Source organism: Pinus tabuliformis, chromosome 6 (assembly GCF_031772625.1).
Source record: "Pinus tabuliformis cultivar Carrire ecotype Pingquan chromosome 6, CPIR1, whole genome shotgun sequence".
In the NCBI taxonomy this organism is placed as follows: Eukaryota; Viridiplantae; Streptophyta; class Pinopsida; order Pinales; family Pinaceae; genus Pinus; species Pinus tabuliformis.
Genome location: NC_142292.1, coordinates 1,324,601,501 through 1,324,720,848, shown reverse-complemented (window position 1 = coordinate 1,324,720,848; position 119,348 = coordinate 1,324,601,501). Strand labels below are relative to the sequence as shown.

At 37.1% G+C, this 119,348-nt stretch overlaps 1 pseudogene; it reads right to left on the bottom strand.

The window, feature by feature from the left end:
* Positions 1 to 2,377: 2,377 nt before the first annotated feature.
* Positions 2,378 to 116,570, bottom strand: LOC149263488 (uncharacterized; annotated as a pseudogene).
* Between the last annotated feature and the right edge of the window lie 2,778 nt (positions 116,571 to 119,348).

Genomic DNA, 119,348 nt, shown 5'->3' with positions numbered 1-119,348 from the left:
AAAAGGAATCAAGGAAATGCAAAAAGCAAGCGAGCAAAATTGTATTTGGGTTTTCGAAAAGCACCTAGACTTGAGTAACATTCATGAACCTTAGCAATAGAGTTCCTTGTTTTTGTCCCCTATACCTACTTCTGGTATATCCCTCCTTTACCAACATCTATCTTAGCCTACCCATCTCAGTAACACACAAAAAATAGCTACAGGGGGAGGACTGTCAAGAACTAACATGTCCGATAACGTGTACTACATGTGGAGGAGTAGTAGGGCTATCATGAGTAACATGTCCCATGTTGTGAAGTAACATATTCCATCAATGGAATCTAGCATCATGCTAAAAGCCTTTGGATATAAATAAGTTGTCACAACATACAAAAGCTTTGGATACAAATAAGTTGTCACAACAAACAACATTCCTGGACTTTTCATAAATATAACTTATCACAATATTTCACATTGGGATGAGTGAAGCCTATAATGAGAGGTCAATTTCCTTCTAGGTGTAAACTTCGTTAAAATTTGGACGAATAAAAATTGTCATTATAAAACTTTTGCTAAATGGTTATAATGCCAAAAAAAATGGTTAATGACTCAATTAATTGCGTGTCAATGATCTATCGATCCCTATAGTCCTACTAAAGGAAGGGACTAATAAGTGATATAATTCCAAGTAAGGTAATCATGTTTACATAAGCTTTGGGCTAATATTTGACACATATGATATGGAAACACTAGCCACACTTATCAATCAGTGCACTTGTTTGAGCTTATTAGTATGGTGAATACTAGTAATCTTCATCTACATGGGTTTAGTTCTAGTACAGTAACTATGACAAGATGCTTAGTATTAATACAATGATTAACATTATCGAACTCATATGTATAAGTGAAACAGTACTACAAGCCTGACTTAGCTTGTTTCCATTAGATTGATTTCCATAGTAACTCAACTTCTTAAGCATACTATGATTACTATACTAGCTTGATCTGATGCTAATTCATTATTGGTTCCATGTTATCTATGGAGTTATAAGAGTGTAACTATTAATAATAATTACATAACCATTCTACTTAGTAAGCTACTAGCTCTCATCAATACCACATGTTCCATCATTGCAATACTATACCTATGCTTATGAATCACTATTTCTATTAGCTCATAGTAAGAGTGTAGTTATGGATAATACATGATAGCTAAACTAGTATTATGTCCATTACTCTTAACAACTGTAATCACTAGTCTATAAGAAGATATAAATGGGTGTACTATTATGATTGAACGCAATGGTTTCAATAGGCTACAACATCAAGTTGTTTACTGGGTACAAGTAAGGCTTGAACTATCAACTTTGGTTAAACGAACACTTATATGTTATTATTATTGGTCCAATCAACAGAGTAAGTAGTTATACTGATACAACGAGATAAGATGTGATTTAGTACCATTATATAAGGAGCTTAGTATTTTTTATAATGATAAGATGTTATGTGTTTTTATATACATTAGAACTTAAAATAAAGTTACTATAGTTATTGGAATTGAATGAAACTATCACTATAAGCTAAGTTGAACTAGTACAGTGGAATACAATAATCTATGAATAGAAGAAAGCTTATAAATATTTACATGTTGGGCAATATTAAGCATAGTTCTAATGAAGGAACATGAGTTGGGACCATTGTACTCATAAGTATTGTATAAGGATAACACATCGTATCCACCAACTTTGTACATAACATGTTATTGAGACTAGAGCTTGTACCTATTCATAACATATCAATGTTTCCACCAAAAGGTGATGATGGAGCTTCAGGAGAGTTTCCAAGATGAAATGGATAGGATAGAGGTGGTTGAACTTTCACATCAACTATCCCAAAATCAATTGAACATCTTAAAATCAAAGGAATTAGACAGGTATTGAGGCGTTTGTCCATGATAGTCATCTAAACAACATCCAAAAGAAGAGTTAACTAAAATATGAATTGTACCGATTTCTTAAACAAGAAAAAAATTAGCTATTTTATCATTATTGTTGAGTTGGAAGAATATGAAATATTAAAAAAAATAACTTTCTTGGGAATAAGCATTAGATCACTAAATATTTGATTTATTTGAAGTATTAAATTTTGCGTCCCCAAAAGTTATAGGAACACATTTACAAGTCAGTTGATATAGTAACAAAGGGCAAGAGTAAGCGAGAATTACCCATACAGGAAGAAGAATAAATTGTTGCAAATGTAAAGGTCATATAGTTTTATAACAACACCATAGATATATATGAAATAGAACTCGCTAGAATTCATCACTCTCCAACAAAATATGACATAATATATCACATATTAAGCCTCAGATAGAGATTTTGCTTTTGTTTTTTCAGTATCAGTTACAGAGATGAACAACACAGACTAGAGCTTCAGAACAAACCTTCAATTGTTCCTTCACTTGTTGGGGATGGTATCCTAGGCTGGATATTTTCCAATTGGTAATAGGATATTTGGCATAGCCCTCATTGTTTGGAGAATCCCTATTATCAAGAGTAGACACAAGACAAGATTTATAATGGTGATCATCTTGAAAATGTTGATCGATTGCATAACATAACTCCAGGGCTAGCAAGGTATTGAGAGCTCATGCATTTCTTCATAATTGAAACTGAATTCTAGATCTAGATACCCATTCAACTCATCTAAGTCCATGCTTATAAGCTTCCTAACTCAGGGAGTATTAGAAGTATGTCTCAAAGTTGAATAAGGAGAATCAACTTTGGCCTCTTGGGTTGTTGAGTCAAAATTTGTCTTAGAGGTCTAGAACTGAAACAATTATAATTGCAAGAAAATTCTTGTGATAGAGATTGATCTCTTTTCCTTTCCCAAGCCTTCTCATGCCAATGCTCTATAATAGAACTATATAGGCTTCTTATGCTTCTACTTTTTGTATATTAACCGAAATCTCTGCAATGATCTGCATCTCTATAAACTATGTCGATTGGCTTGTTGACAGTCTTACTTAAACCATAGAGTGGAGAATTCTTGTTGTACCATGAGATAGTAGATGCCAAAATCCCTCATTAGATGAGTCTTTCTTTTTCCTTCACCTTATGAGACTATCACACAATATTGCAGTCCACTCTTCTCAATCCCTGAATCCTAGATGCAAAAATTCAACTCTCTATACACCGGAAAATCTTTACTTTTGTAGTAATATAAATTATCTCATTCATGCCTGTTAAATTTTCATGATTTGATATGGTCATTTTAAAGGGCCCAGTTTAAAGGATTTGTGAGTTAGTCCTTTTATGATCGACTACTTATCCAAATCATTAGATGTTTTGGTGAGAAGAATCTACTCTTCCAAGTTGTGTTATTGTTTCTATGTGTAGTTCATCCAAATGATGCCAACTAGACAACCTCTCAAGTCTCAACTCATAGATTGATATAAGGGAAGTATGTTTAGTATATTCCCACTTTAATATCACTTCCATCATCCTCCCTCTATTTCAATTGTTTTAAAAAATAGTAGGCTCACTTCTTTTGAGGCATTTCTATGGTATATCATTGACACTCCCTCCTCCGTTTCAGTGTTTTAAAGAGATATGGGTGTTATCGGGAAAAGTGTCTATTTAGAACGACTCTATCCCACTAAGATGTGACAGCTACCTTAGAAACAAACAGAGAAAACTACTTTTGTATCCTTCTTTATGAACTATAAACAAAGAGGAATAGGATGAACCAACCTGTGTCTTGCGCTAGTCCTTTGATCCAATCTCTCTCCTCTTTGACAGCTTCCAGCTACCTGCTCCCTCACTTGCCCAACTTCACCAAGTACCTGTAAGATCACAAAAGAAGGAAACTATACAAAGACATGGGTTTATGCTCATAAATAACTTAGGATCAGATTTAAGTTAACCATACAAATGTAACAAGCATCAATGAAACACAAGCATGGAGAAGAAACTCAAATAGTTTTATTGATATACAAGAAGATCCAGGAGGAGTTACAACCGATGATTCCTGACCCAGCATCAACCTCCCAGCAAAGAAGTCCCTTCTTCACCCCCAACAAAGCATAGATCACTCAATTCTCTGATATGTATCTCAAAACCAACAACAATTCCTTACAATGTGAAAAATTCCAGCCTCTGGATCTCTGGGATGAGGGATCCATATATAGATATATGCAAGGAGGATGAGTCAGCTCATGAATTGATTAGTGGCTTCTCTCTGTCAATTCTTGCTTCCACTTGGAGACTGAAAGCCTCTTACTCATCCTTGGTCGAATTCAGTGAGGCAAGTGTCATTGGAGAAGATTTTGGAAGCTTCCATTGTCTCTCCACCTTGCGGAATGACACCGCCATTTGTCATTTCCCACTCAACGCACGCTGGTAGTGCATTTAGGTGCGTTGCAACACACCTAGCTAGTGGACTTAGGTGCTATGCAACACACTTGGCTAGTGGAGTAGCTGAAATGATCCTGATTTGACTTATTCTGAGCAGTTTCTGGTGGAGAACTTCTGGGAGAAGCTGTAATTTGTTGACCTTGTTCCTTTAGGGGTTGGAACAACACTTTTAGGGACTTAGGAGCCCTTGGTTTATGGAAATTTCATGCCTAGAGCTGTAAGGCACAAAAATGTCTATAACAGTTGCCCCCTAAAGTATGAGGCCGTTTATCGGGTGAAATGCTTTATTAGGAGGATCCGAAGTTCTTTCAATGCTGGGAGGAGACCTGTAATAAGATACAATACAATACATTATCTTCATATTGTTTTCATGATCTAGCTGAGGCGGGAATTCCCATGCTCAGCTTTATAAATTCATTTTCATGTACATAGGACAGACAATCGTCTGATGGTAGACTGATGATTTTGATAGAGCCATCATCCTTTTGGTAGGATGATTATCTGTGCTGCAATGCTGTACATTTCAATGTCTTTATTTTCCTGAATATATATCGCAGCCCGGATGGATGAAACTAGATCCGGGGTCTTCAATCTCGTCCAATCTTCACTCGAAGTACAAGTCGATCCATGTGAGAAATGTTTTGAAGTCGAACATCGAAAGACATCGCTTGATTACCAGTCAATGATGTAAACTGTTAACAAGCACGAGAGGAATCACCGATAATGATAATGACCCTCAAGGTACTGCAGTACAATTCACGTGGTGTGAATAAAGGACTTGGCATCGAACACCACACAAAATCTTTCGGTCGAAGGTCATTGATGTAAACCTATCGCCGGAAGTGAGAAACTTGCCATTGAGGCATGCAAGCTTCAAAGTACTGAATGGGGTGTTCCTAGATCAACTTCTTGGATAATGAGCCGATGTTGACAAGAAGTTATCCATCATAGGATGGCCTTAATGAATCCCACATCAATGACACGGAACGGAGCAAATGATTTTGATGGAGGTGAAAACGATCTGATGATATATGGTTCAGGGTGGCGGTCATGAAAGAATGGAGTATAATGTATGGTAGTGGGCGGGACACAGATGGCCTTTCTGGATGACTTCTCTTGAACATGTCGGCGACACTTATGTGATGGATTGGTAGCATTAACCCCAAATGTGGATGGTATGGCGAGACCATGGCGATGTGACCGGTGAATGAAACAACCCAACCCGACTCGGGCACGGAGCGGAAGTGTCATGTTCAAGAGCGACTTGCTACCAATAAAGATTCTTTGAGTTTTCTTCCCAATTTTTCCCCAGTCATTGCTGACCAGTACTTCTTTATTTTTGTCAAGCTTGAGGAGGATAACATATGCTTGTTCTATAATTTGCCCTTCGGGCAAACCCATCGCTATGTTTTAACGAGCCTAGCGATAGTGAAACTCGTTCTCGTCTAAAGACAAGTTTGTCGCTATTAATCTTTTTAACGAGTCTAATGACAAAGATAACTCGGTCCTTTTCATTTTTAGAGAGTCTGAAAAGGTACGTAAAGGTAACTCCAAAATTCCTTTTTCGTCATCTAATCCCTTAAGTCCAAAAAAGTATAAAACAATACAGAAGGGATGAATTTTCGATAGCTTTAACGAGCCGAACAAAACAAGCGCTCGATCTTTTTGTGCAATAATCCCTCAGGTCAAAAAAGATTAAAATCTAGAGGAGGGATAGCACTTCCCGTCGCTTTAACGAGCTGGAAGGCCAGAACTCAGCAATATTTTCATATTTTACGAGTCAGAAAAGAGCTTAAAGAAGACTCGTCTTTTGAGGAAGGAGTGATAAAATGGGTGGCAGCTGATTCCAGGTAAGGTTTGGAATTTTCCAATCACGGCAGTGTCACAAGGATGGCTAGTGAAATCACTCTTCGCAGCTGTTCCTCAAAATGGGTAAACAATCAAATGGAGGTGAATGATCGGCCAATGGAAAAGTGGAGGTGACGGTGCAAACACGACCAACGATTTAATGGCTGAAATGTTACATTCATGGTGGTCATTTACCAGGGGTTAGTTCATTTTTTAATGAGCTTAAACGCGGGTGGAAACATTTGCTCGGTGCGGGTTTATTTTTTAACAAGCTTGAACCTTGCGGTAACACTGCTTGATTAATCCAGTGATATGATAAGAATGTCTCATATAAAAATGGCAAGCTTTCGAGTGTTGCCTCACATCCTTTCTTTATGCAAGTTAGGAAACGACTAATCCAAAAAACAGATAAATAATCACTCTTTGCTTGCACTCCAAAAGGTTTGCATGCCCCCAGGTATAAAACAGAGTTTCAAGGTTACCTCTACTTCTTTCCATCAAAACATTTGTTTTACCGAGAGAGGCCTACCTCTTACAGGTTACCCAAAGATTGTTCTATTTACGGCGTAAACAAAACACTTCTTCGGCGATGTTGTTCGAAATAAACAAAGGCGAGTGACGATGCCCGCCAACTCACATAACTTTGACAAGAGAATCTTATTCTATAATAACCCCTCTTCCAATCACGGACGGGGTACAGACTAGTCATATTCTCCCGCGGAAACCTACCCTATACCCAAAGTTTTCCTGCCGAAGCAGACTAGGACGCATGCCCCCTGGGTTTCAGTCATATCCCTCCGAATTACTCGCGCTCATCGGGAGGACGGACTGGAGATCGAGACATTTCTTGCGTGAAAAGACCATTTAGGGACGGTATATGACTATTTACTATGCGTGATCCGGGAAATGAAAGTTGGTCCACGAGCTTGACCATTCTTCCTTCGTGCGGAAAACACATTACTCTAAAGAGTGAGGAGACAATCACTCCCATGCAATAAATATAGTCTCGTCCAAGGAGTAGGTTATAATCCAAGGGTCCTTGAACTACCATTACGTTCATGCGAACTGTCTTCCTTCTCAATGTTATGGGCACATCGGGAAGGATCCCTAAAGGTCGACTGGTTCCTTTATCAAAGCCTGTCAGATTTCTCATCTCAGGTAAAAGTGATGGCGAACCAAGCGCTTTCCAAGCAGTCAAGGAAAGGATACTCACAGAAGCCCCCTCATCTATGATGGTACCAGCCATAACCATTCTATATATTTTAATGATAATTCGGAATGGTATGCTTGCTGGTAAACGGGGTCTGCCTAGTTGATTCCAGTCAAAGGAGACAACTAGGTTGCTTGGAGGTGGGACCAAATAGATGGCTGGGTACGGCTCTGACGAACTTCCTTCTTGCGGTAAAGGAATGGGTAAATTGCCCCCATGTTCGTCGGAGTCTGTGTTTATGAAGAGAATTTGGACGGTGTCATCCTTGTTTTCTTCAGTGATTGTATCATCTGAAGATAAAACCTCTGAAGGCAAGACCGGGTCAACTGCGGCCTCGAACTTTTGACTTTCGTCTGGTATGGATTCATTTGGTTTATCTTCAATGATAAGTGCTTCAGCCGACCACTTGAGTGGGCCAGCTGGATTCTCAGCTAGTGACGGACTCGGCAAGAGTTTTTTATATCCAGGAGGAAGTCGTAACGGTGAAACCGGACGATCATCGAAAACTCTTTTAGCTTCATCTAAAAAGGGACAACGGTGGATGGCATGATTGCCTTCACACAGTTTACAGGGAAATCTAGCTTTCCCTTTTTGTCCTGGGGCTTCACTTTCACTAGTTGACGGTGTGCTTTCAACATGATCATCAGAGGTTGACGACACCGGATTGTGCAAACGAGGAGACCAGTCCCTTAGTATCCGAGGGATGTAAGGACAATCTCTGTGAAGGTGGTCTCCTTTGCAAATGACACATGGCGATTTAGGCCTGGTCGGTGCAGTGTGTGGATTTTCGTTAGACGACACTCGTTTTCCCACATTCGCCTTTGGTTCCTTCTTCTTCTTCTCTTTCTTCTTCTTTTCCTTCTTCTCCTTAGGAACTTGGCTTTTATTTTTACCAGTTCCATCAAGCGAAGAGGAAGGAGGAGAGAAAGAATTAGAGGAAGTAGAAGGCTGGTGGGCAACTCTGGACTCGTCTAATTGCTGATTCGATTGTTCAGGAATAGTGGTGTTCTGAACGACAGAGGTTGAGAAGAGCCATACAGGCAAACCATTTGTCAGTCTTGGAAGCGACAATGTGGCCATATGGGGCGCCCCAACATCTCCCCAAGAGGAGAAGGGACTAGGATTTCCACCAAGGGGAATTTCTTGGTTGGTAGGCTCCATTTTCTCAACCTAAGATCAACGTAGGAAAGGGGTATGAATATTCCGTTTAAAATAAATTTTAACACGCTTTGACACAACTTTTTTTTTCAGTTTTTAAGAGTCGAGAAAAAACAAAAGATGACTCTAGTCTCCTTCGATTTTTAATGAGCCTGAAGTGACAAGTGCTCAGATGGACCTTTTCCGTTAAAGAGTCTGAAAAGGAACGAAAGGGATTGCTCTGGAGGTCTAGGTAGAGGGAGTACCAAACCAATCGCAAAACTGCAGAATACTTTTTACGGTACGGCAGTCAATCTTCCCGAATGCTTTGTTAGGTGCATTGCGATCAGTAGGGCGGCCGACACGGCTTCCTATGGATAAAAGATTTAAGCCTATAGGGGTCTCCCAATATATACTCGACGGTATGTAGGAGCACAAGTCTGTACTGGCACTTATCGTCTCAAAGTGGAGGAATCACCCAACCATCAATGAGGACAACAGTTACCAGGCTTTACGACGCCAGAATATGTCTCTAGCCTAGACCTCTAAATGTTGTGCGTTAAGTTCCAAAGCGTTGTTAAGTTCATTGAATTTATTTTAAGTTGATCTTTCTTATGAAGTTTTCCTTTTGGGATCACCACGAGATGTAGATGTAATTCCTAAAATGCAATCTAAAGATGATAAAAAAACTTTTATCTCTTTTCAGCAATGAAAATCCTAGCTACTAGGGGAAAAGAAAGACACAATCTTTTTGCAAAGAGCAAAGAGCACACTGTAAATGCACTTTCCTAAATCAAGCCAAACATACTGTCAATATGCAAATGCACATGCATGTGTTTTGTTTTTTGATTTCTTAATATTGATGCCTAAAAAGAAAGTTGATGTACAAATCTGAATTTGCTTTTAAGTGACAAACACAAACAAGCTTCTTTTCGAAATCAAAAGGTAGAGATGATTACGACACTTTATGATTTTGAAATAAATACTCGTTTCGATACTAGAAAGTCACAAATTCAAACCAAAGGCAAAAGTAAAAGCATAATCGACTATCAATAGCAAATAAACTTTCTCCTATGATCGAAATCGACAGTAGCGACAGATCTAAATCAAAGGACGACAGTATGACTATTCTACTTTTGCAATGGAAAACTGTAGATGACTCAACAAACACATAAAAACATCTACAATTCTTTTGTACAACTGAGGTGGAATATCAGAAAGGAAAAGGGGTTTGAAACAGTCAAACATTGATCACAGGCTGCAAAAATCAGAGATAAAACTGGAAAAATGAAGCAAAGAACCTCAGCTGCACAGGGCTAGGCTGATCAGCACACCTGTTACACAGAGAAACTGCATTGCAGTGTAGGTAGCCCTCTCGGGAAGTGCATTGAAATGCAGAAGCTCTTCACAGTGCCTGCGCTGGGGCAGAAACGAGACTTCTATCCGGGTTCTGGGTCACGGTTTGCAGTTTAATCTATGGTTTTTGGCCGAGTAAAAGAAATCAGTAATGCACAATCAAAGATAGATCTAAAAGGGGGTATAAGAGCTATCACAAGGACAATCAGTTAGTTTATGAATCAGCTGTTCAAATCATAAACAAATCCAGTGAATGGATTGAAGCAGCAGATGCCTACTTTGCATTTGTTAATGGCAAATGCAGTTCGATTGCTACTTCTAAGTTTATGAAACAAACAACAAGAGAAACACAAACAAACTAACTAGACATGATCCCCAGCGGAGTCGCCATTTTGTTATCGGGAAAAGTGTCTATTTAGAACGACTCTATCCCACTAAGATGTGACAGCTACCTTAGAAACAAACAGAGAAAACTACTTTTGTATCCTTCTTTATGAACTATAAACAAAGAGGAATAGGATGAACCAACCTGTGTCTTGCGCTAGTCCTTTGATCCAATCTCTCTCCTCTTTGACAGCTTCCAACTACCTGCTCCCTCACTTGCCCAGCTTCACCAAGTACCTGTAAGATCACAGAAGAAGGAAACTATACAAAGACATGGGTTTATGCTCATAAATAACTTAGGATCAGATTTAAGTTAACCATACAAATGTAACAAGCATCAATGAAACACAAGCATGGAGAAGAAACTCAAATAGTTTTATTGATATACAAGAAGATCCAGGAGGAGTTACAACCGATGATTCCTGACCCAGCATCAACCTCCCAGCAAAGAAGTCCCTTCTTCACCCCCAACAAAGCATAGATCACTCAATTCTCTGATATGTATCTCAAAACCAACAGCAATTCCTTACAATGTGCAAAATTCCAGCCTCTGGATCTCTGGGATGAGGGATCCATATATAGATGTATGCAAGGAGGATGAGTCAGCTCATGAATTGATTAGTGGCTTCTCTCTGTCAGTTCTTGCTTCCACTTGGAGACTGAAAGCCTCTTACTCATCCTTGGTCGAATTCAGTGAGGCAAGTGTCATTGGAGAAGATTCTGGAAGCTTCCATTGTCTCTCCACCTCGCGGAATGACATTGCCATTTGTCATTTCCCTCTCAACGCACCCTGGTAGTGCATTTAGGTGCGTTGCAACGCACCTAGCTAGTGGACTTAGGTGCTATGCAACGCACTTGGCTAGTGGAGCAGCTGAAATGATCCTGATTTGACTTATTCTGAGCAGTTTCTAGTGGAGAACTTCTGGGAGAAGATGTAATTTGTTGACATTGTTCCTTTAGGGGTTGGAATAACACTTTTAGGGACTTAGGAGCCCTTGGTTTATGGACATTTCATGCTTAGAGTTGTAAGGCACAAAAATGTCTATAACAATGGGCCCACTCATTTTGATGCATTGTTCTAGTTTGCCGATGAAGGAAGGCTTTTAAAACATAGAGAACATATAATAACAACCATGGTTACCTGAGCATAGAGATGAAACCAAGAGTGTGTACAAGTCACTAGAAGTAGTTATCGACATGCATGGTGAACATCAAATTGAAGAAAGGCTCCCGGGGAAATTCATATTGTCATATACTCATGTAATCCAAGATTACTAATAAGATTGGAGCATATTTTCTGATTTCGTAACAGAGTTCATTGATGGAGAAAATTTGTGTGTTGCCCCAATGCAGCCATATTTATTATGTATAGTGCCAATACTAGATTATTTGTCTTTAACAATCTCATTTTACGAAAAATGGTATGTTCTATGCTTTAGAAAAATTTTACTTCAATTTCCTTATTAGCCCATTATCAATATTCAGAATAGTAATCACATCAACATGATAGGAAAATGCAGATACAACATAAACATAAATAATAAAAGACAAGCCAAGACAAGAGGACACAAGATGTGGCACCGGCCAGGTAAAAACCCCAATGTGGGGAAACCCTTGATCAAATCTTCTTTTAGTCTTTGATAGTTCAGTAGAGAGAGATAGTACAATTTACAAATCCAATAATTTACAATGGTAGCAAAAGAGCCCTAACCAGAAAAGTCAACGTTGGACAACAAGGCATATTTGACCCTCAGCAAATCAGTCAACTTCTGTCAACTTTGGACTACAAATAAAAAGATAAAACAACCCTCAAAACAATCAAATTCAGCCCAATCAAAGTCTGGTCAAACAACCCACCTACCCTTATCCCTAGCTGCAGTGAACATTGGTCAACAATCAACATTTAGCCTCGATCTTTGTGCCCATAAACGGAACCTGCCTAAATAGAGATAGGGCTCACAAAAACATAGTCAAAGGAGGTCAACCCATGCTGGTCAATTCTTGGTCAAACTACCCAGAAATTGGGTCTCCTAAAATTTCTCTCTCCAACAATTTCAACCTCCTAAAATTTCGCTCTCCTAAAATTTTGGCATCCTGAAATTTTGGACGCCTGAAATTTCACTCTCCTGAAATTTCAGACATGTGGAGAGAGAGAGGCCCAGAAATCCATACCTAATCAATGAGGAGAGAGAGAGAAGTGTGAAGATTAGTGTGTCCAAATGAGGCTAAGTCACCTTCTATATATATGCAATGTTGAGGACAAATATATGTGACTGTTGGGCTTCTGAGCCTACATAAGTTTGTTGGCACACCTTGACAATTTGACCATAATCAAAATAAATTCATAACTTCATTTGTACATGTCAGAATCAAAGGATATTTAGATAATACCTACACCTCACAGAGAGAGGAATCCAAGAAAAATATCAGCTATCATAAATAATATTACCCATGTGGAGTTTGTCCCTAGTCGTTAATTTTAACAGTCCCTCTCAACCAGCGAGAACTCCATCTGCTAATATGTACTATCTCTGTCATCAATGCACTACTCTGCTATGCTCCGCCATGCTAAACTATGAAGAAGAGGAAGTTCTTGAGAATGTATCATACCATTCTCTACTTACCCGTAGTTAGTCCCAATCAAAGGAAAGTGTGTCATACCACTCTTACTGACCCAAAGTCAATTCCAATCAAAAGAAAGTGTCTCATACCACTCTTACTGACCCAAAGTCAATTCCAATTGATCCCAGATCAATATTGGTCATCCTATCATAGGGAGTACGATAGTACACGATGTGTCCATCAATAGTACTATGGTCTGTATCCTCATTTCCCTACTCATTGGTCAGATGAGAGGTACTTCCCATGAGTCCCTAACTACATGGGTAGGATTTCTCAATAGGAGAAGGATGAACCACTCATCCTGCCTACATGTCACCAAGGGGTATCATAGGGGAAAGCTAAAAGACTCACCCTGTACACAGCAAAACACTAGGGGAAGTCTGGACCACTCACCCTATGGTTGCTCATCGCTCCAAGAAGAACCCCAAGCCCCCCGAAGCTCCCAGAGCTCAATGTCCATCTCATAGAGGACCCTCATAAGAGGGTCTATCCACAAATCCAAGTAAAGGCCAAGAACTTGACCCTCCCTAGGGGATTTGTCATAATATTTTCAACCTATTCATCAACCCCAATGTGATGGAGCCTTATTTATCCTTGTCGTACCATATCCCAGATAAAGTGGTACCTTATATCTAATTCTTGGAGTGATCATGAAACTTGAGATTCTATGATAATCAGATCCCACTCTGGTTGTCGTAGAGGATCGTGGTGGTATCCAACACATGTCCAAAAATTTCATTGAAGAGCTTCCTCAACCAGACAACTTCACAGGAAGCCATACTAGCAGTTATGTATTCGGCCTCGACGATTCTCAAGGAAACATATTTCAGCTTCTTACTCATTCAAGATATCGAAGCAGAACCGAAACAAAAACAACATCCATAAGTTCTCTTGTAATCCACCACACTGTTAGCCCAATCAACATCATAATAACCATGTGGCTTCACATCTCTAGAAATGTATCTCAGTCCATGAGTGATTGTGCCCCAAAGATATCTCAAAAGATTCTTGGCACCAATATAATGTATATGATGAGGCTAAACCATATATTTCCTCAATGTGTTAAGTGCAAAACATATTTTCGGATGGGATTTCACCAAGATAAAAAATTCTCCTATGAGTTGACGATACTCAGAAGCATTTCACAATTTAGGTCCAACAACACTACCACATAACTTCTTAAAGTTAAGTTCCATTGGAGTAGTCACAGGCTTGCAGTCTACCATCCCAAATTTTTCCTATATCTTCACAATATATTTTCCCTAAGAGAGGAAACATTCACTTGTATTTTGCCAGACCTTCAACCCTAAGAAATAATGCATTGGTCCTAGGACCTTCATCTCAAATTCAGAATCCAACTCCCTCTTACATTTGTGAAGGACAGGGTCTGCATTTCCATCAGCTCCATGCTTGATTTTGTAGAGTCACTTAGAGGTGAGAACCGATTTGTCCTAGGGTCTAGGGACCACAACCCAAACATCATTCTTCATAATTCGCTCATATTATTCATTCATATAATCCTTTCATACTTGATGCTTCACAGTTTCTTCAAATGATCAGGGCTCATTTTGAATGATAGTTCTCATGGCGGCCAGATATCCTTGATACCTATTCCGCTTCTTACTCTCACAAAAAGTTCCCCTTGGTGTAATGTGTCTCTCAGAATCTTCGAGCGTCTCCCTAAGCCATGAGGGTATCCTTTTGGAGGAGGAGGGCTCATGAGGAGGAGGATCAATAGGATCCATAGGTTCATCAACATCAGGCATCGTTTCGTCTTCTTTTGCAACCTGATTTCTGGTGTCAGCTTCTTTTTACTTCCTTAGGATAGGAAGGTTGTTGATCTACCCGAGGGCCATATCTTCATCGAAGGTGACATCATGACTTTTCTCAACTTCCTTTTAACCAGCCACATAAATTATATATCCCTTACAATTTTCACTATAACCCACAAAGATTCCTTTCTTCCCAGATGCACCCAATTTTCTTCTTTTCTCATTCGGCATATGAAAATATACAAGACTTCCAAATATTCTAAAATTGGAGACATCGGGTTTCTTACGAGTGAACATTTCTTCGGGAGTCCTGGAGTCTAATTCTTGATGAGGGCATCAGTTTTTAACATACACGACGGTATTTGCAGCTTCAACCCATAGGAACTTTGGAAGGCCTTGATCATGAAGCATGGCATGAACTGCTTCTACAATAGAGTGAATCTTCCTTTCAGCCACACCATTTTTCTCTGGAGTGTATGAAATTGTAGTCTCCCTCTTAATGCTAGCTTCTCCGCAATAATCTTAGAATTCATTGGATTCGTACTTGGTCCAATTATCAGTCCGCAATATCTTGATTTTATTCTCAGATTGGTTTTCGATCAAAGCTTTGAAGTGTCAGAACTAGGTGAACACTTCATCCTTCTTCTTCAAGAAGTAGATGTAGGTCTTATGATAATAATCATCCGTAAAGGTGAGATAATATAAGTATGCTCGCAAATAGTTTACGAGCATCATACTAGATATGTCAGAGTGGATCAATTGCAATATATCTATGGTATTGCTATTACTTGAGGGGAATGGTCCCCTTGAAAGTTTTCCTTTTGCACGTCCTGGACATACACCTTCATGCTCTACTTTGAACTCGGGCATACCTGTCACCATCTATGTCATATTCGGTAGTGCCTTATAATGAAGATGGGCAAACCTCGGTGTCACAGTTCATATTGTAGAGATGTGTCGCAAGACATGGCTCCCAATGGAATTCCTCCAACATGATATAAAGTTTCAACCCTAAACCCAAGAGTAAAATCATATTTATAATTTATTTTCCAAACATGTACCTTTCCATTGATGAATGCCACCTTGAATCCTTTGTCCTCCATGGCTGAAATGGGCACCAGGTTCTTCTTAATATTAGGTACATATAGTACTTCTTGCAAAGGAATAGTGTTACCTTGATTCAATTGAAGGGTAACATTCCCTACTCCCTTAACAGGATAGGTGGCATCATCTCCAAGGATGATATCCAAGTTTGTATCCTTTTCTATCATATTAGAGAGGGCTTCCTTGTATCCAATGAAGTGCCTTGAGGCACCACTATCAATTAACCAATTTCCCAAAGTCTCTAGAGGAGAGGCAGTGGAGAGGGTCGATATAGGATAGTACTATTTTTGCCTATTGTTAACAACATTTGATTCTTCATGCATGGAGTTCCTTGATTTCTTGGATGGTTCAAGACCATTTCCTTGATGTCCCACATTCCTTTTTCCTTTTTCATTGGAACTGCAATTCCTTCGATCATTGTCGTTGAAGTTACCCCTGGAATTATTGTGATCATCATCATGTGATGTGTCCCTTCTATTTGGACACTCCATTGCATAGTTGCATAACTTATTGCAAACAAAGTACCCACCCTTTGTTCCTCCCTTAGATCCAGGATTTACATGGAAATGACCTTTAGACCCTGCATTATATCTTCTTTTGGCATGATGGAGAATGCAGTGGGGCTGCTTCTATTAGAAGGCATTTCTTTCTCTGCCATTCTTGTTTCTTCTTGAATGCATCTCGACATCAATTCTTCAAACCATGGAATTCAATCATTGTTGAGTATGGTGGTTCTAAATACAGTCCACTCAGCTGCGAGTCCTCCAAGGGTGGTGAGAATAAGTTCCCTATCAGGAATGACTTGTCGAATTGAGAGTAGATCATTCTCGATCTCAGTAATCCTCAAGAAATAGGATTGAATATCCTTGTCCTTTCCCTTCTTAATATCCTTCAACTTATTCTTGAGAAATAGACTTTGACCAGCAAAACTAACCTTGAACATGTCGACCAACCTGTCGTAGATCTCCTTGGAGGTCTTCAATTCGGAGATGTAGGCCACCAGATGCTTGTCAATGGAATCCCTAATAATATTCTTTGCTTTGAACTTAGCCCTATTGTACTTGGTCTTTGCAGTAGCCAATGCATTTGAAGGAGGTTCACATATTTTACCCTGCACATAGTCCATCACTTCTTTTTCTTCCAAGGTCAAATCAAGGGACATCTTCCATCCATGATAGTCAGATTTACCATGGATCTTCTCTTCAGCCAGGAATTAGGATGAGGCACCCATTGAACCTTTTTTTCCTTGTCCAACTATCTTTGGTGATTTCTCTTTCACTCTTGCTTGGGCTTTGTCTTCACCTCAGCGCTGATATAATGTTAATTTTAGGCGACAATGGTATGTTCTATGCTTTAGAGAAATTTTACTTCAATTTCTTTATTAGCCCAGTATCAATATTCAAATTGGCAAACACATCAACATCATAGTAAAATGTAGATAGAACATAACCATAATCAGTAGAAGACACGCCAAGAGGAGAGGACACAATATGTGGAACCAGCCAAGGGAAAACCCCAATGTGGAGAAACCCTCGATAAAATCTTCTTTTAGTCTTCAATAGTTTAGCAAAGAGAGATAGTACAATTTAAAAATATGATAATTTATAACAGCAGCAAAATATCCCTAACCAGAAAAGTCAACGCTGGTCAACAGGGAAGATTTATAGCAAATCGGTCAACTTCAGTGAACTTCAGCCTCCAAACAACAAGACAAAATAGCCTTCAAAATAGTCAAATTCAACCAAGTCAAAGTCTGGCTAAAGAACCCACTTGCAGTCAGCCCTAGCTGCAGTCAACGCTTGTCAATAGTCAACATTTATCCTCCATATTTGTGCCCATAAATGCAGCCTGCCCAAATAGAGATAGCCATCACAAAAATGCAGTCAAAGGAGGTCAATGCATGTTGGTCAACACTTGGTCAAACTATCTTGAAATCCAGTCTCCTGAAATTTTGGCTTCTTGATGATTCACTCTCTTCAAATTTTAGCCTCCTCAAATTTCGCTCTCCTAAAATTTTGGCCTCCTGAAATTTTGGCCTATAGAAATTTCGCTCTCCTAAAATTTTAGACATGTTGAGAGAGAGAGGCCTAGAAATCTATACCCAATCAATGATGAGAGAGAGAGAGAGAGAATTTTGAAGATGAGTGTTTCCAAATGAAGGAAGAGACGTGATTGTTAGGCTTTTGAGCTTACATAAGTTTTTTGGCCGACCTTGACAATTTGACCATAATGAAAATAAATTCATAACTTCATTTGTACATGTCAAAATTGGATGATCTTTAGATCAATCTTACACCTCTCAGAGAGAGGAATCCAAGAAAAATATCAGCCATCATAAATAATATGACCCATGTGGGGTTTGACCCTAGTTGACAATTTTAACGCTTTGGTTGTTGAGTCAGAAGTTGTCTTAGATGTATGGAAATCACTGAAACAATTATAATTGCAAGAAAATTCTTCTGATATAGATTTCCATCTTTTCCTTTCCCAAGCCTTCTCATGCCAATATTCTATACTAGAACTATATAGGCTTCTTATGCCTCTACTTTTCTTAGATTGACTAAAATCTCTGCAATGATTTGCATCTCTATAAACTATGTTGATTGGCTTGTTGAGAGTCTTACTTAAACCATAGAGTGGAGAATTCTTGTTGTAGCATGAGATAATAGATGCCAAAATCCCTCATTAGACGAGTCTTTCTTTTTCCTTCAACTTATGAGACTACCTTATAATATTGCAGTCCACTCATCTCAATCCCTGAATTCTAGATGCAAAAGTTCAGCTCTTTATACAACGCAAAATCTTTAGTTTTATAGTAATATAAATTATCTCAAAGATATATATATATATATATATATATATATATATATATATATAGTCACCAATCTTCTATAACTTGGAGTACAAGGCCTCAAAATCTCAAACCCCACTCACTCCATTCATCCATCATTAATTTACCTTTTGAATAAAAAATTGATAAACACATTTGTTGAGAATGATCTATGATTTCTTTCATCCTGGAGCAACCATAGAATATTATAATTGGATGAATTGAAATATGCAATAAAATGTTCTCTATCCCATTCATGCTTGGTAAATTTTCATGATTTGATATGGCCATTTTAAAGGGCCTAGATTAAAGGATTTATGAGTTAGGCCTTTTATGATAGACTACTTATCCAAATCATTACATGTTTTGGTGAGAAGAATCTACTCTTCCAAATTGTGTTACTATTTATGTATGCATTTCATCCAAATGATGCCAACTAGACAACCTCTCAAGTCTAAACTCAAAGATTGATATAAGGGAAGTATATTTAGTAGATTCCCACTTTAATATCACTGCCATTATCCTCCCTCTATTTCAATTGTTTTTAAAAATAACAAGCTCATTTCTTTTGAAACATTTCTATGGTATATCATTGACACTCCCTCCTTCATTTTAGTGTTTTCAAGAGCTAGGGGCCCACTCATTTTGATGCATTGTTCCGGTCTACCAATGAAGAAATGCTTTCAAAACATAGAGAACATAGAACTACAACGATGGTTACCTGAGCATAGAGATTAATAACTAAGAGTGTGTACAAGTCACAAGGAGGAGATGTCGACATGCATTGCAAATATCCGATTGAAGAAAGGCTCCCATGGAAATTCATACTGTTATATACTCGTGTAATTCCAATCTTACTAATAAGATTGGAGCATATTGTCTGATTTCCTAAGACATTTCATTAATGGAGAAAACGTGTGTGATGCCCCAATGCAGCCATATTTCTTATGTAAAGTTCCAATACTAGATTATTGGTCTTTAATAATCTCATTTGTACAACAAATGTAAACCAGGACTTAAAATCATTATCACCCTTTGTCTTGTTTACTAAATCTCCTTGACCAATGAATGGTTTGGCCAGAGATAGTACTTTAAGTAGTTTTCATAGAGCAGATGAAATCTAGGACTTAATCTCATTATCAAGCTCTATCTCATTTAGTAAATCCACATGTGTGTGGAGAAGAGAACATGAGGTCGAGACTACTATTTTGCCTACAATGAAAACAGATGGAATTCTTATATTAATTAGGAAAGCATATGTAATTTATGTCCAAGAGCACCCTAGAAAGGTAAAATAGTGTACATAGTGCACACATACCTCTACCCACAATCTCTTCAAGATCATTTAAAATTATAAGAAATTTTTCCAAATCGTTAGCCTAAATGTTTCTCCCATCAATTACACCAACAAAAAGGTATTTTTCCTCTAGAAATCCAAAAGTTCTAAAAACTTTGAGTGCTCTAGTTCCATGTACTAGATCCAACCCAATAGAAGACACAACCTTCAACCAAATGATGGTCCTCGGTAAATGGTATATCTTAAAAGGTTTCTTGTAGAGAAATTTTACTAAGGATCCATAGGAAAATTATTGAGGAGCTCATAGATAGATGAAGGAGTTGTTTATACTTTGATGATGTAGCACAAGGAAATAATTTTATATGTGCATGTGAAATTATTTATATTTTTTATCTTCATATTGTGAAGTTTAGGGCTGGCTTAGGATGTGCAACACAAAATTTTGTTGAGATAATGATGCTAAAGTTGTCCATGAGTTTAGATGCAGAAAAGAGGATCTCTCTTCTTCAAGTCTCTAGTGACTCAAAGTTAGTGATCAAGTAGCTAATTACAAAATATCAAATGGACAATTTTCTTCTCTAGCCAATATCAGAGGAAATTAATTTTCTAAAATCTTGTTTTACATATTTATCTTGCCAACATGTTTACAAATAAATAAATAATATAGCCAATGAGTTGTCTAAAGAAGGAATGCAATTGGCAATAGAGAAATGGATGTTGATGGAAGTGTTGAATGGCCTCTTCTAGGAATCAAAACACACTTCTTTCTTATAACATATGAATGAATATCTTAGTTAGAAGTAAGTTATAGATGCTGTTTTTTTTGGGATGTTGACTTAATTTTTCTATGTTTAATTCAAATCTTGTATACTTTTTTTGAACTTTAAGGTGAAATGTAGAGGACGTAGATGGAGGATTATAGGGTGAGGCAAAAAAAATTGGGCTTTTATAGTAGATTTAAATTTTTTGAGAACTCTTCTTTTTAAGACATACTAAAGAACTTTAGGAAGGATTATCTTGTTTTATCTAAGACAAAAAAGACCAATGTTCTTCTATATCTTGTAAAATTCTTACCAAAAATGTTGTAATACCATCTACAGAAAGTAATCCCTTTCTTATGTTATGGAATTACAACTTTTTTCATGAAAAAATAAAATAAAGAGATAGAAATAAGGAAAACCATTTATGGTTGAATTCTTTTCTGAGAACCATTTTGCAGTCCTTGCTAAAGTTTATGCTTCTCACTTAGATGTAGTTTAGAAAATATTTCACTTAAAAATGAGAGACTTCTTATCTCTTTATAACATTAACGAGTAAAAAGTACAAGTAAAAGCTATACAAAATAAAAAATGCAATTAAAGCTACACCAAGATCTTACATGTTTTTTAAAATGCTTCAATTCTAATAATATAAACCTATTTTTTATTGATCTATATTTTTCTACATCGAAAGTCAATTTATAACATTAGACAAACTTTTCACTACCTAACTAGCTGTATCATTCATTTTTTGAAGTTAATTTACTATAGTTTTTGGTGGACTATTTTTGCAAGCAAGCAAAGATAACATGAGGAGTAGAATGTATGGACCTACCTAAAGGACGAAAAAATTCCAAATCAATAAATCCAACTTGAAACTCACCTCGCCCTCATCAAAAAAATCTAACTCCAAAAGTGATGATCGAAACAACATCATTTGCCATATTATTTTGTCTCTTCCACATAACATAATAAACTAATGGTAAGAAGAAGAAATCCAAACCCTAAAGATTGCCTGTTATGAAAAAAATCAGATTCTAACTCACTATTGGAATAAACAAAGACTTAGAAAAATTTTATGGTTCTTAATACTAACCAAAAAATGATTTCAGATTTATATATATTAATGACAACCTATAGGGTTTCTGTTTTATGAAAAAGCGAACATGAAAAAATGTATACCTACAAAGAATATTACACATGTGTTCCAGCCTGATTCCATTTGAAGAATGAGGGTGATACCTAAGGATAATACACCAAAACCAATACATAAATGTTTCTACTCAATATACTCTACTTGCTTCCCACCGCCAAAAAAACCTATTATTTCAAAAAGGACTGAAAAGGGTTTCTCTCAAAATAGCCCCTAATACTCATTGTCCCCATCTAGGGCTGAAAAGGCCAATTTTTTTTTTCTTAAACACCTTCCGAACAACAAGTTATACATATCGGTGCTTGCCAAATTCCAAAACCAAACCTAAGATAATTCTCCTCCTATTTTCATATTTCATCTGGTATATGAATATTATGATATTGGATAGTCATCATGAGTATTCAAAAAAACAACTTGAAACTTGATTTATTCATACCTACGCTGGAGAGAAGAATAGGGGAATCTAGCAGGGTAGTAGGGCTAAGACTAGGGGAGGTGGTCAAATAAGAAGTCCCGAGCCCACCAAGAAAAGAAAAAAAAAAGAAAGCACTTAAAAAGGGTCGCATCCAATCTGGGTACATTGAATCCCCCTCGCGCAACCAATCTCTCCAAAAAAATTACACCACCGGTCTTGGATGCAATTTATGGACTTGATATTCGAATTTCTTCCAACTACATGCAAACTTCGTATGCAAATGTCCTAGACCAAAAGATTTGCTAATATTAATGTTTTTGAAACCTATAATGTGAATTTACACTCCTTTGCAAATGCAACATGATATAATGTTTCTTAGAAAATAAGATATGATATAGAACATAGTTTTTATGTGCCCCTCAAATTGGTTCCTATAGTTATGTCATTAAAGAGTAACACCTATAGATAGGCATCAAAGATGGGAAATCCAATACTTCATCGTGATTGTGTATTTGGAATGATTTCCTTTTATCTCTCCTTTGTTTTTCATTTGAATTTTTATCCAAGAATTTTTTGAGATTTGAGTCTCACTATAGACAATCAGAATACATTTTAATGGATGCAAAGAAAGTGAACAAAAAGGACAAATTTTCAATCTATGTGAAACAAAATTAGTAAAACAGAGCTAGCCTTGGACTCAAATATAAAAAGACAATTATACATGAATATGGTATGAGGACAATAATTCAATCCATATACAAATACAGCTGGGACTTATAAGTGAAATAAAGATAGATAAAACCAACCTCAAAGTCTGTTCTTTTCTTCTAGATTCAAGTGATATATGTATCATCATTAACTTCTAACTTAATTTCTTCTCTGGGTGCCAATTTTGTGGCCTACAAGAAGAGATGATGGAAGGTAAACATACCTCATACAAATCTTGTTGAGGAAAAATTAGATCAAAATTAGATCAAAATTGTATGGTAGTGAATGGAGATAAGATCAATTTTTATGGCATAAATGACAAGTACAATACTGCCCACACAAAAATATGAATTTTTTTATTTAGGATCACCTTTCCTTCAAGAGGATCTCTGCAATTATAATTTAACCTGTAGTTATGGCCTATGTTCACATATTGATTGTCTCTACCTATCTTTTTGAAGTAGTAGATAAATCTGTTTTTCACTACTATATTTCTTATCTCATCTAAATATTGTGTGGATTTTGTGGATGCTGAAATTTCCCACTTTTTTTTTCAACAACATTGGTAAGATCAGAACCATTATAGATGTCATTTGTGGATTTGTTAGCTTTAGTGCATATCTCCTTCATCTTGATATTGTGGCAATGTCACTTGTACACCGGAATTAGATTCAATTTTCTTTGGAATTAGGTTTTCGTTAAATTTAAGTGTATTGAGAACAATACGTCTATCATATCCAAACACATCATTCCAATTTTCATATTGTTATAGGTGTAGAATTGATTGACTTGAGAGGGATGGCATATTATTGCTACTGAAGACAGGTCATTGAAGTCAGGGGGCTATTTTTCCTATTATTTCACCTAAAGCATATATGAAATATGAGCAAGATATCCTGATATTGAATGCTGTGAGTTATCAAAAACAATTTTAAACATAGTTTGTTCATACCTAAATTGAAGAGAAGAACAGGGGAATCTAGCATGGTAGTACGACTAAGACTAAGGGGATGGTCAAATAATAAAATCTCACCCCACCAAGCGAACAAACGAAAGGAAAGAACTTAAGTAGGGCTGCTTTCAATTTGGGTGCATTGAATACCCCTCGCGTAGTCAATATCTCTACAAAACGGCCACAACAAGTCCTCAGAGGTGATTTATGGACTTTCCCAAACTGCTCATCAGCACCGATTCGGTCGAAAAACCCTGTGAAATACTAAAAGGATAATTCTTTTTATCGCTCTTGCTACGATTGTTGCTACCATTAAAGCCCACCAATGATAAGGGCTTCAATTTTTTCTCTTGGGCTTATGGGATTTCAGTCTGTGGACCTACGAGAAGTTAAGAGAAAAATTGGGAATCGAAACCCTTCGCCATTATTGACGAAATAAATGTTGTTGGGAAAGTTAAGGGGCCCAATATAGACAACCCCGCTTTTTTTCTTCATCTCCGCCATAGATTTTGTAGGAGTTTTGAGGATGGGTTTGTTCCCCACCATAAATTTTTCAGGAGGTTCGAGAAACCCAGTCTTGTTATTTTCTTTGTTTGTCATCATATATTTCACATGAATTTTTCATACCAGTCATCATTTCGAGAACTAGAACCTGGAAATAGAGTCCCCTAAAAATCATAAAAATATTTAATCCATTCATGGTTGTATATACAATGTGTATCCATCCAACCCATGCTCCCAGCGTGTGTGAATAAAGTCAAGAAATTGCTAGAGGACTAACTAGATAGGGGAAGGAAATTGAAGGGGACATTATTTTAGAGTTTTCTCTCTTAAAAAAGGGAAAGTGCTAAAACCTCAAATCAATTGATTACTATCAAGTTGTCTTGAAAATTCACTTGAAGGAGCCTGCAAGAAACCCCAAAAAATGTCAATCCAGTTTCATTACTTCAAACAAAATTAAATGAATACCATCAAAAGGGTTATGAATTTACCCTATTGTTTACAGTGTGAAATGATGCAAAGAAAATCATATTACTGTGGAAAAATGAAGCGCGAACAGACACCATAAGAATATTGAAAATCTTTTCCTAACCCTCACACCTGAAGTTGTCCTCTCTCCAAAGACAACAATCATATTGAAAAATAACGAACATAAGGGTAGCATGGTCAAATATTTATTTCATCTTAAATTAAATGTGTTACATTGTCGAATATTCAATCAACAAGAATAGTATGGTTAACCTTTCATATGCTAAGTGTTGTAATATTTCTAGCTAAAATATGGAAAGTTAAATAGTTGCAAATCCCTATTTAAAGGAAAAAGAAAATGTTTTATAACTATCTAAGTTATCTCGTAGTTAATTATGCAATTGAATTTTAATTGATAAAATTAAAGAAAAAAAATATAATTTGTTTGAAACATTACAATTTATATCTTAAAATTCTTTATGAATCTCCTTATATCATTATAAACATTCAAACCATATTTACACATTGAGATGTTTTCCTTTAGAAGGCATAGAGTTTGGGATTAAGTGGTTAGCAAAAGGGAAAGCTAAGGATATCAAAAGAAACCAAGCAAGTTAAGGACATCCAAAGATACCAAGTAGACATCATATAAATTGGAATACCTATCCTCATCCTTTAGATTCACAACATCTTGAATTTTCAAGTTTAGGCAAGGAGTTTGGGGTTAAGTGGTTAGAAAAAGGTAAATATAAAGATATCAAAAGAAACGAGGCAAGTTGAGGACATCCAAAGATACCAAGTAGACATCATAGAAACTGGAACACCTATCCTCATCCTTTACATTCACAACATCTTGAATTTTCAAGTTAAGTAAAGTTTCCTTAAACCCTAGATTCAAATCCTAATGGTCCCTATTTTTGAAAGTACAGAAAAAATAAAGTCCCCTAATTACAAGTCGCCGTGATAACCCATATTTTATCCAAGATGCATCGAATTAGCTTTGAAAGTTATATTAGTGTATGGCTAGAAATATGTAGAAAAGGAATTGAAGGCCATACCAAAATTAGAAGTTTCAAATTAATTATGGACCACATTTTTATATTTCAAGTAAGTGTGGAGGATATTTGTAATAATGAAACTAATCTCCCATGTTTCTTCATTAACTTTAAAAAACACCTTTAACGTGGTGCTTTGAACTAACCTTTGGAAAATATTAGAACTAAAAGTCTCGTTCAAATTGAGAGTTGTTACATTATGGCTATACATGAATGCTAGTACTAGAGTAACAACACTAAATGATCATCAATAAATTAATTGTAATATAGGAGTTAATTGTGGACCACATTGTTACCATTCAGATAATTTTGGAGGATTTTTTGATAATAAAACTAGTCCCTTATGCTTTTTCACTGACTTAAAGAAAACCTTGGAGATTAACTAAAATTATATCATTGAGGAATAGATAAAAGGAGGGTGTACTTGTGATCCATAAAATACCATGGATATTCCACTACATAGTTCCTCACAACATATATGATAAAATTACACTCAAAAGTTCCAAATATAAACTTTATAGTTTTATATATTTTTAGATTTATACATATGTAGATTAATAACATATGAATCCAAATTAAAATTATGGATAAATAGAGAATGGAAAACTAAAACCTCACAAACACATTTGACACATGATATGACCTGGGAAACACTTTCAATAGAAAAACCTAGCTGGAAGGTGAGGTCACTTTGCTTTATTTCTTTGAATGGAAATATGGTTACAAGTACAAAGAAGTATGGCTTGTGGCTTGTCGGTTGCTACAGTGTGCAATTATTCTCTGTTTATTCTATCCCCTATCCCTCCTGGCTATTTTTTTGAAGTATGGAACAAATGCACTCAAAATAATGGAACCCATGTACCTCCTAGTGGCTCGATTATAACACAACTTGATAGTGTACTAATGGTGAGGTTTGATTACCTCAAGTATTAACTAAAGTTACAGTATTGACTCTTTTAGAGTCTTCTACATCATAATCACGTGGCTAGCCATTTTTTCAAGAATAATGGGGGCTAACATGACTTCCTCTCAAATTATGGAGGTTCAAATAGGAAGGTCAACTTCAAAGTGGCACAACTTTCACATACAAACTATGATTGACGTGATTTTTAGATAGTTGGCAAGGTATCTATATGTAGAATATGTAAAAAGGGTGCCACAATAAAGTAGAAATATTTTAACCCAACAAATTTTTTTATGAGGCCTAAAAATGCTTGTGAAAGGTTTTAGACCCTAATGTGCAAAACTAGGTTCCGCTGGTAAAAAAAGGTCATGATAGTTGATTCCTCCACTTTTTCCATTATTTAAGGATTGAGATGGATGAAAAAAAATATATTTGTCCTATTTCAATAATACCTCCACCTTTTCATGAGTGTACCATTTAGCGTTTTCTGGAAGTTTTCCTTTTAACCAAATTTTACAAAGGTCATGCTACCCTTGTCTTGTAGTTCTAGACCTCTTTTGCAAAATTTTATCTTTTGTCAACTCTACCTGAGAATCTGGTGCCAAATCCTCCATGGAAAGTAGGAATTGTTCCTCTTCCTGATCTACCATGGAATTCTCATAAAGTTTCAAATTATCTACATTCACACTTAAGTAAATGCACCTATATTGTGAAAAATTGAGTCAATAGGCATTATGACCCACCTTTTCTAGTATCTTAAAGGGATAATACCTTAGATCTTTGATTTTATTACTCTGACTCTATAGCCTCTCCTTGTTCAACCATAGCCATACTTTGTCTCTCAACTTGAATTATTTCTCTATTCTATATTGATCATGTGTGGCCTTATACTTATCCTTTGGTTTTTGTAGTGTCCCTTTTACATATAGATCGATTTTTCTAATACTTTCTATAAAAAAATTAACCCTCAAGGCATTTCCAGTAACATCTTCCCTCACTCCTCCTTGCTTCCCATATGTAATGTCCAAAGTTCAAGGTGACAAATATAAAAAACAAGTTTCAAATGGGGACTTTCCTATGGAAGTGTGGACTTCTCTGTTGTAAGATTTTTTGATTCAGGAAGTACCTAAGACTATTATAATCCGTTTTGACCTTGAACTTGTTTCCCACTAGATATGGTCGAAACTTGGCTAATTCATGCATAATTTCCAGCATTTATTTATCATAGATAGAATAAGAACATTGATAATCATTAAGCTTCTTACTCTCAGAAGCAATCAGATGATGGTTCTGTGTTAAAATTACCCCAATTCCTTCCTCGTAGGCTTCACACTCCAACACAATTGGTTGAGAGAAGTCCTAAAACACTAAAATTTGGCATGAACTCATCATTTTGTTCAGTCTCTCAAATGCCTCTTATGTTTCCTTTGTCCGTTCAAAGGCCCCCTTTTTCATTAGATCAGTTAGTGGGCCTACCAACTGTGAATACACCTTAATAAATATCATGTATAATTAAATATACCCATGAATCCTCTTAATTCTATTACACTTTGGGTAGTGGGAAAATTGATATTGGCTTTAGTCTTGTCCTAATGTAATTTGATGCCCTAGCCTCCAATTATGTGACCTAGATATAATGTATTTGTCATGCCAAACTCACATTTGGATATTTTGGCATTGAATTGTTGTGCCTCTATTATTCCCAATATTACATCCCAATGTTGTATATGCTCCTCCCATCTTCAAATGTAAATGAAGATGTCGTTGAAGAGGACCAACACAAATCTACATAATTTCTTGTTGAACACGTGATCCATAAATGAATAAAATGCAGTAAGGGTGCTGGTTAATCCAAAGGGAATCAACAGAAAATCATATTGTCTGCAATGGAATCTTAAAGTTATGTTTAGAATATCCTATTCCTGAACTATGATCTCGTGATAACTTGAGAAGAGGGTAATCTTTAAAATTACTTGGCCCCTTTCAACTAATCTATCAATTCTTCAATCTTGGGGATAGGGTATCAATTATTGATGGTCCTCTTACTTAGTGCATAATAGTCTATTCACATCCTTAGGGATCTATTGTAGTGGCTACAAACACCCTCCAAAAATTTTCCTTAGGCTCGTTTTGGAGCCTCCCTTCCAACCTTCACAACAGCTTCCCTTGCTTTGTCAAGTTCACAAGCTTCAATATCTTTCTTGCATAAAGACAGCCTATCCGTCATAGCTTGATCTATTCCCCTCACAGGCTATTCACCCAGACTTCATCCAGCTACAGGTTGAGCAACTTCCCCTTGAAAATTGCACATTTTTTGATGGAAACCAGCCTTCCCTCCAGGAATTACACAATCCTCTCTGAAATTCTATTGCCAAGATTACGCAATCTTTCCAACCAACCCTGCCAGTAGGATTTGCACAAATTTTCTTAGCAATAGGCTGCTTAGCTCAGGATTTATGTAAATATAGGTAGTAGTCAGCTACTCTGCCCAGAAATTGCGAAAATCTCTTGGGTAGCCAACCCAGCTCCCAGCCAGAAATGCACATTTTTCTCTAGCAGTCGAGCAGTCTCTTTCATGTGCAACTGATTTGACTAGTTCCCTCTGGGACTGAGAAAATTAGACTTGCATGCATGGGCTGCTTCTCCCAAGGCAGCATGCAAAGGCATCCCTTATTTCAGTGATCTATGTTTAGCAGTTGGAGGATGTTGTTGGAATTATGATACAAGTGTTGTCCTTGATGGCAACTCACTCACAGGTCAATTCAATTTTGGTAAAAGGCAACTCACAGTACAATAGGTATATTCAGAGGTAACATGACAGTGGTACAGAAGAACAGGAAGATGGAACTAATGTCTACTAATCAAAATAAATAAGGTAAAGGAAAAGGTAGATGAAAAGCAATTTAAGAAGTATACGCAGGTCCACTTAGTCAAAACAATGTATACATGCAAGTCCATAGAACAAAAAGAGAGTATACATATAACACACTCCCACAGGAAGAAAAGTGTGTACATGTTGGAAAACCAAGGGTTTGGTCTGAGGTATTTGATCTATGGTATTGACCCTAGGTATTTGGTCCGAGGTATTTGGTCCATGGTATTAACCCTAGGTATTTGTCCTACGTGGTTTTGGTCCAAGGTATTGACAAAGGATCTAAGTATATAAGAAGGAGAATATTAAGGGCTAAGTACCGAAGTAATGAATATCTTATGAAGGGTTATGTTCAAGTGTATGGGTTTCTAAGGAACACTTCTATCTGAAATATATTTTATGTTGCAAAGGCTATGTTTGTAATTTGATCTGAAATACTTTGTTCACCTTCAATTCAATATTGGATCAGGATCATGAGACCTGAAATGACTTATTATTGAATGATCAGATATTGGGCTAGATATGATTATGTACACCTATTTTATTCTTTAAATATCATGATCTAGGTTTGTCTGAAGTCCGGAGGTGCAACACAGTTATGAAGTAAGTATTTGCAGATTTGTATGCTGGTTCGCTTTGGTGAAGGTGCGTATACACACTGGTTTGGCTCTTCCAAGTAGCGTATGCAAAAGAAAAGCTTGATGTTCAAGGATGATTGATCTATCATATCAGTGCTGCTATTTTATTGTTGTCTGTCAATGAAGTCTTCTTAGATCTGAATGTAAAAATGAATGAATATGGAGTTTGATATTTGATAGATTTATTGTATAAGTGAGAAGAAGCGATCTCTATTGCTTCCTGTGTAAAGCTCTGTAAGTTGACAGTAGGTGTTCAATATATTGCTAGTTGGTATAGACTTGATTCAAAAGCTTATGTTTCTAGTAGATTTGGAGGTATACGAAAGTTTGATTAATGGAAGTAGTGTATACACATAGTTTGGGTTCAGATAAGTAGCGTATACAGTTTGATGCATGGTTTCTAAGGTTACAGCTGGTTCTAATTGATGATGCAGGTTCTGGTGTCAGTGATTTGATTGTTCAAATTAGCTGAATGTTGGTCTATGTAGTTTAGGTTTAAAAGTTGTTGATGGAGCCAGTATGAAAAGTGGATGAAACGTGGCCTTTAGATTGTGGTGTTGTGTTCCAAGAGTATCCAATCGGAGAATTCATGAAACGTGGTCTCTAGAGGAAGAAAGAAGGTCGTAGCCTTCTGTAGGTCGACGCCTAAGTATTAGTAAACAAATTGGCTAGTACAAGAGATAGTGGGTTGCATCTCCCTTCCAGTAGAACCTAGAAAACAAGAGAAGGTTGTAGCCTTCTACAGGTGGGTGCCTACATACTGGTATGTCTGCACCAATACAAGATTGTAAACAAATTTTCTTATTATTAAAAGAAGATAGATATGACAGCAACAGGTGGTTTTCAGCCACATTGGGTTTCCACTTTAAATATTGGTGTTCATGTGTGTTGCTTATGTGTGATGCTTTATTCCACTTTTACTGCAATGTCTAATATGTTACTGATGCACCGGTTTAAGATCAACACATGATAAATTGTCTAAATCACAAGTTCTCTAGATATACGTTGGTTTCTCTAATCTCAATTGCATGTACATGCTATTTCACTTCACTGAAGTAGCGTATATAAATATTTTTGGGAAATAAAACTATTGATCTGATAATACTGATTGACCCCCCCCTTCACAATATTATTCCCAACAATTGGTATCAGAGCAGGTCCATTAGAAGAAGCTTAATCGCTTGAAGGTAGATCTCTCAAGATGAACAATCAGGGATGCATGGGATCCATCAGACCACCAATCTTCAATGGGAGCAACTTAGTATATTAGAAAATAAGAACCAGAGCCTATCTACAATCGCTTGGAACCGATGTTTGGGAAATTGTGGAAGGAGGATATCAATTTCCAGTAGCAATTCCTACAGACGATCCAGGTAAGAAGTTATATGAAACTAATGCCAAAGCTATCAATACATTACTAGGAAGTCTATCAGGATCAAAATTATTCAAGGCCATGCAGCTCAAGACAACTAAAGAAATATGGGACAAAACCATTCAGAGTTACGAAGGAGACTCTCAAGTAAAACGTGCTAAGCTTCAAACTCTCATAATTCAGTATGAAACTCTTAAAATGCATAATGATGAGAGTGTAGCCAGTTACTTTTTACATATAGATGATAATTTTAATTGTATGAAGAATATGGGTGAAGAAATAAAGGAAGTTACTTAAGTTGAGACAATTTTGAGATCTTTGTCTTCTAAATTTGACTCAAAGGTGTCTGCCATAGAAGAAAAATAGGATCTTCAGACTATCACTGTGACTCAACTTCATGGAATCCTAACTGTCTTTGAAATGAGAAAAGGAGGTCCATCAGATATGAGAGAAGCCGCATTTAAAGCATTAGCGAATGGAAAAGAAAAAGAAGAGAACAATGAATCAGTACACATTTATGAAGAAGAAGATAAGGTAAATTTTTTCAAGAAGCTTCAACAGGGTTCTGGAAGGTTCAAATGTAAGTTACCTTTCAAATGCTTTTCTTGTGGTAGAGTCGGTCATTATGCTGCCAAATGTCCTCATAAAGATAAATATCAAAAAGGGAAGGAATATGCAAAAGGCAATAGGAAACAAGTTGTGAATAGAAGGAGTTACTATATGCATGAAGATAGTGATGGTTTATCTAATAGTGATGAAGATGAAACTGAACAAGATTATAGACTTCTCATGGCTTATGACAATGATGATTTTTTGGATGCATTAGAAGAGGAATACTTTCATGAAGAAATCATTAAACTCAAAATTTGTTTAGAATAAAAGAATATGATCCTAAATACTTTGACACACCAACTTTCTGAAAGAGAAAAACACAATGAAAGTCTAGAATGTGAAATTCTGGGTATAAGAAAAGATCTTGAGAAGAAAAAATTTCTCAATCTTAGATTTGCTGAAGGATCAAAAACTTTAAATGAAATTATCAAAGTTCAATGTTCTCCTCTGATAAAGACAGGTCTTTGATTTACTGAAGAACCATCTCAATCACAGAAGTCATCAACCTCCACCAGAAGCTATCTTGATACAGCAAAGACCAGTGAACAATATGTCAATCATCATCAAAGTCCTAAAATTAATTATCAGGTAAATCATAATCAATTTACTCCAAGGATGAATATTAATAGAAGCCGCAACCAACAGGTAAACAATGTCAAAAGATTTGATGGTTGCAGAAACTTCTTTAATGGGGAATGTTTTTCATGTCATAACTTTGCGCACAAGGATACTCAATGCATTTATTACAAAACCATCATGATTATAGAAGCATGAAATCAAAGAATTGTAACAGGAATCAAGAAAATTTCCAATAATAACATTTCTCCTCTTGAAAATGAAATAGAATGCTCGATTTGTAACAACTTTGGTCATGAAGAATCTGAATGCGAGAGAAAATTTCAGCCAACACTTCAAAAGGAGAAAATGCCATCATATCCAAAGATATGGAGAAGGAAGGAATCTCAATCAGAAAGATGTGGTATAGCCTTGTATGTAGAAGGACAAGAAAATCAGTGGTACATCAATAGTGGATGCTCCAAACACATGACAGGTGATAAAGAGAAACTTCACTCATATAATGCTTTAGAAAAAGAAAAGAATGTCTCATTTGGAAATGACACTCCAGCTGTCATTAAAGGTAAAGGTTTTGTTTTCTTGAAAGAAAAGGTTAAAGCTGGAAATGTTATGTATGTAGATGGTTTAAAGCATAACCTGTTGAGTGTCAGTCAAATGTGTGATCAAGGAAATGAAGTGGTGTTTTGATCAAACAGATGTGTTTTTTGTGAGATTGATATAGGAAAGACCGTGATCAAAGGTACAAGAAATCCAAAAAACTTATACATACTAAAAGGAGGACAACCACAATGCTATATAAGAAAAATGGATGAAAACTGGCTGTGGCATAGAAGATTGGGACATCTAAGCTTTTATCAAATAAGAAAAGCATGCAAGCTCGAGGCAGTTTGTGATCTTCTAGATATCAACATCCCAGAAAATACCATATGCAAACCATGTCAAATCGGTAAGCAAACCAAAGTTCACTTCATTGAAAAGGAAGGGTCAACAAGTAAGCCTCTTGAACTTATCCATACAGATTTATATGGACCAACAACGGAAAAGTCACCTCGTGGAGAATAATACTTTATTTTGTTTACTGATGATTTTTCTAGAATGTGTTGGATAGGTCTTCTAAAGCACAAAGATGAAGCATTTTAAAAGTTTAAAGACTTCAAAGCTTTGGTTTAAAATGAATCAGATCGAAAAATCAAATGTCTCAGATCTGATCGAGAGGGAGAATTCATATCTGATGAATTCTTTGACTTTTGTGAGCAACATGGAATAAAAAGGCAATTCTCCACCACAAAAACTCCTAAGAAAAATTTTGTAGTAGAAAGGATGAATAGAACAGTTCAACAAATGGCTCTAGCTATGCTGGATGAATCTAGAACTCCTACAACCTTCTGGGGTGAAGCTACATTTGTTTTTGTGAGTATTCTCAATAAAGAAAATGTTCAAGTAAATAGCACTCAAATTCCACATGAACTTTGATATGGTAAGCCTCCTACTGTAAAATACTTTAAAGTTTTTTGAAGAAAATGTTTTATCAAAAGGACTGATGAAAAACTTGGTAAGTTTGAACCCAGAGCAAACAAAGGTATTCTTCTTGGTTATTATTGCAAAAGTAAAGGATACAAATGTTATAATAAAAGACTTCAAAAAATTGTTGAAAGCACTGATGTTGTAGTTGATGAAGCATGTAGAAATTTAGAACATATGAAATCAACAGAGGAATGTGACAATGAGGAAGATGGGGATTACTTTCCCACATCAAATCAAAATGATATTGAATAAGAAACCAATGAAGCACCAGAAGAAGATACAACAGATAAGGAAAAGACTCCATCCAGGTATGTTCAGAAAAATAATCCAGAATCTCAAATTCTAGGAGAAAAAGGGTCTAAATAATCCACAGAACCTGAGAGTGTAAATGAAGCCCACAAATATGAATGTTGGGTCAAGGCCATGGATGAAGAATTAGATCAAATTGAAAAGAATGATACTTGGGAGTTAGTTCCTAGACCTCATGATAAAAATATTATAGGAACAAAATGGATATTTAAGAATAAGCTGAATGAAAATGGAGAAGTTATTAGAAACAAGGCAAGACTTGTTTGCAAAGGGTATGCACAAAAGAAGGTACAGATTTTGAAGAAACTTTTGCACCTGTTTCTAGACTTGAAGCCATAAGGATGTTTCTTTCTCTTTCTAGTTTTCGAAAATTCAAGTATATCAAATGGATGTAAAATAAACCTTTCTTAATCGAGATTTAGAAGAAGAATTTTATATTGAACAACTAGAAGGATTCATTCTTGGAAATGATGCAAAACTTGTATGCAGACTCAAAAAGGCTCTCTATCGTCTGAAATAGGCTCGAAGGGCTTGTTATTACCACCTTGACAAATATATACAACAACAAGGCTTTACAAAAGGTTCCGCAGATAGCGATTTATACACAAAGATTGAAAATGATAAATTTCTAATTATTGTTGTTTATGTTGATGATATCATTTTTGGTAGCAATGAAGAATCCATGAGTCAGAATTTTGCTTCAGTAATGCAGCAAGAATTTGAAATGTCCTTACTTGGTGAACTTTCTTTTTTTCTTGGTCTACAAGTTCAACAAACAAAAAATGTTGTACCTTTATCTCACAAACCAAATATCTCAAGAAGATCTTGAAAAATACGGAATGGAAGATTCTAAACCAGTATGTACTCCAATGGTAACAAGATGCAGTCTCAGCTCTAATGATGAATCACTAGCAGTAAACTAACCAACTTATAGATCTATGATTGGAAGTTTGCTTTATCTAATAGGTACCAGACCTGACATCATGCATGCAGTAGGAATTGTTGGAAGGTTCCAAGAAAATCAAAAGGAATCACATCTCCACGTAGTCAACAGAATTTTAAAATATCTTCAAGGAACTCAAGACTTTGGACTATGGTATCCTAAAGATACAGACCTTATTCTTTATGCATATACAAATGCAGATTGGGCAGGAAGTGTTGATGATCGAAAGAGCACTAGTGGTGGTGCATTCTATATGGGTTCTCGGTTAGTATCTTGGTTCAACAAGAAACAAAGTTCAGTTCTTTATCTATAGCTAAAGCAGAATATGTGGCTATTACATCTTGCTGAACACAAATACTTTGGATGATACAAACCTTGCAATACATTCAGAGCACATATACTCCACCCATCTCCATTCTATGTGATAACACAAGTGCCATCAGTATTTCAAAAAATCTAGTCATGCACTTTAAGACCAAGCACATACCCATCAAGTACCTTCTTTTACGAGAACAAGTGCTTGAACAAAAGGTCAAATTGGAGTATGTTCCCTCCAAAGAACAGGTTGCTGATATATTCACTAAACCACTGCCCAGAGAAACATTTTAATATCTCACAGAAAAGCTGGGAGTAGTTGCTGCATCATCCTATTGTAAAATCTGGTTTTTCATAGGAAGGTTATTATACGCGGGTTTCATGAAGTATAGTCGTGTATACACATGGGTTTCTGTGGCTGAAGAAGCGTATATATTTTTCAGATAGGAAAAATAGTGGGTCAGACTTTGATATGGGCGCCCTTTCTGATGTTGATGATTACAGTCTAACGATATGTTTTTGGTCATTACTTTTTATCTGACTGAAAAAGATTCCTTGATGAATGACTTTTTGACGATGCATAGGTAGCACAGGTTTAGGGGGTGCATTAGCCTTCACTCGCATTTTGCATTGTTGGCATTATGGTCACTGAGTCCAACTATGGCTTCAAATATTTATACCATTTTTTGCTTAAGTCGTGTAAACGTCTAGGGTTTGATATGACTTCTCATACATTTGAGTGAGTCCTATTGGACAAGTGATGTAATTTGTATCCCCACTTTGCATGGGATGGATGATGTAATATTTATAGTATTTCTGTCATGTATAAACAATTAATATATCCCCACTTGGTTGGGTGGATGAGTCAAATTTGGTATATCCCCATTTTATTGGGAGATTGATGTATGTATGAGTCATTGCTGATAGGAAGGTCAAACGCACATAGTTGAGTTATAGAGTCATGTTATTCTTTTGATTCAAATCTCTACAGACTCGGCATGTACTCAAGGGTAGCATGAATAGCATAATGTATATCAGAGGAGGAAAGTTACTTGGTCCACCCTTTGCCCTTGATGTCAAAGGGGGAGAGTATTTTCGTGTTAGTATTTTGGTGTTGCATGTTATCTCTAAAAATTTCTACAGCTTGCAGTAATAAACACCATCATGGTTGCCATCAAGTCCAAAGGGGGAGATTGTTGGAATTATGATACAAGTGTTGTCCTTGATGGCAACTCACTCACAGATCAATTCAATTTTGGTAAAAGGCAACTCACAGTACAATAGGTATATTCAAAGGTAACAGGACAGTGGTATAGAAGAACAGGAAGATGGAACCGAGGTCTACTGATCAGAATAAAGAAGGTAAAAGAAAAGGTTGATGAAAAGCAATTTAAGAAGTATACATAGGTCCACTTAGTCAATACAGTGTATACACACTAGTCCACAAAAAAAAAAGAGCGTATACGTATAATGCACTCCCATAGGAAGAAAAGCGCGTACATTTTGGAAAACAAAGGTTTTGGTAGAAGGTATTTGAACCCCGGTATTGACCCTAGGTATTTGGTCTGAGGTATCTGGTCCGTGGTATTAACCCTAGGTATTTGGTCCAATGTATTGGTCCTAAGTGGTTTTGGTCCAAGGTATTGACAAAGGATCTAAGTATATAAGAAGGAGAAGATCAAGGGCTAAGGACCAAAGTAATGAATATCTTATGAAGGGTTATGTGCGAGTGTATGGGTTTATAAGGAATACTTCTATCTGAAGTATATTTTATGTTGCAGGGGCTATGTTTGTAATTTGATCTAAAATACTTTGTGCACCTTGAATTAAATATTAGATCAGGATCATGAGACCTGAAATCACTTATTATTGAATGATCTGATATTAGGCTAGATCTAATTATGTACACCTATTTTATTCTTTAAATATCATGATCTGGGTTTGTCTGAAGTCTAGAGGTGCAACAAAGTTATGAAGTAAGTATTTGTAGATCTGTATGCTAGTTCGCTTTGGTGAAGGTGCGTATACACGATGGTTCAGCTCTTCCAAGTAGCATATGCAAAAGAAAATCTTGATGCTCAAGGATGACTAATCTATTAGATCAGTGTTGCTGTTTCAATGTTGTCTTTCAATGAAGTCTTCTTAGATCTGAATGTAAAATTGAATGAATAAGGATTTCATAGATTAATTGTATAAGTGAAAAGAAGTGATCTCTATTGCTGTCTATGTAAAGCTCTGTAAGTTGATAGTAGATGTTCAATATATTTTTGGTTGGTATAGACTTGATTCAAAAGTTTATGTTTACAGTAGCTTTGGAGGTATACGCAAGTTTGACTAACAAAAGTAGCGTATACATGCAATTTGGGTTTAGCCAAGTAGTGTATATAGTCTGATGCATGGTTTCTGAGGTTACAAATGGTTCTGAATGATGATGTAGGTTTCTGGGTTGAGAACAATGTTCTGGTGTTAGTGATCTGATTATTCACATTCATTGAATGTTGGTTGATGCAGTTTTAGTTTAAAAGTTGTTGATGGGTCTAGTATGAAAATTGGATGAAACATGGCCTTCAGATTTTGGTGTTGTGTTCTAGGAGTATCCAGTCTAAAAATTCCTGAAATGTGGTCCCTGGAGGAAGAAAGAAGGTTGTAGCATTCTGTAGGTCGACCCCTACATACTAGTAAACAAATTGGCTAGTACAAGAGCTAGTGGGTTGTAGCTCCCTTCCAGTAGAATCTAGAAAACGAGAGAAGGTTGTAGCCTTCTGCAGGTGGGTGCCTACGTACTAGTGTGAGTCTACACCAGTACAAGATTGTAAATATATTTTCTTATTATTAAAAGAAGACAAAAACGACAACAGTAGGTGGTTTTCACCCACATTGGGTTTCCACCTTAAATCTTGGTGTTCATCTATGTTGCTTATGTGTGATGCTTTATTCTGATTTTACTGCACTATCTAATATGTTATTGATCCACTGGTTTAAGATCAACACATGATAAATTGTCTAAATCACAAGTTCTCTAGATATACATTGGTTTCTCTAATCTCAGTTGTGTGTACACACTAGTTCACTTCACTGAAGTAACGTATATAAATCTGTTTGGGAAATAATATTATTGATATGATAATACTAATTCACCCCCCCCCCCCCCCCCAGTATTATTTCCAACAATTGCATGCAAGGAGCAATTTCGAAACCTCTCACCAAGTGTCACTTTTGCTAGATTTGTGGCGTGTGCGTCATGACCTCAATGTTATCAAATCTCATCAACCAGATGTCGCAGAGCTCATCCCTCACATCTACCTTGTATCTCTGACATCCCACATCACATCTAGGAGCAGTCGGCACATTCATCTCAACTGTTTTGGGGTAAGCCCGCTTCCCATTCCTTGTGTTGCGTTTCAGTTTCCTTTTGGTTTTTCTCTTGTATGAGTATTGTTTGCTTGATTTCTTTGAATGCTTGTTGTCGTTTACATGTACACTAGCTTGTTCTAGCTCTATTTCAGTTTTCATTTCTATCTCACTGTTGTCGCATGCATGAAACTGTTTTGCATCGACATCCTCCAACTAGCGAATGGCATCACCCACATGCATGTTGATCTATTTGCTCAATCTTCCATTCATGTTTTGTATCCACTGATTATCACTTCTGTTATCACTTAGTGGCACCATGCATTTCATTGACTTACTTGCTTTCAGTTTCCCGTCGGTGAGTCGAGCCAACCTTGGCTCAGTCTCTGTCTTCAACAAGGCTGCATTGCACAATCTAGAGAAGGAAGGCTCACCTTCCTCTCCATATTTATGCATTCTGGCCTAGCACTGAACTCTTGGACTAAATTGCGCATTTCTGGAGGTCAGTGACTGTTTGGCCCAAAATTTTCACAAATTTGTCCCTAGGCTAGCAGTCTTCCTAGTTGGAATTGCGCATTACGCAATCCCAACAGCCAACTGCTCGATTGTACGGTGCATTGTGCATTTCCATCAGTGAGTCAGTCTCTCAGCAGCCTGGACTATCCCTTGTGTAGTCTTGGTAGTCGATCTCCCAACCTCCTGGATGAAATTGCGCAACCTGCATGCTCATCCACCTAGGTATGTTGCAAGTCAGTTCTCATGTTCATTTTGGTTTTCGACTAACAAATTTCTTGCTATGAGTGTTTCCATGTCTCTAGGTATCACAGGCGTTCATTTGCCTCTCAGCATTATAGGTACAATGGTTTCCATGATAGCAGAGATAGAGACACTGTTCAAAGCATGATTAGGGATGTAGTTGATCAATTTTCCATGGGCTTACCTACTCACGAAGACATCAAGTTTTTCATGGACAAGGACATCAAGCAGCAACATCACAGTGAGTGGAATCATGAATAGAAACTGAAGGCAATTTACCGAATGCATCGAACGCAATGAACACAGCAAATGCAAGAGGAAGGTTGTTGACAACATAGAGGTTGAGAAAAATTGCAAGATCAAGTAGATCCACTGATAATGAAATCAACTTTGGAGACTTAGGCTATGAAGTGCCAGCGCGACATGAAGATCACGTGAAGATGGAAGATGGAACAAAGAAGGAGTTGCATGTGTTGAAGCATTCATGTCAATGGTTGGATGTAATAGTCATAGAGTAGGTGAAGAGTCATGAGGGTAGTTGAACTGTCCCAAAGGGGAATGTCAAGGGTCACCCCACCCTTTGCTATAAATAGTCCCTCATAACTCATTCTAAGGGCTTTTGGTCAGCCAAGCTTCTACTAAGACTATCTTGAAGAAGGCTTGGATAGTATTGTAATGCGCCTTGGCTTCTCCACTACACAGAGCTAGTACATCTATTTGGAGGAGCAGTCGGATGTGGCTATAATGTTCCACTAATGCAACTACCAGGTTTACATGGTGTATTGTATGATTGTGACTTAAACTTATTTATATAATAAAAGCCAACACATTTTCCTGCATATGTTGTTATTGTAGTTGGACTGCTCTAATTGCCTTAATGATATATGTCGTTTAACTTACGTACTTGTATATGAACTGATTTGTATGCAATTATATGAATCTTGTGGTTAATGTGTTGCATATGTTGTTAATGTTGTCATCGTCCGTGTCGACTACTCTACTGGACATCAGACAAAACTTTCTCTGAACCTTGTTATATCAACTATCACACTGGTCTCGGACTGATCCGTGAGTGTTGTTCATGTTATCTTACCTTGTATCTTGTAACTGTCACATCTGTGTCGACTACTCTACCGAAAGTTGTGCATGTCCTTTGTGTTGTGTGTTCCTAGTCGAGTTGGGACTAATCCCTTTCAACCTGGAACTCACCTTCACCTTCCTCTCCCTTTGAAGTGTTGGAACCTCTCATACTCATTCCCTGACTCATTGCATTAGTCACAACCTTGCTACTGATAGAGTTGTCTTACTTTCTTCTGTGCCACATCACGGTCAAGGCATTACCTTCTGACCCACTGTTGGGACTCCTACACCAAACGGTCTGAGGTCTAATTCGGACTTCTTAATGGGGAGATCCCCTTGACATGTTGGTGGGTCTAGCACTGTTAACATTTATGGTGCTAGAAGGAGGGCCTGATGACAAGAAGTTTCCTCTCATCCAGTTTTGAACCTTTGCATATCTTTGATGGAGTCTTTCATTCTTCTTCCCCCAAGGTGTTTTTCGAATCATGAAGATGTCTCCATCTCAAGGAAGCTTTTCAATCTCTTGTCCACTCACATGTATGATGGTGAAGGTGAAATGGCCTGGCCTAAGCACTTACATAGCTTTCTTTCCATGATTTATGACGAAGATGAGTTTACTGATGAACAGGTCGGGTTGCTCCTCACATACACACTTCGTGAATCTCCATTTCGTTGGGTGCTGAGCCTACCAACTGACACTGTGCACTCATGTGAGCACTTAAATGATCTTATTGAAGACATGTTGTATCATTTTGATCCAGACCATCTTGACTAGAAACTGTTACAGCGATGAAAGGCTCCGCATGAATCTGTTATTGATTTTTGGCAGCGCTTCCATGACTTGTGGTTTCAAGCTTCGAGGAGCCAGATAAAGTTCACTTATCTCTAGGACCGGTTTGAGTACTATCTTAAGAAATCTACCCATCCCAAGAAGAAGCTTGATGTCAAGCCTGACTCAACCTTATTTGTTGATGGAACTGCACAATCCCATGTGGGAGCAGGCACTGTCTCAATGGACTATTTGCCTCCCTCTCATTCAACAGTTCCAACATCACTCAGTGATGCTGAGGATCATGTTCACACATCTTTTCACCCTTCACACCCTCCCAACATCACTCCACTCAATTTTTGCATACAGTTGGTTTTGATTCCTTCGAGTTCCCATATGAATTATTTTCTTCGACCTCCGTCTTTGCACTCAGATGTTCCTCCAGATGATTTTGTCTTGCGTTCATCCACTCCAGACTCTTCACTTGTTGTGAATGAGGAACAACCCACTGATGGAGTTGGTGTTTCACAACCAACATGCGTTGTCATTCATGAATTGTATGAGTGGGAGCTTTAGCATCAACACTCGGCAAAGGATGACTCCGTTCTGTCCGAGCCCCCTTCGTTCTTTCCTAGCTTCTTTGGTGAATCTGCCATCCATGATTTTGCGTGTGTGTCTTCGTCCATGGATGCGCCCATTGTTGATCACTCGCAGGACTCACCGGATGTTACTCCATCATTTGAAAATGAAGAGGATAAGTTATTCATTGAAGATCCACTTGATCCTTCATCTGTCTTTTCCAAAAACACAGAGGATGAGTTCATTCGCTTTTCGTCTACCCCTCTGCTTGATTCATCTGATCTTGAGGATGCCGAAGAATTCACTGGTTTTTCTGATCATGGTAGTCGTGATCCATTTTCTTCCATTTTCTATCACGATCATGAATCTTTCGCAGTTGATCTTTTGAAGCCACCAGTTTATGATGATCTACCTGATGATGTAGTTGAGACACCCAAGACTGTCAAGGCACTTCAGCCCAAGATGATGGTTATGTCAAGCCCTCGCACTCTTAGGGTCCATCTCATTTCCGATCATGAAACTTTTCAATCACCCAAGGCTCCTCATCACTCATCTGTATGCATTGAAGATCCATCTCACATGCAGATCACACTTCCTACACTCGAACTGCACAGTCCCATTTCTCATTCTTTTGAGGAGTCTTACATTGCAAGAACTCGTTTGCGACGCAAGTTATCTTCTTTTCTTTCGTTTGCTTGCATGTCTTAGTCAATAGTGTGCTTTTTCTTTGAAGTTGCACGTAGTGTCACACAACACCATGATAAGTCCATAGACTGTCTGTCATGCACATGCACTCACTTATGTCCCGTGGGCACTTTGAAACATGAAGTGTGGCTATATTCACTGTTATAGCTTTCTTGTATGCTGGTCCGCACAACTAGGTTACTCGCAGACCAAGCCTTCACCCACATGGGTCTACCAATGCACCGGTGGCTGCATTGGAAGTATCACTTCACATGATCAGGCCCATGCACTATTAGTGTAGGAGTAGGAGTAGTGTTTGCTTTCAATTGTTTGTTTGCATGCTTGTTTGCTTTCATGTTTTGATTACTTGTTTGTTTCCTTGCTTGTTTGTTTACTTGGTTTGCTTTAATTTTTTCTTGTGCTCTTTCTTTGCTTTGTTGATTATTAGTTCATCCTTTGTTTCGTTCATAGGTTAGTTTTGCATGAAACCATGTGTGACCCATGAAACGAACTGGGTAATGTACACGAGGGTTTGTACAACTATCTCTACTTGGTTATCTGTCATGTTTCCTCTATATGATGAACTTGTTATGCTTAGTCCATGATACGCCAAATGAAATATGTACTTTTCGAAGTGAACCTTGGTGTAAGCACAAGGCTTGTGCGGTAAGTAATGTCACCTTCTCTAGTTGATTGATTTTGTGTTAACCCTTGTCAGCTCAATCAAGTAGAGTAAGGTGAGGGGGAAAACCTTAATAGGCACGTTAGAGATATAATAACCTACTTCTTTGCTAGAATAACCTCTTATGCTCTCAATAAGTTGGGATCAATCTTCCACCTCTGAAATGAATAAGTGCTATGCAAAGTGAAAATGAAAATTGAAAAAATGAAAATGTCAAAAAATTCAAAATGAAAAATGAATAAGGACAAAGAAGAGAAAGGATTCCTGTGTAGGGAGGTGATGCAAGTAACTCTTTAGGGGTACAAACTAGGCCCGCTGGAAGCAGAGGCATGCTTGTGTTCCTATGTGACTCTACGAGGGTACTGTCTAGGTCTGCTAGCGGTGGAGCAACACCAGAGATGAAACTAAGACTCTGATGACTATACTGCTTCTGCACCTATATACCCTTCAACCCCAATCGAAACAACTCTGTTGCCTGTGTCAATTGACCAAGAGTCTAGAAGATGCTACATCTTACGTCAAGCTAGTGTGAAGCCGAGATGATCTGAGGGCTGAACAATACTTTCGGAGGTGTTAAACATGATTTTCACGAACAAGGTCCATTCAGAGAGTTGGATTTCTACGAATGTGTTGCCAAGTGTTGTAGCGGCTACAACCACCCTCCAAAATTTTTCCTTAGCCTTGTTTTGGAGCCTCCCTTCCAACCTTCACAGCAGCTCTCATTGCTTTGTCAAGTTCATAGGCTTTAGTGTCTTTCTTGCACAAATGCAGCCTGTCAGTCATAGCTTGATCCAATCCCCTCATAGGTTGTTCACCCGGACATGGTCCAGCTGTAGGCTGAGTAGCTTCCCCTTGAAAATTGCGCATTTTTGGAGGGAAACCAACCTTCCCTCTAGGAAATGCGCAATAATCTCTGACAGCTCTAGGATTGCGCAATCCTACCAGCCAACCCTCCCATCAATATTTGCACAAATTTTACCAGCAGTAGGTTTTTCAGCCTAGGATTTGTAGAAATCTGGGCAGCATTCATCTTCTCTTCCCAGAAATTGTGCAAATAGTGCAAATCTATTGGGAAGCCAGGCCAGCGCCCAGCTAGAAATGCACATTTTTCTCCAGCAATCGAGCAATCTCTTGCATATGCAGTTGAGTTGATTGGTTCCCTCCGGGACTAAGCAAAACAGACTTACATACATGGGCTACTTCTCCCAAGGCAGCATGCAAAGGCATCCCTTGTTTCAAAGATCTATGTTTAGTAGTTGGAGATTGCATGCAAGGAGAAAGTCTAAAACCTCTCACCAAGTGTCGCTTCCCCTAGATCCGTGGCATGTGCATCACGCCTTGCTTTTATCCAAAATCATCAACCGGCAACTACAGAGCTCATTCCTCACATCAACCTTGCAGCTTTGACATCTCGCATTACATCTAGGAGAAGTAGGTACATTCAGCTCAGTTTTTTTGTGTAAGCTCACTTCCCATGCCTTGTGTTGCATTTCTATCATTTTTTCGGTTTTCGCTTGTATGAGTATTATTTCCTTGATTTATTTAAACGCTTGTTATCACTTACATGTACACTAGCTTGTTCTATTTATGTTTTGCTTTTTGTTAATATTTCACTACTATCTCATGCATGAAACTGTTTTGCATGGACGTTCGCCCAACCAGCGAACAGCCTCACCCACATGCATGTTGATCTATTTGCTCAATATTCCATTCATGTTTTGCATGCACTGATTATCATTTCTTCTATCACTTAGTGTTGCCATGCATTTCATTGTCTTACTTTCTGTCAGTTACCCGTCAGCGAGTTGGGCCAACCTTGGCCTATTCTCTGCCTTCACTAAGGCTGCATTGCACAATCTGGAGAAGGAAGGCTCACCTTCCTCTCCAGTTTTGTGCATTTTGGCCTAGCACTAGCCTCCTAGAATGAATTTCACATTTCTAGAGGTCAATGGCTGCTTGGACCAAAATTTGTGTGAATCTGTCCCTGGACTAGTAGTCTTTCCTAGCTGGAATCGCACATTGCGCAATCCCAGCAGTCAACTACCCAAATGGACTGTGAATTGTGTAGTTCTAGTACAGTCAGCCTCTCAGTAGCCTAGAATATCCCTTGTGCAGTCTTGGCAGTTGGTCCCCTGACCTCCTGGCCAAAATTGCGCAACCTTCATGATCATTCACCCAAGTATGTTGGAAGTCATTTCTCATGTTCATTTTGGTTTTCGATTGACATATTGCTTGCTATGAGTGTTTCCATGTCTCCAGGTATCACATGTGTTCATCTGCCTCTTAGTAGTTTAGGTATAATGGTTTCCAAGAGAGCAGAGATGAAGACAATGTTTAGAGCACACTTGGGGATACAGTCGATTAAGTGTCCATGGGCTTACCTACTCATGAATACATCAAGTTGTTCGTGGACAAGGACATAAAGCACTAGCATCACAACGAGCAGCATCATGAATAGCAGCTGAAGGAATCATACCGAATGCAGTGAATGAAGCAAACACAACTAACACAACAAATGAAAGAGGAAGGTTGTTGACAACATAGAGGAGGAGCAAAGTTGCAAGATCAAGTAGATCCACTGATAATGAAAGCAAGTTTGGAGACTCGGGCTATGAAGTGAAGGCACGACATGAAGATTGCACGAATGCAGAAGATGGAACAAAGAAGGAGTTGCATTTGTTGAAGCAACAACTTATGAAGAACATGAAGCTACACAGACAATCCAATGAGTTGTAGCAAGAAAAAGAACAAGAACAACATTGGGCGCAACATGCACTTGTGGATGAAACTACACCAATGCTAGTCAATGATCCATCCTAGCAGCTGACAAGGAGCATACATGGTGAGTAGTGTGGTTGATCACATGCAAGGGATTGAGCATCATGCATGTCATTGTGTGCACGCATGCAATCAAACCCATTCAACACACTCACCAAGGCGAAGACAAGAAGCAAGTCCAACTGGGGTTGAGCATGTACTTCAGCAAGTTGATGCGCATGACCACCAGTATACACTTGAAAATCAACATGACCACTATGCATCAGTGCGTTTCCAGTTCAACCATACCTAAGAATACCATGTGCGTTAATTGAAGAGTTGGATGAAGGGTTCGACCGAATGCATCAATTGCAACAGAGACAAGAGCTCTCTTCAGCAAGATGTCACCATGAGGTGCATGCACACCATCACGGATGACCAAGCTTGGCATGAGCTCACCACCTTTACCATCAAAAGAATATCAAAGAGTTGGTCTCATCACAACAGACCGAGTGTCAGTGATGTCTTGCAAGGCTTGCTTAAGCGATGTTGTCTCACATGAGTACATGTGCATTGTAATGTTAAGTCATGTCAAGTCTAATTCAAGTGTCAATGGTTGGATGTAATAGTCATAGAGTAGGTGAAGAGTCATGAGGGTAGTTGAACTGTCACAAAGGGGAATGTCAAGGGTCACCCCACCCTTTGCTATAAATAGTCCCTCAGAACTCATTGTAAGGGCTTTTGGTCAGCCAAGCTTCTACTAAGGCTATCTTAAAGAAGGCTTGGACAGTATTGTAATGTGCCTTGGCTTCTCCACTACACGGAGCTAGTACATCTCTTTGGAGGAGCAGTCGAATGTGGCTATAACATTCCGCTGATGTGGCTAGTAGGTTTACATGGTGTATTGTATGATTGTGACTTACACTTCTTTATATAATAAATGCCAGTACATTTTCATGCATATCTTGTTATTGTAGTTGGACTGCTCCAGTTGCCTTAATGATATGTGTTGTTTAACTTACGTACTTGTATATGAACTTATTTGTATGCAATTATATGAATCTTGTTGTTAATGTGTTGCATATGTTGTTAATGTTGTCACTCTCTGTGTCAACTGCTCTGCCGAACATTAGATAGACCTTTCTCTGAACCCTTTTATATCAACTGTTACACTCGTCTCATACTAATCTATGAGTGTTTTTCGTGTTATCTTACCGTGTATGTTGTAAATGTCGCATCTATCAACTACTCTGCTGAAATTTGTGCATGTCCTTTGTGTTGTGTGTTCCTAGCCGAGTTGGGACTGATCCATTTCAACCTGGAACTTACCTTCACCTTCCTCTCCCTTTGAAGTGTTGGAACCTCTCATACTCATTCCTTAACACACTGCATCAGTCACACCCTTTCTACTGACAAAGTTATCTTACTTGCCTCTATACAACATCGTAAACAAGGAATTACCTTACAACCCACCGCTGGGACTCCTACACCAAATGGTATGAGGTCTAATTGGGACTTCTTACTAGGGATATCCCCTTGACATGTTGGCCAGTCCATCACTGTCAACAAGATCCATCCTTCCTCTTGAACAACAGTACGGATGAGGAAAAATGGATTGATATTGGCCAAATGTGGCCTAATGCCAACAACTTCTAGATGGCTTTCTTTGTCTCATCCTTATATGCCTTGGGATGTCAGTAAGGGGTAGTGATGACATATTTGACCCCTTCCTCTAGTTCAATGATGTGCATAAATCCTCTATCTAGTGGTCTTCTTAGTGGTATATCTCCAAAATACTTCTAGTGCTTTTGCAAAAATGCCATAATTTCATGGGGATACTCTATTTGTTGCTATGTCTGTTTCTTCTCAATGATTTGACATTATTCAACAAGAAAAAATGATTGTGGTAAGCATAAATCTTGTTCTAAGGTAAGGTGAAGGTAACCATAAATATAACATTTGCCAAGCATTAGACATAACATACCACTAACCATATATATATATATATATATAAAGTACCAGTAATATCATCATTGACCCAATAATTTCTATTATAATTACCAAATCAGGTTCTCCATAAGGTTAACCTTTCCAGCATACTGCAAGTGCAGCATGGAGTATTTAGTTTAGTTGTGAGGTTATTTTTAGACTCTTGTCATGCCATTCTTAGGACATATCTTCTGTATAAAATAACTCTAAGGTTTTATTTGAATAAAGCCTCAAGTATAAGAAGAGGAACAAACAATGTAATTATTCATCACTTATTCCTGCAACCTTCTCAATTGCTCACCATCAAAAGTTTTGGGCACTTCAGTGAAATTTACCAACTAGTAAAGTCAAAGGGTTGTGTCGGCTCAACAGTAGAAGAGTATCTCAAGCTCGCAAGATTTTTTTTAGATCAAGTACAACATGTTACAAACAATAGAAATTACTCTGAAAGGACCAATACTCCTGCAAGTCACGCATTTGAAAGGTTGGTTCTAGAATACACCGCTCTATAGTAGTTTCTTTACCCAATAAAGGAATACTTTTGATACAATTTTGAATCCATACCTTAAGTAGTTCCATATGTTTGAATACTTACAAAATACCTTCAGATATGAAAACAAAGAGCACACATCTACTCTTTTCTAATAAGGAAATCTAGAAGGACAAATTGTGCTAGAGTCACCTTTTTTTTTCTAATATCATATACGGTATCATATTAGCCTTATACTTTTTACAAGCCTAGCCTAAGACAAAACTGAAGATTAGGACCTAACATGCATGATCCAAAACACATATCGGAATAACATAGGAGGCTTGTATCCTATCTAGACATAGTATGTATGGTTTACTCATTAGTGAGAGTGTATTGTCCTTTGAAATTATAGGTTGTATTGAAAAACACATGGTGCTATTAATCCATATCAACCTACCATGCATACTCAACTGGAAAAAAATCCATACATATATGACTATCATAGTCTATGCATTATTCAATAAGATGTGCAACATTATGAGAACTTAGGTAGCAAAAAGGAATTGCCAAATAATGAATTCACTACTTAGTAGATAAGCCTCCCTAATTGAGCTCCACCTTTGCTTGAAGGAAAAAAACAAAGTCTACCTCCACCAAAATCCATGTGGTACATTTACCAATGGAACGAAACTTTACCAATGGAATTGCCAATCATCATTAGTGATTTACGTGAGTAGAATATGACGGGTAAACTAGGGATTTTAACCTAGACCAATTTCTTTTGTGGAAATTATAGGTATGGATGAAATTCCACATGCCAGTGATGTAAGGAGAGGAAACCATGTCCATGAAACCATCACAATCTCAAAATATTTACAACATCGTGATCATTAATAAAGTGGAAGTAGAACCACTCATTGTATAAAATATTTAAAAGAGGAGAGTACTTAAGAATAGGGTATTAGTGTTCTTTAACCCAGGACACCATATCGGATCCATCCATTCACAGATAAGACCACTTACCCACCAAAGCCCATTTTTGTAATCCTACCACCCGGTCCCAAAAAACATCGAAACCAAAAATGAGTTTTTGATAATCCAGATCAACCTTAACTACCTTCCTTTTTTGTGAACGATGGAAAAACATTTTCCATGGATTACCACATTTGATTTCAATAGATGATGTAGATACCGAAACATTCAAATCCACATGTATAGTTGCATGTACAGGATATGTCCCAGAGGGCTGGACTCCCGACTTGGGGCGGAAATGGTTCTCTACCTCAATAGTCGCATGCACCAATGCATTGATTAATGGCACATCACCGCCCTAGTTGCCTTTAGTATCAAGTGACATCCTATCATTGATGTAAGGGCTAGTTGTATATATGACACCATTGGCACTCTGCAATCCCACCTATATGTGCACCAAAGTAGAGAGCATTACCAAAAGATACCTTATGTAATAGTGTTTGGAAAAACCTCAGTAAAATATGTAGACAAGGTAAATTAATGTCACTTATCAATTATAGACCCCACTCAATGTAGGTCATCACCAACTCAATCCACTAGGACACCCCTTCAAATACAATAGACTTACCAATCACTGTCAACCAATGTACTTCAGAAAATCACAGCACCGTTGACCAATTTTCCCTTATATAATCAATGGCCAACTTGGAAAATAAATATCCCCTCAGACCAATTAATGACCATAATAGACTCCTTTCAAATATGTTACCAACTCCACCAACCAAAATGAATGCACTTACATAGTAGTAGAGATCCTCGGAACTCCCCTGATAAAGCAATCCCAAATCAAAGAGGAGTAGGAAGATCCAAAGGAGCAAAGGTTTAGAAGAAAGACCATGTAAAACAACCAACTAGTGTGTCTTAGATAAACCATAGAGAAGACCAACAGGTAGTAGCTAAGATCCTCAGAAATCCCATGATAAACTAATCCCAAACCAGAGAAGGATCATGAAGATCCACAAGAGAAAAGGTTCAGAAGAAATATGATGAAAACAACCAACTAGTATGTCTTAGATAGACCATAGAGTATACCAACAATTAGAGTGGAAAATAAATTGTTATTATTGTACCTTGAAACAAAAAAATTAGTAGAGATCCTTGATATCATCCAGAATTAGGATAAAAACTAAATCTATCTCAGATAATTATGCTTAGATGTATTGCACCCAAAAACACTCTCAACTACACCAGTGAAGGCTACATTTAATCCATCTACCTCCACACCTGCAGCTAAAATTACTGTCCTTGTGAATTTTGTGACTAATGCTTCCACAATCTAATATTTTATCCTCATCATCTTCTTGTCGCAAAAGTTGTCATAGAGATTTTGAAGTAGGCATGTTGTCTTCCAACAAATATTTTGTAGTTTGCCTCCACCATCCTTGTAGAAATTATAGTGTATATTTGCAATTTCCCATGAAGTTTTAATCAAAATCGCAAGATAGAAACCTACTTTACCGCTCCGTGGAATTTAATTCACAATTTAGAACAAAAATTTCAGACATGCAATAATAAATAACACACATGCACATAATATATTTCCTAGGGAAAAAAATCTACTAAAAACCCCAATGATTTCTTGCACTAATTTGATGAATATAGATGTATTACAATTGCTTTTCTCAACTGAGCACAATCTACAAGTGAATAACTTATCTCTCTGCTAACTGAGAATCTCTAACCCAAACATAGTTAATTTCCACCTCTAATTGAGTCCCTATTTCCTTTTGCAATTCCTTGAGAAATTAGGCCCCTATTATTTAGGAATTTCTTCAAAATGGATTGCGCAATTACCAAGGTTGATCATATGACTACATGCAACACTTGTACACTCAAGAATAGTCTACAAATGATGTTACATTTCCTTGAAATCTCCACCAAAGATGGATAAATTGAATTCTCTACATGCACTAGCTATTTTGGGATGATTGATCAGTTCATTCGATGATCATTGAGTTTTACTGAAGTCCCACTGCACAACTAACCTCCCACTATTTCCTCAAACAATTGGAACTGGTTTAACTAAAAACAACTTGAGATAAATGAATTTGGTTGCTACAAATTAGCAATCACACATTCTTAATTGAATTACAACTTCTCTAACTTGAATTTACTTAGTAAAGAGGGTGACACAAGCCATGTCACACAAGTTAACTGCATCCAAGTTTTCTGTTGATGTGGAAATTCAAATTTTCTCAATTTAATCAAGGCAAATAAAATTGATAATTGCTTGTTGCATTTTTTAACACTCCCTCTTAGCAAGAAAGAGATTACCAACCACCCATATCCTTCACCCATGGAACTAAAACTTCCCTCTTGAATTTTTTTTTGTCAAAATGTAAGCATATTGTTGCTCTATTCGAATGTAGTGTAGCAATATTATCCGCCTCTTCAAATAGTCATGTAAATGGTGATACTAGATATCTATATGCTTGGATCGATTTTGGAATACAATATTCTCAGAGAGCTTGATGTAACTCTGATTATCATAGTAGATCACAGTTGGATCCATCATCTAACCATATAATCCAACAAGTACATTTCTAATCGAGATCGACTCATAGGCTAGTTGACTTGCAACCATGTATTTTCTTCTGCTGAGCTGAGTGCCACAAATATTTTCTTCTTGTTGTACCAGGAAACAACTTGTGGACCCAATACTAAAAATTCCACCTAATGTACTCTTTCAGTCTAATAGACTTCATGCCCAATCTGCATCTGTGAAGCCACACAACATCACTCCCTCGGTTTGTCTGTATCATAGTCCAAATTTGGTAGTGCCTCATAGGTATCATAAAACATGCTTAGCTTCCTTCCAAAATAATTGGGTTAGCCTAACCATAGCTCGAGTCAGCTAGTTGACTACATATCACATATCTGATCATGTATTGACAAGATACATGAGTGAACCTAGTAGCTTCCGATAAATGGTAGCATCCACTTCTTCACCTAAAGTGGCATCCTCCTTCCTCTAGTTGGTCGCTACAAGTGTCTCCATGGGTTTAAAACTCTCCATGAAAAATATTTGTAGTATCTCATTTTCACACTTGCCTTGAGATACAAATAGTTCCCCATCACCTTACCATACTTCCAACCCAAGTAAATAGTGCATGAGACCCATGCCTTTCATTTCAAATTCTTTTGCAAGGTCCTCCTTGCAAGATCAGATAAGTTTCTCACCACCTGTTAAAATAAAATCATCAACATATAAGATTGGATAGTGTTTTTCATCTGCTTCACTTTCGGTGAAGCCCAAACTCGTGAGATAGCTATCGATCCTGGTGAACCAAGAACGGGGGGCTTGTTTAAGATTCTAGAATTCTCACCTGAGTCTACACACATGGGACTCTCGATAAAATGTCTCAGAACCTTTTGGTTTCTTGATGTACACCTCATCCTCAAGAAACCCATTGAGAAATGTTGTTTTTACATCCATTTAGTGGATCTTCCACCACATCTGCATAGCCAAAGAAAGAATTGATGTAATGGATGAGTACCTTGCTATAGGAGTAAAGGTATCCTCATAGTCATTTCCTCAAATTGATTGTAGGCCTTGGCCATAAATTTGGCCTTATACTTCTATATGCTTCCATCTACTACCTGCTTTGCCTTGAAGATCCATCTCGAACCCACTATTGATTTATCTATTGGTCTTGGGACCACTTCCCAAACAATATTCTTTATAATGGATTTGTATTCCTCCACCATTACATAAATCCATACAAGTTTCACTATTGCTTCCTCGAAAGAGGATGGGCCAATCTCTATAAGCTCAGTCATTAGAGCCATGTAGCCGGTGTACTTCTTAGGTGACCTCCTTTTCCTATGCAAATTTAAAGGAGCTCCTACTGTTGTGGGGAAAAGTATCCGATGCGGATGACCCTATCCCTACTCTAAAGGTGACAGTCTTTAGCAACAACTGAAAGTAAAGTTTTGATGATTTCCTTTATGAAAGTACAGAGAGAATGAAGAAAGATTAACCAACCTGGTGTCTTTTGCTTAGTCGATCCTTATCCTCTCTCTTTGTCTCTTGTTCCCAGCTCCTTGCTCTCTTTGCCGGTCCAGCTACACACAGATCCTGCACAAACAAGAGAGCAAACTACAAGATACATGTACTCATAACTGAAGCATGAATTAGGATGAATCAAATATACATGTAAATACAATACATCAATGCAATACAAGTATATAGGAGAACATGCAAAACTTTATTGATAGAAGTAACAGGGTTCTGAGAAGGTTACAACCAATGATGGCTCCAATCCAGCAGCACCTCCCCAGCAGCAAGAACTCTCTTCTTCACCTCTAGTAAAACAATCACCCAATAGCTCTAACTGTAAACCAACAGCACCTCCTTGCTTTACACAAAATTCCAGCCTCCTTAGACCTCATAGAAGAGCTCTATATATAGGAGAGAAGAAGAGAGGATGAGTCAGCTTGAGACTGACATGAAGCTGCCTTGTGTCCTCTCCCTCTTCAGTTAATCTTCAGTTCTTGAGTCCACTTGGAGATCCTTGCTTACACATGGTGATCAAGTTCCTCTTACTTATCACAGGGCGAATCTCATGAACCAAGTGTCAGTTTGGAAGCTTCCTGGGCAGTTGACACCTTGCAGAATGACTGTGCCACTTGGCCAATCTCGCCCAGCGCAGGTAGCCTTCATTAGATTTGACTTCCAGCGCAGGTACAAGGAGGAGCAGTTGCATTCCAGCGCAGATGCTCAGTGGCGCAGCTGACATGATCCAAAATTAGCCTGTTTTGAAGTTTTTTCAAGTGGAGAACTGATTGGAAGTGCTGTTGTTTTATGACCTTGTTCTTTTAGGGGTAAGAACAACATGTTTAGGGACTGAGGATCCCTGTAATTATTGACATTTCATGCTCCATGATGCGAGGCACAAAAATGTCTATAACAGTTGCCCCCTAAAGTATGAGGCCGTTTATCGGGTGAAATGCTTTATCTAGAGGGTCCGAAGTTCATTCCAGTGCTGAGGAGGCGCCCTGTAATACAATACAATACAATACATTATTTTTCATTCTATTTTCATGATCTAGCTGAGGCGGGCATTCCCATGCTCAGCTTTTATAAATACATTTTGGTACATATGACAGACGATCGTCTGAAGGTAGACTGATAATTTTCTGCTGAAATTATCATCCTTTGAATAGGATGATCATCTGTTGCAATGATGTACATGACAAATGCTTTTATATTTCCTGAATATATATCGCAGCCCGGATGGATGAAACTAGATCTGGGGTCTTCAAACTCGTTCGATCTTCACTCTAAGTACAAGTCGATCCATGTGAGAATTGCGCTGAAGTCGAACATGGAAAGACATCGCTTGATTACCGGTCAATAATGAAAACCGTTAACAAGCGCGAGAGGAATCACCAATAATGACGATGACCCTCAAGGTACTGCAGTACAATTCACGTGGCGTGAATAAAGGACTTGGCGTCGAACGCCACGCAAAATCTTCTGGTCGAAGGTCATTGATGTATACCTGTCGCCGGAAGTGAGAAACTTGCCATTGAGGCATGCAAGCTTCAAAGTACTGATGGGGGTGTTCCTAGATCAACTTCTTGGATAATGAGCTGAAGTCGACAAGAAGCGATCCGTCAAAGGAGGGCCTTAATGAATCCCACAGCAATGACACGGAACGGAGCTAATGACTTTAGTGGAGGTGAAAACAAACTGTGACATATGATTCAGGGTGGCGATCATGAATGGATGAAGGATAATGTATGGCAGTGGATGGGACACGGTTGACACTTTCAGAATGACCCCTCTTGAACATATAACAACACTGATGCGATGGATCGGTAGCATTACCCCAAATGTGGATGGTTTGGCGAGGACCATGGTGATGAGACCGGTGAATGAAACAACCCAACCCGATGTGGTACGGAGGAAAAGTGTCATGTTCAAGAGTGACTTGCTACCATTAAACTTTGATGTTCTCCCAATTTTTCCCCAGTCATTTCTGACCAGTACCTCTTTATTTTTGTCAAGCTTGAGGAGGATAACATATGCTTGTTCTATAACCTGCCCTTCGGGCAAGCCCATCGCTATGATTTAACGAGCCTAGCGATAGGGAAACTCGTTCTCGTCTAAAGACAAGTTTGTCGCTATTTAATCATTTTAACGAGTCTAACGACAAAGAAAACTCGGTCCTTTTCATTTTTAGAGAGTCTGAAAAGGTACGGAAAGTCAACTCCATAATTCCTTTTTCGTCAGCAAATCCCTTAAGTCCGAAAAAGTATAAAACAATACAGAAGGGATGGCTGTTCGGTACTTTTAACGAGCCGAACAAGACAAGCGCTCGATCCTTTTGTGCAATAATCCCTCAGGTCCAAAAAGATTAAAATTTAGAGGAGGGATAGCGTTCCGGTCATTTAACGAGCTGGAAGGCCAAAACTCGGCAAACTTTTCATATTTTACGAGTCAGTGAAAAGAGCTGAAAGAAGACTCGTCTTTTGAGGAACGAGTGATAAACAGGGATAGCAATTGATTCCAGGTACAAATTGGAATTTTCCAATCACGGCAGTGTCACAAGGATGGCTAGGTGAAATCACTCTTCGCAGCTGTTTCTCAAAAAGAGGTAAACACACAAATGGAAGTGAATGATCGGCCAAATGAACAGTGGAGGTGATGGATGAAAACACGATCAAGGTTCTTATGGCTAATGAATTTACGATCTCAACAGGTTATTTACCGGTTCATTTTTTCATGAGCTTGAACTCTGGGGGAAACTTTTGCTCACACTTTTCTATTTTTTAACGAGCATAAATTCAGTCATAAAACTGCTCGAATTTGCGTTTATTTTTTAACGAGCATGAACTATATGCTAAAACTGCTCGATATACCAGTCATAAAAAGAACGCCTCCCGTAAGGACCAATTTTTATAGAGCTTATGCCTTACCACAGCTATGCTCACTTTTGGCAAATTTTACTTTTGCCCCACAGGCTTCTTTCATGCAAGTTTGGAAACAGCTAATCTTAAAACCAGATAAATAACCGCCCCTAGCTTGCACTCCAGAAGGTTTGCATGCCCCCAGGTATAGGATAGAATTTCGAGGCTGCCCCTCCTCTCCCCTACCTCTGCTTTTCTTTGGGTGTTCACAGTTACTTGTCATCTTGCCAATCTAATGCTAACGATACTTGTCTTCTCGTTATTTTAAGGGGTCTTACGCAGTACTCAGGCTTCCCGTCGGCCCACTTTTAACAAACAGCTATTTGCGACAATGGAAGAACACTACTCAAAGATAAAACATTGGTATTATTGAGGGAGGCTTGCCTCTTTCTTATTATTCCAAAGACGGTTTGATTTGCTGCCGCAAATCAATCTCTTTCTTTGGCGATGTCTAACGTTGGGTTACTAAAGATGGTGACCACCCGTTGTAGCAATAGAATCTCTTTGAAGGCTGCCCCTGCTTATCCTTCAAAACATTTGTTTTAATGGGCGAGGCTTGAATTCAAAGACGGTTACTACTTGTTACCGCAAACGGTCTTCATCTTCGGTGTCCCTATTACCTAGACAAGGGGAGCGAAAAGCCAATTATCTCACTCACATAACTTTGACAAAAGAATATTATTCCAGAACAACCCCACTTCCTTCCACGGACGGGGTACGGACTAGTCATATTCTTTTGCGGAAATTCTTCCTTATACCCGGGGTTTCTTCTGCCCGAAGCAGACCAGGGTGCATGCCCCCTGGGTTCCAGTCTTTCTTTCCGAATCACTCGCACTCATCGGGAAGAAGGACTGGGGGTGGAGGCGAATCTTGAGTGAACAGACCATTTAGGAATGGTATTTGACTATTTGCGATGCGAGATCCCGGAAACGAAAGTTGGTCTACGAGCTTGACCACCCTTCCTTCGTGTGGAAAACACATTACTCTAAAGAGTGAGGAGACTATCGCTCCCATGCAATAAATATAGTCCCGCCCAAGGAGTAGGTTATAATCCAAAGGTCCTTGGACGACCATCACGTTCATCTCGACGGTCTTCCCTTTCAATGTAACAGGCACATTGGGGAGGATCCCTAATGGTCGACTGGTTCCTTTATCAAAACCTGAGAGATTTCTCAACTCAGGTAAAAGCGCTGGGAACCCAGTGCTTTCCAAGCAACAGAGGAAAGGATACTCACAGACGCCCCTTCATCAATGATAGTACCAGCCATGATCATTCTATAGATCTGGACAATGATTCTGAATGGTACACTGGCTGGTAACCGGGGTCTGCCTAGTTGATTCCAATCAAAGGATACAACCAGGTTGCTTGGTGGTGGGACCGAATATACGGCCGGATATGACTCTGATGATGTTCCTTCCTGCGATAAAGGAATGGGCGCATTGCCCTGACGCTCATCGGAGTCGGTGCTGATGAAAAGAACCTGGATGGTGTCATCCTTATTCTCTTCAGTGAGGGTGTCGCATGAAGATGACTCTTCGGCGACGGTGTCATTTGAAGACGGGTCTTCAATGACGGAGTCATTGGACGATAGAACCTCTGAAGGAAGAACCGGGTCAACTGCCGTTTCGACCTTTAGACTTTCGTCTGGTCTGGATTCAGTAGGTTCATTCTCAATGACCGACACTTCAGCTGACCACTTGAGCGGGCCAGCTGGATTTTCAACTATCGAGGGATTAGGCACGAGTTTTTGGTATCCAGGAGGAAGTCGCAACGGTGAAACCGGGCGATCTTCCAAAACTCTCTTTGCCTCATCTAAGAATGGACATTTGTGGATGGCATGATTGCCTTCACACAATAGACAGGGTGATCTTGGTCCCCTTCTTCGTCCTTCACTCTCATTAGTCGACGGATTGCAATCAACATGACAACCAGAGGTTGATGCTATCGGATTGTGCAACCTTGGGGACCAGTCCCTTAGTATCCGGGGAATACAAGGACAATCACGATGGAAGTGGATCCCTTTGCAAATGACACATGGCGATTTAGGCCCGGTCGGTGCAGTGTGTGGGTTTTTGTCAGCTTTCTTCTGCTTGCCCCCAGTCGCCTTCGCCAGAGGCTCCTTCTGCTTCTTTTCTCTCTTCTTCTTTTCCTTCTTCTCCTTGGGAGGCTGACTTTTGCCAGTTCTACCTTGGGAAGATGAAGGATCAGAGGAAGTATCATAAGAAGTGGAAGGCTGGTGGGTAGTTCTAGATTGTTCTGACTGTTGATTCGATTGCTCAGGATTAGTGGCGATCTGGACTACATTAGTTGAAAAGAGCCATACAGGAAGGCCGATTGTCAATCCTGGAAGTGACAATGTAGCCATATGAGGCGCACCAACATCTCCCCAAGAGGAGAAGGGATTTGGACTTCCGCCAAGGTTACTTCCTTGGTTGGTGGGCTCCATACTTTTCAACTGAAAGATCAACGTGGGAATAACAGGTGATTATGTTCCGCTTAAAATAAATTTTATTAACGACGCTTTTAGACACAAACTTGCTTTTTCATGTTTTAAGAGTCGAGAAAAAGCTAAAGATGACTCTAGTCGCCTTCGATGTATTAACGAGCCCGAAGTGACAAATGCTCGGCTGGACCTTTTCAGTTATAGAGTTTGAAAAGGGCCAAAAGAAACTGCTCTGGAGATCTAGGCAGAGGGTGTGCCAAACCTTTCGCGAAACCACAGAATACGTTTTACGGTACGGGTGGTCGATCTTCGTGAATGCTGTGTTCACTGCATCGCGATCAGTAGGGCGGTCGACACGGCTTCCTAAGGATAAAGGATAAAAGCCTATAGGGGTCTCCCAATATACGCGACGGTACGCGGGAGCTCAAGTCCGTATTAGTGCCACCGACTCTCAGGAGGAATCACCCACCTTCGTAGAGATCGACAGTCACTACGTTTAACGACGCCGGAACACGTCTCTACCTAGACCTCTACTGTGAGCGTTATGTTACAATGCGTTTTTAGATTCATTCAATATATTTTAAGTTGATCTTGTTTATCAGTTTGTCTTTCAGGATCACCACGAGATGTATTGGTACGAATTCCTAAATGCAGCTAAAATGATAAGCAAGCTTTTACAATCTTTTTAGCTTTGAAAATCCTAACTACTGAGGGGAGAGAAAAACAATATCTTTCCACACAGAGCACAAAGCACAAACTAATGCACTTTCTCCTAGATCAGACACACAAACTTATCAAAAATGCAAATGCAAGATGCATGTATTTCTTTTCTTTTCCCTTAATGTTGATGTAGACAAAAGGAAATTGTTGTATAATTTTCGAATTCAATTTGAAGTGTAAACAAACAAGTTTCGTCTAACATGAAAAGACACCTTACAGGTACTTGTTTTAACACTAAAAATATACGAATTCAAACCATAAGATGAAAAACAAACAAACTCAAACAGCCATGAACAGTAATAAAACTAGCTCTTAAGATCACAAAGACACTTTTACAGTTCAGGATCTAAGAGGTCACAACTATACTGGTTCGCTTTTCACAATGGGAAACTGTAACTGAAACAAGAAATACTGAAAGAACATTCACAGTTTCATCAAACAACTGAGGCGGAATAATGTCAAGGAGAAGTGGTCTACAGCAAGTACAATGACCAGCAAGCAATCAGCTAAAAAACAGTGAAAACAGGGCCAAGACACAAAGGGAAAGCTGAGCAAGACAATGGCTAACTGGACCAGCGCAGGTTCTAGTCTGCCAGTTTGACTCTCAGCGCAGTTCCCGAAGGGAGCACCTGCGCTGTAATGCAGACTGCCTGTGGACAGCCTGCACTGACACACGAGAGTTGCGTCTGCAAAGAATTCTGGGTCATAAAAAGCTCAAAAATGCACTGTTTTTGCTGAAATAAAAAGCTATAGGTCAAGTACAGGTTAAGGGATGATCAAGAGGATGAAGATCTATCACAAAGAGTAAAGAGTCTTTTGTAGATTAGCTCTTTAAATCTTGAATTTGCTCAGCAAATGAGCAAGAGTAGCAGTCCCTCTACTTCGCTTTTGATATAGTCAAAAGCTTTTCGATTTGGTACTCTTTTCTTCAAGAAATGAATAGCAAAATACTACAAACACCAACAAGATACTAGGCTCCCCAGCGGAGTCGCCAGTTTGTTGTGGGGAAAAGTATCCGATGCGGATGACCCTATCCCTACTCTAAAGGTGACAGTCTTTAGCAACAACTGAAAGTAAAGTTTTGATGATTTCCTTTATGAAAGTACAGAGAGAATGAAGAAAGATTAACCAACCTGGTGTCTTTTGCTTAGTCGATCCTTATCCTCTCTCTTTGTCTCTTGTTCCCAGCTCCTTGCTCTCTTTGCCGGTCCAGCTACACACAGATCCTGCACAAACAAGAGAGCAAACTACAAGATACATGTACTCATAACTGAAGCATGGATTAGGATGAATCAAATATACATGTAAATACAATACATCAATGCAATACAAGTATATAGGAGAACATGCAAAACTTTATTGATAGAAGTAACAGGGTTCTGAGAAGGTTACAACCAATGATGGCTCCAATCCAGCAGCACCTCCCCAGCAGCAAGAACTCTCTTCTTCACCTCTAGTAAAACAATCACCCAATAGCTCTAACTGTAAACCAACAGCACCTCCTTGCTTTACACAAAATTCCAGCCTCCTTAGACCTCATAGAAGAGCTCTATATATAGGAGAGAAGAAGAGAGGATGAGTCAGCTTGAGACTGACATGAAGCTGCCTTGTGTCCTCTCCCTCTTCAGTTAATCTTCAGTTCTTGAGTCCACTTGGAGATCCTTGCTTACACATGGTGATCAAGTTCCTCTTACTTATCACAGGGCGAATCTCATGAACCAAGTGTCAGTTTGGAAGCTTCCTGGGCAGTTGACACCTTGCAGAATGACTGTGCCACTTGGCCAATCTCGCCCAGCGCAGGTAGCCTTCATTAGATTTGACTTCCAGCGCAGGTACAAGGAGGAGCAATTGCATTCCAGCGCAGATGCTCAGTGGAGCAGCTGACATGATCCAAAATTAACCTGTTTTGAAGTGTTTTCAAGTGGAGAACTGATTGGAAGTGCTGTTGTTTGATGACCTTGTTCTTTTAGGGGTAAGAACAACATGTTTAGGGACTGAGGATCCCTGTAATTATTGACATTTCATGCTCCATGATGCGAGGCACAAAAATGTCTATAACACCTACATTCTCCCTCACATCCTACACAAGTCTATCAACTTCCCTGGTTTTTTGTCCACCTTATATGGATGGTTATTCTTGAGTCGATTTCCCACTCTCTCCTCCTTAATTTGTAGTTGCTCCACAACTTCTTGAGGCTACTCCTTTGGAGCTAAAATCTCCTCTTCTAGTGGGATCTAAATCTCACTCTCAAGAGAGCACTCCATCACTTTCTCCTCATCAAAATTTTCATCCCTTCTCACAACTATCATTCTAAGGGATTGAAAGTACACACAGTAATTGTGGGGAGTTTATATGTAACCCAAAAATACCCATAATTTTTTGGTCGACTCAAACTTCTTCCATGATTCTTTGGAGACATGGAAATAAATAGAGGCTCCAAAAATTTTGAAGTGCAATACATCTGGCTTTCTCCCCGAGAAATCCTCCTCTGGTGTAATCACGCCAAGAATCTTATGAGGACTCCAGTTCTGCAAGTAGATTATTATGTTGCATGATGCAAGCCAAAAATGCAGAGGTAGGTCTTGGCCATGCAACATCAACCTTGCTACTCCCACAATGCTATAGTTCTTTCTCTCAGCCACCCCATTCTCTTATGCACCATGGGGTGTTGTCAAATCTCATTGAATTCCTTCTTTCACACATAAATTTTTAAATTAATTCGACACATACTCTCCTCCATTATCACTCTAGAGAGCCTTCATCTCCTTCCTAGTTTATTTCTCAACCAGTACCTTGAATTATATGAACTTGGAGAATGTCTCATATTTATTGTGCATGATGAAGGTCCAACACTTATGTGAGAAGTCATCAATAAAAATGACAAAATATTTGTGTTTGGAAGTGGAGGTTTTCGAGAAAGGTCCAATAACATTAGAGTAAATCATTTCTAAGAGTGCATGTGTTTTGCTGTCTCGATCATGGAATGTGAATTTTGTGTACTTCCTGAAGGTATATCCTATGCATACATCATGCTTCTCAAGTTCTCCTTTAGGGATTCCAGTGGTAATTTACTGCATAATCTTGAAGGCGCCATGATGTGAATGGCCAAGTCTTATGTGCCAAAGTTCATCGACATCGCAACCCTGCACTTTCTCCACCTTAGTGCTTAATGTGTTATAGCATTCCACATCTAGATTATACAAGTTCTTCACAGGAACCTTGATGAGCTTCACTAGTCTCGTGGCTATGTGTCTCGGGAATGCTTTTCCTTTGTTGAAGATCACATCATAACCATGGTCTTCCAACAATGCAACAAAGATGAGATTTTTCTTTAGGCCTAGAAAAAGCAAGACATCATTGAGCCTCAGAGGGGATCCAGACTCCCTCTGAAAGGTGGTTGTACAAATCCTGGTCGGTTTGTACCTTCTGGCATCCCCTAGCTCGATGTGTATTTTGAGATGTTTCTCATCTAGGTCACTGAAAAAAAATCTACACCCTGTCATGTGGAATATGCACCTGAGTCCAGGTACCACATGCTACCCATTACTATGATGGCCATGCATACAATAATGGTAAATATAAGGCTTCTTGAAATATGAAGCTAAGGCTTCACTTTTTTCTCCTCTAGAGGTCTTATTTCTTACATTTTTCTGTGGACACTTCATGGAAAGTGTTTGTATTCATGACAATGAAATCATTTCATTTTTAACAAATCTTTCTTCTTGTCCCCTTGGCCAAATTATGATTTGGTTTGATATTTCTTCCCTTTTCCCTACTTTACCTTTCCAAAAAATGAAAATTCTTCTTCATCCTCACCATTGGATGAGATCCCATCTCTGATATTGTTCCTTATTACCTCCTCTACCAAATTGTACCACAAGTGTTCCTAATTCGGTAGTTTCTCACTACCGTTCATTGAATCTTGATAGCTATGCCAAATGTTGGGAAGGCCCAGAAGGGATAGGATTACCATGCAATCCTATGAAATAGTAACACCAACTCTTGCAAACTCATCACAAAGTTGTGTGAACCTACTTAGATACTGTCAGATAGTGTCATTCTTTTGCATCTTGATATTTTGAAGTTTATCCTTAGGCATGTTATCACTCAGGTTTTCCTTGAAGTTGTCAGAAGAAGGAAAGGGGTCCGAGGTAACCACAAACCAACTTTTAAGTAAAAAATCTAGCCAATATGTAATCAGAGAGGGCACTCTCTTTATGATTTAGCTTTGTTTAATAAGCTATTAGGCTAGTTATGAAATCTTGGGGGTTTTTATTTTGATTGGTGGTGGAATTCAGGAGCAGATGTGTAAAACAGAGTATTTGAGGCCATTGGGCTATGGATTCAACTGAAGATGGCTTAACTGGATTGGGTTGATCCAACAAAATAGGGCTTCATAGGGCAAGATAGCTAAACAAGAGACAAATGGCAACTTGAAAGGGTGGAATGGTATCGAAAGGGAGGAAGGGAAATTAAGATTCCTTCAACAAATTTCAAGGGGATGGAAACTGGGTGATCATTAATAAAAAAAAATTAAGAATTTCTTATTAAATGATCACAATGATAAACTAAGAAACAAGGAGCAATTAAGAATTCCTTGCCTATGATAATTTAGAATAAAACATTTAGAATATAAACGATTTTAAAGACAGATTGCAATAAAGCATTTTCTGAAATATACTTTTTTGTTTATCATTCAGATATAGAATACTTATTTGTCCATTGTTTAATACATGAATCCTATAAAATTCCTTTGCTTTATTACTTTTTCCATCCAGCCATACAAAAGTTGTTCAACAGCACTTCTATTCCAAAATAACAAGTCTACAAAAATGTCTAAGAATCCACCCTATGTACTCTGAATGACGAAGTACTTATACAAAAATTTACAATAAAATATCTCTTAACTGAGAGAGATATATTCAAGGAAAATCAAATATATTTTACATAAAAGTAGAGACATATGGTCTTAAATATAGAAACTAAAATTGAACTAATGGCTTACTATCCCTACTTTTGTGAATGAGTTGGAGGCAAACCCTATGATCGAGCATCTTGCTGTCTTCCTCGTAATTATGTGCTGGTTGTTTGCTTTTCATCTTCTTATTGATACTCTTTCACATGTTCTGATACTCTTTACCTGCTTTATCCTTATTCACCTTCTTTACAAAAATTGACTATGGTAAATATTTCAATTTTACTTTTTACCAAGGTAAATCATAAAATTTCTATCATATCAATCCACCAATCATCCCTTGGTATCCTGGTCCTTTGTAGCTTCCTGAAGATTTCATCAACCTCTGTGTATTTTACAAAATTGGGTTGTACTGGAAACAAATGTTTTAGTTCATGCTCAACATAAAAAAGGTTCTCTAGATTGCTATAGAGAACCCTACCTGTAGGTAATGCTTTAGGTGCAAATGCACTAGTTGATGAACTAGCTTGGTTATTCGCATACTGACCCAATTTGTCAACATAATCCTCATGCCTCATTAACTTATCATTGATTACTAAAGGACTTGGAAGTCCTTTACTCTGTAAAATGCCAAACTTTTCCATAAATTCATCTATGTCCTCTGCATGTTCTGACATTTTCTTTCTAGGTTCTACATTAGAGACCTTTTTCTCAAAACTTTCTTGATTTCCGGAATAGTTCCAGTTCTATCTTCAATATTGAGTTGTTCTAATTGAAGCCTGGTATTGCTGTTCAAAAAATTTATCAGCCTGATAGCTTCCTTAGGCTTCCCTCCTAGCTCTTCCTTGGTTTTTTGAATTTCTTGAAGAGCAACTTTCACCAGTTCAATCTATTCAAAAATGATCTATATTGATGACCAAACATCATTTATTGATTGAGTGATGTTGGTCCATATAATTTTTCTGATATCTATTAAAGGCTTTTCAAAGGTGAGATCCTTTTCCAGTGTTTTTACTTGTTGAGCCAAGCCTTTATTTTTCCTCACTTCTTCAGCAAAATTGATCTTTGACACATCATACTTCTGCTCCAAGGTGACAAATTTCTCCTTTACTAATATGGAGTTCAGAAAATTGGAGTTTCATTTCCTCCATGGATTTGATTAATTCTTCATTGCTCTGACCTGAAGTTCCCACCTGTGATGTACTTGTGCTTGTACTTGTGATTGTTTCTTCTGTGACCAAAGGGACATTTGGTGCAAGAGCTATTGCAAAAGTGGAAGGGAATGTTGTGGAGACCACTGGGACTACATTTTGAGGCTGAGAGGTCGACTCACTCTACCTGCTTTGTAATGTTTTCTCTAATTCTTACTCAGTCTCCTTTAATTATTTGTTTATCTTGAGGACTAGGTCCATAAGCTCTTCTTCAGCCTTCTTTTCAATAACTTCAGCAGTCTGTGGATGCATCAGTGGGGGTAGTTTCAGCCGATTTCTTAGGGCAACAATATCTTCATTTGTATTCTTTACCAGGGCCTCTGCAGCTTTTACATCTTTTTGGTTATGACCCAATCCACTAATCAACTCCTCCAATGATTTGATTCTATTGTCTTTAGCCTATGAGGAGGCTCTTTCTAACTGTAGCTGAGCAGTAGTATTATTCAGTGAATTTCCTAACTTGTGTGCCATCGTGAACTTACTTGTCAATTTTGAATACACCATTCCCCTGTCTGCTTGTGCAATTCTATTTGATCTATGGGGTGTATGTCCTTGGCTAAGACCTCAAAATCAGTTTTGAGGTAGTCTGCAAGTGATTGGGGTTGTTGTGCTTTGGTCTTAAAAAATCTCATCTACATTTTGCCTTCCTTGATGTCATAAGCTGACATCAACCTAGTCTGATTAGTAGGAGCCATCGTCAAATATTGCTTGTAGACTTGGGCCTTAAACAGTTCATTTCTGGCCTTTATTTCTGTGATTTTTTCTTTGATGTCTAAGGACTTGTTAGATGAAGGCCTAAAGGATGATACTTCAATACTTTGTTGTCTTTCCATCTCCTGTCTTTGTGAGCTAGAAGGTGTCCCACCTACTAGGAGAGTATGTTGACTGTCTGCACCTTCTTTCCTCAAACTCCCTATAGTTTCTTCAAAAAATTCTTCTTTTGAATGTGGATTAAGCCTGTGCCTCTTAGCTCCAGGCCAGTCTGAAGGACCACTGGCAAGGGTAGCTACCTCCCTGTCTCTTCTTAAACTATTTTCCTCATTCAGAGGAGTATGTAAAACTGGGGGATCTCCCATGTTAACTTGAGTTGGATGGGTCTGTGTTTGAGCCTGTTCTTGAAAGATTTCACGATGATTTGACATGCTTGATTTCCCTATTGCTGGAGTACTGGTTCCTTGTTCTTTTTCCTGTGATGATTCTGCAAGGTGTGCATTGGTTTCCTATGAGTGTCTTTGGGAAGTATCTACTGTTGAGGCACTAGTCCCTGGTGTTGGCTTTTGAGAAGTCCCAACTGGTACCTGTTCAAAAGAGTCCAGGTCAAGTGTCTTTTTTAGGTCTTTCATTACATTGTCTACATTGACCTGATCATTATCGATATCTACAAGAGTCCCTTCCCTCCATTCATCCATGTTTTCATATTGCTCAATTTCTCGGATTCTGTGATGAAAATAAGGTGATAACCTATTTTTCATTCTCCTATCACAAACGAAGCTATGTGGGTCATATCTCCAACCAAAACTTTTATTTAATTTCATGTGTTCTAGGATTTCTTCTGCTGCTCTCTCTGCTTCTCTATTGTCGAAGACAAATGGGCCTAGGTGATCCTTGATTCTCAACTGTGCTTTTTTCTTGGCCTTGGTAAAGTGAATCTGATTTCAGTTTATCATTTTTCTGTAATATTCCAATGCAAACAACCTCATTGGAACATATTTTGGTAGTTTGAATGGAGGAAGCTCACAACCATATATCCTGATCTCTGTGTGATTCTGGTACAAGTACCAGTCACCTACCCTATACATTTTTGGTAGCTGAAGGATACTTTTGATTTCATCACTAATCCTAGGAGGAGGATTTCCTGTCAGCAAGGTGGTCACTGGTGGACAAACTGGTCAATGAATTCATTATATGAATAAGGGCAAGCAAAATATTGGTGGAAGATAGAAGTCCAAAAGATGACTGACATTGGATTATCCTTTGTATCCAGTTTATTGATAGAGAATTGGAACTTTTCAGACTCATCGTAGAGGACAAGGTGATAAATGAATGTAGAATACTTGAACGCCTTTTCATTTTCCAGTTTCATGAACTGGTCATGGATTTTATCAGCAATATATGTAGCATAGTTGTACTTGACAGCAGGGCACTAACCAGGGGTAAAAATGGACATCAATAGTAGGGTCAATTCATCCACAAACTCACTAGTGTTGAATCCCATGACTGCAACTATCATATCAACTATAATTTTGCCTATCTTTGTGAAGAAAACTTCCAAATAAGGAGGGGGATATTTGGGTTGATGGTTCTTATCCATAAAAGTTTGACAAAGGTGACTGAGTTCAGATTGGGATAATTTAGATGATTTTTCAAGCAAATCTCCAAGGGAAATGGGGGTGAGGGCTTGACTAGGATGAAACTGAAGCATCTCATTGATTGAGTCTGTAGTAATTGTGAAGAGGATTGTTTGATTGGGAGACATCACTTCTCTGAGGTTGGGGTCATAATTTGCATGGCACTGATGGATTATGTCAGGGAAAATGTGCACAGAGGGGAGAAAATACATTAGCAGATTGGATTCCAAAATTCCTATGGTATCATAGCCATTCAAGTGATTGTCTCAGCATTGACAAAATACTTTGAAGTGGTTTTTATCAGTATTCAATTCTTATATTTGAAAATCCTTATCTGCCAGGGGCAGATAGTCAAAATCACGGTGAGGGGTAGTGATGGGTGCAATATTTAGGGTGACGGGGGCTTCCATTCTGGTTCTTGTGGATTCAGATAGGAAACTGGGGTTTTTAAGTGAAATTGGTGAAACAGACGGTCTTGGGAAACTTGAATTGTGAATGCAGCAACTAAATTTATGATAAAATTTAGGTTTTTCCAATTAATTACAGATGAAAACAGATATTTACAGGGTTTTTTCATGGGAATTGGTAAATACCTGTTGTTAGGGATGGGTAATGGAATGTAGGTACACTGACTGTGAATGGCAGACTCAGAGCAATGTTGATTGTAAATCTGAGGGTGGTGGATGGTTGGATGCATGAACTAGTTGACCTCGACATTCAGTTTGCTTGGATATATACGTTCGCAGAATAGGATGACAAACTGATTACTTTTTTTTTTATACAAAGTCAAAAATTTGGCAGGTTTTGGGATTTGGACAGGTGGTGTTAGTGGGCAAAAGAGTTGATGTTTTGTCATTAATGGGAGGCAGTAGGTAGTTTTTATCGCACCGTTGATGGAGGCGAGGCGGTATTTGGGCGCGACAACACGATTCCATACGATGAGTGACGCATGGCGAGGGCACTGTTCAAAAAACTACTCACGATCACACACTAACATTCAATCACGAAGGGCTATGAGATATTCTTGAAAACCGTCAGATCTGTGGGGCTTGATCAGATGACTATTAGGGAGGTGAGGTGGTGGAAGTTTAGTGGAGGGCGTGCCCGACATAATTAAAGGTTTATAATTACATTGGGGCAATGTGATTTGTTAGTGAGTTTATTAATTAATCCTGGCAACTAATTAATCCTCTTTTAACATGGTGGAGTCAGGGTTCTTAATTAGTTACAGATTAACTAATTAATCCTAATTAAGAGTGTATTATGGTTATATTTTAACCAAGGGGCTTGATATATAAGAATTTAGGGTTTTTTCACATTTATAATAATATGGGAGCGGGTAATTTTTATAGGGGAAATATATATTAACATAAATTAGTAGTTAATATGACCAAATGGAAAATGCGCTAAGTCTAAAACATTTTTATGTGTATATTTAAAACTTAGGCTAGGCGAAAAGTGAGGGTTTTTATGGAAAATATTTTAATTTCCCTAAGTAAAATAGGATTTTACTTAGGAAAATTTTTATCAAGGGAATGAATGATTTATGAAGGGGTGTGATTATTGATGAATATGCTTAGGTGCTTAAGGTATTATATATTTTTGGGCTGAGGGTCCGGTCCCTCCAAAAGTCAAAGAAATGCTATGAACCCCTCTAGTTTTATAGATACCTTGGCACTTAGGGGAAATTAGTGAAATTTAGGGGAAATGAGTAGGGAAGTTAATTATTTTTTACTTTGCTTGCTTGATGTGATTTCCATGTGATACATGCCTTTGTCTTGTGATGAAAGTAAAACATTTGCACATTTTGACTTATCATTCACCACATATTATTCTGCAACCATCATCTACCTACCCTACCTACTTAACCTAACATTTTTACTTCTTTATTAGGCTGCACTTAGACTGGCAAACCCTTATCAAACTTTCTTTTCTTTTACATGATGATGCCTATCTAAGTCTACACTTTACATCCAAGGGCTTAGATTAAACTGTTGAGCTCCTTTTTCACTCTACCTATCTACTTATCTGCTAATATTACACTGTTTGGTCAGATCCTTATTCTCTATTTCTACAACATGAAATTGAAAATATGAACTAGCCAAGTTTAAATTGTTTGACTATTCATGAATTGTGGCATAGGTGACAAGTTACACATAATTGTTTATCATACAAAAGTAAAAAAGTAGTGGCATTTAGACTTGCACACTTTCGTGATCTTTTATTTTTGGTGTGGTTCATTTTCTTTCATTTTTTAACCTCTTTTTATTCTTTTCGCCCTTTGATTTTTGTTTTAGGGTATACCCTCTTTACAATTTTTAAATTTTTTTATTTTTTACAAATATGGAAAACCTTCGCAACAAGTAAAGATATGAACATATTACAAAGCTAAACCAATTCTATCATGATATATGACACCTATTGGTATAGGGGCATAATAGTGGCTCCACTTGGGGATGGCTTTCCCTGGTGGAAAGTCAACAATAGTAGATCAGAGGCCTCTGAATGACTTTGACTGTGCTAGGTAATCTTCTTCTACTTGTTGCTTTATTGTATGTATGACAATGATACTTCTGAAGCTTAAGGCCTTCTCTTTGGGCTTCAACTCCAAAATCTTACTGTCCAATCAACACTATGACATTACAAAGGATATAATATGTACATGAAGAACATGGTAACATTACTAAGTAGGATCAAAGTAATACTTTAACATCTAACAATTGACTGGTCCTTCTTCTGCCTCTGTACCATCTATCGCTTTAAGAATGTACGCATCGTTTCCTTTGAAAGCATAGATGATGTATGGTCCTTTCCATAGGAAGTCAAACTTCCCATGCTTCCCCTTGTCCTCTCTTCTAGAATCCCATCTTAAAACTTTATCTCTAAGGTATAAATCTTTTGAGTTGGTTCTTCTATCAAATATCTTCTTAAGCTTCTCCTGAAACACTTGGGATCTTTGGTACACCTCCTCCCTGGTCTGCTGTAAATTGATGGTCTGGTTTATCCTTCTTAGAATATCATTAGGTTCCACTTGAGCTTCTTGGAGTATTTTCATGACAGGAACCCCTAGTGATGAAGGAAATACAACCTCCATGCCATATACTAACTCATAAGAACTCGTTCCAATGGATTTATTTGTTGTAAGCCTGTCTACCCATAATGCATTTATCAGTTTTTTGTCCAAGTTTTCTTGTTTTCTTCCAACAATTTTTCGATGATATTAATGAGACTCTTGTTGGAAGATTCTGCCAGTCCATTCCCTTGAGGGTAGTAGGTCGTGGAATGGCCCAGTGTAATGTGATACTTTTTACAAAAACTAATCATTTTCTTTGACTTGAAAGTTGCAACATTATCAGTAATTATTTTAGTGGGGCAACCAAACCTAGACAATATATTGGTCTCTAGGAAACCTATGATCACTCTGTCATTGGCCTGTCTGGAAGGAATGGCCTCTATCCATTTAGTAAAATAGTCAATGGCAGTGGGTATCCATTTGTGTTGGCCTAAAGAGGGTGGATGGATTTCTCCAATGAAGTCAAGACCCCATTGTTGGAAAGGTTTCTCGGTGGAAATGGGTTTTAGGGGTAAAGGTAACAACTTTCTCTTGCCTTCAATATTTTGACATTTATGGCAAGAAGTTACAAATTTCTTCACATCAGTGAACAAGGTTGGCCAATACAATCTAGCCTTTAGGATTTTATTTGCAGTTGACTTCCAATAGAGATGCCCACCACAGTCTCCTGCATGAAATTCTTGGAGAGCCTTGTCAGCTTCATTTTTTAATAAACAATTCAATAAAATTCCTTCATGATTTCTCCAAAAAAGAGTATTATCTAAGATACAAAACTTTGAAGCTTTAACTTTTAAAAAACTATTCTTGGTTCTGGATAACCCTGGAGGAGCCTACAGGTTTTGTAAAACATAAATTACATCATCATACCAAGGTGAGTCTGAGAAGGCTTAGTTGATTTGTGGAGTCGCCATCTCCTGCTCGTTATCCAGTTTATTTATGTCCAGGGCTTGACAATTAGTTTCTGCCATGAGTTTGGGCAATCCCTATCCCTTTATCATTTTTGTAGGTTTTATCTCCATATCATATTCTAAGATGGCAGCAATCCATTTACGTCTTTTTCCCTCAATTCCATCCTGAGTTAGGATGTCTTTGACAACTACATTAGGCACAAAAGCTATCACATGAGAGTATAATATGTAAACTCTGAAGTCTTTAATGGCTTTTACTAGTGTAAAATCTTGTTTCTCCATTATTTTGTATTTTAGTGATGCATCTATGAGTGATTTACTAAAAAAGGCTATAGGTTTTTCACATCCTTGATCATCTTTTTGTAGTAAAACTACAACTATGGTGTGTTCTGATGCAAAAGAAAAACTGATGAAGTCTCTATCAAATTGTGGACTAATGAGGACTGGTGTTCTAGTTAAGGCCATTTTGATTTCTTCAAATGATTGCTTGGCCTCTACTATCCATTTGATACTTGAATCCTCTTTTAGCATGTTATTTCATAATCTAATGAGTTCTGCTAAGTTAGAAATGAATCTTCTCAAAAAATTTATCTTCCCTAGGAAAGCTTGAAGTTCTCTAGTACTTCTTGGATGAGGTATCTGTAGAATAGCTTCGATCCTGGAAGGGTCAATTCGAATGCCATCCTTGGAAATTATGTGACCTAAAAGTTTACCTTCCTCTAGACCAAATAATGACTTCTTTGGATTCAAAGAAATGCCATATTTTCTGCATTTTAAAAAGACTTTCCTGAGATGGTCCAATTGTTGTTGATCTGATTTAGAAAAAACAGTTAGATCATTCAGATATATAACAAGAAAATCATGAATTTCTTTGGAAAAATCAATGTCCATTGCCCGTTGGAAGGTTTCCCGTGCATTTTTTTAGTCCAAATGGCATTTTGATGTACATAAAAGTGCCCCTTGGTGTTGTAAAAGCAGTTTTCTCTTGGTCATCAAGATGAACCAAGATTTGGTTATATCCTAAAAACCCATCTAAAAGTGAAATTCTAGAAGAACCCACTACCCTTTGCAAAATATGATCCATTTTGGGTAAAGGATAGTTTTCTTTAAGAGAGGCCTTATTCACATTCCTTAGATCAACACATAACCTTATTTCCCCTGTCTTCTTCCTAATAGGTACCAAGTTAAACACCCACTTTGAAAACCTAATAAGGGAAATAATCTTGCTTCATACATGCGTTTAGTTTCTTTTTCAATCAATGGTAATAACACAAGGTTAATTCTTCTGAGTTTTTTCTTAAGGGATTTTGATTTTCTTTCAGAGGTATAGTATGTTGAATAATGGAGGTGTCATATGACTTCAAATCTTCATAACTCTAGGCAAAAACATCCTGGAATTCCCTCATAAGTTCAACATAATTTAACTTCTTATCAGGAGGTAAAGACTTTGACAGTTTTATCATTTTTGGATTGTCCTCAGTTCCTAAATTGTATTCTTCAATATCTTCTTTTAATGGTTCCATTTTAGGTTTCTTGGGAATGTCATTGGAATCAAATAGATCTTCTAGAGGAGTCAATCCTTTGGCTAAATGATTGTCCTTTAGGTTGATAACCTCTGTTTCTTCTTCAATTATCTCATCTAGGTCCATTCATTTCAGGTCTTGAATTTCTTTTTCTGTGAATTTTCTGGGATGAAGCATATTTATTGATCTTTCCTCGAAAAAGTTTGTTTCTACATCATCTACTTGATTAGAATTAATAACTGTATCAAAATCTATGTTACTGTTAGAAAACTCTTCATCTAAAGTTAAAAAGTTATTGATCTACTCATCACTATCAAAAACCTGTCAGTTCTTTAGATTATCAGGGATGGCCGGTCTTTGCCTAATTTCAGTAGCAAACTGGTGATTAGGTTGAAAAGGTACTTTGCAGGTGCTAGCAAACGTGGCCAGACTATGGGCTTGAAAGTTGTGTTTTCTAGGGATTGTAGCAAGCCGAGTTTCCAAAAAAGTGTTGATAATTTCTATGATTGTTCCTCTATAATACCATAATCTAGGATCCCTAGTTAAGTATTTTCCTTTAATATGTTTGATTATTAATTTTTAATCTCCTATGATAGACACTCTGAGTGCACTTAAAATTTAATATGTAGGCATGGCCTTCAACATTATCATTTTCTAAATTGTACACCCAAACTCCTGCTCTTGCCCCTAATTTATTGACTAAGCCATCAAATTCTAAATGCCAAAGGATCTCATGCTCATAATTGGTGTCTGGGGTAGTAGGAATTTGTTTAACAATAGTATCTGGTTTTTCATTCTGATCTGATTTTTCTTTATTATCTAATATTTCCTGAATATGAACACTTGATTTTTCTTTTTTAATTTCTTTTGGTTCTGCTGCTAAAACTTCTAAGGTGTTGGAAGGATTGGTTTCTGCATTGTAAAGAATGAATGAGTCCATATTAGAGTGTATTGAGTAGATGGGGAAATTTTGGGGTCTTTCCTGACTACTTACTACATATTTCATCAATGTTTCTCTGTATAGTTTCTTTACTTGTCCAAAAACTGAGATAGCAGCATATGACATATCCAATTGAAGAGATCCTTGAAGCTTAACACCCCAGGATCTTGATAATAACATGCCATATTTTGGTGGTATATTAGCTACCACTATATCCACAAAAATTGTTTTTGCAGGGTATTGAACCAATGAGACACACAGGTCTTTTATCAGTCCTAAACATCTCACCTCACTAGAATCAAAAGAAAACAAATCTTTGTATGGTCTAGTGATGTCTAAGTCTAGCTTTTCCATTACAGACTTGGGCATGAGATTATGAGATGCCCCAAAGTCAAACATGGCATTATGAAGAATCTTATCATGTATGTTTAAGCTCACATAGAAGGGAGGAATTCCTCCATCAAGTGGTTTTCCATTCACTTCTAGGCCAAAGATTAATTCGGGCTGGTCATCAAAAACATTAACAGAGTCTTCAGTTCCATTAATTTTCAGTGATCTATTGATTTGAGTTTGGTAGGCATCATGTTTGGCTAATTCAGATAATGGGACAACAATTTTCAGCTTACCTACTTCAGTTTCCATATTAAAGGGTTTTTCTGTTTGGGCTTTTGGATTTTGAACAACAATATTGTCCCTATTTTCTGTGTTTTTCTCCTTTTCAGGAGTGGAATCATGATTTGTTGATTCTCCTAAATCAACTTCTGGAGGTTCTTCCACAGTTCCCTTAGAAGGAAGGGGAGTGGAGGGTTGTTTATTGTTTGGTTGATTATCAGAGACATCTTCAATTATGGGGTTAGAAGGATTAGTTTTTGATCTAGAAAGAATATGTACAGGTGTGGTGACTGCCTTACCTTTTTTGGGTTGATTTGGACTTTCTGATTGTTTCTTTTAGGGACATCAATTCTCCTACTTCTTAGATTGTATTGCCTATGCACCTCAAAGATGGTTGTGTCATATCCTTACCTAAAGTCGAATGACTCCCATGATTAAGTTTGAAATTGTTTAAGTATGTGGGCCTCTTGATCCTCTTGGGTCAAGAAAAATTATCCTTCATTACCAAGCCCATTAGATTAATTTGAGTATCTTCTTCTCGTTCTTCAGAGTTTGAAGCTTCTGCATAATTCTCCTTGAAAGGGGATCTAAATTTTTGGTCAAGACCATTCTTCCCAGTGTTGGGGTTTTGATTTTTTCTGAAATTAGGATTTCTCCTTGTGTTAGTTGGCTGACCATCCCAAGGATCTTTCCTTTCAATTGTTTCCACTCTGTCTCCTAGTCTATCCATCCCTTTAATTATGGCATCTAACTTCTATTCAAAGGGTGAGGCTTCTTCCTTTAATGGTATTCTCCTTTCACTCCTAGCCTTAGCTCTTTTAGATATCAAGTTAGCTTAAACAATGACTACTATACTTTGCATATCTTCCAAAGTACGAGGGGCTCGTTCTCTCAGCTGGAAAGCCATATCATAATCAAACCCATTTGGGAATTTTATTAAGGTTAAATCAGGTGGGGGTTTAAGATTTTGAGGGAGCATAGACATTGTTGAATCTAGTGCAATAATCCTGCATGGTTTCTTGTGTTCCTCTCTTTAGGTTCTCATATTCCGATAAAATCTAGAGAGAGTCTTTCTTTTTCTACCATTGTTTTAGGAATTGTCTATAGAGAGTTGCTAGGTTGTCTATACTATTTGCCGCTAAACCTCTGAACCAAGTTCTAACTTCCCCAGATAAACTCTCGACAAATATTCTCATTTGTACATCATCAGTGTCCATTTCATAAATTTCAAAATAATCAGTCATCTCCTTGGTGTGTTTTTGGGTTGTATAGGTACTAGTTTCATCAAAAGTAGTGATCTTACTTTGGTAATCCTCGGGCATGGCACCTAAATTTGTTGGTAGTACCATGGGGGTATATCTGTTTGCCATTGCTATAGGTAATAGTGAAACAACAGCCGGGATTGGAATAACAGTGGGTGGTTGAGTTGTGGATGAAGTGCCCGGGGTGATGGTCAGATGTGGAGTGGTTTGAGGTTGAGATGTATGAGGAAATGATGATGAGATTGCAGAAACAATAGTGATTATAGAGGGATTAGGTGTTCCTTCAGTGATAAGATTAGATTGTGGGGAGTTTTGCAAATACCTATCAATTGACAAATTAGCTTCTTGAAACTCTAATTCTCAGATGAACTCTCGATCTTGGACTAGGTCAATCAATTCTGAATCGGATGAAGTCCTAAACAAAGAGGTCTCAAAGTATTCGTCAAAGGGTTGGTCTTCGAGGTAAATCCACCTAATAGGACAGGATGATGATCTGAAGGTGGGCTGAGGACTAACAGAACTTTCTTGTCTCCTAAGAATTTTGGGGATCAGATTGGGGTTCTCAAACACTTGTGGTGGATTGGGATCAGGATTAGCTCTAGTGTAACGAGTCCTTTCTGAAGCTAGGATTTTAGGTTTTGTTTTTGTTTTTCTTAATTGATATCAACAAACAACTTCTATGATTTCTTTAAGATGCTTTAGATTTGGGGTTTAAACTTTCTTAAAGATTTATTATGACTGAGGAATTGTCTTCCCCAGTGGAGTTGCCACTATGTTATCACTCAGATTTTCCTTGAAGTTGTCAGAAGAAGGAAAGGGGTCTGAGGTAACCACAAACCAACTTTTAAGTACAGAATCTAGCCAATCTGTACTCAGAGAGGGCTCTCTCTTTATGATTTAGCTTTTTTTAATAAGGTATTAAGCTAGTTATGAAAGCTTGGGGGTTTTGATTTTGATTGGTGGTGGAATTTAGGAGCAGATGGGTAAAACAGAGTATTTCATGCCATTGGGCTATGGAGTCAATTGAAGATGGCTTAACTGGATTGGGTTGATTCAACAAAGGAGGGTTTCACAAGGCAATATAGATAAACAAGGGACAAATGGCAACTTGAAAGGGTGGAATGGTCTCGAAAAGGAGGAAGGGCAGTTAAGAATCCTTCAACAAATTTCAAGGGCAGGGAAAGTGGGTGATCATTAACAAAAAGCAGTTAAGAATTTCTTATTAAATGATCACAATGATAAACTAAGAGACAAGGAGCAACTAGGAATTCCTTGTCTATGATAGTTTAGAAGAAAACATCTAGAATATAAATGATTTTAAAGAGAGATTGCAATAAAGCATTTTTTGAAATATACTTTGTCATTTATCATTCAGAAACGAAACACATGTGAAATATTAAAAATGAAATTAGTAATAACATAAGAAAAAGAATACTTATTTGTCCATTGTTTGACACATGAATCCTGTAAAAGTCCTTTGCTTTATTACTTTTTCCAGCCAGCCATACAAAAGTTGTTCAACAACACTTCTATTCCAAAATAATGAGTCTACAAAAATGTCTAAGAATACACCCTAAGTACTCTGAATGAGGAAGTACTTATACAAAAATTTACAATAAAATATCTCTTAACTGAAAGAGATATATTCAAGGAAAATCAAATATATTTTACATAAAAGTCGAGATAGATGGTCTCAAAGATAGAATCTGAAAGTGAACTGATGTCTTTCCATCCCTATTTTTGTGAATGAGCTTGAGACATGCCCTATGATCGAGCATCTTGCTGTCTTGCTCATAATTCTGTGCTAGATGTTTTCTTTTCATCTTCTTATTGATATTCTTTGACCTATTCTGATACTCTTTACTTGCTTTATCCTTATTCACCTTCTTTTAACAAAATTGACTATGGTAAATATTTCAATTTTACTTTTTACCAAGGTAAATCATAAAATGTCTGTCATATTTGTCCACCAATCATCCCTTGGTATCCTAGTCCTTTGTAGCTTTCTGAAGATTTCATCAACCTCTGTGTACTTTACAAAATTTGGTTGTACTAGAAACAAATGTTTTAGTTCATGCTCAACATAAAAAACGTTCTCTAGATTGTCATAGAGAACCCTGCCTGTAGGTAACACTTTAGGTGGAGATGCACTAGCTGATGAACTAGCTTGGTTATTCACATATTGACCCAATTTTTCAATATAATCCTCATGCCTCACTAACTTATCATTGATTACTAAAGGACTTGGAAGTCCTTTACTCTGTAAAATTCCAAACTTTTCCATAAATTCATCTATGTGCTCCTACATGTTCTGACATTTTCTTTCTAGGTTCTGCATTAGAGACCTTTTTGTCAAAACTTTCTTGATTTCCAGAATAGTTCCAGTTCTATCTTCAATATTTAGTTTTTCTAATTGATGCCTGGTCCTGCTGTTCAAAAAATTTATCAGCTTGATAGCTTCCTCAGGCTTTCCTCCTAGTTCTTCCTTGGTTTGTTGAATTTCTTGAAGAGCAACTTTCACCAGTTCAATTTGTTCAAAAATGATCTGTATTGATGAGAAAACATCATTATTGATTGAGTGATGTTGGTCCATAGTATTTTTATGATATCTATTAAAGGATTTTCGAAGGTTAGATCCTTTTCCAGTGTTTTTACTTGTTCAGCCAAGCCTTTATTTTTCCTCACTTCTTCAACAATATTGATCTTTGACACATCATACTTCTGCTCCAAGGTGACAAATTTTTCATTTATTTTCTGGAGTTCAGAAACTTGGAGTTTCATTCCCTCTATGGACTTGATTAATTCTTCAGTGCTCTGACCTAAAGTTCGCACCGATGATGTACCTGTGCTTGTACCTATGATTGTTTCTGCTGTGACCAAAGGGACGTTTGGTGCAAGAGTTGTTGCAAGAGTGGAAGGGATTGTTGTGGAGACCATTGGGACTACATTTTGAGGCTAAGAGGTCGACTCACTCTTCCTGCTTTGTAGTGTTTTCTCTAATTCCTGCTCAATCTCGTTTAGTTGTTCGTTTAGCATGAGGACTAGGTCCATAAGCTCTTCTTCAGCCTTCTTTTTAATAACTTCAATAGTCTGTGGATGCATCAGTGGGGTTAGTTTCAGCTGCATTCTCAGGGAAACTATATCTTCATTTTTCTTCTTTACCAGGGCCTCTGCAGCTTTTACATCGTTTGGGTTATGACCCAATCCAATAATCAACTCCTCCAGTGATTTGATTCTGTTGTCTTTAGCCTATGAGGAGGCTCTTTCTAACTGTAGCTAAACAGTAGTAATATTCAGTGAATTTTCTAACTTGTGTGCCATTATGACCTTACTTTTCAATGTTGAATACACCATTTCCCCTATCTACTTGTGCAATTCTATTTGATCTATGGGGTGTATGTCCTTGGCTAAGACCTCAAAATTAGTATTGAAGTAGTCTGCAAGTGATTGGGGCTACTGTACTTTGGGCTGAAAATAGCTCATTTGCATTTTTCCTTCCTTGATGTCATAAGTTGACGTCAACCTAGTCTAATTGGTAGGAGCCATCTTCAAATATTGATTGTAGACTTGGGCCTTTAATAGTTCATTTCTGGACTTTATTTCTTTGAACTTTTCTTTGATGTCTAAGGACTTGTTAGATGAAGGCCTGAAGGATGATACTTCAGCACTTTGTTGTCTTTCCAACTCCTGTCTTTGTGAGCTGGAAGGTGTCCCACCTACTGGGAAAGTATGTTGACTGTCTGCACCTTCTTTCCTCAAACTCCTTGTAGTTTTTTCAAAAAATTCTTCTTCTGAATGTGGATTTAGCCTATGCTTCTTAGTAGCAGGCTGGTCTGAAGGACCACTGGCAGGGGTGGCTACTTCCTTGTCCCTTTTTAAACTCTTTTCCTCATTTAGAGGAGTCTGCAAAATAGGGGGAACTCCCATGTTAACTTGAGTTGGATGGGTCTGTGTTTGAGCTATTCTTGAGATATTCCAGGCTGCTATAACATGCTTGATTGCCCTATTTCTAGAGTACTGGTTCCTTGTTCTTTCTTTTGTGATGATTCTGCAAGGGGTGCACTAGTTTCATGTGAGTGTCTTTGAGAAGTATCTGTTGTTGACGCAGTAGTCCTTGGTGTTGGCTTTTGAGAAGTCCTAACTGGTACCTGTTCAAAAGAGTCCAAGTCAAGTGTCTTTTCTAGGTCTTTCATTACATTTTCTACATTGACTTGATCACTATCCATCTCTAAAAGAGTCCCTTCCCTCCATTCATCCATGTTTGCATATTACTCAATTTCTGGGATTATGTGATGAAAATAAGGTGATAACCTATTTTTCATTCTCCTATCACAAATGAATCTATGTGGGTCATATCTCCAACCGAATCTTTTATTTAATTTCTTGTGTTCTAGGATTTCTTCTGCTGCTTTGCCTGCTTCTCTATTGTTGTAGACAAATGGGCCTAGGTGATCCTTGATTCTCAATTGTGCTTTTTTCTTGGCCTTGGTAAAGTGAATCTGATCTGAGTTTATCATTTGTCTGTAATATTCCAATGCAAACAACCTCATTGGAACATATTTTGGTAGTTTGAATGGAGGAAGCTCACAACCATATATCCTAATCTCTGTGTGATTCTGGTACAAGTACCAGTCACCTACCTTATATAGTGTTGATAGCTGAAGGATCCTTTTGATTTCATCACTAATCCTAGGAGGAGGATTTCCTGTTAGCAGGGTGGTCACTGGGTGGACAAACTAGTCAATGAATTCATTATATGAATAAGGGAAAGCAAAAGATTGGTGGGAGATAGAAGTCCAAAAAATGACTGACCTTAGATTACCCTTTGTATCCAGTTTATTGACAAAAAATGGGAACTTGTCAGATGGATAGTAGAGGATAAGGTGATAAATGAATGTAGAATACTTGAACACCTTTTCATTTTCTAGTCTCATGAACTGGTCATGGATTTTATCAATAATATATGCAGCATATTTGTACTTGACAGCAGGGGGCTGACCAGGGGTAAAAATGGATATCAATTCTAGGGTCAATTCATCCATAAACTCACTAGTGTTGAATCCCATGACTACAACTATCATATCAATTATAGTTTTTCTTATCTCTGTGAAGAAAACTACCAAATAAGGAGGGGGATCTTTGGGTTGATGGTTTTTATAGATAAAAGTTTGACAAAGGCGACTGAGTTCAGATTGGGATAATTTTGATGATTTGTCAAGAAAATCTCCAAGGGAAATGGGGGTGAGGGCTTGACTAGGATGAAACTAAATCATCTCATTGATTGAGTCTGCAATAATTTTGAAGAGGACTGTTTGATTGGGAGACATCACTACCTTGAGGTTGGGGTCATAATTTGCATGGCACTAATGGATTATATCAGGGAAAATGTGCATAGAGGGGAGAAAGTACATTGGCAGATTGGATTCCCAAAGTCCTATGGTATCATAGCCATTCAAGTGATTGTCTCGACATTGGCAAAATACTTTTAGGTGGTTTTTATCAGTATTCAAGTCTTTTATTTGAAAATCCTTATTTTCCAGGGACAGATAGTCCAAATCACGATGAGGGGTAGTGATGGGTGCAATATTTAGGGTGACAGGGGCTTCCATTCTGGTTCTTGTGGATTCAGATAGAAAATTGGGGTTTTTAAGTGAAATTAGTGAAATAGAGGGTCTTGGGAAACTTGAATTGTGAATGCATCAGCTGAATTATGATAAAATTTGGGTTTTTCCAATTAATTATAGAGGAAAATAGATATTCACAGGGTTTCTTGATGGGAATTGTTAAATACCTTTTCTTAGGGACGGGTAATGGAATGCAGGTACACTGACTGTGAATGGTGGACTCAGAGTGGCATTGACTGCAAATCTGAGGGTGGTTGTTAGTTGGATGCACAAACCAGTTGATCTCGACATTCAGTTCGAATGGATGTATGCGTTCGTAGAATAGGACGACAAACTGATTAATTTTTTTTTTTATACAAAGTCAAAAATTTGGCGGGTTTCGGGATTTGGACAGGTGGCGTCGGTGGGCAAAATATTTGATGTTTTCTCATTAGTGGGAGATGGTAAGTGGTTTTTATTGCACTGTTGATGGAGGGAAGGTGGTATTTGGGTGCGACCGTGCGATTCCATACGATGAGCAACGAGTGGCGAGGGCATTGTTCAGAAAACTGCTTGCGATTGTGCACTAATGTTTGGTCGTGGAGGGCTATGCGATATGCACGAAAACCATTAGATCTGTGGGGCTTGATCAGAAGACTATCGGGGAGGTGAGGTGGCAGAAGTTTAATGGAGGGTGGGCCCGACATAATTAAAGGTTTATAATTACATCAGGGGCGATGTGATTGGTTAATGAGTTTATTAATTAATCCTGGTGACTAATTAATACTCTTTTAACATGGTAGAGTCGGGGTTCTTAATTAGTTATAAATTAACTAGTTAATCCCAATTAAGAGTGTATTATGGTTATATTTTAACCGAACGGCGGAATATATAAGAATTTAGGGTTTTTTTCATATTTATAATAATACGGGAGTGGATAATTTTTGTAGGGGAAATATATATTAACATAAATTAGTAGTTAATATGAGCAAATGGAAAAGGTGCTAAGTCTAAAACATTTTTATGTGTATATTTAAAGCTTAGGGTAAGCGAAAAATGAGGGTACTTATGGAAAATATTTTAATTTCCCTAAGTAAAATAGGATTTTACTTAGGAAAAACTTTATCAGGGGAATGAATAATTTATGAAGGGGTGTGATTATTGATGAATAGGCTTACGTGCTTAAGGTATTATAGATTATTGGGCTGAGGGTCCAGTCCCTCCAAAAGTCAGAGAAATGCTCTGAGCCCCTCTAATTTTATAGATACCTTGGCACTTAGGGGAAATTAGTGAAATTTAGGGGAAATGAGTAGGGAAGTTAATTATTTTTGACTTTGCTTGCTTGATGTGCTTTCCATGTGATACATGCCTTTGCCTTGTGATGAAATTGAAATGTTTTCACATTTAGACTTATCATTCACCACATATTATTATGCAACCATCATCTACCTACCCTACCTTCTTAACCTAGCAATTTTACTTCTTTATTAGGGTGCACCTAGACTAGCAAACCCTTATCAAACTTTATTTTCTTTTACATGCTGATTCCTATCTAAGTCTATACTTATTACATCCAAGGGCCCAGATTAAACTCTTGAGCTCCTTTTTAGCTCTACCTATCTACTTATTTGCCAACATTACAATTTTTGGTCAAATATTTATTCTCTATTTCTGCAACATAAAATTTAAAATAAGAACTAGCCAAGTTTAAACTATTTGACTATTCATGAATTGTGGAATAGGTGACAATTTCACATCTGACCTTCCACTAGTTCCTCCAGCAATTCGAATAGTTAAACTAAAAGCAACTTGAGATAATTGTCTTTGATTGCTACAAATTAGAAATCACACCTGCTTAACTGAAATCTAACTCCTCCAATTCAAATTTACTGTGTAAACTAGGTGACAGAAGCCATGAATACAAGTTAACTACATCGAGGGAGTCTTTTGATGTGGAAATTCATAATTTTTCAGTTTAATCAAGGCAAAATCAAATTGAGAATTTCTTGTTTCATTTTTAACAATCCTTCAGGTGAATCTAATCCATGTTACTGATAATGGTCAGGATTTCCAACACAAAAATGTGTTGATAACTATAACCAGTGGATAGAAGTAGTGCTCAAAATAAATGAAACCATTAAAAAACACAAATTAGAACATAATCGATGGAGACCCTGAAAAGTATTCCAACTATGTTAGTACCTATCCACATTCAATGAATGTGCCTTCGTCGCTCCTCTCACCAAGCACACCTCTGTTGTGGCCTCCATCGCCCTAAATCCCATCAATTTTTGTTGGCTTCCATCACTCCACTTCCTGAAGAACTCATCAATAGTGTAAAGACAAACACCTAATCCTTTACCTTTTTTACTAGCGCCTCATATTGACATTTTAAAGATGAAAATAAATTTTCAGACAAAATATTTCCTTTGTCTTAAAAAAAAATTCTTAAAATCCCCCTCCGTGTAGTAGTTCCGAATGCAATCAAAAAAAAAGTTGTCTCTAATCTTACTAGCAGAGATCAAAGGGACAAAAGAGGAATTGATGTTTGGGAAATCTCGCGAGGAAAAGTTATCGCATTCTTTAGAGTTGTCTACTGCCACAAAACAAAAAGCCGAACAAATCGTTGTTTTTACATAAGATAACATGAATGGTAAGTGAAATAGCAGCCTAGGTGTAGGCGTGCAATCATAGTAGCCTACAAGCCAATGGACATAGGGTGCACTATCACACTCAATTTTGTAGTTAGATAATATTGTCCTAAATTGATATGGTTGTGTCTTAATTGTTAATTGTCTCAAATGAGTTTCACCTTAATTGTCATTTTCTTAAGTGATTGTTGCCTTAAATATTAATTTTTCTTAAAATACTTTCGTCTCAACTGTTTTTTCTTAAATATAAAGTTTTGTATTAAACTATTTTTGTCTTAAATATAAAGTTTTATCTTAAAATAGTTTTGTCTTAAATAGTTTTAAGAATTGTTTTTGTCTTAAATATAAAGTTTTGTCTTAAATTATTTTTGTCTTCAAAATGTTTTTGTCTTGAATCTGATATTTAAGATAATTCAGTTGATATTAAGTTATGTAAACAAACTAAAATAAAAACTGCCTTTTTAAGACAAGATCTCCTTTGTTTAAAAAAAAAAACTTAAAAGTTTATTTTTTATTAGAACATATCCATATTCAAATTTGTTCAGCTCCAGCATGGGTTTAAAAGTTCAGAGGACTCAAGCTCAGTATTAACCAATTTAATAATTGCAGAAATAAATTCATATCCAGGTGGATGTTGGTGGCCACTAGCCTATTCCACTTGGACCCCCACCAGTGTTGCAAAAAGAACGCATTACAAAATCTCATCGGAAGCTCACACCACTCTCATATGGTCCTTACACCATTACCAAGGCTGTGGAGACAATTCTTTTGAATTCACCATTCCCCCATTCCTTGGCCTACACACAGTGTTCAATGTGGACCGCCTTCCACCATTAGACACATTAGATATTACAGAACAACTCTCACCAATAGAGTTAAATCTAGACTGGATGGAACAGGCCACAATTGATCAGATTATGGAAACATAGGTCACGAACACTCGCCAACAAAAGATCCAACTATATCGGGTTGTCAAAATTGGTCAACTCCTGCAGCAAGGCAAGTGGCTCACTATGGACCAAGTTCAGCAGAAGTTTCCCAATCTCATGGAGGCAATCAACGTAATGGAGACCATTGCTTCCTAAGTGGGCAGGATTGATCTAGGTGGATGTTGGTGGACACCCGCCTATTCCACATTGACACCCACCACTATCTCTTTCAGCTTTTTAGTTTCCCTAATTGTAGCACAGTTTACTATTTTTGGCATTTTTTTGGGTCCTGAACTTCCGGAGCCATTTTGAGGCCCTAAACGATGCTTTTTTTGGTAAAAATGGGGTGACCATGTGTCATAAATCATTGTTGTCTACTCAAAATTTGTAGTCCTTATATTGATATTTCTAACAAGGTATTTTGTGTGTCAAACGAAGATCATATGCCAAAGTTACAACCCCAAGATGTTGATGTACCAATTTACCGAAACGAGGACCATAGTTTGGCACTTTATCTCCTAGGGTTAGGTTTTTTTATGTTTAGGGTTTCCCATTGTTTATCAATAATAAATAGGCCTTTGAGCCTCATTGTAACACATTTCAGAGGCATGTAGCTACCACATCTCTTCTCAAAGATAAGCTACCATCGCCCCAGCTAGTCTTATTTCCATTCTGTTTGTAAGCATATTTCAGTATTTGATATTAATGAAATGAAGTGTTATTTTTGCTGCATCTTTGTATTTATGGTTATATCTGTAACTTTTTGCGTTCTTACTTAAATTCGGATCAAAGTCAGTGATAACCATGGCACTATGACCTATTCAATCTGGAGGTCTATGTAACTCACCGAGTCTATGTATAAATCTCAAAGGAATTGTGGAAGTCGGCATGAAACGATCCAAGACTTCTATGAAAGCTTTGATAAAGTTGCTAAACATTCATACTTTTAGTTTCAGTGTGATGGTGTAATGTTATCAACATATTCTTGAAACACACTTTGGATATTCGTCTATGAACCCTACTTTCTCTACACATATAACCGAACATGGTTTGCAATTGTTTAATCCTTTCATATCTCTACATGATAAGATGAACAAAACTGGCACAAATTATCCTCAAGGGTTAGAAGCAATATGTTTAGTTTCTACTCACCCGATCGAAACTGTTAATATTTGTAGCGGATCGATAATAATGTTTGTTGGGGATCAATTTCACTCTCAAATTGTGGATCGATTTGAGTGTCGAATTGTTTAAATTTCAAGGTTAGGGTCGGGGAAACTTCTTTCATTCAATGATTCAATCAGTTCTGTAGTGCATGCAAGCAAACCTTTCTCGACAGTTTCCATTGGTTTAGGTTAAATGTGCCAATTTTAGAGTTTAGATTGACTATATATTGTGCCGATTCATTTTCAAAGGATTTCAGGTTGGAAATTTACAATTTGGCGAATTCGTATACAGACTTCAATCGGTTTTACCAAAATGGAGCCAAGCTATCCATCCTGAAACCCTATTTTAACCACACTTACGATGGTGAACTTGCCATCCCTGTCGAAAACCCTGCCAACGTTGAAATGTTGAGTGATTAGTAATTTCATAAGAAAGGAATAAGTATAAGATATTCCTATATTGAGTAATGAATATTGGAAGTGCTAAGCTCACTTAGTATTGTAAGTACAAGAGTATGAGCATGTATTTATTTTCTTCAAAAATTAACAATGAAACACAATTTTTTTTTAATTATATTTACTCACTTTATGTAGTTCTTTTCTTCAAAAAAACAATGAAATACAATTTTTTTGTGATTCTATTTATTGTCTTTATATGGATATTATTATTGTCCTTTTGTTCCCTCTTAAACTTTCTTAAAGAAAATAGGAAAAATGGAGTGATCAAGTTTACAAAATTACACCATGGGACATTTATGGATGTTGATCTTTATCCTTGAATTTTTTTTATCTTTATTTCATGTATTGATTTTACCAATGCCAAAACTAGCAAGTTATTTTAGTAGTCGTATTTTACATTTTTATTAAGAGATAAAATAGAGATTCCTATTTCTATTAAATGCTCTAATGAAAAGAATTTGTCAAGGGAACACACAATAAGGATAAACCCTACTCTTTTATTTTTAAAGTATACAAATATTGAACACAGAGAAATATATACATCTACATTTCAAAGAAAAAGACTAAAAATAATTCCATATTCGCTATCAATTAAAGTTATTCACAAAAAAATTTCCAAGAGTATTAATGGATGATTTAGGTTTTCAACTAAATCGATAATTTGAAAGAAATATTTTTTGAGTGCCTTAAAAGATAAAACCAAACAAAATGTAACATTTCCAAATTTACCACAAACACAAAATTTAAGAAAACCCATTAAATTTGCATGACTTGGAATAATGCTCTCTTCAGAAATTGGGTAAGATTGGTTTGTTGAGTGGATTGTACAATTGAGATATTTTCTCAACTACATTCCCTCATTTTAGAAATGGTTAGATATCATTAATAAAATAAATAGAGATGTAAACTTGGAATAACGCTTAATTTAGAAATTGGATAAGATTGGTTTGTTAGGTGGATTGCACAATTGAAGTGTTTTCTCAATTACAATCCCTAATTTTAAAAATAATTAGATCTCATTAATACGATAAATATGACACGTAATTGAATGATTCTGAGTAATAGAAAATATTTTTTCCTCTGTATGTATTTTCAATTTGTTTCTTGGTAGCAGAGCTGGTATACTAGCTCTAGATTAACTCTTTAAAGGAGAGCCTGGAAATTATGAGAGGAATTTAACTTTTTCCACTTCTAGGAAATAATCATGTGGAATGCTATGTATAACATGCTCCATATTGTTCTTTGTTGCAGGATTTCGACGTCTTTTTTTTCTACGACGTCTCAACCTTCAGGCTATCATCTTCCTCTAGCTTCTTAATGTCTAGGTTTGATTTCAATGTGATTAATGTGAGGTGTGGCATATACTTTAATTAAATTTGCAAAGGTTGTCTCTTCTTCACGTATGAGTTGAAATTAGCTTTGAATGGGAAGGGTGATGCCATTAGGGAAATTTTAAAGTGATATAAATTGTATATATTATATTTTAAAGTATGCTAATGGAGGGGTTTGCGTTATTTTGGTATTTTTTCCTTCCATTCACTTAGCTCTGAGCACAAAGGTGTTAATAAAATTTGAATACATTGGACTACCAATAAGTGGAGTTAGTAGTCAGATTTAGAATATGTGTCATGAGCCATGGATAAAGAAAGCTTGCTAGGTAACAATACAATTGCAGTTGTTTATTTTAAATATGGAGCAAATAGTTATTGAAATATTTAATGGGCCAAACTTCTTTACCTGGAAGGTGAAAGTCCAAATGAATTTGATGCATAAAACCTTATGGGGTTTAGTAAAATGACTAGAACCAATACCCCAAGATCCAAAACAATTAGTTAAATGGAAAAGAAGGGAAGAGAGAGCCAAGTCTATTATAGGATTATCTCTGTCAAATTCACAAATTCACCTTATAGACTTAGGAAAGTCCCCTTCACAAATATGGCAACACTTAAGCAAAACATTTGGGTAAAAGACAATGAATACAAAATTCTCTTTGATATTGAAGTTATTCAAACTCAAAATTCATAATGGGGTATCATTATCTACACACATAAATGATCTAACATCACCCATAAGTCAGCTGGAGGAAATTGGCGAAAAATAGAAGAAGAAGATGCTAAGGTTATTTTGTTAAATAGCTTACCATGATAGTATGATAATGTTATTTTCACCTTAAGTTAGTTTTCCTCTGGATCATTAGATGAAATGACTGCATCACCCTTAGAAGGAGAGCAGAGGATGAAAGCAGGTAACACAGAGGACAACTCACATGATGAGATGACATTATTCTAAAAGGGGAGAGTTAATAAAAATAGGAACTCATTAGAATGTTTTTTAATGTTGAAAACGTGAATATACAACCTTCAATTGTAAAACTCATGCCAGAGATCTTTTAAATGGGAGATTAAAGGAGTCGACCAACATAGCTACTATTGAAGAATTAAAAGAGAGCAACCCTCACAACTTCTCATATTGTGACAACGATAATGAATTTAATGCAGAGCCTCTCATGCTTTTCTAAATAGGTATTAGTTATATTATTTTTTAATGTGTGTATGTTTGAGTTAAGAAAGGTCAATTGCATAATTGACTGTTGGATAAGCTCTGTATTTAGACAAGTTACCTATATAACTAGAAGTGTGTATTTTGGTGCATACTACTAGGATGGAAACTTTTCCATAGAGATATTCAATATCTCAGCTATTCTTCGGGGTAGTTAAGAAATGTCAATTCTGCAAAGCTTCTCAATGATGGTCAGAGGCGAGTATTCTTCAAATGAAGATAAAGTGGTCGTGTGGTGGTGAAAAATAACAATTATTGCAAGATCCCAGAATGAACATAATTCTTGATGAAAACCATATTAGGCTTGATATGATTTATATGTAATTTTTGACTTATGTAATAATGTAAGAATTAAGGGGGGAACTTGGAATAACATTTAGTCTAGAAATTGGGTAAGATTGATTTGTTGAGTGGATTAGACAATTGAGATATTTTCTCAACTACAATCCATAATTTTAGAAATAGTTAGATATCATTAATAAAATAAATATGAGATGTAATTGAATGATTCTGAGTAGCTTGCATGTTGAAATGTATAATTTATGATCCAAACTAACAAGTTGAAAGCCAAAATATCACGAACCATCATGAAGAAGCATGATATCCTATGAGTATGTCAAGTTTGTCTAAATTGTGTTGCAAGAGGTTGAAGGTGCATATAGTCTTAAAATTAAAATATGCTCAAATTTAATGTTTGTAAATTCAACATAAAGACAAAATAATATAATTCTCACCTATACAAATCAACTAAGAAAACCTATCACAGTGTCAAAGTTACATTAAATTCTTTCCCAACAAAACTTCTAATATTTTAATTTGATTTGATTTTAATTGTTTAAAGGTTATAAAATATATGTGTTTGACTTATTATTACTATCACAACCAATAAATGTGGCTAAAAGACAACAATAAACCTTAATGGTATAGGTTTAATATTAATGTTAATATTAATATTCGTATTGATAAATATATAATAATATTATAGAAACTAATTAACATAGCAATGAAATATACAAAATATTGCATAAACATAGATACAAGAGTGCATAAAACAAGAGAGACCCAGATATACGTGGTTCACCCAATTTGGACTATGTACAAAAAGAAATAACCAGTCCATCATTTTATATTATCTAGGAATATGAGGAGATACAACCTATAAAATATTCATTGTAGTTTCCTCTTCACTCTCACACAACCTCCTCCTCCTCCTCCTCTCGCTCTCTCTCTCTCATTCAGAATAATAATACATAACTACAATACAATTCCATCATATGAACTGAGGGTTTCCTTTTAGGGTAAAAAACCCTCAATTAACATAATTTCTACCATCAAATCATCTTTCCAATGAATGACCCAAATTGACTACAAAATTACAATATTTTAATAGGAAACTTTTCATCTATTTTTAGCTTCAGGAGCACTACCCCCGAACCCCTAGCAGGTGGGCTCATAAAATTCATCATTGCCTCCCTTTGAGCCCCCTGAAAATTGTTAAACACGCACCATTACTTCCCTGTTAGGAACAGGGACCCAACGTAGTTGAAACAAAAAAACACCTCTGAACAATTAGGAAGCTAATGAGGCTTCACACCCAATAATCTCCCACTTGGAGACTAATTATAGAAACTCAATTATTGCTTCACTTGTTGGATAATGCTTCCACTTTGGGCCTCATTGTTTCTCATCTTCATCATCATACTTAAAAACCAATTGAAACTTACCAGAATATCAATTTCTCCCTGGTTACAACTTTTGTTAACATATCTGCAAGATTATGGCTAGTGTTGATGGGACCAGCCCTGATCACTTACGACATATAATTAATGTGTGATTGCATGGATGATTTTTATGGTTGATTGGTTTTATGGCATGGTACTGGTGAGTTAATGTTGTGAGGACAACTGTCCTGTCCACGGGCTTCGCTTCTCCCGATGGTCTCAAAGATAGAAATTGAAAGTGAACTGATGGCTTGCCATCCCTATTTTTGTGAATGAGCTTGAGGCAGGCCCTATGATCGAGCATCTTTCTATCTTGCTCATAATTATGTGCTGGATGTTTTCTTTTCATCTTCTTATTGATACTCTTTACTTGCTTTATCCTTATTCACCTTCTTTTAACAAAATTGACTATGGTAAATATTTCAATTTTACTTTTTACCAAGGTAAATCATAAAATGTCTGTCATATTTGTCCACCAATCATCCCTTGGTATCCTAGTCCTTTGTAGCTTTCTGAAGATTTCATCAACCTCTGTGTACTTTACAAAATTTGGTTGTACTGGAAACAAATGTTTTAGTTCATGCTCAACATAAAAAACGTTCTCTAGATTGTCATAGAGAACCCTGCCTGTAGGTAACACTTTAGGTGGAGATGCACTAGTTGATGAACTAGCTTGGTTATTCACATATTGACCCAATTTGTCAATATAATCCTCATGCCTCACTAACTTATCATTGATTACTAAAGGACTTGGAAGTCCTTTACTCTGTAAAATGCCAAACTTTTCCATAAATTCATCTATGTTCTCCTACATGTTCTGACATTTTCTTTCTAGGTTCTGCATTAGAGACCTTTTTGTCAAAACTTTCTTGATTTCCATAATAGTTCCAGTTCTATCTTCAATATTTAGTTTTTCTAATTGATGCCTGGTCCTGCTGTTCAAAAAATTTATCAGCTTGATAGCTTCCTCAGGCTTTCCTCCTAGTTCTTCCTTGGTTTGTTGAATTTCTTGAAGAGCAACTTTCACCAGTTCAATTTGTTCAAAAATGATCTGTATTGATGAGAAAACATCATTATTGATTGAGTGATGTTGGTCCATACTATTTTTATGATATCTATTAAAGGATTTTCGAAGGTTAGATCCTTTTCCAGTGTTTTTACTTGTTCAGCCAAGCCTTTATTTTTCCTCACTTCTTCAACAATATTGATCTTTGACACATCATACTTCTGCTCCAAGGTGACAAATTTTTCATTTATTTTCTGGAGTTCAGAAACTTGGAGTTTCATTTCCTCTATGGACTTGATTAATTCTTCAGTGCTCTGACCTAAAGTTCGCACCTATGATGTACCTGTGCAGATGCACTGGCTGATTAACTAGCTTGGTTATTCACATACTGACCCAATTTCTCAACATAATCCTCATGCCTCATTGACTTATCATTGATTACTAAAGGACTTGGAAGTCCTTTACTCTGTAAAATGCCAAACTTTTCCATAAATTCATCTATGTCCTCTTGCATGTTCTAACATTTTCTTTCTATGTTCTACATTAGAGACCTTTTTGTCAAAAATTTCTTGATTTCCAGAATATTTCCAGTTCTATCTTCAATATTTAGTTGTTCTAATTGATGCTTGGTCCTGTTGTTCCAAAAATTTATCAGCCTGATAGCTTCCTCAGGCTTTCCTCCTAGCTCTTCTTTGGTTTTTGGAATTTCTTGAAGAGCAACTTTCACTAGTTCAATTTGTTCAAAAATGATTTGTATTGATAACCAAACATCATTTATTGATTGAGTTATGTTGGTCGATAGAATTTTTCTGATATCTATTAAAGGCTTTTCAAAGGTTAGATCCTTTTCCAGTGTTTTTACTTGTTCAGCCAAGCCTTTATTTTTCCTCACTTCTTCAACAAAATTGATCTTTGACACATCATACTTCTGCTCCAAGGTGAAAACTTTTTCCTTTATTTTCTGGAGTTCAAAAACTTGGAGTTTCATTTCCTCCATGGACTTGATTAATTCTTCAGTTCTCTGACCTGAAGTTTCCACTTGTGATGCACCTGTGATTGTACCTGTGATTGTTTTTGCTGTGAGAAAAGGGACGTTTGGTGCAAGAGCTATTGCAAGAGTGGAAGGGACTGTTGTGGAGACCAATGGGGCTACATTTTGAGGCTGATAGGTCGACTCACTCTGCCTGCTTTGTAGTGTTTTCTCTAATTCCTGCTTAGTCACCTTTAATTGTTCATTTAGCTTGAGGACTAGGTCCATAAGCTCTTCTTCAGCCTTCTTTTCAATAACTTCAGCAGTCTGTGGATGCATCAGTGGGGGTAGTTTCAGCTGATTTCTTAGGGTAGCTATATCTTCATTTTTCTTCTTTACCAGGGCCTTTGTAACTTTTACATCTTTTGGGCTATGACCCAATCTAATAATCAACTCATCCAGTGATTTGATTATGTTGTCTTTAGCCTATGAGGATGCTCTTTCTAACTGTAGCTAAACAGTAGTATTATTCAGTGAATTTTCTAACCTGTGTGCCATCATGACTTTACTTGTTAATGTTGAATACACCATTTCCCCTGTCTGCTTGTGTAATTCTATTTGATCTATGGGGTGTATGTCCTTGGCTAAGACCTCAAAATCAGTTTTGAGATAGTTTGCAAGTGATTGGGGCTACTATACTTTGGGCTTAAAAAAGCTCATCTGCATTTTACCTTCCTTGATGTCATAAGCTGACATCAACCTAGTCTGATTAGTGGGAGCCATCTTCAAATATTGATTGTAGACTTGGGCCTTTAACAGTTCATTTATGGCCTTTATTTCCTTGAATTTTTCTTTGATGTCTAAGGACTTGTTAGATGAAGGCCTGAAGGATGATACTTTAGCACCTTTTTGTCTTTCCAACTCCTATCTTTGTGAGCTAGAAGGTGTTCCACCTACTGGGAAAGTATGCTAACTGTCTGCACCTTCTTTCCTCAAACTCCTTGTAGTTTCTTCAAAACATTCTTCTTCTGAATGTGGATTTAGCCTGTGCCTCTTACCACTAGGCTAGTCTAAAGGACCACTGGCAAGGGTAGCTACTTCCCTGTCTCTTTTTAAATTATTTTCCTTATTCAGAGGAGTCTGCAAAATAGGGGGATCTCCCATGTTAAATTGAGTTGGATGGCTCTCTGTTTGAGCCTATTCTTGAGAGATTTCAGGCTGCTTTAACATGCATGATTTCCCTGTTGCTAGAGTACTAGTTCCTTGTTCTTTCTTTTGTGATGATTCTGCAAGGGGTGCACTCGTTTCCTATGAGTGTCTTTGAGAAGTATCTGTTGTTGAGGCACTAGTCCCTGGTGTTGGCTTTTGAGAAGTCCCAACTGGTACCTGTTCACAAGAGTCCAGGTCAAGTGTCCTCTCTAGGTCTTTCATTACATTTTCTACATTGACCTAATCACTATCCATCTCTACAAGAGTCCCTTCCCTCCATTCATCCATGTTTGCATATTACTCAATTTCTAGGATTCTGTGATGAAAATAAGGTGATAACCTATTTTTCATTCTCCTATCACAAATGAAGCTATGTGGGTCATATCTCCAACCGAATATTTTATTTAATTTCTTGTGTTCTAGGATTTCTTCTGTTGCTTTGACTACTCATCTATTGTCATAGACAAGTGGGCCTAGGTGATCCTTGATTCTCAACTGTGCCTTTTTCTTTGGCTTGGTAAAGTGAATCTGATCTGAGTTTATCATTTGTCTGTAATATTCCAATGCAAACAACCTCATTGGAACATATTTTGGTAGTTCGAATGGAGGAAGCTCACAACCATATATCCTGATCTCTGTGTGATTCTGGTACAAGTACCAGTCACCTACCTTATATAGTGTTGATAGCTGAAGGATCCTTTTGATTTCATCACTAATCCTAGGAGGAGGATTTCCTGTCAGCAGAGTGATCATTGGGTGGAAAAACTGGTCAATGAATTCATTATATGAATAAGGGAAAGCAAAAGATTGGTGGAAGATAGAAGTCCAAAAAATAACTCACCCTGGATTACCCTTTGTATCCAGTTTATTGACAGAAAATGGCAACTTTTCAAACTAATAGTAGAGGATAAGGTGATAAGCGAATGTAGAATACTTGAACACCTTTTCATTTTCCAGTCTCATGAACTGGTCGTGGATTTTATTAGCAATATATGCAGCATAGTTGTACTTGACAGCAGGGGGCTGACCAGGGGTAAAAATGGACATCAATACTAGGGTCAATTCATCCACAAATTCACTAGTGTTGAATCCCATGACTGCAGCTATCATATCAACTATAATTTTGCCTATCTCTGTGAAGAAAACTGCCGAATAAGGAGGGGGTTTTTTGGGTTGATGGTTTTATCCATACAAGTTTGACAAAGGTGACTGAGTTCAGTTTGGGATAATTTGGATGATTTGTCAAGCAAATCTCCAAGGGAAATGGGGGTGAGGGCTTGACTAGGATGAAACTGAATCATCTCATTGATTGAGTCTGCAATAATTGTGAAGAGGACTGTTTGATTGGGAGACATCACTGCTCTGAGGTTGGGGTCATAATTTGCATGGCACTGATCGATTATATCAGGGAAAATGTGAACAGAGGGGAGAAATTAAATTTGGAGATTGGATTCCCAAAGTCCTATGGTATCATAGCCATTGAAGTGATTGTCTCAACATTGGAAAAATACTTTCAGGTGGTTTTTATCAGTATTCAAGTCTTTTATTTGAAAATCCTTATCTGCCAGGGGCAGATAGTCCAAATCATGGTGAGGGGTAGTGATGGGTGCAATATTTAGGGTGACAGGGGCTTCCATTCTGGTTCTTGTGGATTCAGATAGGAAACTGGGGTTTTTAAGTGAAATTGGTGAAACAGAGGGTCTTGGGAAACTTGAATTGTGAATGCAGCAACTGAATTATGATAAAATTTGGGTTTTTCCAATTAATTATAGAGGAAAATAGATATTCACAGGGTTTCTTGATGGGAATTGGTAAATACCTATTCTTAGGGATGGGTAATGGAATGCAGGTACACTGACTGTGAATGGTGGACTCAGAGCGGCATTGACTACAAATCTAAAGGTGGTTAATGGTTGGATGCACGAACTAGTTGACCTCAACATTTAGTTTGCATGGATGTATGCGTTTGTAGAATAGGACAACAAACTGATTACTTTTTTTTTTCTACAAAGTCAAAAATTTGGTGGGTTTCGGGATTTGGATAGGTGGTGTCAGTGGGCAAAAGATTTGATGTTTTGTTGTTAGTGGGAGGCGGTAAGTGGTTTTTATTGCACCGCTGATGGAGGGGAGGTGGTATTTGGGCGCGACCATGTGATTCCATACGATGAGTGACGAGTGGCGAGGGCACTGTTTAGAAAACCACTCGCGATCTCGTGCTAACATTCGGTCGCGGAGGGCTATGTGATATGCATGACAACCATTAGATCTATGGGGCTTGATTAGACGAATATCGGGGAGGTGAGGTGGCAGAAGTTTAATGGAGGGCGGGCCCGACATCATTAAAGGTTTATAATTACATCGGGGTTGATGTGATTGGTCAGTGAGTTTATTAATTAATCTTGGCGACTAATTAATACTCTTTTAATATGGCAGAGTCAGGGTTCTTAATTAGTTACATATTAACTAATTAATCCCAATTAAGTGTGTATTATGGTTATATTTTAACCAAGGGGTAGAATATATAAGAATTTATGGTTTTTTCATAATAATACGGGAGTGGGTAATTTTTATAGGGGAAATATATATTAACATAAAATAGTAGTTAATATGACCAAATGGAAAAAGTGCTAAGTCTAAAACATTTTTATGTGTATATTTAAAACTTAGGCTAGGTGAAAAATGAGGGTTTTTATGGAAAATATTTTAATTTCCCTAAGTAAAATAGGATTTTACTTAGGAAAAATTTTATCAAGGGAATGAATAATTTATGAAGGGGTGTGATTATTGATGAATAGGCTTAGGTGCTTAAGGTATTATAGATTATTGGGCCGAGGGTCCAGTCCTCCAAAAGTCAGAGAAATGCTCTGAGCCCCTCTAATTTTATAGATACCTTGGCACTTAGGGGAAATTACTGAAATTTAGGGGAAATGAGTAGGGAAGTTAATTATTTTTGACTTTGCTTGCTTGATGTGCTTTCCATGTGATACATGCCTTTGCCTTATGATGAAAGTAAAAGGTTTTCACATTTAGACTTATCATTCACCACATATTATTTTGCAACCATCATCTACCTACCCTACCTACTTAACCTAGCAATTTTACTTCTTTATTAGGGTGCACCTAGACTAGCAAACTCTTATGAAACTTTCTTTTCTTTTACATGGTGATTCCTATCTAAGTCCACACTTATTACATCCAAGGGCTCATATTAAACGATTGAGCTCCTTTTTCACTCTACCTATCTACTTATCTACCAAGATTACACTCTTTGGTCAGATCTTTATTCTCTATTTCTACAACATGAAATTGAAAATATGAACTAGCCAAGTTTAAACTATTTGACTATTCATGAATTGTGGCTTAGGTGACAAGCTGCACACAATTTTTTATCATACAAAAGTAAAAAAGTAGTGGCATTTAGACTTGCACACTTTCATGGTCTTTTATTTTTGGTGGGGTTAATTTTCTTTCATTTTTTGACCTCATTTTATTCTTTTCACCCTTTGATTTTTCTTTTAAGGTATAACCTCTTTACATTTTTTAAATTTTTTGATTTTTTACAAATATGGAAAACCTTTGCAACAAGTAAAGGTATGAACATATTACAAAGCTAAACCAAGTCTATCATGATATATGACACCTATTAGTATAGGGGCATAACAAGGCACCAGCTTCCTATGGTCACTACTATTCTAGGATAGATCTATCATTTCTAGCCACATTGCATAAGGAGTTTCTCTCCCATGGATATGGGTGATATTGTGGTCCCTTACTCCCTCCAATATTATTATCCTTGCCTTGGCTACATCTTTCTTCCACTAAGCAAGGTTTTGGGCATGAGATTCTACTAGTTTTGCAACATCTCTCTTGATTTATTCTAGCAATCCATTGTCATTGAATACTACCTCCATATGATCCTTCCATGTGATGAAATTAGACTTTCCTTCCAAGGCATACTTTAGCGTCAGCCCGTTGAAGGAAATATTCTCAACTCTGAAGAGTTCATGCTACATTGAACTACAAATTTGAACCATCTGACAAACAACTTCAAAATTCATGCTCTGATACCATGTATAAATTGTGGTCTAGATTTGCAATTACTCATGAAGTTTTAAGAAAAATCACAAGACACAAACCTACTCTACTACTCTGCAGAAGTTAATTCACAATTTAGAACAAAAATTTTAGACATGAAATAAGAATAACACACATGGACATAGTATTTTTCTTGGGGAAAGAAATTTCCTAAAAACCCCATTGCATGCTTGCATTAATCTGATGAATATATATGTATTACAATTGTTTTTCTCAACTTAGCACAACCTGCAAGTGAATAACCTATATCTTTGCTCACCGAGAATCTCTAACCCACAATTTGTCAAAATTTTCCCCTACCCCAGCCCCTATTTTCTTGTGCAATTCCTTGATAAATTAGGGCCCTATTATTTAGGAATTTATCCAAAATGGATTGTGAAATTCCCAAGGTTGATCATATCACTACATGCAACACATGTACACTCAATACTAGTCTACAACCAATGTTACACTACCTTGGAATCTCCACCACAATTGGGGAACTCGAACTCTCTGTGTGCACTCACTATTTTGGGTTAATTGATTAGTTAACTCGATGATCACTAAGTTTGAATGAAGTCCCATTTCACATCTGACCTTCAACTAGTTCCTCCAGCAATTGGAATAGTTAAACTAAAAACAACTTCAGATAATTGTCTTTGATTGCTACAAATTAGCAATCACACATGCTTAACTGAACTCTAACTCCTCCAACTCAAATTTACTTCATAAACTAGGTGACACATGCCATGAATACAAGTTAACTGCATCGAGGTTGTCTTTTGATGTGGAAAAGAAATTTTTTTTAGTTTAATCAAGGAAAAATCAAATTGAGAATTTCTTGTTTCATTTTTAACAATCCTTCAGGTGAATCTAATCCATGTTACTGATAATAGTCAGGATTTCCAACACAAAATTGTGTTGATAACTATAGCCAATGGATAGAAGTAGCACTCAAAATAAATGAAACCGTCAAAAAACACAGATTAGAACATAATTGATGGAGACCCTGAAAAGTATTCCAACTATGTTACTACCTATCCACATTCAATGAATGTGCCTCCATCACTTCTCTCACCAAGCACACCTTTGTTGCGGCCTCGATCGCCCTAAATCCCGTCAATTTTTTTGGCTTCCATCACTCTACTTCCTAAAGAACTCATCAATAGTGTAAAGACAAACACCTAATCCTTTACCTTTTTTCCTAGCACCTCGTATTGACATTTTAAAGACGAAACTAAATTTTAAGACAAAATATTTCTTTTGTCTTAAAAATTTTTTCTTAAAATCCCCCTCCATGTAGTAGTTCTGAATGCAACGAAAAAAAGGTGTCTCTAATCTTATTAGCAGAGATCAAAGGGACAAAAGAGGAATTGATGTTTGGGAAATCTCGCGAGGAAAAGTTATCGCATTCTTTAGAGTCAGCTACCGCCACAAAACGAAAAGCCCAACAAATCATTGTTTTTACATAAGATAACATGAATGGTAAGTAAAATAGCAGCCTAGGTATAGGCATGCAATCATAGTAGCCTACAAGCCAACGGACTTAGGGTGCACTATCACACTCAATTTTGAAGTTAGATAATATTGTCTTAAATTGATATGGTTGTGTCCTAATTGTTAAATGTATTAAATGATTTTCACCTTAATTGTCATTTTCTTAAGTGACTATTGCCTTAAATATAATTTTTTCTTAAAATACTTTCATCTCAAACTGTTTTTTTCTTAAATATAAAGTTTTGTCTTAAACTATTTTTGTCTTAAATATAAAGTTTTATCTTAAAATAGTTTTGTCTTAAATAGTTTTAAGAATTGTTTTTGTCTTAAATTATTTTTGTATTCAAAATGTTTTTGTCTTAAATTTGACATTTAAGATAATTCAATTGATATTAAATGATGTAAAATAACTAAAATAAAAAGTGCCTTTTTAAGACAAGATCTCTTTTGTTTAAAAAAAAAAAAAATCTTAAAAGTTTATTTTTTATTTGAACATATCCATATTCAAATTTGTTCAACTCGAGGATGGGTTTAAAAGTTCAGAGGATTCAAGCTTAGTATTAACCAATTTAATGATTGCAGAAATAAAGTCATATCCAGGAGGATGTTGGTGGCCACCAGCCTATTCCACTTGGACCCCCACCAGTGTTGCAAAAGGAAGGTGTAACAAAAGCTCATCAGAAGCTCACACCACTTTGATATGGTCCTTACAACATTACCAAGGCTATGGAGACAATTATTTTGAATTCACCATTCCCCCATTCCTTGGCCTACACCCAGTGTTCAATGTGGACTGCCTTCCACCATACTTCCCACCATTACTGGACACATCAGATATTGCAGAACAACTCTCACCAATAGAGTTAAATCCAGACTGGATGGAACAGGCCACAACTGATCATATTATGGAAACATAGGTCACAAACACTCACCAACAAAAGATCCAACTATATCGGGTTGTCAAAATTGGTCAACTCCTGCAGCAAGGCAAGTGGCTCACTAGGGACCAAGTTCAGTAGAAGTTTCCCAATCTCATGGAGGCAATCAACATAATGGGGACCATTGCTTCCTAAGGGGGGAGGACTGATTTAGGTGGATGTTGGTGGACACCCGCCTATTCCACATTGACCGCCACCACTGTCTCTTTTAATTTTTCAGTTTCCCTAATTGTAGCATAGTTTAATATTTTTGGCATTTTTCGGGTCCTGAACTTCCGGAGCCATTTTGAGGCCCTAAACGATGTTTTTTTTGGGAAAATTGGGGTGACCATGAGTCATAAATTAATGTTGTCTACTTGAAAGTTGCAGTCCTCAGATTAATATTTCTAACAAGGTATCGTGTGTGTCAAATGAAGATCATATGCCAAAGTTATGACCCCAGGACGTTGATGTACCAATTTACCAAAATGGGGCCCATAGTTTGGCGCTTTATCTCCTAGGGTTAAGTTTTTTTATGTTTAGGGTTTCCCATTGTTTATCAATAATAAATAGGGCTTTGAGCCTCATTGTAACACATTTCAGAGGCATGTAGTTGCCACATCTCTTCTCAAAGATAAGCTACCATCGCCCCAGCTAGTCTTATTTCCACTCTGTTTGTAAGCATATTTCAGTATTTGATATTAACGAAATGAAGTGTTATTTCTGTTGCATCTTTGTATTTATGGTTATATTTGTAATTTTTTGCGTTCATGTTTAAATTCGGATTAAAGTTAGTGATAACCATGGCGTCATGACCTATTCAATCTGGAGGTCTATGTAACTCACCGAGTCTATGTATAAATATCAAAGGAATTGCGGAAGTCGGCATGAAACAATCCAAAACTTCTATGAGAGGTTTGATGAAGTTGCTAAACATTCATACTTTTAGTTTCAGTGTGATGGTGTAATGCTATCAACATATTCTTGAAATTCCCTTTGGATATTCTTCTACAAACCCTACTTTCTCTACACATATAACCCAACACAGTTTGCAATTGTTTAATCCTTTCATATCTCTACATGATAAGATGAACAAAACTGGCACAAATTATCCTCAAGGGTTAGAAGCAATATGTTTAGCTTCTACTGGCCCGATCAAAACTATCAATATTTGTTGTGAATCAATAATAATATTTGTTGGGGATCGATTTGAGTGTCGAATTGTTTAAATTTCAAGGTTAGGGTTAGGGAAACTTCTTTCATTGAATGCTTCTATCACTTTTCTACTGCACGCAAGCAAACCTTTCTCGACAGTTTCCATTGGTTTCGGTTATATGTGCCAATTTTCGAGTTTAGATTGACTATGCATTGCGCCCATTGTTTTCCAAAGGATTTCAGGTTGGAAATTTACAATGTGTCTAATTTGTATACAAACATTGATAGGTTTTACCAAAATGGAGCCAAGCTATCCATCCTGAAACCCTATTTTAACCATGCCTAAGATGGTGGACTTGCCATCCCTGTTGAAAACCCTGCCAACGTCCAAATGTTGAGTGTTTAGTAATTTCATAAGAAAGGAATAAGTATTAGATATTGCTATATCAAATAATGAATATTGGAAGTGCTAAGCTCACTTAGTATTGTAAGTATGAGAGTATGAGCATGTATTTATTTTCTTCAAAAATAAACAATGAAATGTAATTTTTTTGTGATTCTATTTATTCTCTTTATATGAATATTATTATTCTCCTCTTGTTCCCTCTTAAACTTTCTTAAAGAAAACAAGAAAATGGAGTGATCAAGTTTACAAAATTACACCAGGGGACATTTATGGATGTTGATCTTTATCCTTGAATTTTTTAATCTTTATTTCATGTATTGATTTTACCAATGCCAAAACTAGCAAGTTATTTTAGTAGTCGTATTTTACATTTTTATTAAGAAATAAAATAGAGATTCCTATTTCTATTAAATGCTCTAATGAAATGAATTTGTGAAGGGAACACACAATAAGGATAAACCCTACTCTCTTATTTTTAAAGTATACAAATATTGAACACAGAGAAATATATACATCTACATTTCAAAGAAAAAGACTAAAAGTAATTCCATATTTGCTATCTATTAATAATTCCATATTCGCTATCTATTAAAGTTATTCACAACAAAATTTCCAAGAGTATTAATGGATGATTTAGGTTTTCAACTAAATCGATAATTTGAAATAAATATTTTTTGAGTGCCTTAAAATATAAAACCAAACAAAATGTAACATGTCCAAATTTATCACAAACACAAAATTTAAGAAAACCCATTTAATTTGCATGACTTCAAAAAATGCTTACTTTAGAAATTGGGTAAGATTGGTTTGTTGAGTGGATTGGACAATTGAGATATTTTCTCAACTACAATCCCTCATTTTAGAAATGGTTAGATATCATTAATACAATAAATAGAGATGTAAACTTGGAATAACGCTTAATTTAGAAATTCGATAAGATTGGTTTGTTGGGTGCATTGCACAATTGAGATGTTTTCTCACTTATAATCCCTAATTTTAAAAATAGTTAGATCTCATTAATACGATAAATATGACATGTAATTGAATGATTCTTAGTAATAAAAAATATTTTTTCTTGTGTATGTATTTTCAATTTGTTTCTTGGTAGCATAGTTGGTATACTAGCTCTGGATTAACTCTTTAAAGGAGAACCTGGAAAGTATGAGAGGAATTTAACTTTTTCCACTTCTAGGAAATAATCATGTGGAATTCTATGTATAACACGCTCCATATTATTCTTTGTTGCAGGATTTCAACGTCTTTTTTTCTATGACATCTCAACCTTCAAGTTATCATCTTCCTCTGGCTTCTTAATGTCTAGGTTTGATTTTAGTGTGATTAATGTGAGGTGTGGCATATACTTTAATTAAATTAATTTGCAAAGGTTGTCTCTTCTTAATGTCATATACTTTAATTAAATTTCCAAAGGTTGTCTCTTCTTCACGTATGAGTTGAACTTAGCTTTGAATGGGAAGGGTGATGCCATTAGGGAATTTTTAAAGTGATATAAATGGTATATATTATATTTTAAGGTATGAAAATGGAGGAGTTTGTGTTATTTTGATTTTTTTCCTTCCATTCACTTAGCTCTGAGTACAAAGAATGTGTTAATAAAACTTGAAAATATTGGACTACCGAGAAGTGCAGCTAGTAGTCAGATTTAGAAAATGTGTCGTGAGCCATGGATAAAAAAAGCTTGCTAGGTAACAATACAATTGCAGTTGTTTATTTTAAATATGGAGCAAATAGTTATTGAAATATTTAATGGGCCAAACATCTTTACCTAGAAGGTGAAAGTCCAAATGAATTCGATGCATAAAAACTTATGGGGTTTAGTAAAATGATTAGAACCAATACCCCAAGATCCAAAACAATTAGCTGATTGGAAAAAAAGGGAAGAGAGAGCCAAGTCTATTATAGGATTATCTCTGTCAAATTCACAAATTCACCTTATAGACTTAGGAAAGTCACCTTCACAAATATGGAAACACTTAAGAAAGACATTTAGGTAAAAGACAATGCATACAAAATTCTCTTTGAGATTGAAGTTATTCAAACTCAAAATTCATAATGGGGTATCATTGTCTACACACATAAATGATCTAAAATCACCCATAAGTCAGCTGGAGGAAATTGGGGAAAAAGTAGAAGAAGAAGATGCTAAGGTTATTTTGCTAAATAGCTTACCATGAAAGTATGATAATGTTATTTTCACCTTAATTTAGTTTTCCTCTGGATCATTAGATGAAATGACTGCATCACTCTTAGCAGAAGAGTAGACGATGAAAGAAGGTAACACAGAGGACAACTCACATGATGAGATGACATTATTCTCAAAGGGGAGAGTTAATAAAAATAGGAACTCATTGGAATGTTTTTTTACGTTGAAAACGTGAACATACAACCTTCAATTGTAAAACTCATGCCAGAGATCTTTTAAATGGAAAATTAAAGAAATCGAGCAACATAACTACTATTGAAGAATTAAAAGAGACCAACCTTCAAAATTTATCAGATTATGACAACGATAATGAATTTAATGCAGAGCCTCTCATGCTTTTCTAAATAGCTATTAGTTATATTATTTTTTAATGTGTGTCTGTGTGAGTTAAGAAAGGTCAGTTGCATAATTGACTATTGGATAAGCTCTATATTTAGACAAGATACCTATATCACTGGAAGTGTGTATTTTTGGTGCATACTACTAGGATGGAAACTTTTCCATAGAGATATTCAATATCTCATCTATTCTTAGGAGTAGTTAAGAAATGCCAATTCTTCAAAGCTTCTTAATGATGGTCAGAGGCGGGTATGCTTCAAATGAAGATCAAGTGGTCATGTGGTGGTGAAAAATAACAATTATTGCAAGATCCCAGAATGAACATAATTGTTGATGAAGACCATATTAGACTTGATATGATTTATATGTAATTTTTGACTTATGTAATAATGTAAGAATTAAGGGGGGAACTTGGAATAACATTTAGTCTAGAAATTGGGTAAGATTGATTTGTTGAGTGGATTAGACAGTTGAGATATTTTCTCAGCTACAATCCATAATTTTAGAAATAGTTAGATATAATTAATAAAATAAATATGAGATGTAATTGAATGATTCTGAGTAGCTTGCATGTTGAAATGTATAATTTATGATCCAAACTAACAAGTTGAAAGCCAAAATATCACGAACCATCATGAAGAAGCATGATATCCTATGAGTATGTCAAGTTTGTCTAAATTGTGTTGCAAGAGGTTGAAGGTGCATATAGTCTTAAAATTAAAATATGCTCAAATTTAATGTTTGTAAATTCAACATAAAGACAAAATAATATAATTCTCACCTATACAAATCAACTAAGAAAACCTATCACAGTGTCAAAGTTACATTAAATTCTTTCCCAACAAAACTTCTAATATTTTAATTTGAATTGATTTTAATTGTTTAAAGGTTATAAAATATATGTGTTTGACTTATTATTACTATCACAACCAATAAATGTGGCTAAAAAACAACAATAAACCTTAATGGTATAGGTTTAATATTAATGTTAATATTAATATTCATATTGATAAATATATAATAATATTATAGAAACTAATTAACATAGCAATGAAATATACAAAATTTTGCATAAACATAAATACAAAAGTGCATAAAACAAGAGAGACCCAGATATACGTGGTTCACCCAATTTGGACTATGTACACAAAGAAATAACCAGTCCATCATTTTATATTATCTAGGAATATGAGGAGATACAACCTATAAAATATTCATAGTAGTTTCCTCTTCACTCTCACACAACCTCCTCCTCCTCCTCCCTCTCTCTCTCTCTTGTTCAGAATAATAATACATAACTACAATAAAATTCCATCATATGAACCGAGGGTTTCCTTTTAAGGTAAAAAACCCTCAATTAACATAATTTCTACCATCAGATCATATTTCCAATGAATTACCCAGATTGACTACAAAATTACAATGTTTTAATAGGAAACTTTTCATTTATTTTTAGCTTCAGGGGCACTATCCCCGAACCCATAGTAGGGGGGCTCATAAAATTCATCATCACCTCCCTCTGAGCCCCCTGACAATGGTTAAACAAGCACCATTTCTACCCTATTAGGAATAGGGATCAAACGTAGTTGAAACAGAAAAACACCTCCAAACAATCAGGAAGATAATGAGGCTTCACACCCAACAATCTCCCACTTGGAGACTAATTATAGAAACTCAATTATTGCTTCACTTGTTGGATAATGCTTCCACTTTGAGCCTCATTGTTTCTCATCTTCATCATCATACTTAAAAACCAAATGAAAGTTAGCAGAATATCAGTTTCTCCCTGGTTACAACTTTTGTTAACATATCTGCAAGATTATGGCTAGTGTTGATGGGACCAGCCCTGATCACTTATGGCATATAATTAATGTGCGATTGCACGAATGATTTTTATGGTTGATTAGTTTTATGGCGCGGTACTAGTGAGTTAATGTTGTGAGGACAATTGTCCTGTCCATGAGCTTCACTTCTCTTGCCTCTTCACTATGCCAAATAAACCCTAACCTTTGTCATTCTATTGCCATTCCAGTGCTCTGCTGCTCCGTCAAGGTGAGGTCTCTGCTACCAGGTTCTTGTTGCTGCTCCTTGAGGGTTTCGGTTATACTTTTGTCTTCAAGGCTTTTGCCTCATTGTTTTGACTGTAAGCTTGATGTTTTGTTGCAGGTCATGGTCATTGGGTGGCTCGACTCTCGGCTCTCATCCAGCATTCGAATAGAGGTAAGCTTTTCTTCCATGCTTTAATGGTTATGCTTCATTTTCTATTGTTACTAATTCCTCGCTACTTGTGAGCAGTGGGCGCTCTAGCGACTATGACCTTGGTCCATGGCTTCGTTCCTCTATTTGGAAGGGCTCAGCTCCTCTGGTAAGTGAGCTCTCCTTAAACCGTCATCCCTGTTTTAAATTTATTTTTATGGTTATATTTCTTGGATTCTTATGGCCTTGTTTGGTGGCCACTGTAGGTGAATGACTAGGCTCACCGGCCGCTAGTCTCTTGCCCTGACACCTACGCTCTTGTATCAGGTAGGATCGTGCCTCATCGTTTCTCTGTCTATATGTTTCGAAGTGTTTGTTGTTTTTAGTCTTTACTTGGTTTGTTGTCGAGGGTTGTGGCTTCGACCTCACTATTTCATGGTTTTGTGTATTTATGCCTCCGGGCTATTAACTTATGAAATTGTAATTATGTCAGCTCTGTGGTTAACTTATGAACTCGTAGTTATATTCGGCACCGTTATAAATGACCTCTATTTCATTGTTCAGTCCTGTAGCTTGTCTGTGACTTTATATTTGTATATTGGACTGTAATTTTTTTTTTATATCTATAGATACACAAAGATTTTGAAAAGAAAATAGTAAATGTGAATGATACAAGTTTGTTGGTACCTGTAGATGCTTGTTTCTTTCTTTGTTGGTAATTGTACTTGACTCTTTTGCAAACCCTCTCCATTTATTTATGGAACTCGATCGCGTTTTCTTCTTGCCTCTGTGATAATTTCTTGCTCTCTGTCACTACTATGAAATGGGTAGATGAACTTAATTCATTAATTTTGGAGGAAAAAAAATAAATAAATAACTTTAGGCTGCAATATATGGACTCAAATTTTCTTGCTTCTCAAAATGATTGTGTTCTTCTTTTCATTCAATACTATGATGGATCATTACAGTGGCTTTTTCCTTCCTTCTTAAAGATCATTGTACAGTTGTTTAAACTGTCAGTAATTACATTTTAGTTATTCATTGATAATTGTTCATCTTTGTCTGTATTCTAAAGTTAATTTGAAACAATAAATTAAAAATAAAAAGAACAACAAATAAAAATAAACATTTGGTTGGGACAACCTTAAACATAGTGTAAAGTCCTAAATGCTATTAACTAGAAATTTAAATGGAACTTAAAAAAAACTAATTGAAACTCCTTCCGGTCTGCAAAGACAAATACTCTAGACATGACCTCCCTTAGCTGGATGCTCCTGCATCAGGCTTCCTGGGTAAATGAAAATTCATGGCTCTAGTCCATGAGCTCCTTGATAGAATACCTTGCACGTTGTATCTGACCTGCGTCAAGCCACAGACTATCCTCAATGGGACAGTTCTTCCACTTAATGAGGTACTGTAGGTACTCCTTTCTTCAATTCTGCCTGGCCACCTATGTATCGAGGATTCATTCAATCTCAGGTGGCTCAGCTGAAGGAATTTATCTCATCCACAAACTACTCTTTTCCTGGGTATCCCAATTTTTCTACACCGAACTGTCCCCTTCAGCAGTGGTAGTGTATGGGAATAAATCCACCACATTAAAGATGGGCGATATTCCTATACCTGGAGGCAATTGTAGCTCATAGGCATTTGCAGAAAACTGACACAAAATTTTGCAAGGTCAAATTTTCTTAAACTTTAACTTATTTTATTTTCCCTTAGGGAATCTTTCTCTGTGCAAATGCACTAGGACTTGATCCCCTACATTAAATTGTACCTCCCATCTTTTCAGATCTACTTTCTGTTTGTACCTTTGACTGTTTTCCTATAACTTTGACTTCACCTGCGCATGTAGGTCGTTAATTGCTCTTACAAAATCTTCCCCATCAGCATTCCTTCTTTCTAACTATCCCAAATATCGTAACTCATGAACTCCTCGAGGATGCATTCCATACAAGATCTGGAAAGGACTACTTCTCGTGCTTCGATTTGGTGAATCGTTGTAAGAAAATTCTGCTTGGGCAAGTACACGGTCCCACATCTATGAATTTTCCCCAACTAAACTCCGTAGCAAGTTTCCTAAACTCCTATTCACCACCTCTATTTGCCCATTGGTCTGTGGGTGATAAGCAAAGCTGAAGTTTAACTTTGTGTCCAGCTTTTTCCACAAGGTGCGCCAGAAATGTCCTGTGAATTTCACATCCCTGTAAAAAATAATCGACTTGGGTAAGCCATGAATTCTGACAATTTCAGTGAAAAACAAGTGTGCTACATGGGTGGCGTCACCAGTTTTCCCATAAGGGATGAAGTGTGCCATCTTGGAGAAACGGTCCACCACCACCATGATGGGGTCAAAACCCCGCTGCATTTTTGGTAGACCCAATACAAAGTCCAGACTGACTGAGTCCCACGGTCTGTTTGGAATAGGCAAGGGTGTATACAACCCCATGTTCTAACTGTGCCCTTTTGCCAACTAACACACTTCACACTTGGTTACATATCGTTGCACATCTCTTTGCATCGTCGGCCAGTAGTAAAAATGACTATGTTTTTCTCGGAATGTCCAGCTAGACCTCCACTATGTTTTTCTCGGATGATGTTCTCCCTCATCGAACATTCTGGAATACACAGTTGTCCTCCCTTGAATAGAAACTCCTCCTGTAAGTTATAATCCATCCATGGACTATTATTCCTCAACAAGGGATTTTGGCAGGCTTCATAAACCTCCTTGAAATCTGCATCGGTTTGATACAAGTACTTTAGGTGTTCAAAACCCAACACTTGTATCATGCTCTCCTGTAAGAGTAAAACTCTTCTGCTTAGTGCATCTGCTACCTTGTTGGCTTGACCACTGATATGCTTCAATACGAATGTAAAACTCTGCAAGTACTCAACCCATTTTGCGTGTTTATGATTCAGCTTATGTTGCTGCATAACATACTGTAATGTAGAATTATTAGAAAACAAGACAAACTCATTACCCAACAAATAATGTCTCCAATGCTTCAATGCTTGGACGACGACATAAAACTCCTTGTCATAAGCCATGTATTTTTTCCCACTTTCATTTAATTTTTCACTGAGGTAAGCTACTAGTTTGTCTTCTTGGCTGAGTACGGCTCCAATGGCTGTACCACTAGCATCACAACGAACTTGGAAAAGTTTGTTAAAATCAGGCAATCTCAAAATTGGCCTTTCAGTAATCTTCTTCTTCAATATCTAGAAAATTTTCTCTGCAGCTTTAGTCCAATGGAAAGGCTGACTTTCCTTTTTGATGGTATCCAACATGGGTGCATAGATTCCACTAAAATTCCTTATAAACTTGCGATAGAAACTTGCCAACCCGTGAAAAATTTGAACTTCAAACAGACTCTTAGGGGATGGCCAGCTGGTTATAGCTGCAACTTTTTTTAGGTCCATTTTCAGCTCATTTTCTGAAATCACAAAACCCAAATAGACTAATTCCTTCTGAAAGAAAGAACATTTTTTTAAATTTATCAGCAACTTATTTTGCTGTAACTTCTCCAAAACATATCTAACATGTTGAAAATGTTCTTCCTTGGTCTTACTGAAAATCAATATATCGTCAAGATATACAATCACAAATTTTCCAATGAACTGCTTCAACATCTCGTTCATTAGGTGCATGAAAGTGCTAGGGGCACTACTCAACCCAAATGGCATCACCAGCCATTCATACAAACCTTCATTGGTTTTGAAAGTTGTTTTCCATTTGTCCCCTTATCTTATTCTAATCTAGTGGTATCCGCTCTTTAGATCTATTTTCAAAAAATATGTTGCTCCACTCAAGCAATCCATCATGTCATCCATTCGTGGCAATGGAAACCTGTACCTGATAGTAATTTTATTTATTGCTCTTGAATCAATACAAATCCACACTCGCCTCCTTTCTTGGGAGTTAAAACTATCGAAACTACACGAGGACTTAAACTTTCCCGTATCAATCCTTTGTCCGACGATTCCTATACCTACTTCCAGATCTCTTTCTTGTCCTTAGGACTCATCCGGTAACCATATTTGTTTGGTAAACTAGCTTTGAGGATGAAATCTATGTGATTACTGATACTTCGCTTTGGTGGTAACTTATCCGATAAATCATCCACCACAATGTCACTGAATTCCTATAACAATTCTTGGATTTCTTCAGGTAAGTCAGAAATTTTAGTATGCAACAGCACTACTCTTGGTCTCCTTACAATGACATACTTTATCTCATTATCTTAAATCTATTTTAAAAATTCTTTTCCCCCCATCAGCAGTGCTTTTGTCCCACTAGTCTCTGTTGTTTCTTCTTCCTTGATGGGTACTAGTGTATGCTTAATCCCATCCTTGACAAAATTGTAGTAGTTTGTCTTTCCATCATGAACAACTTTTTGGTCATACTGCTGTGATCTACCCAATAGAATATGACACATGTTCATAGGCATGATATCACAAGTCACCTTGTCCCTATACTTGCCAATATGGAATTCCACCTCACACTGCTCGTCAACTAGCAGTTGATGTCCTTTCTATAACCAAGACACCTTATAGGGAGTTGGGTGCTTTAACCTTTTCAAACCCATTTTCTCCACCATCTCTATAGCAACCAGATTATCAGTGATTCCACTATCTATAATTAGTTTGCAGCATTTTCCATGTGACTTACACATAGTTCAGAATAATGCCTTTCTCTGGGTTTGGTTAGCTGTCTCCTTTGTCAGTTTTAGTAGTACCTTATTTAAGACTAAGGCCTCTCCTATCTCCAGTACATTCCCTACCTCTTGTGGTGGTGCATCTGCTTCCTCTGTTTGAGCAACATATGCTCCTCTTTTTCTAGCTTGTTCACCTTCAGGACACTCAAAGGACCTATGCCCCCACTTGTCGCACTTGTAACACTGGTAGATAGCTCCTCTGCCTCTGCGATTACCCTTTCCTTGTTAGTATGGCCTTCCTCCCTGTTGAAGCCCTGAAAATCGGATCTACAACAAGGGGGATACCCGCCCGGTCCAGACCTTGGTTGGCAGCTCCTTTTCTGTTTGGTATAGTGGGTCCGACTGGGGATATGGGACCAATTTCCCAATTTATGTGTGTGTGTGAGAGAAAGATGGATATTTCTGTTTCTAATAGTTTCTAAATGGAATACTTCTACTCTAATTCTAATCTAATGATAAGGAAATTATATTCTAATAAACAGAAATATGTAAATCTACACTAACCTGGGGTTTAATATTTCCTTTATGCGATCTAAAATGATTTCAAACAACAACTGGTAATAAAGATCATTCAGCTGTTATGAGAAAAGAATTCAATAAAAATGAACCACTTTGTACAAAAAGTTAGGCGAAATAGTTGTGAAAAACATATCGCATAATAAGCTATTCATACACTAAGCATAAATAAATAGCTATCACCGTACAAAAGTGCCAAATGATAACTCAGGCATTCATACATAAATATATAAATAAGTGAACATGAAAATCACTTTAGCACAAGGCAGAAATAGCTAAGAGATAGAAATACCATTTATAACTAGTCCTACTCATGAGCTTCAAGTGATAACGATTTATCTCTTCTTGATCAGATATCCACTAAGAGTACAAAAGTGCAACATCAGTAGCAGATATCAAATGCAAACATCAATAAATCCCGTTCCATTCATTCATCAAAACCTCCTCAGAGGGTACAGAAGTGCATGTTATAGGGATAAGTTTTTGATAAATTTCAGGACCTCTCTCTAAATGCATGAGAGGGGTTTAAATACTACTAACTAAATCTAAAAATAAATTATTACAAAAATATAGGATGCGGTTCAAATGACCGTCCTCTTTTTAGGAAAATAAAACAAAATTAAAACTAAAATTGAATCTAAAATTAAACTACTTCTGTATTTGGTCCTTGAAATCACATGCATGCAACATCTGTTTGAGAAGATTCGACTGGCCGACTCGCGATTTTAGCTGAGCCGAGAAAACAGAATCGACAAGAGCTGGCGCCATATTTTCGGTGGCATTGATGATACACTTAAGAGTCATCCACTGGCTATGTGGCTTTACCAAGTATTCCTAGTAATAATCCCAGTTCAACATGCTTAACCCTTGGATTGCTTGTGCCTTCTCTTGGGCCTTCTATTTCCAATCTTCCTGTAGTGTTGTTTTCTTGCAATTTTCGGAGCTTGCAGGTGATTGGGAAATTAGCAGCTTTCTTTTTCGAGAAATTTTTCTCAGCGATGCACGATTAGTGGTAGGCGCTAATCGCGCATCAGAAACGACCTCCATTTCTTAATCCAGATTTCCTTGATGCGTTTTTTGCCTTTTGCACTTTTTCCTTCCAGCAGATATAAAGTTCAAAATTTGTAAAAATAATACTTCCGTGAACTCTTGACTTTGAGTCTTAAATTGTTTGTTTTTGATATCAACGCTGTCCAGTATCCACTTGACCATGTCCATGTATGGGATAATTTTGGGTCTTGCTGCTATCCGATGTAAGAATGAGCAGGCTAACTCTGTGATGGATGCCTCAGATGAACTGTTTGAGCCCGTAGTAGTAGCAACTTCCATTACTCTGGGATTCTCTTCTTCAATCAGATTATACATGGCTTCCCATGTAGCAATTCTTGCATCTTTGTTACATACCGTGTCTGTATACAAGGGCGCCATTTCCTTTTCTTCTGAGCTTGGGGCTTTTCTTTTCTTTCCCATTTTATCCTACATATTGCTTTGTATTGGCCTCTATTCTCCATTCTTGCAATTCACAAGTGAAAATGAATGACAAGGAAGGGTGATGGGAAAGTTTTTTAAATGCTGAAGACACATCAAATATACCACCTTATGTGAGATGATTTTTCGATAAGCACGAACCCACATTCCATTAATAACTAGAAACTACCTCATTTATTAGCATTAAAGCGCGTAACCAGGTGTTAGCTTATGGAAAATACTTTCCTTGAATAACGCGTGTGAAAGATCTGCGATGAAGCGATTTTGGATTTGCTTCGCAATATCACAGATCGCAGCATCGCGAAATGATAATATCGCAGAATCGTAACATTGCAAAGTTGGTCGCTCGTGATATCGCATTATCGCATTGTCGCTGTATTGCGAGATTGTAATATCGCAATATCACAATATTGCAGATTGCAGGAATGTTATGTATGACAATCTTTGTTAACTTGTTTTCTGTGAAATCCGATTTTGCGATTGGCATCATCGCATATCGGCAAATTAAAGTGTTTCATTGTAAATTGTGCTGTATGCGATGCGATATTTCATTATCGCACATCGCAATATCGCAATGTTTAAAATTCAGCTCATAAGGAGGTATATTGTTATCTTTTTGCGATGCGATATTCCTAAGGAAAGATTTGTGTCTTACCTTATCATAAAACATAGATTCTTTTGAATTTTCAAGGGGGCTTCCTAAGCTTATGATGGTAATTTTATTCGAAAAAGAAAATTTAAACACTACTTTGATTTTTAATTTTTTTACTAAGGGTCCCCACTTATTTAGTATTAGGAATTACACTAAATAAGAAGGGGGGTTGTTGCTGGCCACAACACTCCCCTAGTGCTACCTTCCTTTTCTACTATCCCTGAGGTCATTGAAATGTTGCCTTCTTCACTATTGTTGGTAGTCTTACCTCTGCCAAAGGATTGTCCTTTCCATCTGCAAAATCCACATCCTCTTTTGGCGTTCTTCTTCCTAGTGATCTTTTCTTCTGCCTTCAAGGCACTCTGGTATGCTTCCTCTATGGTTTTTGGAGGAAGAATACTTATCTCGTCCAATATATCCAACCTTAGGCCATTTACAAACCTTGCTATTTTTTCTGGGGTGTCTTCAACGTAACCTGCTCTCAAATTCACCCGATAAAATTCTTCGTTATATTCTTTCACAGTCATTCCTCTATGTTTCAAATTCTGCACGTGCCGATACATAGCAATCTGGTAATCTTTGGGAAAAAACTTACCCTTCATTTTGGCGACCATTCTGGTCCACTTTTTAATGGGTGGCTTATTTGATCTTCTCCTCTCTGCTTGGACACTGTCCCACCACAAGGCCACATGTCCTTTCAACTTGGTGGTGGTGAATTTAACTTTTCTATCTTCGTTGATCTCCTCACATTTAAAGTATTTGTCTAACACACTAATCCAATCCAACAGCACTTTTGTGGACAAACTACCATCATAATTTGAAATCTCAAGCTTTGGCTTACTGCTAGCCAATAAACCAACCTCAACAATTTGATTTTAGGTCCTTCATCATTTGATCCATCGGTCATAACTGCAGCTTCTTCCTCACTATCGTCCCCTCCTTCCAGATCCCTTCTCCTTCCTTCTTCTACTGTTGTCAAACGAGCACTCAGGATCCTAATCTCTTCTCTCAATCCTTCATCTGCTACTCTTCGAATAGCTCTACCATGACCTCTTCTTTCGACTTCCATTTTGTTAAAAAAAATAACCGTAACCTACTCTGATACCAAAATTAATGGGACCAACCCTGATCACTTACGGCATATAATTAATGTGTGATTGCGTGGATGATTTTTATGGTTGATTAGTTTAATGGTGCGACACAAGTGAGTTAATCTTGTGAGGACAACTGTCCTGTCCACGAGCTTCGCTTCTCCTACCTCTTCACTATGCCAAAGAAACCCTAACCTTTGTCATTCTGTTGTTGTTCCTGTGCTCTACTTCTCTATTGAGGTGAGGTCTCTGCTACTGGGTTCTGGCTGCTGCTCCACGAGGGTTTCAGTTATACTTTTGTCTTCAAGGCTTTCGCCTCATTGTTTGATTGTAAGCTTGTCGTTTTGTTGCAGGTCATGGTCGTGGGGTGGCTCGACTCTCAGCTCTCATCCGACATTCGAATAGAGGTAATCTCTCCTTCCATGATTTATGGTTCTACTTCATTTGCTATTGTTACTAATTCTTCTTGCTCCTTGTGAGCAGTGGGCACTCTGGCCACTGTGACCTTGGTTCGCGGCTTCCTTCCTCCATTTTCAAGGGCTCGACTCATCTGGTAAGTGAGCTCTCCTTAAACCCTCGTCCCTGTTTTCAATTTGTTTTTATGGTTCTATTTCTTAGATTCTTATGGCCTAGTTTGGTGGCCACTGCAGGTGAGTGACTAAGCTCACCGGCTACTGGTCTCTTGCCCTGACACCTATGCTCTTGTATCAGGTAGGGTCATGCCTCGTCATTTCTCTGTCTGTCTATTTCAAAGTGTTTGTTGTTTGTAGTCTTTACTTGGTCTGTTGTCAAGGGTTTGGCTTTGGCCTCACTATTTCATTGTTCTGTGTATTTATGCCTCCAGGCTGTTAACTTATGAAATTGTAATTATTTCGGCTCTATGGTTAACTTATGAACTCGTAGTTATATTCGACACTATTATGGATGACCTCTGTTTCATTGTTCGATCTTGTAGCTTGTTTGTGACTTTATATTTGTATCTTGGACTATAATGTTTTTTGATATCTATATATACACAGAGATTTTGAAAAGAAAATAGTAAATGTGAATGATACAAGTTTGTTGGTACCTGTAGATGCTTGTTTCATTCTTTGTTGGTAATTGTACTTGACTCTTCTGCAAACCCTCTCTGTTGATTTATGGAACTCGACCGCATTTTCTTCTTAGCTCTGTGACAATTTAACACTCTCTGTCACTGCTATGAAATGGGTAGATGAACTTAATTAATTAAGTTTGGAGGAAAATAAAAAGAAATAACTTTAGGCTGTAATATATGGACTCAGATTTTCTTGTTTCTCAAAATGATTGTGTGCTTTTTGTATTCAATACTATGATGGATCATTACAATGTTTTTTTCCTTCGTTCTTAAAGATCATTGTACAATTATTTAAACTGTCAATAGTTATGTTTTAGTTATTCCTTGATAACTTTTCATCTTTGTTTGTATTCTAAACTTAATTTGAAACAATAAATCAAAAATAAAAGGAAAATAAAATAAAAATAAATAGTGGATTGGGACAACCTTAAACTTAATATAGAGTCCTAAATGTTATTAACTAGAAATTTAAATGGAACTTAAAAAAAAACTAATTGAAACTCCTTACGGTCTACAAAGACAAATACTCCAGCCATGACCTCCCTTAGCTGGATGCTCCTGCATCAAGTGTGTATCTTTTTCAACTTCAATTGTCCATCTTCCGACATTGACCATTTGAAATGGTACTTGAGTTGTATATGTTTAGTATTAGAATGAGATGTTGAGTTATTTGCAAGATGAATGGGAATCTTTTTGTCATTGTATAACTTGGTCATCTCATGCTTCTTGCCTAACTCATCCATAAACCTTACTAACCCAATCATTTCTTTACTAGCCTCTATAGCAGCAACATACTCTACTTTCATTGTTGAAAGCACAACAATGTTTTGCAAATTTGAAACCCAATAGACATTTGTTCCACCTACAGTAAACACATACCCTATGGTGCTCATCCTCTTATCTCTATCACTTGCCATATCTGCATCAACATCTCTTTGTAGAGCAATGTTTGAACCCCAAAATCATAATTCTTGATTTGTGGTACCTCTCAAATACTTGAGGATACACTTCACTTGCATCCAATGCTCTTTTCTTGGATTGTTCATAAAAATTCTTATAACTCCCACTACATGTTCAATACCAAGCCTTGTGCAGACCATTGCATACATTAAGTTTCCAACTACTGCTGCATATGGGATTTAACACATATAATTCATCTCTTGCTACATCTTCTGCAAATTTCCTTACTTTGTTTGAAATGGCTAGCTAAAGGTCTACTAATGGATTTTTCTTTCTTCATATTTTAAATCTTTCCAACACATTTTATATGTACTCACTCTCAGACAATGTTAATCTATGATTTTTATTGTCTCTAGTTATTCTCATACCAAAAATTTGTTTTGGATCACCCAAATCTTTCATTGAAAGTGAATTTTCCAATTTTCTTTTGGGCACATTTATTTCCTACATGTTATACCCTGCAACAAGTATGTCATATACATAAAATAGCAAATTATTATGGCTTCAATCATTTTCCTTTTTAATATAAACACAATGGTCAGAGTGACATCTAATATAACCTTGTTCAAACATAAACCTATCAAATTTTAGATACCACTGCCTTGGAACCTATTTTAAGAGATAGAATCTCTTCTTCAATTTTCACACTATTTATCCTTTCCTTTGACCTCATACCCTTGTGGTTGCTTGATATACATTT